At 40.3% G+C, this 144,179-nt stretch overlaps 1 long non-coding RNA gene across 1 annotated transcript; it reads left to right on the forward strand.

The window, feature by feature from the left end:
* Positions 1-6,716: 6,716 nt before the first annotated feature.
* On the forward strand, positions 6,717-68,087 carry LOC140464222 (uncharacterized). Its single transcript, XR_011954884.1, has 3 exons — positions 6,717-6,762; positions 66,427-66,651; positions 67,272-68,087. It is a non-coding gene; the product is annotated as an uncharacterized lncRNA (long non-coding RNA).
* The last annotated feature ends 76,092 nt before the right edge of the window (positions 68,088-144,179 follow it).

Below are 144,179 nucleotides of genomic sequence, written 5' to 3' on the forward strand. Positions count from 1 at the left end.
CTTTCTTTTCAAGTGTATTGGTTGAGGCATTAAGACCATAAAATCAATCTAATCACTTTTTAAAAGATTTGGGTTGTCTTTCTTTCCAAAATTACAACAAACATTTATTAACCGGCACCTATGGGGCCAGGAGTATGCCAGTTAACCAAGTATTGTGGTTGATCAAGAGGTCCAAATAATTGAAAGTAAACACATACACTAAATAATAGAACCATAATGCTGGGGGTATACATATCACTGTTACACTTTAGTTACAGCATAAGTCACTTAAATAACAATGTAATTTGGCCCTGAGTAAAACTTACCAGCAGAAAGTCTTCTCACTCACACCCTTAACTGATAGTTGGAGATTGCGATAATACAATAAATTTCTGATTTTTTGGATACTTTTTTTGTCGGTTTATTAAGAGTGCCAGTTCATAAGGTGCCAGTTAAAACAGTATCTGCCTTTCCAGTAGCCAGCAAATAACCCACAGTTCTCTTTGATTCGTTTTCCAAGGAATCACATCATAAATCCCTCTTCAACTCATAATGTCCAAACAATTCTGTTTTCCAATTTCCATAATTCATAAGTCTAGTGTTTTGAACAAGGTTTTATAAATTGTGAAATACACAATTTGTTTTCCTCTTGTCTGATTATCTCATTAGAGAGAGATTTAGCTCTACTGGATCTATGCACCCTAGATCTATGCATGGTGTTCCCTTAGTACACAGGTGATTGAACTATAGCAGTCTGTGTGGTGATCCACAAAACAGAAAGCATAATTGCAATCCATTTATCCAGCTTATACTTAGTCTTTTCTTCTATGTGAATGCTATACTTCCTGGGAGGGTCGATTGGCAGAACTGCATCTTGAATGAAGTGTAAAAGATCAAAACATGCAGTGGTACCAATCAATGAGATCACGGCTGATCTAATAACACTCAACTCCATTTTCTTGCCTTTTCCCCATAACCCTTGATTCCCTTCCTGATTATAAATCTGACTATCTCAGGCATGAATATATTTAACAACCCAGCCTCTAAAGCCCTCTGCAATAAAGAATAGCACAGATTTACTACCTTCTGAGAAAATAACTTCTTCCTCAACTCCATCATAAATGATGGCCCCTTACTCTCAAATCATGTTCTCTGGTCCAAGACTCTCCCACAAGGTGAAACAAGCTTTCTGTATCAACCTTGTCAAGCCCCCTAAGAATCCTATCTACTTCAAATAATCTCCTTTCATTCTTCTAAACTCCATAGAGTGCAAGCACAAACGACTCAACCAAGACTTTTTTTGGACTCCAGTCTCTTTAAAATAAAGTTCAACATTCTATTTGCCTTTACTTAACCTGCTGAATTTTGATGCTAGATTTTTGTGATAAATGCGTGAGGATACCCAAATCTCCATGTACTGCAACATTCTGCAGTCATTCTCCATTTAACTAAATATTCCGGTTCCCTACTCTTCTTGCCAAATAATAACCTTACAATTTCCCACATTATATTCTACCTGCCAAATTTTTGCCCACTCATTTAATCTGTGGTGTCATCCTCACTACTTAGCATCTGATTTATTTTTGAGTCATCTATAAACTGGGGATGATACTTTCACTTCTGTCATCTGAGTCATGAATATATATTGTAAATAACTGTGGCCCCAGCACTGGTCCCTATGGTATTCCATTAGTTACAGGTTGCCATCCTGAAAGTTTTCCCCTCATCCCAATTCTTTGTCTATGAGTTAGCCATTTTCTCTTCCCTTTAATCTGACTAGTGTGTTACTTCCTGAAAGAATTTCAATAAATTTGTCAGTTTTAATTTCCTTATCATGCAGCCATAGTGACTCTGCTTGATTACAAAATGATTTTGTAAATTCTCTGTTATTAAATCCTTTATAATGAACTGTAATATTTTTCCAATTACAAATGTTAACCTAACTGGCATAATAACCTAACCTGCTATTTGTTGTCCTCCTTTTTGAATAAGGTTGGTACACTGGAACTTCTCCAGAATCTAAGGATTCTTAGAAGATGACTACTATTGCATCCATCATCTCCATAGCTAACTCCTCTAATGTCTGAGGATGCAGCCCATCAGTTCCAGGAGACTTAACAGTCTTAGTCCCATTAGTCTCCCTAGTAATTTTGCTCTAGTGATAGTTATTGAGTTTTTTTTCCCTAATTCCTTTTTGCCTCTTGACAATTTTATGTTTTTGCGATGTTGTTATGAAGTGACTCAATGGTTAGCACTGCTGTCTCACAGCACCAGAGTCCCAGGTTCGATTCCAGCCTCGAGTGACTGACTGTGTGGAGTTTGCACATTCTCCCCGCGTCTGCGTGGGTTTCCTCCAGATGCTCCAGTTTCCTCCCACAGTCCAAAGATGTGTAGGTCAGGTGAATTGGCCATGCTAAATTGCCCATAGTGTTAGGTGCATTAGTCAGAGGGAAATGGGTCTGGGTGGGTTACTTTCGGGGGCTCGGTGTGGACAGGTTGGGCTGATAAGCCTGTTTCCACACTGTAGGGAATCTAAAAAAAAAAGACTGATGCAAAGCATTGCTTAATTCCTTTGCCATTTCCTCATTCCCCATTATTAATTCACTAGCCTCATTCTCTAAGAAGCCTATGTTCACTTTGGCTTCTCTCTTCCTCTTTATATATTTGAAGAAGGACTTTCTACCTATTTTATAATATTTGCTACTTTCCATTTAGAGTTTAATTTGTGTTGCAGACGTTTCATCCCCTGTCTAGGTGACATCCTCAGTGCTTGGGAGCTTCCTGTGAAGCGCTTCTGTGATGTTTCCTCCGGCATTTATAGTGATTTGTATCTGCCGCTTCCAGTTGTCAGTTCCAGCTGTCCGCTGCAGTGGCCGGTATATTGGGTCCAGGTCGATGTGTTTGTTGATAGAATCTGTGGATGAGTGCCATGACTCTAGGAATTCCCTGGCTGTTCTCTGTTTGGCTTGTCCTATAATAGTAGTGTTGTCCCAGTCGAACTCATATTGCATGTCATCTGTGTGTGTGGCTACTAAGGATAGCTGGTCGCGTCGTTTCGTGGCTAGTTGGTATTCATGGATACGGATTGTTAGCTGTCTTCCTGTTTGTCCTATGTAGTGTTTTGTGCAGTCCTTGCATGGGATTTTGTACACTACGTTGGTTTTGCTCATGCTGGATATCGGGTCCTTTGTCCTGGTGAGTTATTGTCTGAGAGTGGCTGTTGGTTTGTGTGCTGTTATGAGTCCTAGTGGTTGTAGTAGTCTGGCTGTCAGTTCAGAAATGTTCTTGATGCCAGAGGAAATAACACAGAAGTGCTTCACAGGAGGCTTCTAAGCACTGAGGATGTCACCTAGACAGGGGACGAAACGTCTGCAACACAAATTTCCAGCTCGGCGAACAGAACCACAACAACAAGCACCCAAGCTATAAATCTTCTCACAAGCTTTGAATTTAGAGTTTAACTTAACTCTTGTTTTTTGTTATCTTTTGCTGGTTATTAAAACTTTCCTAACCCTCTGTCCTGCTACTAATCTTTCTTCATTGTATATTTTTGTTTCAATTTGATATTATTGTTAAATTCTTTGGTTAAGCATGATTTGTTGATCCCTTTCCTGGAATCCTCCTTCCTCATTGGGATATATCTCTGCTCTGAGCCATGAACTATCTTCTTAAACATCTGACATTGTTTTTCTGCTAAATTCCTTTCCTAGGCCACTCTAGCTCTTATTCCTTTGTAACTATCCTTATTTAAGTTTAACATTATTTCATGTTTCTCGCTCTCAAACGAAAAGTTAACTTCTGTCAAGTATAGTCACTGTTTCCTCAAGGAACTTTGTAATGTGAAATCATCTGATAAACCAGACATAAAATAGCCTGATCTCTGGTTGGATTCAATATTTTATTCTAGGAAACTGTCCTGAAAACACTCTATGAATTCTTCCTCATAGCTTTCTCGGCCAATTTGATTTTCCCAATCACAGTGAAGATTAAGGTCATCCATGCTTTATGTACATGCAATGTGGCATCGCCTTTGAAACTATCTATTGTGTTGAACCAGTTCAGGTACAATTGTTGCATATCTTAGATGGACTCAATATGAGTATTCTTGATCTCTTCTGCCATCACGTGTACCTTGTTGATCTCATAAATAGTCAAATTGTTAAGAACCATAATCCAATGTGTTCTCTAATTAGCTTTGTTGCTGTGTGGATCTCTGAGGTCCAAGTGCTTCCGAATCTAGAAGACAATTCTGGGAATGGAATCGGTGACCATACGTCTTAGAGGGAGCACTGCTGTAGTCCTTTGATAGTTTGCTGCTGCTAGTCTGCTTTTGTTTACCAGGAAAGATATTTATGGTTCCATGTTCAACTGTCCTGTCTGCATTATGTTGTTCATGTACTTAAGCAAGAGATTGGCCATCCATTATGTGCTATTAATTTATATGTTATTCATTTTACCATTGAAATCCAAAGATCCTGGTACATGACCTTCAGAATTCAGATTGGTAGATCATTAATAATAGCTCCCATGTCTTTCTTGGTTTGGATGGTGCACTTGTCAGATTTTTGTTAGGTCGATTGTGGCAAAAGCTTCTTTGTCCACACAACTTGTTAAATTCCCCATGTGGAAAGCATATTTGTCCCCTGTTTGAAAATTGTTCCACTCTGGCTCTTGACACATATGTCTTGCAGCAATCTTCATGTACTATTTTATGTGAGTCTCTGGCATATTCTTTGCTGTTGTTGCCATTCTGCTGAGCATATCTTCTGTTGGTCATTTCCTCTTGTAATCTTTGGCTGTATCTTTGGAACCAGATTTCTTGCATAGTGGGTCCAATGTCCTTTTTTGCTGTATGCCTTGCACAGGTCTCAGAATGAAGGACGGGTTCACCATCGGTGTGATAGATTGTATTTGCTGCGTAGCTTGCTTGTCAGTGCCACTTGTTGTACTAGTGCTTGCAGGTATTGTGCCTGACTACAATGGTTTCCTATTTTCTGCCATCTGCTTGCAGTGAATCAATGCTCTGACCTTTCTTTTTTCCAAGACATGTTTTTGTTAGATATTGAGGCAATGCCTAACGCCATTATCTGCTGGTATAGCTGAGCCTCTGAATAGTCACATTTTCTGCTCTTGTTATGGCATTTACTGACTAATTGATCTTTTGATTCCTGTGGTTTTTGCCTATCGGATGTTAATGCTAAACATTAAATTTTAAAGTTGACTCTCACATACAGCTGATCTTCCAGCACTTTTGCTCCTATTCAATTAAACCTGTATAAACATTCTTAACTTACTGCTATTATTCTTTTCATAGTTTGCTTAACTGCGTCCACAATAGTTTGCTTAATCTTTTTTTAAAAAAAATGTTTGAACTGAACCGAAAAGTTAATTTTCCTTTTCTACTTATTGGCCAGAAAATTGATCTATGGATTGATCTGTTGACTCTGCACTGTTTCTAAATGCAACTGCTTCTTTTATCCTCAATGTTTGACTTTCAGCATGCTTCCATTTAGTTTATTGTAGAGCTGATTCTCAGTGGCTATTCAAATTTGAAATAGACTTTTGATTAGGAAGACTCCCAATTTGAATCAAGGAACTGCCAATATGAACCTTTATTTATACCAGACTCAAAATGTTAACTCTGCTTCTGTCTCTCTACAGGTGCTGCCGGACCTGCTGAGTTTCTCCAGCATTGTCTGTGTTTGTTTCAGATTTCCAGCATTTGCAGTATTTTGCTTTGGAGTAATTGTTAACGATGGACATTTGGTTCACTGGTGATCACTCAGATCATTGACCAATTGAGTTGTTCACTAAAATAACATCTATTCTACTTTCACTCATTAACTTATATATTTCAGCAAACATCTTAATAAACTAGATGCAATGAAAAGGCCAATGTGCTTTTGTGGAATGCATGCTTGTGTAAATGTCTGCGTAGTTGACCTTCCATTACTTAGGTCTCATCTGACCATTGTTTTTTTCTGGGCTACCCACAGCTATCATTACTAAAGAACAATCACTCTACTAGCTTTGCTATTCCTGAAAAAAAACTCCAAATAGTTTTCAATAAAACAAAATGTGTGGCACAAATGTATTCCTTTACTTACTTTAAATAAATGTTAATAATAGGGCATTTTGAATTTCTAACACTGGCACCTTCTTTTTAATCTATTGTAAATCTCCTTGAGCTATGTGGAAATAATAATATTAGCACTAAATGAATGATAAATTTTGTAGCTATATGCTGTAAATGTTTTAATGTCAATGCCAAAATACTAAAGCAGTATAGATATGCAGTGCAGATAGAGTCAGAAAGCAAACATAGTTTGCTTGGTTTTACAAGGCTTGGAAATTTGTACAGATTAAAATATCTAGTAATGGAATATAGTGAATTACTTGAAATTCATGATAAAGTAGATTGCTTGAGGTTGAGTGGTTTAATTTGAATTGATTCAGACTAATTCAATGGTGGTTTCTAGGCATTGGTCACAACCCAACTGTTTCCCAAAGTGGTGAAACCTTCTTTTACTGGCTCTATTTTTGATTACATTTCGGAGCCAGTAAAATCCTCTACATTTTTAAAAGTTACTTGTTACTTGTATTGCTTGTGAATGCATCCTGAAGGTACCAATGCATAGATGGGAATCAATGGACATATTTGCTTTCATATTTGTTTCTACTAAATTAACAAGATAACTTGCAAAAACAATCATTGTTTCTTTCTGGTTATAGATGCTGGCCACTTGGCAACTCTCTGTAAAAGAAATTAATTTGCTGAAGAAGGTAATATGAATTAATTCAACTGTTCAACCACCCACAGGTATCGTGCTATTTTTAATTTTCTTTCACAGTGGGATGTGGATATTACCTATCCCTACTTACCCTTGAATGGTGACAGTAAGCTGCTTTCTTGAACTGGATTGATTCCACTCATAGTGCAGTTCAGAAGTGTGTTCCAGGATTTTGAACCAGCAACAGTGAAGGAACAGAGATATATTTCCAAGTCAGGATGATATGTTGTTTGGAGGGGACCTTGCAGATGGTAATGTTTCCATGCATTTTGCTACCATTGCCCTTCTAGTGGTAGATGTGACGGGTTTGGAAGGTGTTGTAGAAGGAGCTTTGATGAGTTACTGCAGTGCACTGATGAGAGGCACACTATAGCTGTCACTTTGTGTAGTCCAGATGCAGGGGATATACTATTTCAGAAAGATGATCATAACAGTTTTGAGATCTGTAAAATGATGTATTAAATTGAGGCCTCATTGTCCTTCTCAGGTGATGTAAATAATCCCATGTCACTATTTGAAGAGCAGGAAATTTCTCACCACCTTACTGGCTGATACTTAACCTTCAATAAATATCCCATAAACACAGATCATCAGTGTTATTTAACACGTTACTGTGTTATGTGTTCTCTTTTCTTTCTTTGTGACAATAGTGACTTGACTACCATTGTTGTTCTTGGCCTGTATTGTGCAATGGTACAAAATGTGGTCACGAAAGCTATAATGCAAAAGTAATTTTTTTTTGGATTTTGTTTTGGTGTATTTATGATCTGTCTAACTATCTGTTCAATTCTTGTAAGTCTCATTTATCATTTATCTTCACATTTATGAAAGTGTAAAAGCACTATGTTTAAAGCAGCACAAGCATAGATAACATTACTGGAAATACAAACATATCAGTCCTGAATTTTGTTGAGTTTTTTTTCACTTAAGAAAACATAGCCTGTACAGTCAAATAATTGTGGCATGACATCAGTCCATTAAAAGCATGAGCCTTTCTTTTTTTTACAGTTTTCAGGTGGGCATTTGATTTACTGGCATTATTGTCAAACCCCCCTGCTATTTCCTGAAGTAGGTGACAAGTTGAGCTGTAATTGAACCAATGGAAATGTACCAGACTTCAGCATTTGGGTCCATGTCAGAGTGTATTCATGGGACAGGCAGAAATCCTTCCCCATCCTGAATCAACTTCAAAGGGTGACTCTCTCTCTCTTTCTCTCTCTCTCTCTCTGGTGTACCTGTCCTCCTGAGGTTTGTTGTGCTACAGAACTATTAATCAGTGTGGGCAGAGAAATTGCATTGATGCTAAACTCCCTTGGGCATTCAAACTGAATGACAAACACATATAATTTTTATAGTTGTTTGATAATTCAGAACATGTTGATGCCTGAATTTAATTTTTCCTTAATGTGTTTTGGACAATGTATGTTGCAGTCTCGTGTGTTGTCCCACTTGTAAATTAAGTCATGTGGGCTCTTTCTACAAGTATTGTTATCTTGCCTTTTGGGAAACAGCAGGATTTACTTTATGTTCTCTAGAACAAATGCTTACTCACTGTTGACATTGCACACAATTCTTTATATATTCTATCCCTTAATGACAAATGTTTAAATCTTAATGTAGGTGGTTTAATGTAGTTTGTTTTAATTTAGAAAGTCAATGTATATAACAAATACTACCAAGGTTTTAAAAATAATTTTGGATTCATCGTCTTTAAAATCAACAATTACATGGTATAATAGCATGATATATAATTATGATATAATATCGGAACTTCAGTGCTCGTGTGGTAATTTGGTGAAGTTAGTTGCCCAGACATGAAAACATCCTTCTGATTTTCATTCGACTGAGATCCCTGTCAGATTTGGAGCAATTTGCTGTATGCCCTTCAAGGACCAATAATTGAATCGTTTATTGACAAGTACCAATGGGCAAAGCCTCATTGCTCTCTACAGTTCTACAGTGCTTCAGAATCACATCAAGATCCTACTGATGTTGCATACTCAGATTTACATGCACTGCTGGGGCTCCTTCTTATTGCCAGTCAGCATTTGGACTGTGGATTTCAAGGCTCCAACAAAATTTCCACTGAGTTTTACAAAGATAGGAATATTTAGAAACTACTTCACTGCTATTTAACCTCTATTACCCATCCCCTTTCTAACCAGTGAAGACGTATGTGATGCCTCCATTATTAAAACATGGAACATTGGAAGGAACTTGAGATGTTTGACAGTGGAAACTACTTAAATCTGAATTGAATTGTCTATTTGTGCCATGCATTTGATGTAATAAGAAGGAATAACTGACATTTTGATGCTTTTATGGTGCTGTTCTTATCTTAATGCTTAAAATAACTGCTTTATGCATTTGAAATTGTCGTTGGTTGCTGCCAAATTTTATCAGTACAACAAATGTCAGCAACTCTTATCAAAACATCTGGCAAACTGTCCACTTCAGTTAGGTGATGTTGTAAAGAACAGGCACTCAGTGAACAATGTGCCTCATAATGTTACCAACATACCTGATAAACTCAAAAGCTGAGTTACATTAATATATTTTGGTTGGCAAATAGAGGTGATCACAGAAAATTATTCCATCTTAACTGTACATTTTTTTTACATTGTGTTTTGAGATGTGTTAGTCCTGGGTTGCACAGGTGGACCCATCTCTGATGAAGAGTTAGTGGACGCTGAAGGTTAATCTTGGGGTTTTCTCCCCACAGATGCTGCCAGACCTGCTGAGTTTCACCAACAGTTGCTGTTTTATTACAGGTCTCCCACATTTGCAGTTCCTTGATTTATTTAATCCATCTCCAGTTTGAATAATGTTTTATCATATTCTCTTTTGACATTTTAGCATCTACAACATAGAAGCAATGTCAGAGGTTGAATAAAGCATCAAAATAACAGTGATAATATCATTAAACACATCAGTCAGAGAGTGCTGTGGGAAGCCAGGGATTTGATCGAGACCAGTACACTGAAAAAATGTTTTTCAGTTGAAATGTGTTCCCCTTATTTTTCCTGAAATCAGTGTTCTGGAGAATTGTTCAAGTAGGGCTGTGGATTTGACCATAAACTAAAATCATCAAGGGAGATTTAGAAATCTCTTAGGATTGCATTAGAAATCAATAGCTTTTAAAAGATATTTAACCCTCCAACTATGAGCTGAAGGAATGTTATAGCAAGTTTTCATGTTTTAAAAGTTTTACTGGAATAAGTGACTCAAAGTTCTAACAACTAAACATTATTTTCTTCTCTATTCAAGCAACTTTACACTTTCAACTTCAGAGAGGGACATTTTGCTTTTGCACTTACCACATATTACAGTTTAGTAATTTGCTCCACTCCCTTGTAGGGAGATGTGTTAGTATTATTTAATTATAATTTAAAATACACATAATACAAGTTTGAAATGGTCAGTAGTGGATTATTCTTATTGTATTTCAATAAGCCCTGGAGAAATTTGCAATTGTAATGTCAAAAATGGTTTTCACTGCTAAAATGAGTAGGTTTTTAAAAGAATGCATGGTTGGGATGCAGTTGTGGTTCAGTGTTGAGATCAATAATGCATTCAATCTCTTTGGCTAAAGTGAGGTGCATGGTTGTGAAGACATTAGGTGTCTCAAGGCAGATGTTCAATAAGTGAGTAAGTAATGTAGATACCATCAGAGGTTGCTTCTAATTTAAGGTAGTAATTCTGAGTGCTATTGTCTTAAGCCAAGAATGGACACAAGTACTTGAGGTAGGGTCAAGGATTAAACAAGATGGCAGATAAATGTCAGTCAGTCTGCAATAAGTGGGAGTTCCCTTCCTATGTCAATTGGCTGGAAGGTTAAACTCAGCATCAGTCGTCCCTCTCTTTCTAAAGATAAAGTGGGACTATGGTGACTTTATCTTTACCTCTGATTACTCTCATTGCTTCCTAGATTCTGCACTACTACACGGCAACTTTAACTTATTTTGCTCAGCAAAATGTGGTACTAGAAGTTAAAAGGATCTTCACCACAGAAAGTGGCCATTTCGATGATTGTACTTGTGCTTGCTTCTTTAAAGAAATATTCCATTTAGTTTCACATCTCAACATTTTACTCAAATCCAAGTACAATATTCTTTGTATCAGGTTTCACTACTATATCAAGTAAGGTGCTCAAGATGATAACCTGCTGTATGAAAAGAAACCTTAATAGTTTCCCATGACAACCTTCCAATAGTGGTTTACTCAGAATTATACATAGCACTCCATCTGAGACCAAGTTAGAGATTTATGATTGTCTAGCATGACATATTCAATTCTTCTATTTACAAAACCAAGTTTCCCTCACTCTTTCTTTATCAACATCTTCCCACATTCCAGGACCTTTGAATATGCAGTCTTGGTCCCTCTACTTGCACACTTCTCAGGATAGAAACATTTGGATTATAATGACTTAACACATATCCCCAATAAATTTCCTCTGCCATGTGTTGAAACTTGTCACAGTCTATGTGTTTTGAAGTCTGCTACTATCTGGTTTGCTATTTACTATATTACCAAATGTATTGTAAATTAGAAAATCTCATCCAGCACTCTCATGGCCAGCCAGAGGTTTGATGAGATGAAGAATGTTACAACAAGTAAAACATCAAGGACACAGCAGAATATGATAGGTTTGTACAGGGTCATACTATCAAGTACCAAAATACGTTTGCCCTAATTGGCATGTTTTATTTTACATTGCATGGCTCTAATTGAAGAGTCAGTGTCTAGCGTTTTGCATAATGTGTTTGCATAATGACAGTGTAAGATAGTCTGGAAGCTCCTATTGATGCCACTTTTAAAATAAGAGAATTGTGCTTTATAACAATTGTATGCAAGCATTTCCATTGTTTGTAATGTTGCTGGCTGGAATACAGTTTTAAGGTTTATTTCCATTAATGTTTTGTAATTGAACATCTGTAAGGTCATGGAAATAATCCACATACCTCAAAAATAAACTTTTTTTTATTTTAGAGATGTAATTTTAACTTGTTGACGAACTGGGAGACATTTTATAAGGAGTATTTAGAAATGTTTACGGAGCCATTCATTGAACACTCTTATTAAGCTGTCTCTTTTAGTTATGGTCAACTTTCTCCAGGTGGTCCAAATTATTTGCAATACTTGATTTCTGAGATACTTTGTAGCTAATATAGCCAAGTGCACAAATCATATTTTTGTTTAACTTTATAAGGTCTTTCTCTATTGTAATGTTTATTTTGGGAGATGAAAGAAATGTCAGAAATTGGTCACAATTAGTCAACATTGACAGAGGTGAAGGGATGGATTAAATCAGAGAACATTTCTCAAGTTCTCAATCAAATTAAAATGTGCTGCTGCAACTCATAAAAGGATAAGACATTATACACTCGATAAAAAATCTGAAACAATATTTGAAAAACAAAAGCATTTGGCACGTTGGTAAGACAAACCAGTTTAGTATTGACACATGTCAATGGTAGGGCCCTAGGGAGTGTTGTGGAACAGAGAGACATAGAAGTTCAGGTAAGTGGAGTCACAGGTAGACAAGGTGGTGAAGAAGGCATTTGGCATGCTTTCCTTCATTGCTCAGAGCACTGAGTGTTGGAGTTTGGATGTCATGTTGTGGCTGTACAGGACATTGGTGAGGCATCTCTTGGAGTACTCCATACTGTTCTGGTTGCCCTGTTCTAGGAAGGATGTCATTAAATTGGAAAGGATGCAGAAAAGGTTTGCAAGGATGTTACCAGGACTGGAGATTTGAGGTGTAAGGAGAGACTGGATAGGCTGGGACATTTTTCCCTGGAGTGTAGGAGGTTGAGGGGTGATATTGTAGAGGTTTATGAAATCATGAGGGGCATAGATAAGGTGAATAGCTAAGGTCTTTTGCCTAGGTGATGGAGTTCAAAAGTAGAAGATGTAGGCTTAAGCTAAGATGGAAAAGATTTAAAAGGGACCTGAGGGGTGGCTTTTTCACACAGAGGGTGGTACGTATGTGGAATGAATTTCAGAGGAAGCAGTCGATGCAGGTACAGTTTCAACATTGAAAAGACATTTGGATAGGTTCATGAATAGGAAAGGTTTAGAGGAATATGGTCCAAACACAGACAAACGGGACTAGTTTAGTTTGGCAAACCTATTTGGCATGGACGAGTTGGTCCAAGGGGTCTGCTTCCATTCTGTATATCAGGTAATAACGTTTTGATCAAACAATCTCTGGAAGTTTCAATAATACATTTTCTCCTGCTTAAACGTGAACTTATTTGCAGGAGTAGTAAACTGGAGGTGTAATTTGCTACAGTATTCTATATTCCTCCATTACACTGCAAATGTAACATTTTGCTTCTTAAAGCTTCGATTATGCTCAGTAAAGCTTGATAATCTAGTTTTTCTTCCCATCCTTTTTGCTTGCAGTTTCCCAAAGCAGATGTAATCCCTTATGAATTGAACCTGCAGCCCTTTTCTGTGAACCATTTATGGTCTCAAGCTTATTTTTCATGTCTGCCAAGTTCTCCCACCATCTCCAAGACTAAAAATAAGCTACCAGAACAATGTGTACAAACTACACTTCTTGTTCAGATTTACTGAAAGATAAATTAATGTACTGTAGCAGTAAAACAGCAAGATATCAAACAAGTGAAATTGAGTCAGTCTATATAGGGATTGATTAGTTATTGTTCTGGAAGAAGTCACCTTGATCAATGCGTCTTTTGATTGAAAGTTTCAGCTTTCTTTTCTATTTCTATGAAAATACCATGTATATAGGTTGTAAAACACTTTTTTGAACTTCTTGGATATTAACCATACACAGGAATGCAACATGAGAAGATATAGTTCCTTTACTCTCCTGCTGTAACATCATCAGATGATTCCATCATTGTGTCATCTGTGTCCTTCACCAGCTACACAATCTACTAGGAAAGTTCAATAATAGAAACCAGAACTAAAAAGGCTTCTTTCATAGAATCCTGACAGTGTGTAAGCAGGCCATTTGGCCCATTGAGTCCACACTGACCCTCCAAAGAGCATCCCATCCAGATCCACCCCCTACCCTATCTGTGTAACCCTGCATTTTCCTTAGCTAACCCATCTAGCCTGCGCATCCCTGGATACTATGACACCCTGGAAACTCATGCAGACATGGAGAATGTGGAAGGTCCACACAGATAGTCGCCTGAGGCTGGAATTGAATCAGGGTCCCTAGCGCTGTGAGGCAGCAGTGCTACTCACTGAGCCAAATCCATTAATTTTGGAGTAAGTATACAAAGAGCTTTGATTTCTCAGTACAGAGTAAGTAATGGAATTAAATTGCTTCTTCCATTGCATGCTGCATCACGATTAGAATTGACAACTCTTCTTGGTCAAACTATACATTTAAGCATTTTCAAATGAACCATTCCACCGTTCCAAAAATTTTAATATTAATTGTATTTCCAGAATGTAAGGCAGTATCAAAATGTTGACTGTGTCCACTCTTTCATTATGAAATTCAGCAAAGAAAGTATAGTTTCAGTTCTGATCTTAGTTTTACTGGGTCTGAGTTTGCTGAAGCCAACTCGTTAATTCCATCTGCTAATAGTTTGACTTCAAACCTGCACCATTTATCTTAATAACATTTTGCCTACAGAGCTGCTGTAAGTACAAATTGATAACAAAACAGTGAACTGAACAGGACATTTAACAGTTTGTCTACTTTACTAATCAATCCTTCTTAACCAAGATGTGGGATTGGGAAACAAAGATAAGAAAGACTGAGAAGAATCTAAATTATTGAAAGGGGAGTTTTATTTAATTCATTTTTAATTCCACTTTTAGAAGAGAGAGAAGATCAAAGATTGAATTCAGAGAGAGACAAAGAGAAATGCATTGGAAGTAAGGAAAAAATGGTGCTGATAAAATATCCCTGAAAAATGATTAGAGATAGCAGGCTCTGCTGGCAGCAATTAATTGTTAGCTTGTAGTTAAAATAATTCTTATACTGTAATTTTTTTTGGCGAGCTTAATAAACAATTGATAGTACAGTAATTTCCTGAAAACAAGGGGAAGCTAAAGAGAAGGTGCTACTGTTGTGGCTGGCCAAACCTGCACAGTCCCTTTTAGATATTTATATTTACCTATTTACATTAATGAAGATAGATGGACCAAGGACATTATTTCAGAGAACTTCTACATTAAGGTACTTTGGCTGAGATGATTGACTAACAATGACCAAAACCATCTTCAATTGTGCTGGTTACGACTCTAACCAACAGAGAGTTTCACCCATGATTTCCTTTGGACCCAGGTTTTTACTAGGGCTCCTCGATGCCATGTTTGATCAAATGCTGCCTTCATGACATGGACAATCCCTCTCACTTCACTTCTGGGATTTAGCACTTTTCATAGAATTCCTCCAGTGTGGAAGCAGGCCATTCAGACCAACAAGTCCACACCAACTGTCTGAAGAGAATTGCACCCAGACTCACTGCCCTACCCTATCCCTGTATTTCTCATGGCTAATTCAGCTCACCTGCACATCCTTGGACACTATGGGCAATTCAGCATGGCCAATCCACTTAACCTGCACATCTTTGGACTGTGGGGGGAAGCTGGAGAATCCAGAGGTAACCCATGAAGAACCAGGGAGAATGTGCAAACTCCACAGAGACAGTCACCCAAGGTTGGAGTTGGTGCCGAGACGCAGCTGTGCTAACCACCGCGCTACAGAGCTGCCCCTGTTTTTGGACTAAGATTGCAAATAGGTCAGGAGCTGAATGCCATATGACAGAAACAGAATCCATATTTGATAATTTAAATTGTACTGTCATAAAATTTCCTTGAAGCCTGATAAAGGTTCCTGCAAAACAGCAAAGTTAAACTCAGGACTTATCCACATCACTAGTTCAAGCATATGATGATACTACTATTTTCTTTCTAATTCAATCTCTTTCCTGACTAGAAAGATTCATTGTATGGAGCTGCTTCAAAGCATATCTTCAAATCTCTTTCCCCAAATGGTACTTATAAATGCTACTGTAAGTTTTCCATGAATAGAATCAACACTAGATACTATCCAGTTTATTTCTAATTCACTTTCCATATATGTGGCATTTGTCAGTCAGTAAAAAATATTAACCAATAGTTTGGGTGAGATGTTATAAAATTGTTACTAATATGATCAAAATGTACCATCTGGAAAAAATTAAACTCAAGACTATTTCGCCTCTAGAGAACTAATGAAATAGAACAACTGATTTCTATTAGATTGCTTTATGTGGTATTCGTCTGTTCATTTAATTCCCAAACCTACTGTTGTGCCTCATCTGATTCCTGTATTATAATTTTATTTTCTCAACTTCCTATCTTTTCACTCTGTTCAATTAATTGCTGAATTATTGGTTCCAACTCCGTATCCCATAAACAAAGGTCAAGCACATCTTGGTAATAAATGATGCAGTAATCACAGCACTTCAGTACAACATGTCTTATTCCACTGATTTGGAGATGCTGGTGTTGGACTGAGGTGTACAAAGTTAAAAATCACACAACACCAGGTTATTAGATTACTTACAGTGTGGAAACAGGCCCTTTGGCCCAACAAGTCCACACCGACCCTCCGATGAGCAATCCATTCCCCTACATTTACCCCTTCACCTAACACTAAAGTTGGAGATGCCAATTTATTTACAATCACATGCATAATACAATGGTGTGTAAAGACTGCTTATTAGAGTCATAGAGTCATAGAGATGTACAGCATGGAAACAGACCCTTCTGTCCAACCGTCCATGCCGACCAGATATCCCAACCCAATCTAGTCCCACTTGCTAGCACTGGGTCCATATTCCTCCAACCCCTTCCTATTCATATACCCATCCAAATGCCTCTTAAATGCTGCAATTGTACCAGCCTCCACCACTTCCTCTGGCAGCTCATTCCATACTCACACCATGCTTTGTGTGAAAAAGCTGCCCCTTAGGTGTCTTTTATATCATTCCCCTCTCACCCTAAACCGATTTCCTCTACTTCTGGACTCCTCCACCCCAGGGAAGAGACTTTGTCTATTTATCCTATCCATGCCCCTCATAATTTTATAAACCTCTATCAGGTCACCCCTCAGCCTCTGATGCTCCAGGGAAAACAGCCCCAGCCTGTTCAGCCTCTCCCTATAGCTCAGATCCTCCAACCCTGGCAACATCCTTGTAAATCTTTTCTGAACCCTTTCAAGTTTCACAACATCTTTCTGATAGGAAGGAGACCAGAATTGCATGCAGCATTCCAACAGTGGCCTAACCAATGTCCTGTACAGCTGCAACATGATCTCCCAACTCTTGTACTCAATACTCTGACCAATAAAGGAAAGCATACTATCCTATCTACCTGACTTCTTATTTAATGGCAATCTTTTACAAAGTATATTTTGGTTGCCTTTTTACTGAAAATCCATCCTATGCAGAGTGTAACTTAATCTTGTTTCATTTTCACATTTTGTTATCTGCTGGTTCATGTGATCTAGACGGTTGAGCATTTAAGAATAGGCTAATTTGCAACAAAATTAAAATATTGTGAGAAGGAATTTGACTTTGGGAAATTAAAATATCTATATGAATAGATAAACTTTGATTTGGTCTTGGTTAAGTCATTTGTTATAGAGATATTCAACTTGAACCATAATATAAAGTGTGCAACTGCTACAGCTGTGGAAGCTCCATTGTTCTGGTTAATGTGGAGGTGAAACAACTATAAGGCTCATTGAAATATTGAGGATTATTTGAAGCAAAAGTACAGGATAAACAAGAAGAACGGATAAATTCTCAATAAGTTTACTACTGAAAGTTTGAGATGACTTCTGAATTGATGGACTTTAAACAGATATAATCGACATTACATTAATGCTGTATAAGTTATCACTGCTGTTACATGAGTCAATGAACATTAGTTACTCCTTGAGGATGTATATTGTTATCAAGGATCTTGATCACATTTTTAATATAGAACTACTAATATAGATTGTTAAAGTTGAAGATTCTGCAATTTAGTTGAACTGTGTTTTTTCTCAGTTATGTCTACATATAAAAAAAGAGGGCTTTATATTTTTGGGCATTTACATTTAGATCATGTGCATGGAATACAGAAATGCGAAAGAAATCCAAGATTCACAATGTTCTGAGTTATGTTTGTCAAAATGATAAGTAAAATAAACATTAGTACTGACCCTATGCAGCACTGGGGCACAGATTCTATTGGATCGTGAGATGGTATGTAACATCCCCTCCAAAAATAAGAATGGTACTGCCAAATCTAGACCCCGCCATGGTTTCTAGAAAAATACAGGGGAAAAGTAAACAGAAAAAAAAGCTTAACCCTGCAGATAAAACTCAACACTGCAGATAGCCTAGAGGAATAAAGAAATTACAGGGATCAAGTGAGGAAAGTAATAAAATCAAAGCGAGGGCATAAAAAAGTCAGCAAGCAAGATAAAGGAAAACCCAAAGATGTTTTACCAGGATACAAACAGCAAAATGATAGTCAAGAAAGATGTGGGACCTATCAGAAGAAGGCAACTTTGTGAAGGTGCAGAGGATAGGTAAAGAATTTTAAATGGATTTTTAGTCACTGTTTTCACAAAGGAAAGGGATGATGTGGATATAGTAATCCAAAAGAAGCAGTGTGAAATAGTGGACAAAACCGTCATAATGAGGAATTGGAATCCTTGAATGAGGTTTAATTACCAGGGCCAGATGAATTGTTCCCTAGGATGTTGAAGGAGGTCAGGGAAGAAATAGCAGATGTTCTAAGGATTATTTTTCAGTCTTCACTAGACACAGGTGAGGTGTCAAGGGGCTGGAGAAATGTAAATATGGTTCTGTTGTTTAAAAATGTGTACAAAGGAAATACCAAGTAATTATACTCGAGTTAATCTTACTTCAGTGGTGGGCAAATTGCTAGAATTAATCCAAAGAGATTGCATAACCTGAGACTTAAAAAAGGCATGGATTAATCGAGATAGTCATTATGCCTATGTTAAGAGAAAGTCATATCTTGCTAATTTGGAATTTTTGAGTTAAGTGGCAAGGAGGATCAATGAGCGTAGTCTCACATGACAGGCTAGTCAAAAAAGTGAAAGCCCTTAGGATACAGAGTAATGTGTTGAACTGGCTTAGTAACTGGAAACAAAAGGTCATAGTCAATGGTTGCCCTTACAAATGGAAAGCTGGTGGTGTTCCACATGGCTCTGTCGTGGGACTGTTTTATACCTTAACAATTTGGACTTGAACGTAAAGAGTGCACAATTGAGAAATTTGCAGATGACACAAAAATTGGCTGTGTAGTGGATAGTGTAGAGGATACTATAAGCTCCGAACTGATATAGATGGTGGGTAGACTGGGCAAGCAAGTGGCAGATAGAGTTTAACTCTGATAAATGTGAGATAATGCATTTCGGGAGATAAAATAGTAAATGTGTAGCAGTACAGCTCAATAAGGTTGTAATGAAGCCATTTGGAATACTGTCCTTCTTTGGCAGAAGTATAGAATACAGAAGTATGGATATAATGATTAAACGATAAAAGACATAGTGAGGCAACAACTGGAGTATTGTGTGCAGTTTGTTCATCATATTACAAGAAGGATGTAATTGCCTTGGACAGAGTGCAGAGAAGATTCACTACAATGTTGCCAGGACTGGAGAATTGTAGCTTCGAGGAGAGATTGGAGAGGTTGGGGTTGTTTTCCTTGGAACAGAGAAGGCTGAGGGGTGACATGATTGAGATGAGCAAAATAATAAAGGGAAGAGGTAGACAGGAGGAAACCTGATACCCTTGGCACTGAGTTAAAAAAAAAAGGAGTCATGGATTAGAGGGGACATGAGGAAAAACTGTTTTTTGCAGAGGGTGGTCTGAAATTCACTACCCAAGTTGGTGGTGGAGGCAGAGACTCTGAACTCTTCTAAAATGTACCTGAATCTGAACCTTAAATGCTGTAAGCTGCAGAGCTATGGGTTATGTGCAGGAAGATGGGATTACAAAGGCACCTAGGTGACCTTGTGTCGGCATGGACAAGGTGGGCCAAATTGCCCCCCTTCTGTGCTCTGCAGTTGTTTCAATTGATGAAGATATCATTGATGCTCAGCTAAGATAGCACCATAAATGCATAACGCAAAATTCAACAGTCTTCCCATGTACAAGTAAACAACAGTCAGGGAGTCTGAAAGTGTGTTTATAAAAAGAACTGTCCAATCCTTCCCAATGTATATCCTGCTGCACATGTGTGTTACTTTTGTGCTGAATACTTTCTCCAGTTACTGAATCATTTGGTAAGTGAGTTGAATATAATTACTCCTCTGGAATGGATAATTGGACAGGGAATAAGATGGATAGAATAAGTGGATAATTGAATCCATAACCATATAAAACACATTTTTAAGCACTGACAAATCTCTCTAATTAAATTGTTCATTCACCATGTTTTTTTTTCACTTAGCTGCTCAGAAGAACAATTCTTTGTCCCAGTCAGAGAGAAAAAAAGATCATTTTGAAATGTTAAGTTTACAAGCAGGACATGAAGGCCCTAACCTTTGATTATTGTGGCTGGAAGTCACTATCTGATATTAAAATGCCAGCTTATGGCAATACTGAAGAAATTAGATAGATCTTAAGTTTTATTTTTACTGTTCAATTATGGTGTTAGTCAGATATTGAATGTATTCATGTAGGGTTGCCTATCATAACAATATAAAACATACATGACAGAGTAGAATGATCTTACATAAATAACAAGTAAAAAGATTCAAAACTTTTCTTAGCAACATGATTTTCAGATGATCAATCGTCTTGTCTCCAAGTCTCCAAATTCTTACTGAATTGACTCTTCCCAGTCCTTCTCCTCAGCCCTGCTGAAGCAGCTCAAGACTCCCTTGCAGGTCTACTGCCTGAGGACCTCTTTTCATGTCTGATGAACTGGATATTGCTTTCCAATTCAGATAACCTGTACAATCCTACCACCTTTCACAGCTGGACATTGCTAAAGATAAATTCGCAGTGTTTGGAGACTTCTACTGCCCTTTTGCAAGAGTAACGTCCTTACTTATGAACTCAATCCACCAGAGGTTCCTGAACATCTGGTTCTGTGCCATAAAATGCAGCTCTGTAAATATTCAGCAATTAACTCACCTGGCACCTTAATGCATCATTTAACTTAAAATCCATTCATGCCACTATATCACAGAATTTGCCATTTTGTCCTCGACATGGGAATATCCAAGATAGCCTTTATTTCTGATTTTTCAGCTACTACTTGACCATGTCAGATAGTGTGGCCTAAAGAAATGGAAAAGCTGTCATTTAGTTCACTGCTGAAAATGACTTTCTGGCCTTTGTTAAAATGAAACAATCACCTCTTTAAAAGAAAAAAAATGAAAAATTGTTTTTCCTCCTCTTTTCAATCCAAGTTCCCAAATAAGAACAGTATGCTACAAATCGACATCACAATTCAGCTCCACCAAAAAAAAATCAAGGTAACTAAGAGGCATGTTTAGTTTCTTTCAAAATGCATGCTGATCACTAATTGCATTTTAATTTAACTATTATAATATAATGACATTAAACACACTGATTTTGATGGTAATCATATTCAACATTAGTTCATTTTGATGATAGTGTTCATCTTTGTTTGCTCTTTGCAAAGTTTCTTTTGAAATATGATATTTTCCTATAACATGAATATTTCTTAGATTTTATGCTTGTAGCATTATACTCCAATGAAACATGTTGAGATTCATGTAATAGGTTCTCTGCAAATAGTAACTCCCAGGCTTTGTGATCCATAGAATGAATGGCCTTTTCAGAGTTAATGGATATGTAGATTTCAAAACTTTGTCTCTTTCTTCCTAAAGTATTTCTGTTGCAATACATTTATTATCTTGGAAAGACAATTGACCAATTATTCAAACCCCATCTCATTTTACCATAATGGTACTGCACCAACATTAACAATTCTGGTATCCATAGCCAGTTTAAATGACTTCTCAAAATTATGAGTGCCTAACACCAGTGACATAGTTAGTACAGAATGTAGGTGTGCTTGCTGAGCTGGAAGGTTCATTTTCAGATATTTCATCACCAGACTATGTAACATCTTCAGTGAACCTTATTCTTGCTTTCTATTTATATGTTTGGGTTTCTTTGGGACCCAATAAAACCCAAACATATAAATAGAAAGCAGGAATAATCAGCAGTGCTTCATCTAGAGGTTCACTGAAGATGTTACATAGTATGGTGATGAAATCTCTGAAAATGAACCTTCCAGCTCAACAAGCAAACCTACATCCAGGACCTCAAAACTCACTAATAATCAGTACAGTTTTTATGTTGTCAAAGTTACTAAGACTTATTTTATCCATCCCCTGAGCTGGTGTATACCATTACTTTGAACAGTTGTGACAATGTCTTAGCCACAATGAAATGCTCATTTAATGTATGGCTCGTATAGAATAAAATATCTCTCAGTAATTCATCTCTTCAGCCAACACAAAATATAAACTATATGAAAGAGTTTGCGTGTCCATCATCCTTCATGTTCCTTTGCTTCTTGATGGTCATTCTGGGATTGTTACCCAGACATACTGGAGAAGAAGCTTTTAGAGATTGCAGAACAATCCTTAATGCCAGGGTTTCTTTTATAAGTTTATCCAATTTTCATCTGGTGTTAAAAAATAGTTCCTCAGTTCGATGACCCAAAACAAATTCTTCTCTGGATTTGCAACATCAGTACATGTTTTCTTATGTTGATTTAAAACAAAAAGACTGCTTTCATGTATTCCTTTGTCAATTTGCATAACAGTAGAGTTTCAGTGATTCATGTAAGGGCTGAAATACTGCAGAGATTTTTGTTAAGCCTTTCATGTGTAATGTAGAAAGGTTATCATTTCACAATATTGTGAAAAGCAAGAGTGCAGATATGGATAGATTATTTGATGTTTATCCACTGTAATAAATCTGTGAACAGCTGTATTGAACTCAATCATATGAAAGATGCATTCATCCAAAGCTTTCATACACCCATTTTTTTTTAAAAAAAGAATCCCTACAGGACCTTTGATCAAACAAGTCCACACCGACCTTCCAAACAGTAACCCACACAGAACTATCCACTGATCGTATTACTCTACATTTACTCCTGACTAACGCACTAACCCACATTGTGGACAATTTACCCAACCTGCACATCTTTGGACTGTGGGAGGAAACCAGAGCACCCATACAAAACCCACACAGACACAGAGAGAAGGTACAAACTCCACATAGACAGCTACTTGAGGCTGGAATCAAACCCAGGTCCCTGACATTGTGAGGCAGCAGTGCTAACCACTGAGCCACCATGCCACTCTTTGTTTGGAGATGCTGAAGTAGTATCATTTAATCAGAACTGCTTCTGCTTTTAAGCTACAAAATGCTTCTGATTATTGTTTGAAGATGGATTGTAATTTCAATGGATTTTGTAGGAATTAAAAAGAAAAATGATATTATGGAACAACAAGGAGATTAGTAAATGTAAAAGACACGTGACACCAATAAAAATAAATAACATTTATATAGTTGGAGTTTTATTGCCTATGAAATAAAGGGTCTCAATATGAGGGGAAGGGATGCACCTTCACACTTTTGTGTATTTAATAACCTGCTTGAAAACACATGGACATTAAGATTTTCTACTTCATATGCTTGGTATGTAACAAAGTGTGAAATGAGAAAAAGCCACTTTCCCCACAAAACCAGTTGCTTACAAAGATGTCTTTGCTGGCATTACCTCCTGGTATACTGAAGACTCAAGGAAAATAATACTGTAAAGGCAGTCCTAGTTTAATGTTCTCTAATTTAATGTTATTTCACTTGAAAATTGTTTTCTTTCAAGGCCTGTTTCATCAAGTTATGTTATTATTTCTGATTTTATATGATGTGCAATGCACATAGCAGTATCATCCCATGTCATAGGTATTTGACTTTCGGATCCCATCTGTAATTCTTGCTTTTAATTTACTGGGGATGGACCACATGCAGGTCAGGAGTACCTTGCCCAAATTGGTGGCTGTAGAGCCATGCCTGCTGCTTTTAGGTAGGAAGCAGCTCAGATGAATTCAATTGAGAATTGGGAGTTAAAACAGCCCAGTTGTCACACAAAGAGAATCCATGGGGATATTCCACCAGCCTCTTGGCACATACCCATCAGCTTTCCACAGCACACTATTAATTAAACAAGCAATTCTAGGGCAAAGGAGAACAAGCAGGGAATGTCATGCAAATCATTATGGACAGGAAATTAATTTGCATTATTTAATGATTGAATAACATTGATTCACGGCTGCACCCTTGGTAACAAATTGACTGCTATTATCTATTCAAACTGTAGATACATTTTTCAAATAAATTTGAATTTAAATTATATTTCTGCTATATTCAATGATATATTTTGTTTTGCATGTTACTTAAACTAAGAGTGCACAGTGTTGCATTTGAACAGCACAGTGATTATTGTCATAGAATCCCTACAGTGTGGAAACAAGCCATTTGGCCCAACAAGTCCACACTGGCCCTCCAAAGAGTAATCCAGCAGACCCATTCCTCTACATTTATCCCGGACTAATGCACCTAACCTACACATCCATGAACACGGTGGGCAATTTAATATGGTCAATTCAAATAACTTGCACACCTTTGGAGTATGGGAAGAAACCGGAGCACACCCACACAGACTCAGGGAGAGTGTGCAAACTCCATAAAGATAGTTACCCGAGGCTGGAATCAAATCCGGGTTCCCAGCACTGTGAAACGGCAATGCTAACCACTGAGCCACCGTGCCACCCCAGGCAAGAAAATCTCCAAAAGAAGCTAATTTCAGCTTTAAGAATAATTTCTATAGGAACTCATGATTGACTTGAAGTCATTTCACGTAATGTTGTATTGTCAAGAATTGAACCACAGTTAAATGAAGACTAGTGTTATATTGAATAGACTAGTTATGTAAGGCATAAGAGCATATGGAAAAGTAATCAACTTTGATTCATATGAAATAAAGGAATTTAAAGTTATTGGCGCAGTCAACCTCACATTTCGAGTTTCTGCAGATAAATAAAACATTTGAAATGACAGCTGATGACATGAACTATTCAGAATATAAAAGCTACAGTTACTTGAGACTGCCACCACAATGTTAATAATTACTCCAGTGAAAAGAAGGAGAATGAACTAAGACTGTTTGATTCCACTCATAGTCCAAAGAGGCAAATAAAAATGCATCAAAAAGAATATATGGACATGCTCATTTGGCATAAATGCTTTACTGAGGCAAAGACATACAAACAGATGGTTCTGGTTACATTACCGCAAGTGAGTCAGGAAGAAGATATTTTTTAAAATCTTTAAGGGAGACACTACTATTGCCAAAGGCAACCAGGCAGCTGAGCGACAAATGTCAAAAAATAAAGGGTTAGAAAGAAGGAACAATTTTCTCAGAATTGCCGAGTAAAATTTCAGACACCAGTACATCAAGGAACAGCACGACTATCACTGAGCTGTATAAAATGACTCAACATGGTGATCCAAAATTGAAACACTTGAAAATGAGGTTAACCTCATTATCCATAATGAAACCGTGTTCATGCTGAGAGGACAAATGACCCTGACAGCTCAATCCAGACACTAGAACAACATAAATAGCAAGCAAATGTTCAGTTAACTCAGCAGGAGCAAGTCTAAGTGTTGGACGAGTAACACCCAATGTGCCAGAAGAGATTTCCAAGTTGTCTGAGCCATACTAAACCATTGAACATGGGCATCCTAAAAGAATACAGCAATGTGCTTACAGGATTAGGATATTTTCCGAGAGAATATTTTCTCAAAGTAGTTCAGAGACTAAAATTAATTCAACATCTAGAATGTAAAGTTCTAGTTGTCCTTTAGGCCATCCCAAATTACAAAATAGAAGAGATACAAGATAAGTGAGTTACTGAGAATATGACAACTCCTTCAAGATGGATTGGCATTATGATAGCAGTGAAGCAACCTGAAAAACTGAAATTATGCATTAGCTTAAAGGAGCTAATTAAAAGTCCAAAGAGGTTTCATTTCTTCAACCATTGCAGAAATTTTGTCTCAACTTGCAAAGGTGAAAGTTTTCAGATGCAAAGGGTGGCTACTGGCACTGAAGCTGAATGAACAGCTATCTAATGAGACTCCCAAGTAGTTTCTTAGGTTCAAACTTCAGCTGCTTCATGAATGACTTCCCATCCATTGTAAAGTCAGATTGGGAATATTTGCTGATTTTTGCATGATGTTCAGTGCCATTCATGTCTCCTCAGATACTGAAGCATTTACATGTTCAAATGCCACAAGATCCAGATAATATCCAAGTTGGTGCCACAGGTAATAATTAATATTTGTGATACACAGGTGCTAGGGAATCACTGTCTCCAATGAGAGAGAGTCTAACCATTACCCCTTGACATTCAATTGCATTACCATCACTGATTTCTCCTTTATTAACCAGAAACTGAACCAGACTAGCTGTGACTACAAGAGAAGGCCAAAGTCTAGGAGCCCTACAAAGACCAGTCCCCCCCCCCCCCCCTCCCCCAATTCCCCAAAGACTGTCTGCTATCTACAAGGTTAGGGGTGTGATGGAACAGGGACAATTGGCTGGATGAGTATGGCTCCAACAACATTCAACATTCAAGCTTGTTGGGACAAAGCGCTTAATTGACTCCACATCCATGAACATTTAGTCTTTCCATCACTGACACTCAGTAGCAGCAGTATGTACCATATACAAGCTGCAGAATATTTACTAAGGCTTCCTATACAACACCTTCCAAACCCAGCGCCACTACCATTTAGAAGGACAAGGGTGGCAGATACACAGGAACACCATTATCTGTGAGTTCCCCTCCAAGCTGCATACCAGCATGACTTGGAAACTTATTGCCCTTCCTTAATTCCTGCTGGGTCTACATCATGGAACTTCCTTCCCAGTGGTATTGTAGATCTACCTGTGCCGACTGAACTTCAGCAGTACAAAAGGCTTCTCAAAGTCAATTAGCAATGTGCAATAAATGCCCAGCCAGCACTGCTTGCATCTCATGAACTAATAAGAGAAAATCTGGATGCTTTTTAGGCAATACAACTGTCTGTTCATGCTGTTTGACTTTTTCACTCTAAATGAGTTATCAACACAGCGATGATGTGATCTCCCTGCAACGGAAGCTGTAGTGGATAATCTGCTAATCCATGGATACAGAGACCCAGTCTAGAAAGCCCTTGCTGACAGCAACTTCAAAATCCATTGTGACAGCTAGTCAGAGTTTGCCAAATGACTGTGAAGCTGAGCATAAATGTATAATTTAAGGATTCCTGAAATCAAGGACATAGGTAACATACTGACAGCAAAATATCTTTACCTGGATCCCTGAAAAGGTGAGAGCTGTAGCAGTAAAAATATGTAAAAGTAATGGAGCAATTTGTTGACTTTGTCAACTATTTAGCAAATTTTTCCCCAAATTGTCATTGGACTGTGAACAAGCATACCAGTTCTCAGCCAAGGAAAAGCAGTGGCATTTGTGCACAGAAGATGCAGCAGCTTTCATTAAAGTCAAGCAACTAAATGACTGCTGAAATACAATGGAAAAACATTTAATTTTGGCTGTGAGATCAAACCTGATGAAGTTGATCATATTTGGCTGGGTGATTCGGATTTGCTAGCTGCCACAGCGTCCTGAGGAAGAGTCATATCAGATTTGAAATGTTCACTCTGTTTCTCCAATCCTGCTGAGTTTCTCCTGTAATTTTTAGTTAATTTCAGACTTTCAGCATCAGTAGCTTTTTGGTTTTTTGCTGACTTCCACATTTGACTCTATTTGTCAGGCTGCCCACATGCAGTCGCTTTCAGAGAAGTCATTTGTTGATTTGCATATGCTAATCTCTCAAAAGAAGTGATACTGAGCTCAAACAGCATATTTCATCTGGCAGTACTGAAACAAATGGGAGCTGTTGACCTTTTAGACTCAGCCCTTGCCCCCCATTTTCTTTGGTTTCCATCCTTAAACACCTTCAGATTGCATATTGATGTGGTATATGTTAGACCATGTAACATACTCCACAGAAAGCCAGCTTCATATTGCGTCAGATATCTAGAAGTTTATTAACAATGAATTACATACTCCATTATTACATCTCAGACTTGCACGTGCTCTCTGAGCAACATGCTTACTTCAATTACTATTGTTCACTTTGTTGACTGGCTGACTAACTATTTGACAGACTGGCTGTACTTATAGGTACAGAGAGTAAGATGGAGACCTTTCATACTAAAGCATCGAATTGTAACATCATTTAGCTTTCTTAAAGGCATCATGCCTTTCTGAGATCTGTGCAAAACTACAACAAATGTCTCCTTAAGTTTTGGGATTGTTATTGTTTTGTGAGGTACATATCACATTCATTGCCATATTACATTAGAAACCTGGATGTAAGAATATAATGATTTGCTTGAAATTTAAAAAAAACAACAAAACCACAGACAGATGTCCACTTAATTCTGGATTTCTGGAAACCCTTCTTTTAGTATGGAGTGGAATTAAAATTGGGGTCATTGTTTCCATAGGTAAGTACAAAATTTGTCTCCCTTCAAGTCTTGAGCAATGCCTTTGATTGTCCTATCCTGGACAAGCTGATCAGAGAATCCAGTTCTTTCTGTTGTATAATGTTGTGAGGTTCTGAAAGGATTAATGCTGAGGAGCACTTTAAGTACTGCCCAATGTGGTGATGTCATATGGGCTTGGTAAGAGAACATCTAAGGCTCTCAAAGGAGAAATATCTACTTTCTACACCTTCTTCTTAGGCTCAGTAATAATGTCTGTCACATGAGTATAACTTGTACTTTGTTGCAATTGTGCAAGAAGCTATATCTTGTATAAGGCAAATAGTTTCTTGTTAGACTACCAAGTGGCTTTCCTCTACCACATTAGACCACTAAGTCACGTAGGTCACTTTTATGAAACAGGATCAACATTATAGTGAAGAGTAGAAAAGAGAGCTCAGGAACAACAGTCTGGAATGCTCATCCAGTACTTTCCTATTGGTATGCCTGATATTCTGCTATTTGGAATAACAGAGAACTGAACCTGCTGTTTTATCAACAACACACATTGTCTTGTTCTTCAATGGTATTTGGCAGATTGTCCATCTAATCCATGATAGAATGCCAAAGCTGTTCATGTGAAAACTGTTTATTGGACATTAGCCTTTCTCTTTGTGAAATCAGGTTTGTTTTCTTCAGCCATATTGGTTGGGCCCATTTATTCCAACAGAATATCTGCATATAAAAGAAGTGCAATGATTGAAAAGCCTAGTTCCAGCTATGTTTAAAGCAAATCAACCAACTTGTGTTATTGTACCTGCCTCGGTCACAATTTGTGAAAAGTCTTCAATGTGTGGTTGATAATCAGAGGCAGATGAGCTTTACTTACCAAAACTGTATTTCCATTGTAAAATTGTTCCTTTTGAAGCAAGGTTATTGTAAGGCAATATTTCATGAGTCACGTACTGTCTAGACAGTAACACATGCTTAAAACGTAACAGCAGAAAAACGACAAAGTCAGAACTCTTTGTTTTCACTTTCAACAATTTTGTTTCCTTTGTTGTAAAATCTGGGACATTTTCTTTCTCCGTTGTGACATTTCATTGGAGAATATAATTTAATACCTAGTTTTAATGGAAAAAACGTATATTTAAAACAGAAAATTCTGATAAACAAAGATTAATAAGAATTGAAGTAATGGTTTTTTTAATAACAATAACAAAGACACTGGAGGTGATTTTTATTAATCAACAGCAGCCAATACCTGCAAACAACCTAGAAATAGAGAGCATCACTTGACTGGGCACAATACTCCTTCATTCCTGATGAAGGGCTCTTGCCCGAAATGTCGATTTCGTTGCTCGTTGGATGCTGCCTGAACTGCTGTGCTCTTCCAGCACCACTAATCCAGAATTTGGTTTCCAGCATCTGCAGTTATTGTTTTTACCACAATACACCTGATGTGGAGGGAGTGCCCAACTTTCTTTACTGACACTGCAAGAGGTCGCTTGCACACGTACACTCTTTTTAGGAGCCTTAGCAACTTCCAGGTGCCAATGAGTGAACAGGACATAATCTATCCATTTGTAAAATCAGTGAATGGATAAATCAGGGTCTTTGAAGTTGCCTCAAAAATGAGCCAGACCATTATTTAGGGAGAGATTTCTTTCATCAAACTAGGTTTAATGAAGGCTAGGTCATGGCAACTAGGTAAGCAGCACATTTCCTTTCTCTTCACGTCAACTTCCAACTTGGCTCGCATTCACAGCGGAGATATTTATCTGGTCCTGGTTTGGCAGGCTGCTGATGGAACCTCATTGAGCTTTGACTGCTTGCCAATTTTATTACAGTTATAGGCATACCCCAAAAATGGTGCAGACTTCTTATGAAAGGTCTTGCATGGGAATGGGGAAAATATCAAATTGAAGTCACACCCTAATAAATATTGCTTTTAAAAGATATTTCAATATGTTCTAAAATGGACATTGTATGTTTGGAATATGATGCCAGAATGGAACACACTGGAATCTTTTCGTCTAAGTAAACTCTAGGAGTTAAATCTAAGATTGTAAATTCCATTTTGTTCCATGTGGCTTGAATAAGGCTCTTATTAAGGCTCTATAAAGGACAATCAATGAAAACAATTGCAAAGCATCTGAGATTAACTTATGGTAAGATAAGTATTGCTGTGATTTCCCCTCTAGGCAGAAGCAAGTTGGCTGCTGGTCTTTGAGCAGAAAAAGCCCATGAACTGAGTGCAGAATTTTCCTTTGTGGTATCAAGAGGAAATGGGCCCTATAACAAAAACAGCAAACACCCAAGTCTTGGCTTGCTCCTCCTCCTGAAACCCCTTCTCCATCGCTTACCGCGATGTTGTCACTTTCCATGAACTGACTGATCCTCATCTGTTGCTGGCTGTTCTGTGCTGTCTGCAGGATTTGTGCTGGACAAGAGGCAATCTGGCAGCATTGAGATGAAGTTCAGCAATTAAAATTGGAGTTGTCTCCAGCTGCCTTTTCCTGGAGTGAAATCAATGGACCTACTCTGACTGCCAGCAATCAGCTCCGAGAATGAATAGTTCTTGCTTTCTTTATGGAGTAGTTATTAGGTATGTAAAATTAAAAAGGGGTTACTAGAATAATAATGAAATCAGAATAAAAATCACACTCATCATTAAATACTTGAGAATATTGAAAGGCTCCAGGAAATGTCTTAAACCTATATTATAGTGTGGCACCAAAGTCAAAACAATTTCATCATGTATCAATGACCTTATTTAGGAAACATATGGTAACGATGTTAGCTTTCTGACATTCTACATTACTAAGGGCTTTTTCTTTAAGCACATAGGTTAATTTACCGCCAAAACAAAATACATCTGAAATCTTTTATTTGTCAATGACTAATCACAGATAATGAAAAGTTCTGCTCTCCTCAGAGTGTCCAATTTCCAGCAGTTTGCATTCTACCATTTACAGATGCTTCTCATAGAGTCATTATGCCACAGCCATTTGGCCATTCCAACCGATCTATTCTGGCTCTCTATATAACAATCCAATTCGTCATATTCCCCACCCTACCCCTTTAACCCTGTAAGTTTCTTTTTCTTAAGTGTTGATCCAATTGCCTTTTGAAGTCATTAATCGTCTCCATTTCTCCTATAATCATAAGCAGCATATGACTTGTCATTATCACTTGCTGAGTTTAGCCCCAGAGCCCCCCCTCCACCCCCCTGCTTTTCTTGTGCATTACTTTGAATATGTGCCTTAGTCCTTCCACCTTCAACTAATAGGAATAGTTTTTCTTTATATACCTTCTAAGGGAAATCAAAGATTAAAGGAAGGCTGGCATCACCAAAAATGAGTATGTTAACAATGATGAACAGGGAGCTGTTTTGCCTTTGATGTGCTTATCGATACTGAATCCCAATAGTTCAACTCATTCAATGTTAGTGAAAAACAGATAGCAACAATTGTGCAAGAAAAGTAAATCTACAGCGAACGATTTTCATATAGTGCTTTTATTAGAAAACATTGCCTTTGAATTTGCTTTCCAAATTTTAATCTCTCAATGCTTGCCAACTTTCTATCAACTGGTAATATTCAGCTAGTTGTTCTTTGAGTAAACAAGTTGGGTGACATGTTAACCTGTTGTTTTCAATTATTAACAAAGTTAGAATGTCTGAATGTAATATGAATAGAATATTCTTACAACACGACCTCTGAAGATTATTTTTGCTATGATCAGAAGTGGCTTTGTTTCTTCATGTGTCGATTGAATTCAATCTTGTTTTAAAATTCTTGTTGGTACTGATGTTAATTCTTCGCTCCTCTGGACACTAATCTTCCCAAAGATTTGCACAGTTGGCTGATTACAATCAAAGTTGAATTCTATTATCCTTTCGATGCAGTCAAGATTTCAAGCAAGTCCATAGGAAATAATATGTTTTGTACATCTGTCCAAAATATTAACTTGCATTAAATAAAGCATCCCAATTGAATATTTTTTTAAAAATGAATTTTACAGTTGAAATGATTTTAAATCCTGAGGTATGTAAGCAAAACATACAAATATTTGTAAGAGTCTTCATTGCAAAAATGTCTAAACTAATATTCAATCAGTACTTTATAAATAACAGAAACCCCATTTCATGCCACAGTTTAGCTTTTCATGTGCCATAGTGTCTATTTATAGACAATAACAAAGTCATAAAAAAATCCTGTGATGTACCTTGGAGATCTCAAGCTTCGCCTTATTGTGACTGACAGTTTAAAGCAAACAGATGAGAATCTAAAGTAATTCTATTGCTGTTTGAGACCCTTGAAGGCCACTTCCATATGAGGAAAATCAAAATGCAAGACTGAAATATCGCTTTACATTTTCTTCACAATAACTACTGATAGACCTAACATAGTATGTTTACTTTTAAATTCAATTTTCTTTTGTAGCTTCAAAGTTCTTCCATAATTGGAATTGACAATTGAGGTCAAAGATGTCACAGAGTGGTGACGGCACATTCTTCAGGGGAGGGTGAACAGTCGGATGTTGTGGTCCAGCTTGGCCAATGGTACAGTAGGAAGACAGATGAGGTCTTGATATTGGAATTTTGAGCTGGTAGAAAATTAGCGAGCAGGATCTCAAATGTAGTAATCTCCAGTTTACTCCCACTCCATGCCAGTGAGTACAGAAATAGGAGGATAAGGCAGATGAATGCATGGCTGAAAAAATGGTGCAGGAGATTCATAGAGTCACAGAAATCCACTGCACAGTCAAAGGTATTTTGGCTCATTATATCCACATTGGTGAAAAACAATGACCCAACTATTCTCATCCCATCGTCCAGCACTTGGCCCATAGCCTTATGTGTCTTGGTATCCCAAGTGGACATTCAAGTACACCTTTCATGTTATGAGGGTTTCTGCCTCTACCACTCCGACAGGCAGTGAGTTCCAGATTCCCACCACCCTCTCAATGCAAAAGGTTTTTCTCACATCTCCCCTAAACATTCTGACCCGATCCTTAAAATTGTGCCCTCAAATTGAGCCTTCTATCAAATTGAAAGGTTTCTTCCTGACTGTTCTAGCCATTCCCCTCACAATTTTATACATCTCAGTCATGTCCCCTCTTAATCATGCCTCCTCTCAATCATGCCTCCTCTCAATCATATCCCCTCTCAATCATGTCTCCTCTCAATCATGTCCCCTCTCAATCATGTCCCCTCTCAATCATATCCCCTCTCAATCATGTCTCCTCTCAATCATGTCCCCTCTCAATCATGTCCCCTCTCAATCATATCCCCTCTCAATCATGTCCCCTCTCAATCATGCCTCCTCTCAATCATGTCCCCTCTCAATCATGTCCCCTCTCAATCATATCCCCTCTCAATCATGCCTCCTCTCAATCATGTCCCCTCTCAATCATGTCCCCTCTCAATCATGTCTCCTCAATCATGCCTCCTCTCAATCATGTCTCCTGCCAGTCATATCCCCTCTCAATCATATCTCCTCTCAATCATGTCCCCTCTCAATCATATCCCCTCTCAATCATGTCTCCTCAATCATATCTCCTCTCAATCATGTCCCCTCTCAATCATATCCCCTCTCAATCATGTCTCCTCAATCATGTCCCCTCTCAATCATGTCCCCTCTCAATCATGTCTCCTCTCAATCATGTCCCCTCTCAATCATGTCTCCTCTCAATCATGTCTCCTCTCAATCATGTCCCCTCTCAATCATGTCCCCTCTCAGTCATGTCTCCTCTCAATCATGTGCCCTCTCAATCATGTCCCCTCTCAATCATGTCTCCTCTCAATCATGTCCCCTCTCAATCATGTCTCCTCTCAATCATGTCCCCTCTCAATCATGTCTCCTCAATCATGTCCCCTCTCAATCATGTCTCCTCTCAATCATGTCCCCTCTCAATCATGTCCCCTCTCAATCATGTCTCCTCTCAATCATGTCCCCTCTCAATCATGTCTCCTCTCAATCATGTCCCCTCTCAATCATGTCTCCTCAATCATGTCCCCTCTCAATCATGTCTCCTCTCAATCATGTCCCCTCTCAATCATGTCTCCTCAATCATGTCCCCTCTCAATCATGTCCCCTCTCAATCATGTCTCCTCAATCATGTCCCCTCTCAATCATGATTCCTCAATCATGTCTCCTCTCAATCATGTCCCCTCTCAATCATGTCTACTCTCAATCATGTCCCCTCTCAATCATGTCCCCTCTCAATCATGTCCCCTCTCAATCATGTCCCCTCTCAATCATGTCTCCTCAATCATGTCCCCTCTCAATCATGTCCCCTCTCAATCATGTCTCCTCAATCATGTCCCCTCTCAATCATGTCCCCTCTCAATCATGTCCCCTCTCAATCATGTCCCCTCTCAATCATGTCTCCTCTCAATCATGTCCCCTCTCAATCATGTCTCCTCTCAATCATGTCCCCTCTCAATCATGTCCCCTCTCAATCATATCCCCTCTCAATCATGTCCCCTCTCAATCATGTCTCCTCTCAATCATGTCCCCTCTTAATCATGCCTCCTCTCAATCATGCCTCCTCTCAATCATATCCCCTCTCAATCATGTCTCCTCTCAATCATGTCCCCTCTCAATCATGTCCCCTCTCAATCATATCCCCTCTCAATCATGCCTCCTCTCAATCATATCCCCTCTCAATCATGTCTCCTCTCAATCATGTCCCCTCTCAATCATGTCCCCTCTCAATCATATCCCCTCTCAATCATGCCTCCTCTCAATCATGTCCCCTCTCAATCATGTCCCCTCTCAATCATGTCTCCTCAATCATGCCTCCTCTCAATCATGTCCCCTCTCAATCATATCCCCTCTCAATCATGTCTCCTCAATCATATCTCCTCTCAATCATGTCCCCTCTCAATCATATCCCCTCTCAATCATGTCTCCTCAATCATGTCCCCTCTCAATCATGTCCCCTCTCAATCATGTCTCCTCTCAATCATGTCCCCTCTCAATCATGTCTCCTCTCAATCATGTCTCCTCTCAATCATGTCCCCTCTCAATCATGTCCCCTCTCAGTCATGTCTCCTCTCAATCATGTCCCCTCTCAATCATGTCCCCTCTCAATCATGTCTCCTCTCAATCATGTCCCCTCTCAATCATGTCTCCTCTCAATCATGTCCCCTCTCAATCATGTCCCCTCTCAATCATGTCCCCTCTCAATCATGTCTCCTCAATCATGTCCCCTCTCAATCATGATTCCTCAATCATGTCCCCTCTCAATCATGTCTCCTCTCAATCATGTCCCCTCTCAATCATGTCTACTCTCAATCATGTCCCCTCTCAATCATGTCCCCTCTCAATCATGTCCCCTCTCAATCATGTCTCCTCTCAATCATGTCCCCTCTCAATCATGTCCCCTCTCAATCATGTCTCCTCAATCATGTCCCCTCTCAATCATGTCCCCTCTCAATCATGTCCCCTCTCAATCATGTCTCCTCAATCATGTCCCCTCTCAATCATGTCCCCTCTCAATCATGTCTCCTCAATCATGTCCCCTCTCAATCATGTCCCCTCTCAATCATGTCCCCTCTCAATCATGTCCCCTCTCAATCATATCCCCTCTCAATCATGTCCCCTCTCAATCATGTCCACTCTCAATCATGTCCCCTCTCAATCATGTCTCCTCTCAATCATGCCCCTCTCAATCATGTCCCCTCTCAATCATGTCCCCTCTCAATCATATCCCCTCTCAATCATGTCCCCTCTCAATCATGTCTCCTCTCAATCATGTCCCCTCTCAATCATGTCCCCTCTCAATCATGTCTCCTCTCAATCATGTCTCCTCTCAATCATGTCTCCTCAATCATGTCCCCTCTCAATCATGTCCCCTCTCAATCATGTTCCCTCTCAATCATGTCCCCTCTCAATCATATCTCCTCAATCATGCCTCCTCTCAATCATGTCTCCTGTCAGTCATATCCCCTCTCAATCATATCTCCTCTCAATCATGTCCCCTCTCAATCATATCCCCTCTCAATCATGTCTCCTCTCAATCATGTCTCCTCAATCATGTCCCCTCTCAATCATATCCCCTCTCAATCATGTCTCCTCTCAATCATGTCTCCTCAATCATGTCTCCTCTCAATCATGTCCCCTCTCAATCATGTCTCCTCTCAATCATGTCCCCTCTCAATCATATCTCCTCTCAATCATATCCCCTCTCAATCATGTCTCCTCAATCATGTCTCCTCTCAATCATGTCCCCTCTCAATCATGTCCCCTCTCAATCATGTCCCCTCTCAATCATGTCCCCTCTCAATCATATCCCCACTCAATCATGTCCCCTCTCAATCATGTCTCCTCTCAATCATGTCCCCTCTCAATCATGTCTCCTCAATCATGTCTCCTCTCAATCATGTCTCCTCTCAATCATGTCCACTCTCAATCATGTCTCCTCTCAATCATGTCCCCTCTCAATCATGTCCCCTCTCAATCATGCCTCCTCTCAATCATGTCTCCTCAATCATGTCCCCTCTCAATCATGTCTCCTCTCAATCATGTCTCCTCTCAATCATGTCACCTCTCAATCATGTCTCCTCTCAATCATGTCCCCTCTCAATCATGTCTCCTCTCAATCATGTCTCCTCTCAATCATGTCTCCTCTCAATCATGTCCCCTCTCAATCATGTCTCCTCTCAATCATGTGCCCTCTCAATCATGTCTCCTCTCAATCATGTCCCCTCTCAATCATGTCCCCTCTCAATCATGTCCCCTCTCAATCATGTCTCCTCTCAATCATGTCCCCTCTCAATCATGTCCCCTCTCAATAATGTCTCCTCTCAATCATGTCCCCTCTCAATCATGTCTCCTCAATCATGTCCCCTCTCAATCATGTCCCCTCTCAATCATGTCCCCTCTCAATCATGTCTCCTCTCAATCATGTCCCCTCTCAATCATGTCTCCTCTCAATCATGTCCCCTCTCAATCATGTCTCCTCAATCATGCCTCCTCTCAATCATATCCCCTCTCAATCATATCCCCTCTCAATCATGTCCCCTCTCAATCATGTCTCCTCTCAATCATGTCTCCTCAATCATGTCCCCTCTCAATCATGTCCCCTCTCAATCATGTCTCCTCTCAATCATGTCCCCTCTCAATCATGTCCCCTCTCAATAATGTCTCCTCTCAATCATGTCCCCTCTCAATCATGTCTCCTCTCAATCATGTCTCCTCTCAATCATGTCCCCTCTCAATCATGTCTCCTCTCAATCATGTCCCCTCTCAATCATGTCTCCTCTCAATCATGTCCCCTCTCAATCATGTCTCCTCAATCATGCCTCCTCTCAATCATATCCCCTCTCAATCATATCCCCTCTCAATCATGTCCCCTCTCAATCATGTCCCCTCTCAATCATGTCCCCTCTCAATCATGTCTCCTCAATCATGTCCCCTCTCAATCATGTCCCCTCTCAATAATGTCTCCTCTCAATCATGTCCCCTCTCAATCATGTCTCCTCAATCATGTCCCCTCTCAATCATGTCCCCTCTCAATAATGTCTCCTCTCAATCATGTCCCCTCTCAATCATGTCTCCTCAATCATGTCCCCTCTCAATCATGTCCCCTCTCAATCATGTCCCCTCTCAATCATGTCTCCTCAATCATGTCTCCTCAATCATGTCTCCTCTCAATCATGTCCCCTCTCAATCATGTCTCCTCAATCATGTCCCCTCTCAATCATGTCTCCTATCAATCATGTCTCCTCAATCATGTCTCCTCAATCATGTCCCCTCTCAATCATGTCTCCTCTCAATCATGTTTCCTCTCAATCATGTCCCCTCTCAATCATGTCTCCTCAATCATGTCCTCTCTCAATCATGTCTCCTCAATCATGTCTCCTCAATCATGTCTCCTCTCAATCATGTCTCCTTAATCATGTCCCCTCTCAATCATGTCCTCTCTCAATCATGTCTCCTCAATCATGTCTCCTCTCAATCATGTCTCCTCTCAATCATGTCCCCTCTCAATCATGTCTCCTCTCAATCATGTCCCCTCTCAATCATGTCCCCTCTCAATCATGCCTCCTCTCAATCATGTCCCCTCTCAATCATGTCACCTCAATCATGTCTCCTCTCAATCATGTCTCCTCAATCATGTCCCCTCTCAATCATGCCTCCTCTCAATCATGTCTCCTCTCAATCATGTCTCCTCAATCATGTCTCCTCAATCATGCCTCCTCTCAATCATGTCCCCTCTCAATCATGTCTCCTTCAATCATGTCTCCTCTCAATCATGTCCCCTCTCAATCATGTCCCCTCTCAATCATGCCTCCTCTCAATCATGTCCCCTCTCAATCATGTCCCCTCTCAATCATGTCTCCTCTCAATCATGTCTCCTCAATCATGTCTCCTCAATCATGCCTCCTCTCAATCATGTCCCCTCTCAATCAGGTCTCCTTCAATCATGTCTCCTCTCAATCATGTCCCCTCTCAATCATGTCCCCTCTCAATCATGCCTCCTCTCAATCATGTCCCCTCTCAATCATGTCTCCTTCAATCATGTCTCCTCTCAATCATGTCCCCTCTCAATCATGTCCCCTCTCAATCATGCCTCCTCTCAATCATGTCCCCTCTCAATCATGTCTCCTCAATCATGTCTCCTCAATCATGTCCCCTCTCAATCATGTCTCCTCTCAATCATGTCTCCTCTCAATCATGTCTCCTCTCAATCATGTCCCCTCTCACTCATGTCCCCTCTCAATCATGTCCCCTCTCAATCATGTCTCCTCTCAATCATGTCTCCTCTCAATCATGCCTCCTCAATCATGTCCCCTCTCAATCATGTCTCCTCTCAATCATGCCTCCTCTCAATCATGTCTCCTCTCAATCATGCCTCCTCTCAATCATGTCTCCTCTCAATCATGTCTCCTCTCAATCATGTCCCCTCTCAATCATATCCCCTCGCAATCATATCCCGTCTCAATCATGTCCCCTCTCAATCATGTCCCCTCTCAACATGTCTCCTCTCAATCATGTCCCCTCTCAATCATGTCTCCTCAATCATGTCCCCTCTCAATCATGTCTCCTCAATCATGTCTCCTCTCAATCATGTCCCCTCTCAATCATGTCTCCTCTCAATCATGTCCCCTCTCAATCATGTCCCCTCTCAATCATGTCTCCTCAATCATGTCTCCTCTCAATCATGTCTCCTCAATCATGTCCCCTCTCAATCATGTCCCCTCTCAATCATGTCCCCTCTCAATCAGGTCCCCTCTCAATCATGCCTCCTCTCAATCATGTCTCCTCTCAATCATGTCCCCTCTCAATCATGTCCCCTCTCAATCATGTCTCCTCAATCATGTCTCCTCTCAATCATGTCTCCTCAATCATGTCCCCTCTCAATCATGTCCCCTCTCAATCATGTCCCCTCTCAATCATGTCCCCTCTCAATCATGTCTCCTCTCAATCATGTCTCCTCTCAATCATGTCCCCTCTCACTCATGTCCCCTCTCAATCATGTCCCCTCTCAATCATGTCTCCTCTCAATCATGTCTCCTCTCAATCATGCCTCCTCAATCATGTCCCCTCTCAATCATGTCTCCTCTCAATCATGCCTCCTCTCAATCATGCCTCCTCTCAATCATGTCCCCTCTCAATCATGTCTCCTCTCAATCATGCCTCCTCTCAATCATGTCTCCTCTCAATCATGTCTCCTCTCAATCATGTCCCCTCTCAATCATGTCTCCTCTCAATCATGCCTCCTCTCAATCATGTCTCCTCTCAATCATGCCTCCTCTCAATCATGTCTCCTCTCAATCATGTCTCCTCAATCATGTCCCCTCTCAATCATGTCCCCTCTCAATCATGTCTCCTCTCAATCATGTCTCCTCTCAATCATGTCTCCTCTCAATCATGTCCCCTCTCAATCATATCCCCTCGCAATCATATCCCCTCTCAATCATGTCCCCTCTCAATCATGTCCCCTCTCAACATGTCTCCTCTCAATCATGTCCCCTCTCAATCATGTCTCCTCAATCATGTCCCCTCTCAATCATGTCTCCTCAATCATGTCTCCTCTCAATCATGTCCCCTCTCAATCATGTCTCCTCTCAATCATGTCCCCTCTCAATCATGTCCCCTCTCAATCATGTCTCCTCAATCATGTCTCCTCTCAATCATGTCTCCTCAATCATGTCCCCTCTCAATCATGTCCCCTCTCAATCATGTCCCCTCTCAATCAGGTCCCCTCTCAATCATGCCTCCTCTCAATCATGTCTCCTCTCAATCATGTCTCCTCTCAATCATGTCCCCTCTCAATCATGCCTCCTCTCAATCATGTCTCCTCTCAATCATGTCCCCTCTCAATCATGTCTCCTCAATCATGTCCCCTCTCAATCATGTCCCCTCTCAATCATGTCCCCTCTCAATCATGTCCCCTCTCAATCATGCCTCCTCTCAATCATGTCTCCTCTCAATCATGTCCCATCTCAATCATGTCTCCTCAATCATGTCCCCTCTCAATCATGTCTCCTCAATCATGTCCCCTCTCAATCATGCCTCCTCTCAATCATGTCCCCTCTCAATCATGCCTCCTCTCAATCATGTCTCCTCTCAATCATGTCTCCTCTCAATCATGTCCCCTCTCAATCATGTCTCCTCTCAATCATGCCTCCTCTCAATCATGTCTCCTCTCAATCATGTCCCCTCTCAATCATATCCCCTCTCAATCATGTCCCCTCTCAATCATGTCCCCTCTCAATCATGTCCCCTCTCAATCATGTCTCCTCAATCATGTCTCCTCAATCATGTCCCCTCTCAATCATGTCTCCTCTCAATCATGTCTCCTCTCAATCATGTCCCCTCTCAAACATGCCTCCTCTCAATCATGTCCCCTCTCAATCATGCCTCCTCTCAATCATGTCTCCTCTCAATCATGTCCCCTCTCAATCATGTCCCCTCTCAAACATGTCCCCTCTCAATCATGTCCCCTCTCAATCATGTCTCCTCTCAATCATGTCCCCTCTCAATCATGTCCCCTCTCAATCATGTCCCCTCTCAATCATGCCTCCTCTCAATCATGTCTCCTCTCAATCATGTCTCCTCTCAATCATGTCCCCTCTCAATCATGTCTCCTCTCAATCATGTCCCCTCTCAATCATGTCCCCTCTCAATCATGTCCCCTCTCAATCATGCCTCCTCTCAATCATGTCTCCTCTCAATCATGTCTCCTCTCAATCATGTCCCCTCTCACTAATGTCCCCTCTCAATCATGTCCCCTCTCAATCATGTCTCCTCAATCATGTCCCCTCTCAATCATGTCCCCTCTCAATCATGTCTCCTCTCAATCATGTCCCCTCTCAATCATGTCTCCTCTCAATCATGTCTCCTCTCAATCATGTCCCCTCTCAATCATGTCCCCTCTCAATCATGTCTCCTCTCAATCATGTCTCCTCAATCATGTCCCCTCTCAATCATGTCCCCTCTCAATCATGTCTCCTCTCAATCATGTCTCCTCAATCATGTCCCCTCTCAATCATGTCTCCTCTCAATCATGTCTCCTCAATCATGTCCCCTCTCAATCATGTCTCCTCTCAATCATGTCTCCTCAATCATGTCCCCTCTCAATCATGTCCCCTCTCAATCATGTCCCCTCTCAATCATGTCCCCTCTCAATCATGTCTCCTTCAATCATGTCTCCTCTCAATCATGTCCCCTCTCAATCATGTCCCCTCTCAATCATGCCTCCTCTCAATCATGTCCCCTCTCAATCATGTCTCCTCAATCATGTCTCCTCAATCATGTCCCCTCTCAATCATGTCCCCTCTCAATCATGTCTCCTCTCAATCATGTCTCCTCAATCATGTCCCCTCTCAATCATGTCCCCTCTCAATCATGTCCCCTCTCAATCATGTCTCCTCTCAATCATGTCTCCTCTCAATCATGTCCCCTCTCACTCATGTCCCCTCTCAATCATGTCCCCTCTCAATCATGTCTCCTCTCAATCATGTCTCCTCTCATTCATGCCTCCTCAATAATGTCCCCTCTCAATCATGTCTCCTCTCAATCATGCCTCCTCTCAATCATGTCTCCTCTCAATCATGCCTCCTCTCAATCATGTCTCCTCTCAATCATGTCCCCTCTCAATCATGTCTCCTCTCAATCATGTCTCCTCAATCATGTCCCCTCTCAATCATGTCCCCTCTCAATCATGTCTCCTCTCAATCATGTCTCCTCTCAATCATGTCTCCTCTCAATCATGTCCCCTCTCAATCATATCCCCTCGCAATCATATCCCCTCTCAATCATGTCCCCTCTCAATCATGTCCCCTCTCAACATGTCTCCTCTCAATCATGTCCCCTCTCAATCATGTCTCCTCAATCATGTCCCCTCTCAATCATGTCTCCTCAATCATGTCTCCTCTCAATCATGTCCCCTCTCAATCATGTCTCCTCTCAATCATGTCGCCTCTCAATCATGTCCCCTCTCAATCATGTCTCCTCAATCATGTCTCCTCTCAATCATGTCTCCTCAATCATGTCCCCTCTCAATCATGTCCCCTCTCAATCATGTCCCCTCTCAATCAGGTCCCCTCTCAATCATGCCTCCTCTCAATCATGTCTCCTCTCAATCATGTCCCCTCTCACTCATGTCCCCTCTCACTCATGTCCCCTCTCAATCATGTCCCCTCTCAATCATGTCCCCTCTCAATCATGTCTCCTCAATCATGTCTCCTCTCAATCATGTCTCCTCAATCATGTCCCCTCTCAATCATGTCCCCTCTCAATCATGTCCCCTCTCAATCATGTCCCCTCTCAATCATGTCTCCTCTCAATCATGTCTCCTCTCAATCATGTCCCCTCTCACTCATGTCCCCTCTCAATCATGTCCCCTCTCAATCATGTCCCCTCTCAATCATGTCTCCTCTCAATCATGTCTCCTCTCAATCATGTCCCCTCTCACTCATGTCCCCTCTCAATCATGTCCCCTCTCAATCATGTCCCCTCTCAATCATGTCTCCTCTCAATCATGCCTCCTCAATCATGTCCCCTCTCAATCATGTCTCCTCTCAATCATGTCTCCTCTCAATCATGCCTCCTCTCAATCATGTCTCCTCTCAATCATGTCTCCTCTCAATCATGTCCCCTCTCAATCATGTCTCCTCTCAATCATGTCTCCTCAATCATGTCCCCTCTCAATCATGTCCCCTCTCAATCATGTCTCCTCTCAATCATGTCCCCTCTCAATCATATCCCCTCGCAATCATATCCCCTCTCAATCATGTCCCCTCTCAATCATGTCCCCTCTCAACATGTCTCCTCTCAATCATGTCCCCTCTCAATCATGTCTCCTCAATCATGTCTCCTCTCAATCATGTCTCCTCAATCATGTCCCCTCTCAATCATGTCCCCTCTCAATCATGTCCCCTCTCAATCAGGTCCCCTCTCAATCATGCCTCCTCTCAATCATGTCTCCTCTCAATCATGTCCCCTCTCAATCATGTCCCCTCTCAATCATGTCCCCTCTCAATCATGTCTCCTCAATCATGTCTCCTCTCAATCATGTCTCCTCAATCATGTCCCCTCTCAATCATGTCCCCTCTCAATCATGTCCCCTCTCAATCATGTCCCCTCTCAATCATGTCCCCTCTCAATCATGCCTCCTCTCAATCATGTCTCCTCTCAATCATGTCTCCTCTCAATCATGTCCCCTCTCAATCATGCCTCCTCTCAATCATGTCTCCTCTCAATCATGTCCCCTCTCAATCATGTCTCCTCAATCATGTCCCCTCTCAATCATGTCCCCTCTCAATCATGTCCCCTCTCAATCATGTCCCCTCTCAATCATGCCTCCTCTCAATCATGTCTCTCTCAATCATGTCTCCTCTCAATCATGTCCCATCTCAATCATGTCTCCTCAATCATGTCCCCTCTCAATCATGCCTCCTCTCAATCATGTCCCCTCTCAATCATGCCTCCTCTCAATCATGTCCCCTCTCAATCATGCCTCCTCTCAATCATGTCTCCTCTCAATCATGTCCCCTCTCAATCATGTCTCCTCAATCATGTCCCCTCTCAATCATGCCTCCTCTCAATCATGTCCCCTCTCAAACATGCCTCCTCTCAATCATGTCTCCTCTCAATCATGTCCCCTCTCAATCATGTCCCCTCTCAAACATGTCCCCTCTCAATCATGTCCCCTCTCAATCATGTCTCCTCTCAATCATGTCTCCTCTCAATCATGTCCCCTCTCAATCATGTCCCCTCTCAATCATGTCCCCTCTCAATCATGTCCCCTCTCAATCATGCCTCCTCTCAATCATGTCTCCTCTCAATCATGTCTCCTCTCAATCATGTCCCCTCTCAATCATGTCCCCTCTCACTAATGTCCCCTCTCAATCATGTCCCCTCTCAATCAAGTCCCCTCTCAATCATGTCTCCTCTCAATCATGTCTCCTCTCAATCATGTCTCCTCTCAATCATGTCCCCTCTCAATCATGTCCCCTCTCAATCATGTCTCCTCTCAATCATGTCCCCTCTCAATCATGTCTCCTCAATCATGTCCCCTCTCAATCATGTCTCCTTTCAATCATGTCCCCTCTCAATCATGTCCCCTCTCAATCATGTCTCCTCTCAATCATGTCTCCTCAATCATGTCCCCTCTCAATCATGTCTCCTCTCAATCATGTCCCCTCTCAATCATGTCTCCTCTCAATCATGTCTCCTCAATCATGTCCCCTCTCAATCATGTCTCCTCTCAATCATGTCTCCTCAATCATGTCCCCTCTCAATCATGTCTCCTCTCAATCATGTCCCCTCTCAATCATGTCTCCTCTCAATCATGTCTCCTCAATCATGTCCCCTCTCAATCATGTCTCCTCTCAATCATGTCCCCTCTCAATCATGTCCCCTCTCAATCATGTCTCCTCTCAATCATGTCTCCTCAATCATGTCCCCTCTCAATCATGTCTCCTCTCAATCATGTCTCCTCTCAATCATGTCCCCTCTCAATCATGTCCCCTCTCAATCATGTCTCCTCTCAATCATTTCCCCTCTCAATCATGTCTCCTCAATCATGTCCCCTCTCAATCATGTCTCCTTTCAATCATGTCCCCTCTCAATCATGTCCCCTCTCAATCATGTCCCCTCTCAATCATGTCTCCTCTCAATCATGTCTCCTCAATCATGTCCCCTCTCAATCATGTCTCCCCTCAATCATATCCCCTCTCAATCATGTCTCCTCTCAATCATATCCCCTCTCAATCATGTCTCCTCTCAATCATGTCCCCTCTCAATCATGTCCCCTCTCAATCATGTCTCCTCTCAATCATGTCCCCTCTCAATCATGTCCCCTCTCAATCATGTCTCCTCAATCATGTCCCCTCTCAATCATGTCTCCTCTCAATCATGTCTCCTCAATCATGTCTCCTCTCAATCATGTCCCCTCTCAATCATGTCCCCTCTCAATCATGTCCCCTCTCAATCATGCCTCCTCTCAATCATATCTCCTCTCAATCATGTCCCCTCTCAATCATGTCCCCTCTCAATCCTGTCTCCTCAATCATGGCTCCTCAATCATGTCTCCTCTCAATCATGTCCCCTCTCAATCATGTCTCCTCAATCATGTCCTCTCTCAATCATGTCTCCTCAATCATGTCTCCTCAATCATGTCTCCTCTCAATCATTTCTCCTCAATCATGTCCCCTCTCAATCATGTCTCCTCTCAATCATGCCTCCTCTCAATCATGTCTCCTCAATCATGTCTCCTCAATCATGTCCCCTCTCAATCATGTCTCCTCAATCATGTCCCCTCTCAATCATGTCCCCTCTCAATCATGTCCCCTCTCAATCATGTCTCCTCAATCATGTCCCCTCTCAATCATGTCCCCTCTCAATCATGTCTCCTCAATCATGTCTCCTCTCAATCATGTCTCCTCTCAATCATGTCTCCTCAATCATGTCTCCTCTCAATCATGTCTCCTCTCAATCATGTCTCCTCAATCATGTCCCCTCTCAATCATGCCTCCTCTCAATCATGTCTCCTCAATCATGTCCCCTCTCAATCATGCCTCCTCTCAATCATGTCTCCTCTCAATCATGTCTCCTCAATCATGTCCCCTCTCAATCATGTCTCCTCTCAATCATGTCTCCTCAATCATGTCTCCTCTCAATCATGTCTCCTCTCAATCATGTCTCCTCAATCATGTCTCCTCTCAATCATGTCTCCTCTCAATCATGTCTCCTCAATCATGTCCCCTCTCAATCATGCCTCCTCTCAATCATGTCTCCTTAATCATGTCCCCTCTCAATCATGCCTCCTCTCAATCATGTCTCCTCAATCATGTCCCCTCTCAATCATGCCTCCTCTCAATCATGTCTCCTCTCAATCATGTCTCCTCAATCATGTCTCCTCAATCATGTCCCCTCTCAATCATGTCTCCTCTCAATCATGTCCGCTCTCAATCATGTCTCCTCAATCATGTCCCCTCTCAATCATGTCCCCTCTCAATCATGTCCCCTCTCAATCATGACTCCTCTCAATCATGTCCCCTCTCAATCATGTCCCCTCTCAATCATGTCTCCTCTCAATCATGTCCCCTCTCAATCATGTCTCCTCAATCATGTCCCCTCTCAATCATGTCTCCTCTCAATCATGTCTCCTCTCAATCATGTCTCCTCAATCATGTCTCCTCTCAATCATGTCTCCTCTCAATCATGTCTCCTCAATCATGTCTCCTCAATCATGTCTCCTCTCAATCATGTCTCCTCAATCATGTCCCCTCTCAATCATGCCTCCTCTCAATCATGTCTCCTCTCAATCATGTCTCCTCTCAATCATGTCTCCTCTCAATCATGTCTCCTCAATCATGTCTCCTCAATCATGTCTCCTCAATCATGTCTCCTCAATCATGTCCCCTCTCAATCATGTCCCCTCTCAATCATGTCTCCTCAATCATGTCTCCTCTCAGTCATGTCTCCTCTCAATCATGCCTCCTCTCAATCATGTCCCCTCTCAATCATGTCCCCTCTCAATCATGTCTCCTCAATCATGTCTCCTCTCAGTCATGTCTCCTCAATCATGTCTCCTCTCAATCATGTCTCCTCAATCATGTCTCCTCTCAGTCATGTCTCCTCTCAATCATGTCCCCTCTCAATCATGTCCCCTCTCAATCATGTCCCCTCTCAATCATGTCTCCTCAATCATGTCTCCACTCAGTCATGTCTCCTCTCAATCATGCCTCCTCTCAATCATGTCCCCTCTCAATCATGTCTCCTCAATCATGTCTCCTCTCAGTCATGTCTCCTCTCAGTCATGTCTCCTCTCAATCATGTCCCCTCTCAATCATGTCTCCTCAATCATGTCTCCTCTCAGTCATGTCTCCTCAATCATGTCTCCTCTCAATCATGTCTCCTCAATCATGTCTCCTCTCAGTCATGTCTCCTCAATCATGTCTCCTCTCAATCATGTCTCCTCAATCATGTCTCCTCAATCATGTCCCCTCTCAATCATGTCTCCTCTCAATCATGCCTCCTCAATCTTGTCTCCTCAATCATGTCCCCTCTCAATCATGTCTCCTGTCAGTCATATCCCCTCTCAATCATGTCTCCTCTCAATCATGTCTCCTCAATCTTGTCTCCTCAATCATGTCCCCTCTCAATCATGTCTCCTCTCAATCATGTCCCCTCTCAATCATGTCTCCTCTCAGTCATATCCCCTCTCAATCATGTCTCCTCTCAATCATATCCCCTCTCAATCATGTCTCCTCTCAATCATGTCTCCTCTCAATAATGTCTTCTCTCAATCATGTCTCCTCTCAATAATGTCTCCTCTCAATCATGTCCCCTCTCAATAATGTCTCATCTCAATCATGTCCTCTCTCAATCATGTCTCCTCTCAGTCATGTTTCCTCTCAATCATTTCCCCTCTCAATCATGTCCCCTCTCAACCTGCTCTGCTGTAAGGAAAACAACCAATCTCTCTTCATAACTGAAACTCTCCTTCCTGGGCAATATCCTGGTAAATCTCCTCTGCACAGTCTCTCCTATTAATACATCCTTTTTTTCTGGAATACTAGGATTAGATGAGGAGATGATGTTACCTGTACAAATCTGACATTGCACCTGAACAGAGGTGGGATTGAATTCTTTGTGGGGCATTTTGCTGATGCCGTTGGAAGGGCTTCAAACCAACTTGGCAAGGTTGTGGGAACCAAGAGAGAATATCAGAAAAGAATACCAGGTTTCACGAAGTACTTAGGAATACAGCTGATACTAGCGTAGAGAATAATAAATTAATCAGTGAAGACAGATTGAGGGAAAAAGACATGAAGTCCAAAATAGTTGATGTACAAGTGTGTAAACACACAGAATAAAGTAAATAATTTTGGAAAGCTACAGACACAGATTGCCATATAGAAATATGACATTTTGGTGATAACAGAAACATGGTTAAGGAAGGGAAAGACTGAGTGTTAAACATTTCTGTGTATAAGTTGTTCAGAAAAGACAGAAATGGAAGGAAAGGTAGAGGGACACCACTATTTGTTAGGGAGGCCATTGCAGTGGTGGAGAAAAAGGGTGTCTCAAAGGGTTCAAGCACAGAATCAATTAATAGAGCCAAGGAGCAAAGAGTTATAATTACATTGCTGGGTCTAGTCTATAGACCATGAACTAGTGGAAAGGATGTAGTGAAAAAAATCTGCAGAGAAAATGCAGAGAAATGCCAAGATTATGGATTAGTTATAATGGGGCACTTCAATTATCCAAATATAGGGCCAGAATTGGAGTTATGGCTATAGTTATAGTCTGGGATATTGGTAATGTTAGGAGCAGTGACGAGCAAGTGTTCCTAGATTGTGTTCAGGAAAGTTTCCTACAGCAGTTTGCGTTCAGTCCTAGAAGAAAGAATGCAATTTTGGAGTTGGTCCTATGGAAATCAGGTGGGTCAAGTGTCAGTGGTGGAATATTTAGGAGACAGAGATCATTACATCATAGGTTTTAGGATGGTGGTGGAGAATGACATTCAACCAGCCAGAGTAAGAGAAGTCAGCTGGCAGAGGGATGACTGAATGGAGCAAGAATGGACCTGGGCAACATTGACTGCAACAAGAGATTGGCAGAAAAGCAAAAACTGAACAATGGGTTATCTTCAAAGAGCTGATAGTTCAGATACAGGCAGGATGTATTCCCGCTCATAGGAATTCCCTAATTGACAAAGAAGGTAGGAATTAACATTACAAAAAAAAGGATGCTTACTACTGGTGTTTGCAGAAAATAAAATTCGGAAGAGGAAAGGTGAAACAGCAACTAAGGGAAGCAAATGATGAGAAAAGACTCACAGCTAACATAACTAGGAATTCTAAAGTCTTCTATCATGTATAAACAGTAAAAGAATGGCTGAAGGTGGAGCAGGACTAACCAGAGAATAAAAGAAGGGTATGTATGTATACATGGAGGCAGGGTCATGACTGAATTGTTAAATTAATACCTTGTATCTGTCCTTACAAAAGAGGAGGTTGCTGTCCAGGCCATGCTGACAGAGGAGAACTCTGTCACGAGAAGGGGGAATTAACAAGGAAGGACTGTTGAATAGACTGTTGGTGCTTAAAGTTAATATAGCATCAGGACCAGATGAGATGCTTCAAGGAGTTTTCAGGAAGTGAGGACAGAAATTGTGGGGGCACTGGCCATAACCTTTCTGTCTTTCCCGCACTCAGGCAAAGTGCCAAAAGACTGGAGGACTGCAAACGTTACAGCTTTGTTCAAGAAAGGTTGCAAGAATAATCCCGGCAATGATAAACCTGTCAGTTTAACTTGGGTGGTGGGGAAGCTTTTCGAAACATTATTTAGCAATGAATTAGTATTCACATGAAAAAAGGTGCATTGATTAGGAAGAGTCAGCAGGATTTCGAAAGGGGACATCAGATTTAACCAATTAGCTGGAGTTTTTGCAAATGCAACAGGAAGGCTTGATAAGAGTAACTTGTTGATGTGGTATACATGGATTTCTAGAAGGCATTTGATATAATGTTCACACCACAGACTTATCATGGTATAAAAGGTACAGTAGCAATGTGGTTGCTAAATTGGCTGAATGATAGGAAACCAAGAGTAAAAGTCAAAGGATACTTTTCTCTCTAGATTAAAGATTGTAGTGGAGTTTCCCAGGGTTGGTATTGGGATCTTTGTTTTTCCTGTTATATATTAATGATCTGGAGCATGGTGTGTGGCAGACAATCTCAAAGTTTGCTGATGATATGAAACTTAGAGAATTGTAAATTGTGAAGAGGATAATGTGAAGCTATAACAGCACGTTGACAAGTTGGTGGAGTGGGCAGATAGGTGGCTGATGAGTTTCAAAGCAAAGAAGTGTGAGGTGTTGCACCTTGCTCAGAATAACATAGAAAGACAATTTAAGTAGTCAGTACAATTCTAAAGGAAGTGCAGGAGCAGAGGGTAATTACAGAGGAACCTTGATTATCCGAAGAACATGGGTGGGGTGTATTTCTTTTTTTTAGATTACTTACAGTGTGGAAACAGGCCCTTCGGCCCAACAAGTCCACACTGACCCTCCAAAGAGCTACGCACCCAGACCCATTCCCCTACATTTACCCCTGCACCTTACACTATGGGCACTTTAGCACGGCCAATTCATCTAACCTGCACATTTTTGGACTGTGGGAGAAAACCGGAGCACCCAGGGAAAACCCACGCAGACACAGGGAGAATGCGCAAACTCTGCACAGACAGTTGCCTGATGCAGGAATTGAACCCGGGTCTCTGGCGCTGTTAGGCTGCAGTGCAAACCACTGTGCCACCAGGTAGCATTATTAGCCACGCAATTTGGATACAGAACTGGCTCAAAGGTAGAAGACAGAGAGTGGTGGTGGAGGGTTGTTTTTCAGACTGGAGGCCTGTGACCAGTGAAGTGCCACAAGGATCGGTGCTGGGCCCTCTACTTTTTGTCATTTACATAAATGATTTGGATGCAAGCATAAGAGGTACAGTTAGTAAGTTTGCAGATGACACCAAAATTGGAGGTGTAGTGGACAGCGAAGAGGGTTACCTCAGATTACAACAGGATCTGGACCAGATGGGCCAATGGGCTGAGAAGTGGCAGATGGAGTTTAATTCAGACAATTGTGAGGTGCTGCATTTTGGGAAAGCAAATCTTAGCAGGACTTATACACTTAGTGGTAAGGTCCTAGGAAGTGTTGTTGAACAAAGAGACCTTGGACTGCTACTCCACTAATCTTCGTGCCATCTGCAAACTTACTGATCATACCAACAGTGCCCTCTTCCAGATCATTTATGTATATTACAAACAACAGTGGTCCCAACACTGACCCCTGTGGAACACTACTGGTCACCTTTCTCCATTTTGAGAAACTACCTTCAATTACTACTCTCTGTCTCCTATTGCTCAACCAGTTCTTTATCTGCCTAGTTAGAACACCCTGCACTCCATGTGCCTTCACTTTCTCCATTAGTCTACCATGGGGAACCTTATCAAATGCGTTACTAAAGTCCATGTATATGACATCAATAGCCCTTCCTTCGGATATCAACTTGGTCACTTCCTCGAAGAACTCTATTAAGTTGGTAAGGCACGATCTCCCCGACACAAATCCATGTTGCCTATTACTGATAAGCCCATTCTTTTCTAAATATAAATAGATCCTATCCCTCAATACCCTCTCAAGCAACTTCACCACCACCGATGTCAGGCTCACTGGTCTGTAGTTACCCAGAATATCCCTACTACCCTTCTTGCACATGGGGAAACATGAGCAACCTTCCAGTCCTCCAGCATCTCACCTGTATTTAAGGATGCCACAAAGATATCTGTCAGGGCCCCAGCTATTTCCTCTCCTGCCTCTTCAGCAACCTGGGATAGATCCCATCCGGTCCTGGGGATTTGTCCACCTTAATAACCTCTAGCCTACCCAACACATCTTCCCTACTTATGCCAACGTGATCCAGATTAATCAAACTTCTATCTCTAATCTCAACATTCATCATGTTCCTCTCCTCAGTGAACACTGATGCAAAGTAATCATTCAGAATCTCACCCATTCTCTCAGGTTCGACACACAGCCTTCCATCACTATCCTTTAGTGGACCAATCCTTTCTCTAGTTACCTACTTGCTTCTAATATAAGAATAAAATGCTTTGTGATTTTCCTTAATTCTGCTAGCTAAAGCTATTTCATGACCCCTTTTAGCCCACTTGATTCCTTGTTTAAGACTTGTCCTACTCTTCCAATATTCTTCCAGGGCCCCTTCTGTCCTCAGCTGCCTAGACCTTATGTATGCTTCCCTTTTCCTCTTGGCTAGTTGTACAATTTCTCCTGTCATCCACGGTTCAGGAATCTTGCCCTTCCTATCCTTTGCCTTCAACGGGACATGCCTATCCTGCACTACCGTTAACCTATCTTTGAAAGCCTCCCACATCTCAAATGTGGACTTCCCTTCAAATAGCTGTGTCCAATCCACATTTCCCAGCTCCTGCCTAATTTTGATATAATTGGCCTTGGCCCAGTTTAGCACTCTTCCCTTAGGACCACTCTCTTCTTTATCTACGAGTATTGTAAAACTTACAGAATTGTGGTCACTGTTCCCAAAGAAATCCCCCACCGCAACTTCTATCACCTGTCCTGGCTCGTTCCCCAGTACCAGGTCCAATATGGCACCTTCCCTCATCGGACTATTGACATACTGCTCTAGAAAACTCTGCAGGACACTTCTTGCAAAGTGGGCCAAATAAACTTGAAAGTGAACAAGATTGAGAAAGCATAGACTTAAAGTGATGTAAAAAGAAGCAAGGATGGTGAGAAAAAACTTTTCCACATACCACATTGTTAGGATATGGAATGCATTGCCTTGACCTGTGAGTGAGGCAGGTTCAATCGAAGCATTCAAGAGGGCATTGGATGAACGTTAGGATAAAGATAACGTGCAAGGATCTGAGGAATAAGCAGGAGACACAGTGGGCTGAATGGCTTTCTGCTACACCATAACTAGCTTGAAATTCTGTGATAATACTCTTTTAAAAATTCTGTCCCTCTGTGCATGCCTTGTATCTTTTGTGGCCAGCATACATATCTCTGACGCCTCTGATGTCTGGCAGCATCAAGAATAGAGCACAAAAGCACCTTAGTATTGAGACCCTACATGATATCCAGAGAATCACTGAAGCAGCTACTAAAAGTAGTGACAGATCAAATACTGCAATGAATTGAAACCCTTGCGTTGAACCGGAAGCATCTTCTTGACATTAAGTAATCTAATAACCTACAAATATTATTAAAGTGCTGCTTTTTATTTGTCAGGACAATAGAATTGTAACACACATATTCCAACAAGAAAACATTAGAGAAAGTTGGTTTGGCATTTCAGTAAAATCAGAGGTTTAAATTCCTGTCATGCCAGGTCATTGGAGGGTTGCTTAGCCTGTACCAATTTAGGAAAAAGGTTACATTTAATTTTGTCAAGGTGTTCAAGCAGATTGGAATTCTGCAAGTCTATTCTTGTTATAGAAGTAACGAGAGAAGAAATTCAGTTAGATGTTTAACAAGCAGGCTTTCCCATGACCATTTAATTCATGTCCCATTCAAGTTGATTTTAAATACCCTCTCCCGTGAATATTATTTCCACCCAATTGTTTTTCTAAGCCGCAGCAGGTGAACGTGGTTACAACACATTTTTTGTTATTTCCTTTCTGAGGGGCCTCTTATGAGACAGTGGTATTGTACCTATCCCTGGACTGGGAGGCCCAGGTTCAAGTCCCAGCTCCTCCAGAGATGTGTAATAACATTTCTAAACATTTTTATTAGAAAACAAAATGTTATTTCCTTTCTCTGTATGTCAGGGCAGGATTCAGTAACAGAGATGAGATCTGTAAAACAAACAACTGGGATTAAGTCCAGAGAAGTGAAGTATATTTTGTAAACAGCCTTGTCATTCAGTGGCTCCTATGGCGATTTCTAATCTGTGTCCTCGGTGGAGGCTTGACTTCATCACACTCCTATTTACCTTCCCCATCCATCTCATGAATAGGTTGGTCAGAACATATCTACAATACTCAGTTGGATACTGCTGAGTGGTATTGGTGGCCATTCAATATTTGCAATTTAACTTATAACTTACCTGTATTATTGCAGCTTTCAGGAGTGAACAACTATTATGTAGAGATTTGTCGAATAAGACCCATCTGGTCATTGCTGAAGCACTTATATCTTTTAAAGGGAACTGAACCTATAACCTTTATGCAAGTGTGTGCATGCACGGTTTTTTTATGCTGTAAATGATGGAGCACTGCACCAAAACTGAAAAGATTGAAAGGAAATGTTGGATAACTCTGAAAACATTGGTGCTTGAAATTTAAAAGGCTCAGAATTGTTGGAGAGGAAAGCATTGGAGGGAATTAATTTCACTTTTCTTAATTGTTGTGAAGCAGCAATTGAGTGGAAGTTGTACATCAAGTGTCAGTTACAACACAATAGAATATTACAGAGGAGGAGGAGGAATGTGTAGAATATAATACCTGAAACTGAAAACAATAAGGGTGAAGTTCAGTGAAGCACTGACCAGTTATTTCAGTAGAATAGAGGCAATACAACTGTAAAGAGTGAGCTGTAAAAATTCCACTGGTGATCTGAACAGGCGATGAGGGTGAAGGATAAAGCTACAGTGAATGATTCAACTATTGCATCAAGAGATTACTATAAATAAAGTTGATGTACATTGGCATCATTAGTAAGGGCTAGTATTTAGCTTGTAGGCTAAACAATGAATAGATTGGAGGATGAAATAAGAGCCCAGAGAATTCCAGCTTAATGACAATTGATTTAAATGCAATAATGAAGACAAACTTTTTTTTATTTGGAGCGTTACAATCGCAGTTTCTGTTATCCAGGACATAGAATCAAAGACCTTCATGTGTTTGATATCGGGATGACAATCTGTGCAGTTTAGTGCTGGACTGTGATATTGGTATGTTTTCTTCCTATTATGCACCTGAAAGACAATGTGTGTCAGTTTCAATGTTAATTGAAGGCCATGTTTTTGTGACAGATAGAGACAAAACCTGAATTTTCAGTCATAGCAGGCACTTCATAGATGTTTTCCCTTTGATGGAAAATTTCTTTAGCATGTAGGCAATGACTGCTTTGTTTTATCAACTTGTACATTCAGTTTCAAGTGTGATGCTTGAAGAATGAAGCAACTCTTGATTCTCTATTATTAACTACTTTCTGTTCTGTATAGATGAATGAGTGAATGATTCAATCACTGGCGACTGACTTTTTTCAAAAAATGGACTGTAATTGCAGTTTGTTTGAGTTTCAGTCCAAATGCAGTTTAGATCCAAGTGCAAAACATTTTGGCAAATTATTTATGTATTTTTCCGATTTCAGCTGCGTTAACATAATCCCATCACTGCTAGGCTGTTCTTTGGTAATTGCTGCATGTCATGCTTTTTCTATAACCCATTTGTACTTGTGATATGGCAAGAATAATTTTGTCTTGGCAGGCTGGTGTGCATTTTTGATTTGAAAGTTATTTGTTCAGTCGCTGATTGTAGTTGTTAGATTAACTCCCATCTACCAATTGAGCATTGAATCATTTGGATCCTTGTTTAAAGGGGAAATCAATAACAATTACAACATATTGCTCACAAAAAAAACTAATCTATGTCCTGGAATGTTATATTTTGAAGTCATGAACAGTATGTGACTCAATGATTTGCTGTATTTGACATTTTCTGTTTTTTCCAGGTTGTTCTATAGCTACAAATTAGTGACAATTAATTCATTGTAATGATATGACTGTCAAAAGCATTCCAAAATACACTAAAGCTAGAGTCAAGATTAAGAATAATTTGAATAATACCATTCAGATTCCAGACAGAGAAGACAACCACCAGAATATAGGGGATAAAGACACTTCGCAATGCTTAGTGGTATTTAATATTTGGAAGAACAATATCATTGCTATCAATGAAACATCATTTCTGGCCAGGGAATGATAGCTCAACATTTTTGGTAACAAGATTTTCAAGCAGGAAAGAGAACAGGATAAAAATTGAGATGGATTGAAATATCAGTTACAGAAACAATTACACTTGTATGAGATAGAAAGATATGCTAGAAAGAGCATCAAGTGAGGCTATATGTGTAAACTGAAGAACAAAAAACGTGGGGCAATTACATTGTCAGTATTTTATGAAGGACTTCCAATTAGTCAGTGGAGACAGAGGAGCAAATTTCTGGGAAGTTCAAAAAATATTGGGTGGTAATGAAAAGGGATTTCAAATTGCCTCATATCAGCTCGAAGAGAATCTCTGTAGGAGCTGGGGAGGATAGCTGATTCTTAAAAAGTATTCAGGATAACTTTGTCTATCAGTACTTAGCAAACCAAACCTGAGTGAGGACAGATCTGGAATTAGTTTTAATAGATGAAGCTGGATGATGAGAAAGCATTTTAGGGACAGTGATCATAATTCTATTAGGGTTAGTGTGGTTATGGAAAAGGATAAAAGTAGACTAAAAGAAACAATGCTGTTTTGGGGAAAAGCCTATTTTTGCTAATGTGAGATGATGTTTGACAAAATGGATTAGGAAACAGTCACATTCAAGGAAGAGCTTGTGAACTTTCAGAACAAAATTTATTTTGCTGCAAAGAGAAAAGTGTGACTCCAAAATCTGAGGACACAGATTGAGGATGATCAGCCAATATCATAATGAATGGTGGTGCTGGCTCAAAGAGCAGAATGGCCTACTCCTGCACTTATTGTCTATTGTCTATTGGTGTGCCAGTGATGTGAAGGAGGATACAGCATGGCACATGCAAACAAGAAGCTTGTGTCAGGTAATTAGAAATTAAACAGGAAGATGGGAAAGTAAATTAAGGGCATAAAAGATATTGACAAATAAAAGCAAGAAAAATTTGAACGATACTTTATGATAAATGTTGCAGTACCAACCACTGGTGGTTTGGGGTTAGAATAGAGTACTGCTGCCAATCCACATTTCTAAACTGTGTCTAAAGGTCACAGTCTAATTGGCAATAGTAAGAGATAAACCATTATTGGTCTTAATGAGAAGAGCCAGAACAAGGTGCAGTTCAATACATGATAGCAAAAGGTACAAGTTAAATTGACTAGCCAGACATAATTATGAAGATGACCAGATGATTCTTCTGTTTCCAAGGGGTAACCTAACTAGACTGCTGCTACTTCTCCATCCCACGACAGCATCAGTTTGGGTAGAGCAGATTAAAGCAGCTTCAAGTTTAACATTTTCACAACCATTACCTTGTACAAATTTTATAAATATGTAAGAATGAAAAGGAAAATTAAGGATTATCAGAGAACAGAGAAAACAAAAACTTCATGCAGAAGAGGAAGATGAGGGTATAGTTTTAATGAATTCTTTGTGTCAGTTTTAATAGAAGAGTGACAATGGAAATGTTTTCATTCAGGATGAGGAATGTGAAGTGCTCCCAGAAATAAATATAGTGAGAAAGGAATTATTCAAGGGTTTCATGTCTTTTAAAGTTGATAAATGATTAGTTCTGGATGAAATGTACCCTAGCCTCCTAAGATCAGTAAAGGAGGAAATAGCTGAGTCTCTGTTCATTATTTTCAACTTTTTCTGGCCACAGTTGTCATGCTGCAGGACTGCTAATATTGTAGAATCAATTAAACATGGAAAAAAGGTACAGACAAAATAGGTTCATTTATTTTAAAATCAACTTATGATATATCAAGCATTGACTTAAGGTAAATTCTACAACCAGCCATTCTAATTTAAATATATAGTATTATAAAAGGTAGAAAGAATAGAGTGGAATACAGACACAGAAGCATGTTTATAAAATGTCTGCAATTCAAAGCCAGATGACAAATTGGATCCAGATGTAGCAAAGTGGCAGGAAGCAAAGGATAATGGCAATGGTGATGGATCTTTTTTGACTGGAAGATATTTTTCACAACTCTTAGAAATGGGTGCATTCTTTATTTTGCGGCGCAAAAATTATTTTGACTTACTTTGGATCTTGGTCCCTAAAAGGATTCTAAAGGGGAAACCTTCATATAATTAAAAAACCTGTAGATATTACAAGAACTGATTGTCTGGTTCTTCGTGAGGCATAACATAGTAAACTGTAAGGACTGGTCAAGTGGGCAGACAAGAGACAAAACAAATTCAATTCTGGGATGTTTGAGGGAATGCAAGTAAATAAATAATAAATGATCAGAAACTGAGAAATGTGCAGGAACAGAAAGGCCTTGAGTGCATAGACCTGTCAAGGCAAAGTTGCGTGGGTTAAGAATGTTGAAAATACACGTGGAATAATTTCTATTATCAGCTGAGGCATTGAACATAACTGCAGAGAAACAGATGCATAATAGTAATGGCCTAGTATTCCAGAGGTCCAAGCTAATGTTTTGAGGATATGCATTCAAATCCCACTGTGGCAGTTGGTGGAATTCCAATTCAATTGATTAATAAATCTGGACTTGGTTTCTATAGAGTTGACTATAAATGTACAGGATGATCTATCCTTTTTTTTGGAAAATCTTCATATTCCTATTTCATGTGTTATATTTCTAGGATTGCACCAGTAATTTTGCAGTTAACCTTTGAAGATCACTCTTGTAAACAAATTCTTAATCTCAATAATCCCAGCGTGCCTTTGGACAGCAACAACTTGCATTTGCAGTAGTCCCTTTGATGAAGTTAAAATCTACCAAGGAATATCCAAAAGCTCTTCACAGGAGTTTTAGCAAACACAATTTGACATTGAACCACATAATGTTATATTAGAAACAAAAATAGAAATCACCGAAATGCCTCTCCCACACCATACCGCCAAGACTAACTGCCTACTGTTCCCTCATGTGACCTGAGACCATGTTGACAGGGACACCTCAACTGTCCAATATTCAACCTGGTGAGGCCAAAATAATTTCACTGGTATAAATCTTCTCTGACCTGGTTTCTTCTGTGCACAGAACATAAAATATAGAACAGTAGAGCATTGGAAAAGGCCCTTTGGCTCATGGTATCTGTGGCAACCATGATACCATTTTACACCCTGGAGATATTTGACCATATAAATCTCCAGATGTGTCTACAACTTGACCATGTGTATATATTTGGTTTTACTTCCATAAATTTATCAACCTCAGAGTTGGATTTGTAAGCATATGTAGGTTTTGCTTATTTGAAGATCTGTTATAGAAATTCAGCAACTATTTTGTTGCAGGAAACAAAGATACACTCCTTCCTTCTACATCCAGCAATTAAAACTAACAATGGCCACTGGTCATATATTCTACATCCTGGTGACTAGCTCATTAACAAATTCTGTCTTAAAATTATATCGCATGGTGTGAGGTCTGGCTGTTTCCTGATCCATACTTGGGAAAATTGGGAATGAAGGTTTTGGAGGATGGGCTTGCAATTTTGGGTATTTTCATTGGGATGGAGAGCCTCTGTATTGTGATGAAAATCTGGGCCATCGGTAATCTCTTACGAGTATATTTGAAATTCAAATCTAAAACCAGCAGCTGCAGCTTTGGTTCCAACCAGACAATTTCTAATTTAGATAGCATGACTTCTATACTGTTCAGAAGAGAAATTTTAACGCCTGTAAGGTGTCTAATATTTATGTAAATTAAGGTAATTAGATGTGAAATCTAAGACATCCTGAGCATCTTGCTGATCTGCTTTGACAGGAAAAAGGGATGTAAATTCCACGTGCTATCAAATTTAAGCCATGCTAATCTCCTATTCTCATTTGTGCCATACATTGGTGATTTGATATATTCTGAGTACATTTTCTGGTATGCTGATAGCAAACCATCTTGTGATTTATGGGACAGATCTCACATTCATATTCTGAGAGTGGAAACCTCAGCCCAGTAATTGCATATGATGCTGCAGATCATTTGTTAGAGAAAAGGACATTTGCTTAAAGAAAGTAGACATCTTAGTTTTAAGATCAGCTGCCCTTCAAGAATAGAGGTGAAGATTACTTATTGTAATATGACTAGACTAGATTCCCTACAGTGTGGAAACATGTCCCTCAGCCCAACAAGTCCACACCGACCCTCCAAAGAGCAACCCACCCAGACCCATTTCCCTCTGACTAATGCACCTAACACTATGGGCAATTTATCATGGCCCATTCACCTAAACTGCACATCTTTGGATTGTGGGAGAAAATTGGACCAAACCCACACAGACACAGGGAGAATGTGCAAATTCCACACGGACAGTCACCCAAGGCTGGAATCAAACCTGGAACCCTGGTGCTGTGAGGCAACAGTGCTTATCGCTGAGCCACCATGCCACCTGTTGAACTACTTGACTGTTGCTATGAAATACTCGTTATCCAGTTGTCAGAGTTGCAAGTTGAACTATATTGTTTAATTCACTGGACCCATGTGATTGTAAATGATAAGCAAACTATTTACTTTCTAATGTGTCTGAGTTTTCTCTATGCACTTTACACTGTCATTTCTCCTGGTGTATTGCAACATGGGTGATGTTTGCAGGCCGTTTCTCAGCTTTCATTTAAGCTTGAGACAAGGAACCATTTATTTAGGAAACACAGCTGAATATTTTGCTGCCATATTCTACATTGTCAGTTCTCAGTATAGTTTACCACTCTGTAGGTCAATTATTTTCACTATTGGCTACATTTTAAAATGCAGCTTTTATTTTTTTGTTGTTGTCAATCTTCCTGTACTTGTTGTAACAGTGTTTGTTCAGTTTTGGATGGCTAATGCTGATGTTTTCTGTAGGTGGACAATTGCCTGTACAGTAAAACCTTACCATTCCTGTATTTTTGATTCAAAATTGGCTTATTCATGCAAAGCATTCTCTGCACCATTTCTTCCATTGCAGGTCCAAGGTTTGCTTAAAGATTGTTTTCCGATAAAAAAGAAGAAAACTTGCAGAAAATGTCAAAACATGCAGAAGTGTGAAATGAAATTTTTTTTCAATGATGAAAATGTTACTTTCAGTGTCCATATGTGCTGCACTGTGTTTCCTGGACCAGAAATTCCTGCACTGCACATGTATCATCTGTTATGTTGTTTACTCGTGGTGCTCAGTGTTGGTACCATCATTACATTCTACTGAGGAGCCTGATAATAAATCTAACCAATTTTATGTATTTATTTCATGTACAGATTTGCAAGAGTGCATCTTTATATGAATAAAATATTATCCTTTTTCTTCCATTGTATATGAAACTGATCAAATATTTGGATGGTTGGAATCTATCCAAATGACTCTCATTATAAAATATATTTACCATTTGTGAATTTCTCATTTTTGATGTCTTTTAAAAAAGTAACACCCATAAACAGCTGGACTTTATTTGAAAATGAAAATAAAACACTGCTAAAGCTGAAGATGGGACATAAAAACTGAAATTCAGCAAGTCTGGTATCACGTGTAGAGAGGAAAACAGAGTTAATGTTTTGACTCTGATATGATTTTTCTTTACTTTCAATGAGCTGTTCACCTGCTTTTCATAATTGTTTAAGAGATATTTGACATTTCATTGCACAACTCCACCCCCTCAATGTTTAGATCCCATTGTGTGGAATAATTCCCTTCCCAAAGTCTCTGTACGGCTCAATGATGTTTCTGGCACCTTGATTACTGAAGTGTACTTTGTTTTGGTCATTCTTCTTAATTTCATTTTCTCTTGTTCACAGCAATGTGCATTTATATATCATCACTAATTTAATGGAATGTCTGCAGGGAGTATTTAACAGGAGCATTGTTAGAAAAGGAATTGACAGTGATCAGAGAGAGAGGTATTCAGATAGGTGACCATAAATGACACATTTATCTTTTTATAATGATGCCTCAGCCAAGTGCCTGGGTTATTCATTTTATTAATCTAAGTTGTTTTTGTTGCTCTCCATCCAGTCAATTTGCTTCCATCTTCCAATTTAATTGCGAAGATTGGTAACAGACAGAACTCTGGAAGGGGAAAAAAATCTAAGTCAAGGGCTGCCAAGAGATGTTCTTTTGAAATTAAATTTGTCCTCCACTTTGCATCATACTCATCCCAAAGCATGTATTTCTGGATTAGTACAGCTGTAGCATTCAAGTGTTTTCTGCTGGAATAACAAGTCAAGAACAGAACCACTTTAAAAATTGTAAGAGAGCTCATTAGGTGTGCATTCCAACTGACATGCTCTATTTAAGAAATGGCTCCAAGAGGGTTTTTTTTATGGAAACAGGATATATTTGAACCAAGTCTCCTGATAAAGGATTCTCGTTCATCGATTGCTGAATACTAATAGCCTGGTTCATGAAGACTCTGTTTTGCTGTTACTAAACTAACAAACAGCAATGTCAAAGGTCACCAATGTTTTTAGTTAACTATTGCATTTTGTCGTGTTCTTGAGAAATAATTTGTTGATGCAGATTTTATCCCCTCTTCTGACAATGTTGACCCATGATTGAGTAAAAAGTCTTTTCTCCTGCAACTTCAGAGAAAAAGAGTTACATTTTCCCACAGAACATCATATCAGGTCAGGCACTTGTTGGCACCAGGATGGACTTTAGTGATTTTAAGGCAGGAAGCCCTCTGATTAGTGCTCAGCTGCTTCATCAATGACCTTCTCTCCATCATACAGTCAGAAGTGGGGATGTTTGCCAATAATTACACTATGCTCAGCTTCATTCTCCACTCCTCAGATACTGAAGCAGTCTATATTCAAATGTAACATGACCTAAACAATATCCAGGCTTGGGCATGCCACATAAATACCACACAATGACCATCACCAATGGGAGACAATCTAATCACTGCCCTTTGACAGTCAGTAGTGTTACCTTCATTTAATGCCCCATTATGAACATCCTAGAATTTACCATTGACCAGAAACTCATACAGTCTGGCCATATAAATGTAGTGGCTACAAGAGCAAGGAATACTGTGGTAAGTAATTAATTTCCTGAATCCCCAGAGTCTGTCCATCATCTACACAGTACGTGAGGAGTGTGATGGAATGCTCCACACTTGCCTGGATGGGTGAAGCTCCAATAGCACTCATGAAGTTTGATACCATCTAGGGCAAAGCAGCCCACCTAATTCGTACCGCAAGTACAAACACCCGCTCCCTCTGCCACTGATGCTCAGTAGGAGCTGTGTGTACTATCTGCCAGATCCACTGCAGAAATTCACCAAAGATCCTTAGATGTCCTAAATTCATGACTATTTCCAACTTAAAGGACTAAGGCAGCAGATACATAGGAACACCATCTCCAGCAAGTTCCCCTCCAAGCCACTCATCAACCTGATTTGGAAATACATCATTGTTCCTTCACTGTGGCTGGATCAAAATCCTGGAATTCCTTCCCTAATGGTATTGTGGGTCTACGGCAGCATTTCAATCATTTCACCATCACCTTTTTATGGACAACCAGGGAGGGCAATAAAGGCTGGCCAGGCAGTGAAGCCCATATCACACAAATGAATGTTTATAAAATCTCTGTGGTGTCAGGTGACACTGGTTGGTTTTCTGGCCTCTATAAGGGAAACCTGGATTCTGTTGCTCAGCCTCAAGACCCTTGTAACATTCTCTGGACCTGGTTTGCTGCCCCCACTTTTCTATTAGTGTCAGCCAACGCTAAATAAAGCTGGTATTTCTAAAATTTAATTAGCACATTTGATCAAGAGTAATTAAATAAAAAGCTGCCAATATTACTTTTATCTGGAGGGAAAATGGACCAAATCTTTGTCCTCTTCAGACCTTTAAAAATGGTAGACAAGATTAAGAACTAGATGTTATTCTATTACCTCCAACCAATCCTATCTTTACCAGAAGGGAAAGAGGGAAACTCAAACTTAGTAGGACCATTTGAAATTTGACTGAAAATTCAAACAAATGGCACTGACTTCACAATGTGGGAGTCACAAATGCAGGAGAAGTAAATGCTTTTGAAGGGCAGTTAAAGTATTCAGAGAACCTAGCTGTTGCTATTTAACTCCCCAGCCCTTTAAAACTAAAATGATAGCCTGCCAGTGTTAGTGATCAGTTAAAAAAAACTTAAGCTCCAAAGTTATTTAAATTTGCAGCCCTTTTAACATTTGAATAAACAACATGCCTCTGTCAGTGCAAGTTGAAAATATTTGTATTAGCAATTACAATAGTTGTTTTGTTAAGGTTAAACAAGTCTATTGTTACATCATTATTAATAGTCAACTGTATTCCACAATCTATTATCACTGTAGACAGTTGTAAAATCAATTTTGTTGACAGCATAATGAGGTTCTTGAAGAGCTAGATCTCCTTGTTGTGATGTTATGAATACAAGTCTGTTTGTTTTGATGCAGATTGATATATTTGAGGGATTTTAAAAGTTTTTTGAAGGAACTTTCAGAAATTGAAGTATTTGTTTGTTATAGTGGAGGCAGTAATAAATGCTTAGATCTCTTATTTTATCTCAAAATGTCTCCTGGAGTGTGCCCATTATGGAAACTGATAAGGAGGATAGAATGGCAAAAGGCAGTGAGTGACGAGTTGGTATAGATGGAACATGGAAAGTAGGTAGGAGGATTGCTGAGATTTGAAGGGTAAGGGCCACAGGATCTGGGATTTAACAAAACAATGTGAACAAGCTCCTACAGCAGTGCAGCAGGTATTTAACCAGCCAACTTGACATTCACTAGCTCCTGTGTCTGCTTCAAATCTAGGAATTATAGACCCACTTCTCTCTCACACCTACATGCAGTATGAAAATTGCATAATTCAGAACACTTTCTCTTGATTTCCTGACTCCAAGAATCCAACTCAGGAACACAAATATAGTCCAATATCTTTATCTGTACCTTTATTTAATTTGATTAGATTCAGTCATATCTTAAATGTTAATCTGGAGCTTTGTTATTATTTGCTGCAGATTCTTTTGAATGAGTTGCCTGAGTTCTGTTGTTTAACTGGTGGAAGTGACCCATCTGTTTTTGAGGCATGTTCTAGATTATGTTTCCATTTAACAAGGATTGAAGATAATGCCAAAATGTTGGAAAATTTTGTGGCTAGCTTTTCCCTTTAAAAGATGGAGAATTATTGCTGACAGACATAGTTGGAATTGTAGAGTCTAGTAAATAATATTCAGAGCACAGGCTCTGCAAAGGTAATTGCCATTTGATGTATATCGATCCAAAGACTGTCTGTCAGTTCAGTCCCTTAGCATCTGGTATGAAGAAGTCTTTCTGATCTTGACAAACCAAAGCAGATGTATAAGGCAGAAAGAAATAGCTGCCAAAAGGCAAACTGTTTAGGGATCCAACTCACTGATGAACTCACAGCAGTTTTGAAACTTGTAAACATGATCGCTTTATGTACTTGATCAATACACTCAAATTATTCCATATTATTTCCTGCCTCTATATCTATTGAGGTAAAACTGCAGATTTTTGTGATGTATAATCTGACAGTATCATGTCCTGAATATTCTGGTCAGTGGTGAATAAATGGCACTGGTTGTCCATTGCAATCCATTTGTCTGCAGATTGCCTGTGATTTTTGCAGAATCTTATGGAAGCATCAGGTGGAGAAGTGGAGGGAGTCCACTTTGTCTCTGTTTTCGCAAGCCTGTCACATTTTGTGCCACTCAGGCATTGAAAGACCAGTGGAAGCCATTTCCTGGGGATCAAGAATCCTGCTGGTGGATCCCCCACTCACTGAAGGCTGCTGGCCAATCAGAGGCTGGAAGATCTTGCACACTCATCAGCGCCACTGGGAAGATGGTGGATATAGCCAGTACTAAAGCCCTGGCTCAAGGAAGGATTTCCAGTAAAGTGATCTTGGAAAGGGAGTCAAGGGGTAGAGGGTGTAGGCAAGTTGCAGAAAAGACAGAGAAGTTTGGAAGGAAAGCCGGGTCACTTGTAGTTCTCCTCCCATCTTGGTACTGGATTACTGGGTCCCTTTACCCTTATAGAGCTTATTTGAATTATGGCCAGAATCCATTGATCCCTCCACCCACCCTCGAGAGCCCTTAAGTAAACATATCAGAATTTATTTGTTGTCATCTTCGCAGGACAAACTGTGATTGCTACTCGATTAAAACCAGCAGTGAGGGGGTATGGCGGTGAGGTTCTTTGAATGGCATTAATGAAGATGGAAGCAGGAAGATGGTGCGGTCCCATGCAGAACTCACTAGCTTAAGTGCCCCCAAAAAGCATCATACTGAAGTGAACAAGGAATAACTCAGATTTGCCATAACAAATTACTTTGGCAGAGGATTGGAGACTTCTGTGGATGGGTAAGTAACTGTGTATCTCTTTAACCAATCAGATTGAACAACTAATATTGAGCTACACGAAGTCCAAGGCAGAAAATGCGAAATAGAATTATTAATTCAATGTTAAATGACATACAGAAAACAAAATAAAGAGATAATAGGAAGGAACAAATTAAATAAGACAGAAATAGTTAAAGGAACAAAATCCCATTAATATTTACAGTCTGAAAGAATGAAACACCATGTTTACAAAGTTCCTTTTCAATTCCAGGAAGTTGTTTGTAAACAACTGTAAATTTATGGATACAGGACTTTGTTGCAAAATCTGAGCCAAATTTTGTTTCAATGGGTAATATGGAAATAGGTGTGTTGTTGGTGTTAATGCATTGGAAAATCAACCTTACATGCCTTGGATTGGTAGATTAATTACAAGATTCACTTGCAAATCACTTATTTCATTACTTCATAAGATTATCGTGTGCTTGTGATTGACGATCACTTTTGAGTCAATAGTGTTTTATGAGTAAATAAATGAATTTCTATGAATGGTTAGTGGTTGCATGCTATTTGGATGTGATAAATCATATTTCTGATATTGTGTATATTCATATGTTTTACTTTTATAGTTTTTTTTTTATTAGATTAGATTACTTACAGTGTGGAAACAGGCCCTTCGGCCCAACAAATCTACACCGCCCCGCCGAAGCGCAACCCACCCATACCCCTAACCTAACACTACGGGCAATTTAGCATGGCCAATTCACCTGACCTGCACATCTTTGGACTGTGAGAGGAAACCGGAGCACCCGGAGGAAACCCACGCAGACACGGGGAGAACGTGCAAACTCCACACAGTCAGTCGCCTGAGGCAGGAATTGAACCCGGGTCTCTGGCGCTGTGAGGCAGCAGTGCTAACCACTATGCCACCATGCCGTGTTTTGGTATCAGAGTTTGCATTAACTATGTTAATACATATAGACAGTTATACTGTTGTGCAACTGTAATTATTGAACTAATTTTAGCATTTAGCTGTGATCTTTATCACAGGGTTTGTTTTGTTGATGTATCCATGTTTACTGTTGGACAAAATTGATGCATCTTCTGTACCCAGCTTAGCATGACTTTGCCCATCTGAGACTTTAAGCTCCCAATCATTGTCACTTCCATTCCCCCTCCCCTCAACCAAGAAAGATTTCTAACCTAATGTTCCCTTCCCAGTCACAGTGCTTTCTCACTTAGGATCATTGCGCTCAATCCTGTTTATCTGGTGAAGAGCTTCCTGACACTCTTTGAAGTTCATTGACTCAATGGAAGTAAGCCCCAAGGGCCAACATTATGTACCACAGGCCCCAACATGTAGTGCCAGTTATAGTCCCCTGCTGTGTATGTGCTTTCCTCCTGTTGGAATCCCAAACATGTGTGAACTTGAATTTTTAGTCTCTTATCTCTCTTCCTAATTTGCTAACTTGACTTTTTTGATTTTATTATCAACTCTCTCTGCTTTTTTCTAATTAATTTCTAGCTTGATTTTATGATTTTTATTTGTTAGATATTGCTAGAATTTCAGATTGAAAATGGGTAATGCTTAAATCCATTAATGACAGGAACAGTATGTTATTTCTTCTGAATAAAAATGTGTGATTACTGGCTTGTCAGTCCTCAAGAGAGAGGGAGAAGGCAAGTTAACAAATGAATTGAAAAACTAACATCACAAGTCATTCAAATAATTAGCGTGCATAAGATTTTTTAGATAATTTATTAAAGGGGATTCTTGTTTCCAAATCAACAAAACAGCTATGTTTATTTATTTTGTTCTTAAGCTAAACTGAATAATATTAAAATACTGGAACGTGAGCTTTAAAGAAACAGTGAAACCAAATCCATTGCTACCTTAGATTTCAGCAAGCTATTAAAGTGTCCTCATTAAATGTTTTGATCAGAATTTTGTTAAACACAGGAAGGAACCCAACTGATTGCCTCTTTGCTTCCTTTTAGCTCTGACCGTGGGGAGATTATTGATGCAAGAGCATCTGCTGGTTATGTTATTTTTTGATCATTTGTAGATTAGGCCACTTGTTTAAATAAACATGGATAAAATTGTAGCAACATCTGGACAGCTACATAAAAGAGGACTAAAAGGAAAGTTGACTGGTGTAAATATTTTTTCTAAAAGCAAATTCTCCATAAAGAAAGCTAAAAACATTGCTTTCAACATTTACTGACCTTCTTAGCAAACTTAATACATTTTCAGTTACCTTGTTTATTGCATCTCTGTAACATAATCTCTTTCTAACTCTGCCTTTTGTTTCCATTTTGCTGAAATACTCATACTGGAAACTGTTATCTCTGAATGTGACCATCCCAGTGCACTCTGGGTCACAACCTTCCACCTTTTACCCTCTGCAAACTCTTAAACATATCTACAACTCTGCTACCTGTATCCTAACTCACACAACATTCACTTCATTCATCATCTCTGTACTTGTGATATATTGGTATCTGTTTAAGCAATGATTTGATTTTAAAATTCCCAACTTCCTTTCCAATTCACCAACCACCCATCCCAATGCTGCACCCCAGATTCTTGCCATTCCTTTCTAAACTCTTCCAGTCCCCACTTTCATTCCTTTGAGATCACTGCATTCCTCCAACTCTGGCTAGTTGAATATGCGGATGGAGTTCAGGAAATTTGAGATAATCCATATTATATCCAAGCATGCCAAATTGGATAACCTTCCCAATGGGAGAGAGGAGAATCTCTGAAAGAATAAAGGGCTTTAATTATCCCTATACAGAGACAATTAAAAGCTACTGCATAAGTAACAAAGCTGTCAAAAGACAAATGCAATGTTGAAACATTGGAAGAGAAACATGAAGAAATGATATTTGTGTGGAGGCATTCATAACAGACACTTGAACAGCTATTTACTATTCTCTTTGGCGACGTCATTTCAGGATCTAAATATTGGCCTTTTCAAGGGTGTAGCAGAATCAATTCCAGACTGTACAGTGTTAAATTATGATGACATGTTGCATTAACTCATTTTATTTTCCCTTGAATTCAGAAAGTTTTAATGTAATCTAATTGAGTTTATCAAGTTTACAGTTGAGGAATTTGACTCCAGGAAACAATTTCCCTTTGGAGAGTTCAAAACAAAAGGCAACATTTGAAATTACAACTTGGAAACACTTTTCATACAATAGATAAGAGATATCTGGAACTGTCTCCATCAAAAGGTAATGGATGGTGAATCAATTCAAACTTCTCAAGGCTGACAATGGGAAATTTTTATAAGCTAAGGGTATGAAGGGATATTGTGATTTTGTGAGATTTATATATATTTTAACATCATTTAATTTGAACTACAAACATCTGGGTTTTCTGTATGCAGAAAGGAGTTTAATGATTCATTTGTAAGTATTTCTGTAGCTTTTTGCTTAAAATTCACACTATTAGAGAGGTATTTCCTGGAAAGTATTAGAATTTTGTTTGGATTGGGAAAGTTTCTGAGCAAAGTATACAATATAGTGCATTCTATCTTACAGGTAGAGGTGTTTGCAAATAATTTTCTGGACTTAGCGGTAACACTCCTGGCTTTGGTTTCAGTTGCTAAAGGCTTAATTGAAGCTGGATGTGTAAAGCAGTTTCTCCTGAAGCAGTTTAGGACTTTATGAAAGAGACTACCTGAATATAAGGAACTTAGCTTTAAAGTTCCAAGCCAAATATATTAGGTTAAAACCCTGAAGGGGTTATTTGAAGAAGGGAAAATTGAAGCTCGGTTGTATGAAGGCTTGAAGAAGTTATCAGATTCTTAAAATTGGAAATTGAAGCTGCAGCTATTTAAGCCATGTAGATATGAAAAAGATAGAAATTCTCTCTGGTATGAGTTCTGTAAAGGAGTGTTGTAGGATTTAATGAGATTTTTACTGTGTCGTTTTAAATCTTTACATTTATGTTTTATCTAAATAGTTTGGCTTAATCTATTTTATCTTTGTTTCTTTTGCATAGGTAATTTCAGTTTCATTGTTATAGCCAAATTTCAACATTTTATGCTTGTGTTTCTGTGAAGGATCTTTGCTAACAATACAAAATATGACCCACCTAGCCAGATTTCAGTCTGGGGTCTGACTTTTGCTGTAATAATATCAGCTGGTATCATACCAATATGGAGTGCAAAAAGGCACACTAGATTAAGGTGCAGTTTGCCAATGATCCAATTGAATGACAAAAATGTTTGAGAGGCTAACTGCTCTCCCCAAGTTATTTTTTTGTTTCTTTATTTCTTTCAATAATGAGGAAGTCCATGGAAGAAGAAATGTAAGTGGACTTTAGACTGAGCAGGCCAAATGGCTTTTTGTTTCCTAACATGTTTTTTTAAAACTCAAAACCAACCATTTTATGTAAAATTATGATTTTTCCTAATGTGATTTTGAGGCCTTCTGATCAAGTTGTTGAATATAGGCAGTCAACAATTTTGTAAGCAAGTTTATGATCATTGATTGAGTTTGTTTAGAAGCAGAAATTTAGATATCACAAGAAAGTTGATTAGTAAAAGAGAAGTATATAGCTGTGACAAATGGGAATGGTTCACTGACACCAGAGGACAAAAAGGCTGCTGAGTATGGAATGTTTTGGTCTTGGAGAAAGTGAGGACTGCAGATGCTGGAGATCGGAGCTGAAAAATGTGTTGCTGGAGAAGCGCAGCAGGTCAGGCAGCATCCAAGGAACAGGAGAATCGACGTTTCAGGCATGAAGAAGGGCTTATGTCATGTTTTGGTCCTGTCAATGTTGTGAGCAGCACCTTGCTTTGTGGCTGAGGTGTTAGGGACCTCTTCCCTGCATCTTCCTCCTCTTCTTCTGGTCCATCATTTCCTGGACAAAGCAGCGCTCTGAGGACCAGCCGGTGAGGACCACCCGCTACCTGATGAGGATTTATTGGGATTTTCTTTGGTGAAAAACAACAGATGTACAAATCTTTATTCAATTTCCGCCACAGGAAGAAAGGAAACACCCGCGTGGCCAGTGACAAGCAGTGCCCTTCTCAGAGGGGGATTTATCGCGATATCCAATAACTAAGGGCAGGTAATTTACACTGTGCCAATCAATTGTCTAAATCCTGTTGACAAATAACCATGGGACAGCTACCCATAATGTCAGATGACCACTGCTCAGTGATCAGCACTGCTGCCTCACAGTGCCAGGGACTCCAGTTCGATTCAACCCTCTGGGGACTGTCTGTGTGGAGTTTGCAAATTCTCCCTGTGTCTGCATGGTTTCCTCTGGGAGCTCTGTTTTCCTCCCACAGCCCAAAGACATGCAGGTCACGTGGATTGGCCATGCTAAATTGCCCATAGTATCCAGGGATGTGTAGGTTAGGTGGATTAGCCATGGGAAATGCAGGATTACAGCGAGAAGATTACAGGGGTGTGTCTGGGTGGGATGCTCTGTGGAGGGTCGATGTGGACTCGATGGGCCAAATGGCCTGCTTCCATACTGTAGGGATTCTATGATTCCATGAATTCCTCTTGCCCATCTTCATTTGAAGTTTAGTTTTCATTCCATTTAAGATCAAAAACCTTCTTATTTCTGAAAACACTGTTCTCATCATAGGTATGGCACCTGGTGAATCTTTTGTTTATAAACAATAGACAATAGACAATAGATGCAGGAGTAGGCCATTCAGCCCTTCGAGCCTGCACCTCCATTCAATATGATCATGGCTGATCATTCCTAATCAGTATCCTGTTCCTGCTTTATCTCCATAACCCTTGATTCCACTATCTTTGAGAGCTCTATCCAACTCTTTCTTAAATGAATCCAGAGACTGGGCCTCCACTGCCCCCTGGGGCAGAGCATTCCACACAGCCACCACTCTCTGGGTGAAGAAGTTTCTCCTCATCTCTGTCCTAAATGGTCTACCCCGTATTTTTAAGCTGTGTCCTCTGGTTCGGCACTCACCCATCAGCGGAAACATGTTTCCTGCTGCCAGAGTGTCCAATCCTTTCATAATCGTATATGTCTCAATCAGATCCCCTCTCAGTCTTCTAAACTCAAGGGTATACAAGCCTTGTTGCTCCAGTCTTTCAGTGTAAGGTAATCCCGCCATTCCAGGAATTGACCTCGTGAACCTACGCTGCACTCCCTCAATAGCCAGAATATCTTTCCTCAAATTTGGAGACCAGAACTGCACACAGTACTCCAGGTGTGGTCTCAGTAACAAATTAAAAATACTATACATGAATGCACGAAGCATTAGACATAAGATGGGTGAGCTTGAGGCTCTTTTGGAAATTGGCAGATACGATATTATGGGGATAACTGAAACGTGGCTTCAAGTGGACAGGGCCTGGGAATTGAATATTCAAGGCTACACATGCTATCGTAAGGACAGACTGACGGGCAGAGGGGGTGGGGTGGCCATGTTGGTAAGGGAGGATATTCAGTACCTTGTGCGGGGGGGACCTAGAATCAGGGGATGTAGAGTCAGTGTGGATAGAGCTGAGAAATACTAAGGGTAAAAAGACCCTCTTGGGAGTCATTTACAGGCCCCAAAACAGTAGTCTGGATGTCGAATGTAAGTTGAATCAGGAGCTGAAATTGGCCTGTCGCAAAGATGTTACTACAGTTGTTATGGGGGATTTTAACATGCAGGTAGACTGGGAGAATCAGGATGGTATTGGACCTCAAGAAAGAGACTTGTGGAGTGCCTCAGAGATGGATTCTTAGAGCAGCTGGTGCTGGAGCCGACCAGGGAGAAGGCAATTCTGGATCTGGTATTGTATAACGAACCAGAATTGGTCAGAGACCTCGAAGTGAAGGAGCCATTGGGAAGTAGTGACCATAATACATTAAGCTTCAATCTGCAATTTGAGAGGGAGAGGGTACAGTCGGAAGTGACAGTACTTCTGTTGAATAAAGGGAACTATGGAGCTATGAGGGAGGAGCTGGCCAAAGTTCAATGGTGCAATACCTTAGCAGGGATGGCCGTGGAGGAACAATGGCGGATATTTCTGTGTATAATGCAGAAGTTGCAGGATCTGTTCATTCCTAAAAGGAAGAAAGATCCCAGGAGGAGGCATGGATGGCCATGGCTGACGAGGGAAGTTAAGAAACATATAAAGTTAAAAGAGAAAAAGTAAAACATAGCAAAGATAAGTGGGAAAACTGAGGACTGGGAAGCTTTTAAAGAGCAACAGAGGATTACTAAGAAGGAAATAGGCAGAGGAAAAATGAGGTACGAAAGTAAACTGGCCAATAATATAAAGGAGGATAGTAAAAGCTTTTTTAAGTATGTGCAAGGCAAAAAAATGGTTAGGACTAAAATTGGGCGCTTGAAGACAGAAACGGGAATATATTACGGGGAACAAAGAAATGGCAGAAGAATTAAATGGGTACTTCAGATCTGTGTTCACTGGGGAAGACACAAGCAATCTCCCTGAGGTAACAGTGGCTGAACTTAAGGGAATCTATATTTGCCAGGATTTGGTGTTGGAGAGACTGTTAAGTCTGAAGGTTGATAAGTCTCCCGGGCCTGATGGTGTACATCCCAGGGTGCTGAAGGAGGTGGCTCGGGAAATCGTGGATGCGTTGGTGATTATTTTCCAGAGTTCAATAGATTCGGGGTCGGTTCCTGAGGATTGGAGGGTGGCTAATGTTAAACCACTTTTTAAGAAAGGTGGGAGAGAGAAAGCAGGAAATTATAGACCAGTTAGTCTGACCTCAGTGGTGGGAAAGTTGCTGGAGTCTATTATAAAGGATGAAATTACGGCACATCTGGATAGTAGTAACAGGATAGGTCAGAGTCAATATGGATTTATGAAGAGGCAATCATGCTTGACTAATCTTCTTGAATTTTTTGAGGATGTAACTCTGAAGATGGACGAGGGAGATCCAGTAGATGTAGTGTACCTGACTTTCAGAAAGCTTTTGATAAAGTCCCACACAGGAGGTTAGTGAGCAAAATTAGGGCGTATGGTATTGGGGGCAAAGTACTAGATTGGATTGAAAATTGGTTGGCTGATAGGAAACAAAGGGTAGTGATAAACGGCTCCATTTCGGATTGGCAGACAATGACCAGTGGGGTACCGCAGGGATCCGTGCTGGGACCACAGCTTTTTACAATATATGTTAATGATATAGAAGATGGTATCAGCAATAACATTAGCAAATTTGCTGATGATACAAAGCTGGGTGGCAGGGTGAAATGTGATGAGGATGTTAGGAGATTACAGGGTGACCTGGACAAATTAGGTGAGTGGGCAGATGCATGGCAGATGCAGTTTGATGTGGATAAATGTCTGGTTATCCACTTTGGTGGCAAGAACAGGAAGGCAGATTACTACCTCAATGGAATCAATTTAGGTAAAGTGGCAGTACAGAGAGATCTGGGTGTTCTTGTAAACCAGTCAATGAAGGCAAGCATGCAGGTACAGCAGGTAGTGAAGAAGGCTAATAGCATGCTGGCCTTCATAACAAGAGGAATTGAGTATAGAAGAAAAGAGGTGCTTCTGCAGCTGTACAGGGTCCTATTTCACTCAACCTTACAGCATGATCCCTTTCCGAGTTTTCTGCCTCATTGATACAGTTGTCTTTCTTGACTTCTCTTGTTCTAACTTTCTCTTCAATTTCCTTCTTAAACATCCAGTTTGTCCCCTCCCCCCTGCTACTTAGTTTAAATGTAGTGGTGTTGCAATAGAAAACCTGGCTGCCAGAATGCTTGTCCCTAACCTATTAAGGTGCAAACCGTCTCTCTTGTAGAATTTATGCTTACCACAAAATATACCCCAGTGATCCAAGAACTTAAATCCTTACTTCCTGCACCAGTTCCCCAACTACACGTTCAAGTCCATTATCTCCCTGTTTCTGGCCACACCAGCCCGAGGAACTGGAAGCAAACCAGGGATAACCACCTTGGACGTCCTGCTTTTCAGCCTTCTTCCTAGTTCTCTGAAGTCCCACTGTAGTATGTTCCTCCTCTTCTTCCTGACATCATTTTTGCCGACATGTACCACCACCTCTGGCTCCTCACCCTCGTCCTTGAGGATTTCCTGCACTCTGTCCGCGATGTCTTTCACCCTGGTACCAGGAAGACAACACACCATCCTTAAATCCCGTCTGCTGCCACAAAAACCCCAGTCAGTTCCTCTCATGATGGAGTCCCCTATTACCACGGCTCTGTGCGATGTCCGACTCTTTCACTCTGCCTCTGCGCCAACATTTGATTGACAGACCTGGCCGCCTTGCGAACTGGCAGTATCATCAGTCTCTACTGTTTCCAAAAGCTTCAACTTGTTCCTGACAGGTACTTCTCCCGGGGTCTCTTGCACCTGTCTCCTCTCTGCCTTCCTCATCGTCTGCTCTCTTCTGCTCTCTTCTGGCATGATTGGTGTAATAACCTCGCTGAAGGTCTTGTCCAGAAAGATCTCGTTCTCTTGGATGAGCCTAAGGTCCTCGAGTTCTTTCATCAGCGCTGCAATATGCTCGGTCAATAGCTGAATGTGCACACACTTTCTACACATATACGAGCCAGACACATCAGAGTCATTGACCTTCCACATCAAGCACGTAGCACACTGAACCAGCTGGGCAGTCATGTCTTCACCCTCTTCAACTGTGGCGTAATCACTTCACTCAACCTCCTTGTCAAAGACTCTTGAGCTGAAGCCTCACTCTTCGATCCAAACTTCCTTAGACCCTCTTTTTGTGGCAAGTCTGTGGACTCTTAAGTTAGGTTAGAGGAGGAGAGAGGGAGGGAGAACCTACCTTGTAGGACCTGGGGTTTAGAACACACCCACTTACCTTCCCGAACGGCTTTGCGCTCCGCCTGAACTTCCGCCCAGCTCCCGCTGCTCTCTGCTGGGAAAAGACCGTTGGCGTCGAGGTAAGTTCTTTATATAGCAATCACTTACCTTCCCGACCGGCTTTACGCTGGTAGAAGGCTGGTTACTATGGTAACATAGTTAGATGAGGTCTCACACTGCACTGGAAATCTCAAGTATGGGAACCTAAAAGCACACAGTTCCACATTTCTAACACTATTGGCTGAGTTTCTTAGCATTTTGTAGCTTACTAATTTATCATAATTGGAAAACAAAAGTCCATTAACATCACACGTGCTTAAGGCACGACAGATAAGGATAAGCAAATGGGAAGAGAAAATGTTACTGTTGATAGTTGACCTAGAGATGCTGGTTATCACTGGTCCAGATTGCTTATCAAAGGGCTGATCAAATTCATTATCAAAGAAAATGCATTAAATTGTCATATTTTCCTGACACAGCATTGGTTCCTCTATCTGAGGTTACCCTAATTATGGAAATGATTGTGAACTTCAAGTGGATCCACAAAATGAACAAAATGAATTTGCTCTGAAGTTGTGGAACAGAACTATTTCATTGGCATAGGTCAAATTAACAGAAAACATCCCTGCAGCAACATTTTAGATTTGTCATTCTTCCCAAGTACTGAATCCGCCTTTATCTTTCCCAATTGTGCTTTCTGATTTTACTTTAACCTACCTTGTATAACAATCCAGGAGAATTTGAAAATACCTTTGACTTGTCCTTGCAAATTAAAAAAATATAGAATGTGTTAGCTCGTTATATTTTACATGCTTTGACGTCTCTCTGAATTTTTTAATATTTAGGAAGAACCACTTGATCTGTCGCAATTTATGAAAGCACCATCAAATATTAATTACTTGGAATACAAAAGACATTATTGAGCAGTGGGAAATCATGACCACAATTTAAATCAGTTTGCAGGGTCACAATATGTTGTGTGACAGGTTTATATTTATTTACTGCATTGGTGTTGTAATTGGACAAACTAACTAACTTTAAATACTTTTTCTGTATTCTGACTTCCAAACTTGAAGGTTAATGTGCCTTATGTTTCTGACTTCTCCAAACTGCAATAAGTATAGTCAAAGAAATATTCAACTTTGAAAGGACACCGATTCTCTAACTTTCTATAAGATCAAAAGGCCATAATAGAAGCAGGGGTAGGCCATTCAGCCCTTCAAGCCTGCTCTTTCATTCAATGGGATTATGGCTGATCCAACATTCTTTACGTCTGAGTTTTGAGAAGATTTGTAGCTCAGGTTGTGATTCTGGATGTAAGTTTGTTCACTGAGCTGGAAGGTTCATTTTCAGATGTTTTGTCACCATACTAAGTAATACCATCACTGAGCCTCTGGTGAAGCGCTGATGTTATGTCGCTCTTCCTATTTTTCTAAATTTCCTTGCATTGATGATATCATTTCCTGTGTTGATGATATTTCCTGCATTGGTGAAGTCACAAACACAGGAAATGATATCATCGACCCAAGGAAACCTAAACACATAAATAGAAAGCGGGACATAACACCAGCGCTTCACCGGAGGCTCACTGATGATGTTACCGAGTACGGTGACGAAACATCCGAAAACAAACCTTCCAGCTCAGTGAGCAAACTTACATCCATTCTTTACATCCATTTTCCTGCCTTTTCCCTGTAACCCTTGATTTATTACTGATCAAGAATCTATCTTAGCCTTAAATATAGACAAGGCCTCTGCCCACACAGCTCTCTGTGGTAAGGAGCTCCAAAGACACACAACCCACTGAGAGAATAATTTCCTCCTCATCTCAGCCTAAATGGTGTCCCTTTATTTTGAGACTTTGCCCTCTGGTGCTAGACTCTCTCTCTATGATTTATCCTATGAAACCCCTTAAGAATCTTATATTTTCCCTGTAGCTCTTGATTCCTCTATTGATCAAGAATCTGTCTGACCTTGTCCAGATTAAAAATCATCCACTTACCTTCAGTCATTTTATATGCTGGGGGTTTCTGGACAGAGGCCTCTTGCTAAAGACCTGTAAAGGAAGCCAAGAATTCTGCAATGGAGAAAATATTTTGGAAACCACACACCCTCCTTTTTAAGCAGCCAGTGTGCTGTGCTGTGTGTTGGAGCATAACCAAAATGCTGTTAGCTCTTATGAAAGGGTACTAATGTAAGGTCAGTGTAGGGTTAGGCTGGCATATGGATGACAGGTCAAAATGCCAGATGGGTAGTGTATCAGGTGGATAAAGTTACTGCATGAGTGCAGAGTGGAACATTTGTGTCAAGTCGGGCAAGGATAGGGGTGAGGTCAGTCTGGAAGTGAACCGGGCGTGTGGAGGGGTGACTGGTTTGGCAAGCTGGGGAGCTGGTGATGCATCAAGTGTCGTCTGTTCGGGGTGGGCGTCAGAAAATCTGCCAACAACTTCTGTCACCTGTGCAAGTTTTGAAGTTGCCCTCAGAGATAACGTATGAACTGTTGTAATGCAAGACAAACTCCTCAGCACTGATCTGAATGCAATGGAGTGAACTGTCCCACTTAGTTCTGCAGTAAAACTGAAAGAAATAGTTAGAACTGGTGCATTCAGAAGTTTCTTCCTTTTTTTTGTCCAATGTGAGCATCATTGGCAAGGCCATTTGGTCTTTTCTTTAAACCACAACCAGAAATCTGGTGTAGGAAATATTCATTTTAAGTATGTATGTTAGCTTGCTGAACTGGAAGATTTGTTTTCAGGCATTTTGTCACCACATTAGGTAACATCATCAGGGAGAGTCTCCAGTGAAGCGCTGGTAGTATGTCCTGCCTCTCTATTTATAGGTCTTGGCTTCTTAAGGTGGGTGATGTCATTTCCAGATCCTTTTTTCATGGGAAGGTGGATGGGATCTAAATCAATGTGTTTGTTGCTGGAGTTCTGGTTAGAATGCTATGCCTCTAAGAATTCTCTTGTGTGTCTTTGTTTCGCCTGTCCAAGGGTTTGTGTGCTGTCCTAGTCAAAGTGGTGTCATTTTTTGCCTGTATGTATGGAATCTGATGAGAGTGGGTCATGTCTTTTGATGGCTAGTTGGTATTCATGTCCTGGTGGCAAGTTTTCTGCTTGTTTGTCCAATGTAGTGTTCTTGCATTGTATCCTGTAAATGACATTAGTTAACGCATACAAGAATTCTTAGAGGCATGTAATTCTAACCAGAAGTCCATCAATAAACACATCAACTTAGATCCCATCTACCTTCCCAGAAGAAAAAACAAACCGGAAATGACTTCAGCCACCTTAAGAAACTAAGACCTATAAATAGAGAGGCAGGTCATACCATGAGCCCTTCACTGGAGACTCTCACTGATAATGTTACTGAATCATGGTGATGAAATGATTGAAAACAAACCTTCCAGCTCAGCAAACTAACTCACATACTTACCATCAATCTGAGCTACAAATCTTCTCAAAAGTTGCTAATATTAATTTTAGTTAGGAAGGAACTTACAGGATTTTACCTTAGGACAGTAATGTACTTTGGGAATCTCATAGGTGCCTGAACAAAATGGACTAAAGTGAGAAGTCTGTGAGAATTGCCTGAGAAATCCAGTCAAGGCCTTTCTTGATGTCAGGAGAAACAGATTGAACTTTCCAACAGTGTTCCAGATGAGGTTCTCGCTAGGCAGCAGTGAGATACCTATTGCAGGGGATTGTTCCTTGTTGTTAGCCTCATTACCTGCACATTTCACCTCATTAATATGCAGCCTCGCATCCTACCACCTTCCATGCAGAAACTAAATGCTGAGAGTTCTTGACATGGAAGTTTGAGTGGGTACTTGGCAATGCCAGCTCGTCACTTGCTCCTCTGGGCTGCCATTTTGCACACTAATGTTTCAGGGATTACTCCAGGGCAGCATTCATAAGCACTTCATGTCCACAGATATTCGCACCCAACATGTGCCAGCCTCTCCACATTATCATAACATATGTTGCACTTTGGAATGCACTAGTGACTAGCATTGAAATGATGCTATAAGGACACTATGTGCGCCGGGACAGGCATCCAACTCATGGAGTGGACCAGGTAACATCTCAGGGCTGCTCGCTTACTTTCTCCACTTGCTGCATCCCTTCCCTCCCTTGCCTTTTTTCTGTTTTTCCCCATTAGCCAGTTAGAAGCCTATAATATTGATGCAGTGCCTTGTTGTTTAATACTGACACAATGCCAGGTTGTTTGTCATGGTTGTGAAGAGTCAGCAGTCAAAGGAGATAGCTATTTGCAGTATGACATATTGTAATGTCAATCTCACACCTGTACCTGTCAACTGTATACTTGGCAAACATATTGCATGTGTTTCAAACAAATGGATCTCTCAAAGGGAATGTCCTCACTGTTATTAAAGGAGATAACTGTCAGTCAGGGGTTCCTATCATTGTGATAAACTGGGATAAACCTGTGCTGTCAATGAAATAAATGATGAGTCCTGTTTCTTCAGTGCTCCCTTCAATTTTAATTACTTTCTCTTTCCTCCCTGTAAACATGGCACTGTAGACACGGACCATGTTATGTCTGTGCTTTCTGAATGTTCTGGCATATTGCTTTATTAAGTTACTGAAACAAAGATGGCATTGTGGCAGGCATACCTGCCAGGGGCAGATGGGGCACATAGCAAAGGAAGAATCAATCACTGTTGCAGTACCTCTTCCCGCTGGCAGAATATATCAGGAAGCGATTTATAATCAACCCTGAGAAATGATCCATTGATATCAGCTGCTAAGGTCAATACATTTCCAATTTGTTTGAGTCTGTGAAATATTTACTGACATGCTTCGATAGTTCCATGTTGCAGTGTGGAATAAAAATGATTCTCCAATGGGTCTTTAGACTGATATTTGGTGAGTCAGTTGGGATATTAACTTCATCCTTTTCAAGAGTCTAAGTCTTGATGGAAAGTCACAGCAACTAGAGATAGCATGAAACTTAGGTAGCTGTGAAACATTCAGTATTAATTAGTGGAACAAAATTACCTTTTTCCCACAGTAATGTGAACAAAGATTGCAATATAGGAATGGAGCAGTTTTGTCCAATGATCCATGAAATTTAGAACTGATTGCTTCCAGCAAACACTTTTACACCTCGAGACCTGATCCAGAGATTTGAGTCAGAACTTGTGAATATAGAGGGTGAATGTGTGCAGTGGTAGAACTCATGAACTGATTGAGAACATTGCCCTAAGGCATCTACTCTTCTTGGCTCCACAAAACTATTAACCCTTACCCCGTCCAAGATGTCTTAGGTTCTATTGTTAGTGGACACATGCTGAAACCAGCTTACCGCAAAATGACAATCTGGATATATCATAACAATGTGATATTAATATTTTCTGAGTGGTTGATTCAGAGATGTTATTTCAGTTGGGACTTGAACCTGGGTCTCCTGGCTGAGGGAGGGTCATTACCACTGTACCACGAGAGCTCCGCAACCCAAATTTTGATTGTACCAATTAAGATACATTATAGTAAGTTAAAACTAATTGCACTGATCACAATGTGATAATACTGTCATGTCTGTCAGCTTAACAACATCGACTAAGTACAGCCCAAACACCTAAATGCCAGATAAAGGACCAGTATTAAGTGTGACCTACTGATTGTGCATACTCAGGTACCCAGTATGTTGTTGCTCATGCTGGCAATTTCTCTCCTGATAGTGAGTTTAAAGATAATATTATTGCAAATTGCATTTTAATTTGCTATAACTTATTTGGAAGTTGAAGGGTGTTAAGAGTGAATGAAAGATATTATCTTAAACCAATTAGAAATTTGCAAATCACTTGCATTCTCTGAAAGCAGGGAGTTGGAAATTTCACTCTTTCCATATGACATTGGGTCATAAACATGCTAAAGAAAGTTAATATAATAACTAAATAAATTATAGGAAGTTTATGCTTCAGAAAGTGTCTCATAGGAAGCTTGTTTGCGTTATGGAGCTTACTCTTACTCTTTAGAGAACGTGAACATTACTTATTTTTGAGGTGGTAGAGGGGATCCGTAAACTCTTTTTATCTGAAGGAGTCACTCAGTATTAATTGTGCACTGAGTGTGTAACATAGTAAACTCCTGTTTCAGTTCTACCACTAATTCATGAAATTTGTCTCTGTACCATAATCCTGAACAGTAATTAGATTTCTCTCGCCGTTGCTAGATATTGCTAAACAGAGCAACTAGATACAAAATTGATCTGAACAGAAAGCAGCTGTTCACCACAATTCATTGAAAACTTATGGAAAGGCACAGATCTACAGAAATAAATTCTCCAAATCTAGCCCTTGGAATGATTTGTTCAAATCCAGACCTCCAATAACATTTGATATTTTCCACACATAAAGAACGATTTCTGGCTGGGGCCCCAAGGTAGAGTTATTATTTTTAGTGGAAAAAGTTAGCATGTGGCCAAAAAATTGAATCAGGCTAGTCTCACATTTTAGTAAACAGGAAAGGAGAAAAATAACCAACTCAAGTTATCTTACCCTTTGGTTATTGGCGGATTCCATAGGACGGTCTGAATGAGGCATGCAAATAAATGAGTTAGATAATTGTGTAGTGATAATATCACAGGACTAGTAATCCTGCAACCCCAGGACTGGGAACACTTGTTTGAATCTCACCAGGACAGGTAGCAAAATGTAAATTCAATAATTATCTGAAATAAAATGCTAAGCTTATTATAACCATGGTGTAAAAGTTCACTTGATTTACTAAGGTCCATTAGGGAAAGATATCGCCGTCCTTACGTGGTCTGCTATAATGCTCCAGACCCATGAAAGGTAGTTGATTCTTAACTGCAGAATTGACAATAAATGTCTGTCCAGCCACTTACACACACAGCCCAAGAACAAATTAAAAAAAGAGACCAAAAGGGAACATTTCTATGATTAACTAAACAACACATGAAAGGTTGATTAATGAATACCTACAATGTTCACTACAAATAGTTAAATCTGGATAAAGATTTTTCCACTTGAACGTAATACACTTTACAATGGATACTAATGCTGCCATTCGTGAGAATTCCAAATCTTTCTGAGTTAAATATCTCCCTAGGAGCTTACAGAAATATTAAATTCTGCTCCTGCTCTCCTTTGCACAAAAAATGAATATTAAAAAATGTTCTCCATCGTAGAGCTTTTTTCTATAGGGAATATTGATAACTTCTGATACACAATTTTAATTTACCCAAGGCTTTGGATGTTTGTTAATGCAAAGTGGTGGATATTTCCTTCTGACCTCCTTGTGACTATGTTTGTCTTTTTCCAGGGATCTTGCTCCCTCTGCTAAATTTTGGCAAAAATGATTTTGCAGGGAAATAATGGTGCAATGTGAGCAAGAAATGTGCATGTGAAAGTCACTGTAGGATCTGAGGATTAGAGAGGAAGAAAAAAAGACATCTGTTGGTGGGTTTAACCTAAGGGTCACCAAGTCTCATTTAGAGTCATAGAGTCATGGAGATATACAGCATGGAAATGGACCCTATGGTCCAACTCGTCCATGCTGACCAGATCTCCCAATTTAATCTAGTCCCATTTACCAGCACTTGGCCATATCCCTCTAAACCCTTCCTATTCATATATCTATGTAGAAGCCTTTTAAATGTTGTAATTATACCAGCCTCTACCACTTCCTCTGGCAGCACGACCCTCCCTGTGAAAAAGTTGCCCCTTAGTTCACTTGGTTGGATGGTTGGTTGGGGATGCAGAGTAGCGCTAATAGAGTATGTTCAATTCCTGTAGCAGCAGAGGGTGAGTATTAAAAAAGCCCTGACATCTCAACCTTTTAAGAGGATTTGAGCTCTAAGGAGAGGCTGAATAGGCTATGGCTGTTTTCCCAGGAGTGTTGGAGGCTGAGGGGTGACCTTTTATATATTTCCCCTAAACCTGTGCCCTCTAGTTCTGGACTCCCCCACCCCAGGGATAAAACCTTGCTCCTTATCCTATCCATGCCCCTCAGGATTTTATAAACCTCTACAAGGTCACCCCTCAGCCTCCAACACTCCTGGGAAAACAGCCATAGCCTATTCAGCCTCTCCTTAGAGCTCAAATCCTCTTAAAAGGTTGAGATGTCAGGGCTTTTTTAATACTCACCCTCTGCTGCTACAGGAATTGAACATACTCTATTAGCGCTACTCTGCATCCCCAACCAACCATCCAACCAAGTGAACTAACTCCCCCTTCCCCAAGTAGGAAATTATAAGTTGGTTCGACATGTGTCATGATGGTATAGTGAGGCTGTTGCTTTGCTGATGCTGACTTCTGAGAATGGCAGAAAGAAGCAGTTGATGCTGAAGGAATATTCCATGAGATTTTGGGAAACTGCTCTCTTAGGTGGATATAAAAGATCGCATTGCACTACTTCAGAGCATGGGGGTTCTACTTAATGCCCTAGCTGTTACTTACTCCTCAATCAACATAGTTAAAAAATGATTGTCTGGTCATTATCACATTGCTGGCCAACATGGAGGCCTGGAGAAAACACTGGCGAGCAGTAGCTGACCAGTAACCACTCTAACTTCCATATTAGGAATTAGTGCTGTCCAGTTTTTTGCCAGTTCCTCGGAGAAGGGAAATGAAATGAGATGATCAAATAATAAAAAGCAAATGGTTGGAAATCGGGTCCTTCTGCTTCCTTGTGAGATTCTCATCCAAGTGTTGAAACTTTAAGGGGAAAATCAGACTTTGTTCTTAACATCAAGAATGTTACTTTTTCATTCTCACTCAATTCTTCCAACTTTCTTGCCATTATTCATATCATTTAGACACTGGAATATTCCATCTGTTGAGATTTTTTTCATTGGAGAAGAAAAGGTCAGGGAGAGTTTGATGGAAGTATTCAAAATTCTAAGGGATTTGGATGGAGAGGATAGAAAAAGATCTTCCTATTTGTGGAATGATTGAGAACAGGGTCCAATGGAGGCAGGTTCGATGAGGTGTCCAAGAGAGCATTGACTTACCACACGAAAAGGAAGAATGTGAAGGGTTACAGAGGAAGAAGGCAGAAGATTGGCACCAGGTAAAATGCTCCTGCAGAGAGTTGGCACTGAAACAACTGCCTGTTCTGTTCTGCGACAATTTGATGGCTCTGTGAAGGATGACAATAGAAAATTGAAAATTCTGACAAAATATTTTCAGGGAAAGTGTATTGAAGATGTGATCATTGACTATTAGGTTAGACTGGACTATGATCTACTGCTGATTACAAATTGTTACTGTATTCTATCCTATCAGTGTGTATTTTTGTAAACCTTCAGTATCAAATGTAATATAAAAACTCCTCGTTTTGAATAGCTGAGTATTGCTGGAGAAACTGCTCTTTCAGACTGAAATTTGATACGCTATTTATTGACTATTGTATGTTGAGTTTTATTGCCATTTGTTGTGACTTATGTTTCAAAAGCGAAGTGTTAGCTGTGGTGCGGTTTATTGTTCCATCACCTGACTGAGAAGAGTTGTGGGTGAAGTGCTGCACCAGAACTTGAGCTCAAAAGTCAAGACTGACAGCCTGATCCCGTATGAAGAAAGGGATGAACTGTTTGGAGGTGTTTTTACTTGAGACATTAGCTCCTTCTGCGCTCTCAGAGTGGATATAAAAGATCGCATTGCACTACTTCAGAGCACGGGGGTTCTACCTAATGCCCTACCTGTTACTTACTCCTCAATCAATATCATGAAAACCAATTGTCTGGTCATTATCACATCGTTATTTGTCAGAGCTTGCTGTATGCAAATTTCCTGCTTACTTTTGATATGACATGAGGAACTAAATTTCTCAAGATCTTCATTAGTTGCAAAGTGCTTTTGGACATCTTCTTTAATTCATTCATGGGGTGTAGGCATTGCTGGCTAGACCAGCATTGATAGCCTACTTCTAATTGTACTTCAGAAAGTGGTGGTGAGCTGCCTTCTTGAACCACTGCAGTCCATTTGGTGCAGTTAGCGAGGGAGTTACCTGGATTTTTACTCAGCGACATTATAGGAACTGCAATGTATTTCCAAATCAGAATGTTGTACAGCTTGGAGACAAGCTTGTAGTTGGTGGTGTTCCAGGTATCTATTGATCTTGTCCCCCAAGATGGTAGTTATCAAGGTCTTTGGTGGGTGCTGTCTAAGAAACCTTGGTGAACCTCTGCATTGCATCTTGTAGAAAGTACACACTGATGCTATTATGCATTGCTGACAAAGTGAGTGAATATTTATGGTTGTGGAGCCAATCAAGTGGATTGCTTTGTACTAGATGGTGTCAAACTTCTGGAGTGTTATTGGAGCTCCACTCATCAGGCAAGTGTAGAGTATTCTATCACATTCCTGACTTGTGACTTGTAGATAGTGGACTTGCTTTGCGGAATCAGGAGGTGAGTTACTCATTGTTGGATTCCTAGCCTCTGACCTGCTTTTGTAGCCATAGTGTTTATGTGGCTAGTCCAGTCCAGAGACCATGAATGCACTATATAAATGCAAGTATATTTTAGGTATGATCTAGGCTTGATTGACAACTACCTTATTATTAACTATTTATAACACACCATTCCTGTGTATGTATTTGTGCTGGCGAGCACTGGTGGTCATTAGGGTGAGGAGGATGACGCTGCTAGTGACAGTGAGTGGTTTTTAAAAAATTTAGTGCAAGCCATTTTAACTATTTAGGAGATGATATTTTATTTACAGCCTTATATGGCCTTGGGCATCTATTGTTTGCACTTGGACTGCACCAGTTCAAGAAGGCAGCTCACCACGACCTTCTGAAGGGAAAGTAGGAACAAGCAATAAACGCTGGTCCAGCCAGTAATGCCCTTGTCTCATGAGAGAATAGGTTGAAGAACATTATTCATGTATTTATAGAACTGTCTTGATTTGTTGTATTGATGAATGACTTGTATGCAGCAGTGTATGGGAAGGATAATTATGTGTTATTAATTTTGCAATTTAATTTTATTTCTGCAGTAATAAATAAAGACATACTGAAGCTGGAATGCATTCTAAGATTTTCATTTCATTTTGTGTATAATGAGAGAACTGTTTGCATTGATTATATTGATTGAAAAATACAAAAATGTTAATTAAGTCTACTACTTTCTCATTTTCAGTCATGATACTGTCATGGGCGGCACGGTGGCACAGTGGTTAGCACTGCTGCCTCACAGCGCCAGAGACCCGGGTTCGATTCCCGCCTCAGGCGACTGACTGTGTGGAGTTTGCATGTTCTCCCTGTGTCTGTGTGAGCACCCTCCGGGTGCTCCGGTTTCCTCCCACAGTCCAAAGATGTGCAGGTCAGGTGAATTGGCCATGCTAAATTGCCCATAGTGTTAGGTAAGGGGTAGATGTAGATGTAGGGGTATGGGTGGGTTACGCTTCGGCGGGGCGGTGTGGACTTGTTGGGCCGAAGGGCCTGTTTCCACACTGTAAGTAATCTAATCTAATCTAATCTACTCTCTGTGGCAGGAGCCACAGAGCCATATGAAGGAGATCTGGCCTGTTTTCCTTCAAATTATTTCACCTGTGAAAATAAAATCTGACCCTAGATGGTTAAGTTATATACACTATGTTCTTTGTCAGGCAGTGAAAATTCAAGATTCAACAATGAAGTCATTAATTATGAAGGTAGTTTGTATTATAATTGAAAACTCCAGGGAATATATCTATACCTGACACTGCATTTGCGATACTGTAGCTGAATACTAAGCAGACATCCCATAACCTTATCCTAATATGTTTGGCCAGTCTCCCAACTGACTTTTCCTGCTATAATTCTCATTGAAATTGAACATATTTTCTGATTCAAAGAAGTATTTTTGGATTTATATTGGGCTGAGCAGAACTTGGAACATTCACCAACATAGACTCTCCACTGCTGATCTTTTGAGTCTGCTCACTTAGGATATGCGAGTCTCCAAATTAGAACCAACTTACTTTTCTTGCTGGTCCCCAAAAAAATGTAAATGGAAGACAGTGTTTGATCCTGTGATGCTGCACTCTGAGTGAGTCATATCTTTTGTTGAGTCATCACACTTGTTTGAGATACTTGACTATTCTATAGGCATGAATTAGAAAGACATGCATTGGATACAGAGCTAACAGTACTGGAACCATTCAGCTTACTTGTGGTCATATTTCAGTCCTCACTGAGATCAGATCAACATGGTTGAGTGTTGTGTGCCGTGTGTCTGACATTTAAACCTATCTCCAGATGAGTCGACTCTACCTCAGGCAGTGAAACCCCCAGATGTGAAGGTCTCATCCTCTGTAGATGTGATTTTCAAAATAAGTGGAGTCTCAGCTGTGGTTCTGTGCTCCCCTCTCTCACTTTTTGCACTCACTTCTGTAGGGAGAGTAAGGTGAGAGGTATGAGTGCAAATAATATTGTGTGTTGAATAGGTAGTTTGAAAGCATTGTTGAAAGTGACAGTGAAGCAGCAGTGTGACTGCACAATGATGGAGGTGAGTTTCTCAGTGGCAGATCAGGATATGATGAAATGCATGCAGAGACAGAGAGGCTTACATCTGCATGGTTATTGGCGTGATGAGCAATATGCTGGAGTTGGCTTGTGAAGAAACAGTAATAGGGTTGGCACTATACAAATAGTGGTCAGGTGATTGAATGTGCCACTGTAGTCCCCTTTCCTGCTTTCAGGAATGAATGTGCTCATGTGACACCACACTCCTATTGCACATCTCCTTAACAATCAAACCTGCTTTGTTTCTCTAACAGTGAAGAGCTGTAACTACTGATGGGCTACTATAAACTGCATCAATACATCCATGGAGCTATCAATAAAGGAAAAGGCAATCTTGGAGCTGTGCCCTCCCTATGTCCATTTATTTTGTTTGACTCCCAAGGTCAGAATTCATTACATTTCATATTTTGGCGTGGCATTTTGAAATAGGAACTCATGTTAGCATCATTGTGACAGCTCAAGTTCATTGTTAGAAAAACGTCAAATTTCAATAATAAAGTGACTGATTTTAAAAGTTAATAAGAAATGGAAGGACATTACTGACACTCCCCCCAAGCTCATTCTTATCTAATCCTGGCACATTGGGAACTTAAATGTAGTCCATAGATATGACATACAAAAACAAAATATTGCTGATGCTGAAAATCTGAAGTAAGAACAAAAAGAAATGTTGGAAATACCCTATGGGGTATGAGTATTTATGGACAGAGAAAGGGAGTTAATGTTTTATCACAACAGTTCATCAGAACTAATCAAATCATGTTTCCTGTGTTAAGTCTTTTCATCTTGGTGAATTAGGTTTAAAAGTGTTGGTGTAGTCTTACTGGGTGTTAGATGGATTGACAAGATGACCCACTGGTCCATGTTGTTATCATGTTGGAAAGGAGATGTAGTTTTTCTGGCTCTTCTTATACCCAGCCCCAAAGGGCTTGTCAAAAACATTTGTGTTGAAATCACGCTATGTACCATTGAAAATATTAATGTGCTATTTGAAATATTTTCAATTGTAATTTAAACAGCAGTTATTTCAATAATGGAGAATTGGCCACCTTCATTAGTCAATTTGCACAGTGTAGGGTTTCAGCATATTTAAGTACAGAAAGTTCCTTTCAGTACTGTGGGGCAACTTGATAAATAGAGAAAACAACTTATCTTGAAACAACTGAAAACTTGACACGGTCAAATACTGTTTGAAAATTGGCGAATCCAATTGTGCTGCAATTCCATTTTCTTCGTGGCTTATCTTGAAAAAACTGAAAACTTGACATGGTCAAATACTGTTTGAAAACAAATGAATCCAACTGTGCTGCAATTTCATTTTCTTCATGGCATGCTGCTGAATGCGAATTAACTAAATATTGGGGAAAATACTTTAGGAGTCATAAATAGCTTTTCACTGTTTATGGGAGTCACAGTGGTGTAGAGGCAGGCTGAGCAGAAACATAGACTTGGTTCTCTAGCATTTTGTGGTAGCTTATGGTCTATGAAAGAAAGAGTAGCCCCCGATACAGATCAAACTAACCAATGACTTAACGTTGATGCCTTTTTGTAGCCCTATGTCTCTGCATTCCTCCCTCCATGGTATTTCCTCCTCACTAGAGTATGCCTTGCTTCTGTCCCCATGGCCTTTTATTGCCAACTCAGTGGAGCACGTGCCAACCTATCTCCTCCATCTACCACCTTGTGAATTGATATCCAATACCCATCATGGGCAGACCTCAGGACTAAGGCTGAGATGAAATAAAATTATGAATTAAATTCACTATTTGAATAAAAACTCCCACCGATAAAAGCTATAGTTAACATTTAATCCCTCATAAATCAGGTTATTTGTGTCCCTAGCCCCAACTCGAAGATATCATAAGTAATTGGAGGTGTTATTTAGAACAGTTGTTATAATGTAAGATGGAGGATTACACTGATTCCATTTTAGTTCCATTTCTTCACTAATCATAACAAATTTTAAATTTAACATGAGTGGTGATGTAGCCAATTAAAATAGATTTTAGTTGGTGTCTTATTTTGTATTGGAAACAAGTCAGCTAGATTTCTATGGTCAATAAAGAATTACTAGTTTTGTACAACTAAACATTATTCAAACAATCATGCAAAGATTATTGACAATAAAATACGTTCAGACAGAAAATGCAGTTGAGAAGATTCCATGGATTTTCAACCCTACCGCTCGGACCAGAGACATTTATGATATTGGGGGGGGGGATGTGGGGGGGCGAACCAAATTGTATTAAACTTCGCAAGGGATTCCAATTGTTCACTTTTGATGACATGGCCTTGAAACTCGCTCAAAACCTGCTCCGTTATGGCCTCTATAACTATTCGTTACTGGGACTATGCTCCCCCAGGACCTGCAAGCTGAACTCCACCACTTACCCACTAGCATAACTCCAGCATTTCAGAAAGGAGGGTGTTTTCTTATGAGGAAAGATTGGATAAGCTGGTCTTGTTTCTATGAGAGTTTAGAAGAGTGAAGGACAACTTCATTAACTTTGCAACACCCCGAATGGTCTTGACAAGACAGACATGGAAAGGATAAAAAATAAATAAAGAACCTTGAAAGTTGGAAATCTGAAACAAAAATTGAAATTGCTCAAAAAATGCAGCGGGTCTGGCAATATCTGTGGAGAGAAAGCAGAATTAATGTTTTGGGTCCAGTGATTTTTTTTTTCAGAACAGACGTGGAAAGGATGTTTCCTTTTGTGAGTGAATCCAAACTAGGCACATTGTTTTACAAGTTAGAGGTCACTTCGTGGTGCATCTGCAATCCACTTACGGGGTGCCTCTGCATTGCAATGCTGACACCTCAAGCTGTACTATCATTGCAATGCGGCAGCAAGCATACTGAGTACTGAGAACATGTGCCCAAATCATGGACTATACCAGGCTACATCTCTGGGCTCTTCACTTGCTATCAAAACACTCATTTACCAGGTACCTACCTGGATGCTCATAGCATCCATGTCTTGCATTGCCACTTTTCACCTCTGTTAGAGATAAGAGGCTCATCCACTTCTGTCTTGCCTTTCCATGTAGCATAGACACTGAGCCAGATAGCTTGTCATGGTTGGCAGAAGCTCTCAGTCATCAAGGGGAAAAGCCTTCACTCAGGGAATCCTGGCACAGTAAGTCAAAGGTAGCGTCTGTATCACTCCAAGGGCTTGGACACAGTCAGTGAGCCATTTGGGGCAGTTAGAGTCAGAATGCTGTGCACCTAATGTGACAGAAGCTGATTATTAGACATCCCACTGCTCATCTTGATTCCTTCTGTCCTATCAGGGCAGTTTTTCTCCTAGAATGAGAGACAGGCAGGTGTTAGGAGAAATGAAAGTGGGTGGGTGGGTGGCATAACTGTTACTGATCCACGTCCATCAAAAATATCCTCAGCAAATCAGTAGGTGCTAAGGGGCTGCAGGTGTTGGGATTGGTAACAGTGATTTATTTACTTATTTGATAATTCATGGGAGGTGGGTATGGTTTGCCAGGCCAGCATTTATTGCACATACATAATTGCCCAGAGCACAGTTGAAAGTCTGGAGTCACATGTAGACTAGACCAGGTCAGGTCAGGATGCTGCCTGACCTGCTGTGCTTTTCCAGCACCACACTTTCGACTCTAATCTCCAGCATCTGTAGTCCTCATTTTCACCAAGGTAAGGATGGCAGCTTACTTTATTGAAAGACATTAGTCAGGCAGATGGGTTTTATCTGACAATCAACAACTGGAACAGGGTGGCACAGTGGCTCAATGGTTTGCACTGCTGTCTCACAGTGCTAGGGACCTGGGTTCGATTCCAGCCTGGCTGGGTGATTGGCTGTGTGGAATTTGCACATTCTCCCCATGGTCTCCTCCCATGGTCCAAAGATGTGCAAATTAGGTGAGTTGGCCATGCTAAATTGCCCATAGTGTTCAGGAATGTGTAAGTTAGGTGTGTCATTTAGAGAATGGGTCTGGGTGTGTTACTGTTTGGATGGTTGGTGTGCACTTGTTGAGCCAATGGTCTGTTTCCATACTGTAGGGATTCTATGAATTGTGATCATTATTAGACTCTTAATTCAAGATTTTTATTGATTTCAAATTCCATCATCTGCCATGGTGAGATGTGAACCCAAGTTCCCGGAACTTCAGCTGAGTTTCTGGATTAATAGTCCAGCAACAATACCACTAGGTCATCACCTCCCTGAACGAGGGAAGATGTTGCAGGTAATAGTGAGAGTGATGGAGGATGACTCTTAATAAGAGGCAAGTCCAGGAACAGAGATAGCATGTGTGTGAGGTATCAGAGAGAAGATGGTGGCATCTGCTGAAGTAGAGAAAGTAATTGACCAACTTCATACAATGCTGGACATGCCTACAGATGACCAAGACTGCTTTAACCAGTCTGGCACGGTTTGGTGTTGTGACTTCCACTGCTGATCTTGGGAGAAGAGGAAGATTCACTTCTCCATCATTCCATCCAGCAGATACCTGCCTGAAAAGCTGGGTGCGGATTTACTCCTGTCTGCCATGAGTCTTTAGATTAGATTACTTACAGTGTGGAAACAGGCCCTTCGGCCCTACAAGTCCACGCCGCCCCGCCGAAGCGCAACCCACCCATACCCCTACATCTACCCCTTTACCGAACACTACGGGCAATTTAGCATGGCCAATTCACCTGACCTGCACATCTTTGGACTGTGGGAGGAAACTGGAGCACCCGGAGGAAACCCACGCAGACACGGGGAGAACGTGCAAACTCCACACAGTCAGTCGCCTGAGGCGGGAATTGAACCCGGGTCTCTGGCGCTGTGAGGCAGCAGTGCTAACCACTGTGCCACCGTGCCCCCATCTCTGGGCCAAATATCAGAAACTGTGTAGAGCTGCTCCAGAGCTTGTCCAAGTGCACCATGGGCTTTTAAAGATGGTGCAGGTCTAAGAGATGCTCTTGAATTCCAGGATATTCACTGAGTGATAATGTTTTCTGGAAACAGCGCCTGAAAGGATAAGATCGGAATTGGATGTGAGAAATACCAAAGGTAATTAATAGTAACATAGGGTGAGAGAACCTGCTAGGCCTTCTGGTGAAAACCTCTTCAGAAACTCTTGATGTTACTGGACTAGGCCAAGAAACATAAGATTTGGATTATTTCACTGAATACTCACCTTTTTAATTCAAAGTCCAGTCAATTCCTTCCACCATCTCAGGGCTCGAAGGTGAGTGTTAACCTGGCAATTCAACACCATGCAATTTTATAATGTCAGCTGGAGCTTAGGTGACAACTCTCTTGAGTCAGAATTAGTTTGTGGTTCCAGGTGCTACTTGACAGACTTGGCCACAAGCTCTCGCCTGGAATGCCAATATTGTACTGAGTAAGTTGCCATTTCTCAGATAACATCAAGAATTAGTGGGAAATCAGAGGATTGGGAAGGCTACAAAAACAAACAGAGGATAACAAAGAGAGTAATAAGAAAGGAGAGGATCAAATATGAAGGTAGGCTAGCCAGTAATATTAGAAATGATAGTAAAAGTTTCTTTCAATACATAAGAAACAAACGACAGGCAAAAGTAGACATTGGGCCACTTCAAACTGATGCTGGAAGCCTAGTGATGGGAGATAAGGAAATAGCAGGAGCACTTTACAAGTACTTTGCGTCAGTTTTCACAGTGGAAGACATGAGTGACATCCCAACAATTAAAGGGAGTCAGGGGACTGAGTTAAGTATGGTTGCCATTACAAAAGAGAAAGTGCTAGAAAAGCTAAAAAGTCTTAAAATTGATAAATCTCCTGGCCCCGATGGGATACATCCTAGAGTTCTGAGAGAGGTGGCTGAGGAAATAGCGGAGGCGTTGGTTGAGATCTTTCAAGAGTCACTGGAGTCAGGGAAAGTCCAGGATGATTGGAAGATCACTGTTGTAACCCCATTGTTCAAGAAAGGATCAAGACAAAAGATGGAAAATTATAGGCCAATTAGCCCAACCTCGGTTGTTGGTAAAATTCTAGAATCCATCATTAAGGCTGAGGTTTCTAAATTCTTGGAAGAGCAGGGTCGGATTAGAACAAGTCAACATGGATTTAGTAAGGGGAGGTCATGCCTGACAAACCTGCTGGTATTCTTTGAAGAGGTGACAAGTAGGTTAGACCAGGGAAACCCAGTGGATGTGGTCTATCTAGACTTCCAAAAGGCCTTTGATAAGGTGCCACACGGGAGGCTGCTGAGCAAGGTGAGGGCCCATGGTGTTCGAGGTGAGCTACTGGGATGGATTGAGGATTGGCTGTCTGACAGAGGCAGAGAGTTGGGATAAAAGGTTCTTTTTCAGAATGGCAGCCGGTGATGAGCGATGTCCCGCAGGGTTCAGTTTTGAGGCCACAGCTGTTCGCATTATATATTAATGATTTGGATGAGGGAACCGGGGGCATTCTAGCAAAGTTTGCAGATGATACGAAGTTAGGTGGACAGGCAGGTAGTACTGAGGAAGTGGGGAGGCTGCAGAAGGATCTAGACAGTTTGGGAGAGTGGTCCAGGAAATGGCTGATGGAATTCAACATGAACAAATGCGAGGTCTTGCACTTTGGCAAAAAGAATAAAAGCACAGACTACTTTCTAAACGGTGAGAAAGTTCATAAAGCCAAAGTACAGAGGGATCTGGGTGTGCTAGTCGAGGATTCTCTAAAGGTCAACATGCAGGTTGAATCTGTGATTAAGAAAGCGAATGCAATGTTGTCACTTATCTCAAGAGGGTTGGAATATAAAAGCAGTGATGTCCTGCTGAGACTTTATAAAGTTCTGGTTAGGCCCCATTTGGAGTACTGTGTCCAGTTTTGGTCCCCACACCTCAGGAAGGACATACTGGCACTGGAACGTGTCCAGCGGAGATTCACATGGATGATCCCTGGAATGGTAGGTCTAACATATGAGGAACGGCTGAGGATCCTGGGATTGTATTCATTGGAGTTTAGAAGATTAAGGGGAGACTTAATAGAGGCGTACAAGATAATACATGGCTTGGAAAGGGTGGACGCTAGGAAATTGTTTCCGTTAGGTGAGGAGACTAGGACCCGTGGACACAGCCTTAGAATTAGAGGGGGTCATTTCAGAACAGAAATGCGGAGACATTTCTTCAGCCAGAGAGTGGTGGGCCTGTGGAATTCATTGCCGCAGAGTGCAGTGGAGGCTGGGATGCTAAATGTCTTCAAGGCAGAGATTGATAGATTCTTGTTGTCTCGAGGAATTAAGGGCTATGGGGAGAATGCGGGTAAGTGGAGTTGAAATGCCCAGCAGCCATGATTGAATGGTGGAGTGGACTCGATGGGCCGAATGGCCTTACTTCCACTCCTATGTCTTATGGTCTTATGGTCTTATTAAAACCCTATCTGCCCTCCCAGGTGGACAGAAAAGGACCCATGTCACTATTTCTGGGAAGAAAAATAGTTTCCCTGGTATCCTGGAAAATATCAAACTCTCATCCCGCATCATCAAGCAGATGATCTGCATATTAACTGTTTGTTATTTATGGGGCCTAGTTATGAATAAAAATGCAATCGTGCCTACACTTCATCTGTGCTTCATGAGCTCTTTTGCAATTTGGGACTTTGTGAAGTAAGTGTAAGATTTCTTTTTCATTCACTTAATTCTCCTTAGAATTCACTCACCACCCATCATATCAAAAAGCCTTAGATCCACAGGCTATATGTCAAATTTTTCAATTCAACTGTAGTCTTGTAGTCTTTTATCCAAATAAATTTGTGTAGCATAGCAGATCAAAGCACATCTTATGTTCTGCAAATTCCTGAATTTAGCAGACTCATTTTTGCCTTTTTTAGAAATTCTGCACAAAACAAAGTTGCTCATTTCTCACACCAGAAATAAATCATCCAAATTCTGAAGAGGATGCTGATTGTCATTAACTTATACTTGCTCAATTGTGCTGGACTAGAGTGGGGGCATTTTTAGAGCCATATTATTATAACAAAATAGAAACAGACCCTTTTGTCCAACTCGTCCACGCTGACCAGATATCCGAAATAGGTCTTGTGCCATTTGTCAGCATTTGGCCCATATTCCTCTCAACCCTTCCTATTCATATACGCGTCCAGATGCTTTTTACTTTTTGCAATTGCACCCGCCTCCATTACTTCCCCTGGCAGTTTGTTTCATACGTGCACCACCCTCTGGATGAAAACATTGCCCCTTGAGTCCCTTTTCAATTTTTCCCCCTTCACCTTAAACTTATGCCCTCTAGTTTTGGACTCTCCCACCCTGGGAAAAAGTCTTAGGCTATTCACCCTACCCATGCCCCTTATGATTTTACAAGAAGGTCACCCCTCAGCCTTTGACGCTCCAGGGGAAAAGAAAGCCTCAGACTGTTCAGCCTCTCCATTTAACTCAAACCCTCATAGCCTGGTAACATCCTTGTAAATCTTTTCTGAACACTTTCAAGTTTAACAACAGCTTTCCTATAGCAGGGAAACCATTGTTCGTGAAGTTCAGTATAATTAATACACTTGAAATATAGGTTTTTCCTGTGTTAAGTATTGATGGATTTTCATTTCAGATTTAAGCTAATTCTATAGATAGACTACAATTTGTCCTTTTCTGGGTTCTACCCACCAGTGAATACGTGTGGACACTCATATATATAACCTCTGAGGAAATTACTGTGTTATTGTGCTGATGGCTTAGTTTTTTATTGTCTTCAATTTAAATTTTAAACTAATTGATACTAAACACCTTCCTTGATGAGTTAATAAATTGAAATTCAATCTCCGAACCATTTTAAATTCTTTCTGGTGGGTTTCTGGTTCAAGACATTCATATTTTAATTTTTTTCAAGTAGTTGAACAGGCAGAAAGGAGGGAAGCAGTTTTCCAAAGGTTAGGGCAAACTTATAGTTGAAGAAGATACACTCATGTCATTGAAGAAATGTTTAGATATTTTAAAAGTTTTGTGATGCCAAGGCATACAAAGCTATGGGCCAAGTGCTGGAAAATGGGATTAGAATAGTTAGATGGTTGTTTGTGACTAGTGCAAACTTAATGGGCTAAAGGGCCTTTTTCTGTGCTTTGGACCTCTGACTCTAAGATGGAAATGAGGGATAACAGTTACAACCATCTAGTACATATGATATTGTATTTGGTGATTTCACCATAAATAATGATAAATAACCAAATAGCTATTTAACCAGAGACAAAAACAGAAGTTGCTGGGAAAGGTCAGCAGATCTATCAGCATCTGTGGAAAGAAATCAGAGTTCACATTTTGGGAGGAATAACACTGGCTCAGAACTTGACCCAAAATGTTAACTCTAATTTCTCTCCACAGACCTGCTGAGGTTTTTCTTTCAGTTTTTCTTTCTGATTTTGTTTCAGTTTCTATTTAGCTATGTAATAAAACAGCTTCAAGGAAAGTAAATCCAGTCTACCCAACCTCTCTTCATAACAAAAACATGCCAGCTTGGGCAATATTCTAGTAAATCTCTATAGCTTTACTGTTGTATGATATTTTTGCCCTAACCTTTGGAAACCTTCTTCTCTTCGTTCTACCTGTTTAACTAATTGAAAAAAAATCAATTGAGTCTACTATTAAAACAGGAATGGGTTGCATCATTTCATCTGAACCCCACCAGAAAGAATCAAAAAATGTTTTTAGACTGTATTTCAAGCATATTTGGGAAGTCATGTTGCAGCTGTACAGGACATTGATTCAGCCACTTTTGAAATGTGTACAATTCTGGTCTCCAGCATATTGGAAGGATGTTGTGAAACTTGAAAGGGTTCAGAAAGGATGTTGCCAGGTTTGGAGGATTTGAGCTATAGGGAGAATCTGAAAAGGCTGGGGCTGTTTTCCTTGAAGCATTGAAGGCTGAGGGGTGACTTTATAGAGGTTTATAAAATCATAAAGGGCATGGATAGGATAAATAGACAAAGTATTTTCCCTGGGGTGGGGGAGTCCAGAACTAGAGGGCATAGGTTTAGAGTGAGAGGAGAAAGATATAAAAGAGACCTAAGGGACAACTTCTTCATGCAGAGGGTGATGCGTGTATGGAATGAGCTGCCAGAGGAAGTGGTGGAAACATTTGAATTTGAGTTCTGTGCTGGACTCATGATATGTTGAATTGTTGGCTACGCTATGACTTTTAATTTAATTAAGTTACCTATTCTAACTTTACATGGTTGAAGTAACATTGTACAAAAGGTTAAAAAAAAACATAATTTAAGTGCACAATGCAAAGTAATAGTAACACATATGAAATTATCATGGATTATTTCTTTACCAGAGCTGTATATGGTCCTCCCATTTACTTCAATTTACATTTGATATTCCTTAAGCTAATCTAAAGATAACTGAAGTATTAATGGTTTGCTCACCAAACTGGTGATTTGTTTTCAGATGTTTTGTCACCATGCTAGGTAACATCATCAGTGAGCCTCTAGTGAAGCGTTGGTGTCCTGTCCTTCTTGTTATTTATGTGTTTTGGTTTGTTGTGATGGGTGGTATTATTTCCAGTTCTGTTTCTGAGAGTCTCAAAAGTGATATCACCCACCACACCAAACCAAGTCGCTTAAATAGCAAGCGGGACAGGACACCAATGCTTCACTAGAGGCTCACTGATGATGTTACGTAGCATGGTGACAAAACATCTGAAAACAAACCCACCAGCACAGTGAGCAAACCAACAATCTGATCTACAACCTGAGCTACAAATCTTCTCAAGATCTGAAGTATTTATGGTTATTTTTTCATTTAACTGAAGATAGTCATTTTATTTTAAAGCAACTAACAGATCACCTGTGGATTCTTTGTGGCCTCTAGAGTGATTTTGTTGTTGAATTGCTTAAATTAGAGCTGTGTGCAACCTCATCTGCCTCAGTAAGGCTTGGAAGTTTTCTCAAGGGTCAAATAAAGTAGACTGAGCTTTATTCAGTGCTTCAGGTATGCTATAAATTTAATGCTCTTCATTCAATGCAATTAACTAAAATTGTGCTGACATTTTAAAATAGGATTTGGCTTCAACTTTATTCTGAAAACATAGTTGGTGATTGCAGAAGTCAATCCATTGACATGAAGGCAGCAACCAAATAGTTCATGCTGCTAAATAAATGGGATAAAGCATGTGCAGAAACAATACTGTTATTGCCGAGGCTGCCTGCAAGTTCAGCAGAGCAGTTCCCATGATTAATATTATGAATCTGTGTAGAATAAAGAGCTAACTCTTGAACACGTGCATAAAAGGTAACATCAATGATGATCAAATAGATCACATGTAGTTGGAGAGACTCTGAAGAGAGAAGTGACAGTGCCGTCCTCATGATTGGCTAGAACGTACATATTGAATATGCTGCAAATAGAGTTACTTTGAAAAGTCCTCAGGCTCTACTAACGTATCTTTTAAAGTTGTATACTTCACATCCTCAAAGAATCACAACAGAACAACAGATGGTAGCATCAGTTAGGAGACCAAGCAGCAAGTTGGTGCAGCAGGAGAAACTTGCAGAAATTTTTCATGTTTTACAACAAAAACCCATGTAGATCACATCAGTACCTTGCTACAATCAATATGCAGCATTGTGGATGATATTCTGGTCATACAAGGGTGTGAATGAAGAGACAGCTATATTCAAAAATGTTATTAGACTTGTACATTCATACTTTAGTGCTCACTTGATATCATTATTGAGCAAATAAAATGTAATAAAAGTAAACAATATCCAGGAGGTCATTGATTCATTTACTTATGATATTTAACATTTAACAGATAAATATGAACACAGAACATTAAAAATTGTCTTGTTCAGATGTAGGATCATAGTTAATGATTTAGAGGGACCTTTCAGATTTCTTACAAACCACAAAGCAACTAATTTGACAAAGGTGGTGCAACTGAAGCAAGGAATCAAAAAAGAGGAGATGTAGATGGAGAGGTCCTGAGGAAAAAGATGCAGTACAAAATGTTGGACAAAACTTAACTTTGATGCAGAATCCAGGAAAGCATCAATGACGAGCCGCAGATGTAATTTGTAAAAGGAAGAAGGTAAACAGGAACAAGGAGTGTCCTGCCAGAAATACACAATACCATTCCTTGGAAAATGTCATCCTAAAAAGAAATCCATCAGAACGAATGGCATTCAAGAAACTGAAGAGTCAGACAGCAGCAAAGACACCTTCCTTGGGGAAGTCAGTGAACTAAAAGAAAGAAAGGATTGCTAAGTTTGAGGTAAATAGTGTTGTACTTGCCACACAGTGTGTCTTGACCCTTGTCTTCAGCAAAGAACTGCAAGTTGACTCTTAACAGTAATAAGAAATTATCTTTATCGATTTCAACACGATTAATGTTATAATAACAAATACATTACAAACTAACAATTAAGGCTATAACTAGGAGTGGCACAGTGTCTCAAGAGGTGGGACAGTTGCTCAGTGGTCAGTACTGCTGTCTCACAGCAGCAGGGACCAGGGTTTGATTCCAACCTCAGGCGACTGTCTGTGTGTAGTTCGCACATTCTCCTCGCGTCTGCTTGGGTTTTTTCGGGTGCTCCAGTTTCCTCCCACAGTCCAAAGATGTACAGTTAGGTAGATTGGCTGCACTAAATTCTCCATAATGCTCAGGGATGTGTAGGTTAGGTGGATTAGCCACGGGAAATACAGGATTAAAGGGATATGGTAGTGGGGTGAGTCTGGGTGGGATGGCCTTTGGAGGGTCGGTGTGGACTTGAAGGGCCAAACAGCCTGCTTCCACACTCTAGGATTTCTATGATTCTGTTCTATGATCTTATACTTCAACTTAACTTTGAATGATCAAATACCACCACACTAGATCTTGATCCACATGGCAATGAACGTCTTGTCTTCTTCTTCCATTGGTTCTTGTGTTACCTTCTCTTGTTAGTTTTGAGTTACTGCTCTCGAGGGTGGTATTATGATGATTCTTATATCTGGAAACCTTTGTGTCTCTTTGGGAGGCTCTTCAATTTCTACCAATGAATCGTTCAGGGCTTTATCATCTTGATCAATCAGGCCCAATCAGGCGTTGCTGTGTTGATGGTGGGGTGGTTGTTGGCCCTCCATTCCCGAAAGTGTTAGGGGCATGTAGGTCAGGTAGCCTTTCCAAAATAAGGGTGTGAGGCACCCCTTTGTTCTGGAAAACAGCTCCATGTTTCGTATTGTCCTGGGAATGGACTGGGTCAATTGTACATTGTGCTGTCTGCAGCTGCAGCCTGTCTGGGTCTGTAGCTTGTTTACTTCAGTGTTTTTAGCACAGATATATTTTGGCTAATGCTTGGCTTGATTTCCCAGCATGCTTTAACTATTATCTTTTGTTTGTAAGTCCACCATTTTCAGTGGACTGCCAGGCCACAATAGAAATCCAACTAAATTTAAACTTGATACTGGAGCAGGTGCCTCAGCACTTTCTGATGTGGTTAAGTGGCTGGTTTCAGAAACCATGCAATCATCAACAATTCAACTCCAGGAATCATGAGGAATCAAATTAAGAGTAAAAGGGCAGCTGACTACAATACAAAAGTGGAGAAATATTTGAAACTTTATACATCGTAGAGAACCAAGAATGTTTGTTACTCAGAAGAAAAACATGCACAGATCTGAAACTTGTTTTTAAAATTGGTGAAGTTGACAGGAAACAAAGGGATGGATTCAGAACTGGATTCCCAAGGTTATCCACAGGCTTGGGAAAGCTGAATCCAGCATACCACATAACAGTGACAGCAAAAATCAAGTCAGTGGTATATGAAACTGGTCTATGCAAACCCAGAACAAAACCTTGACAAAAAGCAAATTTTTTAAAGTTTAGTGAAGTTGAAGGAAACATTTAAATGTGATTGTAGTGGTTTTAATGCAATGTTTTCCACTGCTACCAAAACTGGAGAGTGTTCATATTCCAACCTGTAAAAAAGGCAGGGAAAACTAGCCATTTGGATACAGAACTAACTCGAAGATAAAAGACAGATGGTGGTGGTGGATGGTTGTTTTTCAGACTGGAGGTCTGTGATCAGTGGAGTGCCGCAAGGATCGGTACTGGGCCCTCTACGTTTTGTCACTTATATAAATGATTTGGATGTGAGCATAAGAGGTACAGTTAGTAAGTTTGCAGATGACACCAAAATTGGAGGTGTAGTGGACAGCGAAGAGGGTTACCTCAGAGTACAATGGGATCTGGACCAGGTGGGCCAATGGGCTGAGGAGTGGCAGATGGAGTTTAATTTAGACAAATGCGAGTTGCTGCATTTTGGGAAAGCAAATCTTAGCAGGACTTATACACTTAATGGTAAGGTCCTAGGGAGTGTTGCTGAATAAAGAGACCTTGGAGTGCAGGTTCATAGCTCCTTGAAGGTGGAGTCACAGATGGATAGGATAGTGAAGAAGGTGTTTGGTATGCTTTTCTTTATTGGTCAGAGTATTGAGTACAGGAGTTGGGAGGTCATGTTGCAGCTGTACAGGACATTGGTTAGGCCACTTTTGGAATATTGTGTGCAATTCTGGTCTCCTTCCTATCGGAAGGATTTTATGAAACTTGAAAGGGTTCAGAAAAGATTTCCAAGGATGTTGCCAGGGTTGGAGAATTTGAGCTATGGGGAGAGATTAAATGGGCTGGGGCTGTTTTCCCTGGAGTGTTAGAGGCTGAGGGGTGGCCTTATAGAGATTTATAAAATCATGACGGGCATAGATAGGATAAATAGACAAAGTCTTTTCTCTGGAGTAGGGGAGTCCAGAACTAGAGGGCATAGATTTAGGGTGAGAGAGAAAGATATAAAAGAGACCTAAGGGGCATCGTTTTCACACAGAGGGTGGTATGTGTATGGAATGAGCTGCCAGAGGAAGTGGTGGAGGCTGGTACAATTGCAATATTTAAAAGGCATTGGATGGGTATATGAATAGGAAGGGTTTGGAGAGATATGGGGCGGGTACTGGCAAGTGGGACTAGATAGGGTTGGGATATTTGGTCGGCATGGACGAGTTGGACCGAAGCGTCTGTTTCCATGCTGTACATCTCCACCACTCTATAACTCTAAATGCAAGCAAAGAGACCATTCTACGTCACTTGAGAAAGTATATAATGGCTCACTGAGAATGGGAGCATCTTCAAGTAAATTTGGCATAATTGATGCATTATCCAGATGTCCAAAGCAGATCTAACTTTCAGTGAGGGTGGAAGCAATGACACTCATAGTAAAGGTGTGCACCTGGAGAGAGGGAATGTTGTATGATGTTTGGCGATGAAACCACCATAATAGTTTTCCAAGGAAAATGGAGACTTGGCATAGCGGTAGTTAGGAGGATGTGCATATATTGTATTGAGACAATTACTGTGTTGGGTTGGGGTGTGACAGATGGGAAGAGGACTGTGGATGGGGAGGGGTAGGTGAAAATTAAAATGTTAACTTTTCAGCATGTGCGTAGGAAACCATCAATGAAGAGTTTCTGAAAAGAGGAGGAACAGTTCAGAAAGTGGGTTCAGCTAGAATGAACATAGTTATATACAGAGTTTGTTTGAAAAGTCATCAGACACAAAGACCAAATCTTTCATTGAGTAGTGCATGTTATACATCGCTAAGCCTCCACATGACAACAATTGAATATTCTGTATATTGCATAACTGACACACCATGAGGGGACTGCCCTTGCTACCAGCTGAGCAGTAGGGTACGAGAGAAGATAAGGCGAAGTAGACAATGAAGTATGGCTTCAGAGGATACATCAAGGCTGGTGGGAGGCTGCTGACTTTCAGAGAAAAAAACACTGTAAGTGACCTGATAGGATGATGTAAGCAGCTTTGGGCCTCGTTTTCATTTTGGAATATACAATTTTAATATGGCAACAACAATCTCGACTGGCTGTTTGATAGGCACCAGCAAGAGCACTATTGGAGGACAAATGCTGTCAACCTGCAAAGGCCATTGGATTCATCCTCCATGACCCGATTGCCAGTATTCCAGGGAGGTATCTCAGCAACCTTAGGAATCTTTTGGAGGACACATTGCGGGACTGTTGTGACACCCTGCAAACTTGTTTCTATGACATTAATAAGCTGTGATTGCATGACAGGGGTCTCAGTTTCCACTGCAGCAGCCAGACATTTAGTGACTTCTGGTAATATTGTAAAAGATGTTTAGAACAATTTAGACTACTTTATGGTTAGGTCCACATGTGGGCTAACAGTGCTTTTATCTTTGCCTTACTGGAAACTGTTGGCTCCAGGATCTTAACCAACCTCTGTGCAGAATAGGTACTGAAATCTTCAATACATCTTGGCATTGACTGTGAACTCAGTGTCCAGGCATGCCAAGGCTTCAGACACTTAACTGCTGAAATCCAGCAATGCCTTCTGTAGCCTGTCTCATCAAAGTGTTCATCTGAGTCTTCTTTAGCTTTGTGTGCACCCTCCACCTCCTGGAGATTTGTAGCTGCTGTTCGGTCCACACTTGGTCTTTCTTCACATTAACTGTGCCTGCTATCACATCACATGTAGGATCTATCTCTAAGCGATCCCAAAATTACATAAAGTGTCATTAAATGAGCTGGGCTGTGATTTTAGCATCAAATGTTTAAGATATCTGGTCAGCATGGACGAGTTAGACAGAAGGGTCTGTTTCCGTGCTGTACATCTCTATGATTCTATGACTCTAAGTGATATTACTTCTTTGCCATTGATACCTTCCTTATTTTCTGCTTCTTTCTTGAGAACCACATTCTAGTGAGGTTGAAGTTCTTGGGTATCTGAAAGGGAAAGGCAAAAACAGAAAGGGTTTTGGTGAGATTGAAACTAAGAGATACATGTTTATATCATTTACAGTTTGTAAATCAGAAGGGATTGCAAGGTGATATGGAGCTACTCGTGAGAATAATGAAACAGCTCAGCATGAAAAAGGAATGAGAGAAAAATAAATTTCAAAAATTCATGCAGGTACTGAAACTCATGAAGGAGAGAGAAAAATTCTGCAGTTGGAGAATTACAAAAATGTCTTAAAATAATTCCACGCTTGGCTGAAATAGCTTCTATGCTCGATGTACTTTAAATGGGAAATTTCTTAGTCAACTCCTATGGTCATAGCCATTGGTCACTGCTATTTGTCTGATGTCATTGGTGATAAGAATGGATTGTATAAATGATGCAGACTGTATGAGATGCAAAAGGAAACAAAATGTAATTTTAAATGTGATACCTTAAATTGTATGACAATGCTTACATGAAGATGTCATGAACCTATTTATCCCTTAGTGCTGTGACACACACTTTGAAGCTTCAATGAGTGTTGTAACCTGTATTGAACATAATGCAAAATAAAGTGACAATAAGAAGATTTGAAGAAGGGTCATAGAACCCTTTGATAACGGACAGCATAAAGTCATAATGTAAGCTAAACAAATCTACTGTTTACAGTTTGAAAAAACAATGGGCAGAATAGATATGGAGAAGTTCCTTATGAAACCTTTGACAATGTGAACAATTCATCTGTTAGGATATAACAATGTACGAGGAAACCTCTTCCACATCTGTTACTTTTTAACTTTATTTCCCAAACTCTGGTAAACATGCATTGGCTTTCATTCCACCAATCAGATAATGGGTTAATAGGAACGATAGTTGGCAAAATAATGAGTATTAAATCCATCCTTACTCAACATTGGCAATGATCTCTAGCCAAACTTGAAGCTAACTTAAAAAAAATCTGTGGTATTATGAGCTTATAAGGTAGCTTATTATTATAAAAGCAGCCTGAAATAATCAAGACAAAAGCTAAATACTGCAGATGCTAACAATCTGAAATGCAAACAGAAAATGCAAACAGAGCCTTTATAAGGCTCTGGTCAGACCACATTTAGAGTATTGTGAACAATTTTGGGTCCCATACCTCAGGAAGGATGTATTGTCCCTGGAGTGAGGCCAGAGGAGGTTCATGAGAATGACTCCAGGAATGAAAGATTTAACATATGAGGAACGTTTGAGGACTCTGGGACTATACTCGATGGAGTTTAGAAGGGTGAGGGGATATCTGATTGAAACTTACAGAATACCAAATGGCCTGGACAGAGTGGATGTTGGGAAGATATTTCCATTGGCAGGAGTGATGAGGATCCGAGGGCATACCCTTGTGTAATGGGAGGACCTTTTAGACAAGGAGAAAATTCTTTAGCCAGAGAATGGCGAATCTATGGAATTCATTGCTACAGAAGGCTGTGGAGGTCAGGTCATTGCGTATATTTAAAACTGAGATAGATAGGTTCTTGATTGCCAAGTGGATCAAAGGTTACGGGGAGAAAGTGGGAAAATGGGGTTGAAAAACCTATCAGCTATGATCCAATGATGGAGCAGTTCTTGGTGGGCTGAATGGCCTAATTTCTGCTTCTGTGGTCTTATGGTCTTATGGTTTAAAATACTGGAAAAGAGTGAAAATTTGTGGACCATCTGTTTGAATGAAGAGCCACAGGCATGAAATGTGAACTAAACTTTTCAGTCCAGTGATGCTGCCAGACCTGGTGTGTATTTCTAGAAGTCTCTGTCTGAAATAACCCAGGCTTGTTTCAATGCCAACGCTGGGCAAAATCTTTGCAACCCTTGAACAACATGAACAATGGCATTGGAAAATATGATTCTCGGTATTACAAAAGAAAATGTCTAATTTCGCTACCAAGTTCGGAAAGGTGAGATGAGAATAATGCTAATGAGTGGCAAGATGTCTATCCATCAATTTGCATGCATGAGCAGAACAATAGTGCCTAATCTCACCTCTTTGATATGCTATTTTCTATCTTCCCACTATCAGGTAGAAACTAGATGACAATATTTCTCAATGTGAAAGTCAGAGCAGGTACCTGGTGGGCTCATGTTGCTCGTCTTGGCCTCCATCTTGGACAGCTGCCTCCAACATCATGGCAGTCTATGGACAATAACCACTCACAAACCCCTTTCTACAGAGTTTAGCATCAGATACTTACCAATCTCTCCACACCTTGATGGCATTCCCTGAGCCACTTGCAAGTTGGCTGTACACTTCACTCTACACTAGGACCTTTAATTTAACCCTGCTGTCAGGACCCTTTGCACACAGGAACAGACACCCAGCCAATGAATTCAACTAGGATGCTCCTCAGGCACTGTAACTTAATCTCTTAGCGCTGACACATTTTGCAATTACTTGGATACTCACATATTCTCTGCCTTGCCTTTCTTTGTACTTTGCCCCCTCAGGCACAGCTTAAATACTCAAAGCACTTCTGTCTTGACATGCCTTTTAATAGAGACACAAAACCAGGCAGCTTTCCTAACAGCAGTCATCAGTCATGGGTACGGACATGCTGCTGTACAGCGCCATGTTCCATCGAAGGTACACCCGCATGGTGTGCCAGTGTGTCCATGGCACATACACCAAATGGCTATGTCTTACAATCCGAGAGGAGTAGTTCTAGGTCAAGTCAAAGGAAGCAGCCTTTAGTCAGGGTGGGTCCCAGTACAGTAAATCAAGTACTTTGTTCAGTATCAATCCAGGGTTTTGCACATGGTCAGGCTCAGCCGGTCCATATCACTAGAGTCCGAGAGTGGGCCACAATCAATCAGTCTACAGATTGGCAGAACCTTGGCCTGGGAACTGCACAGAGCTCAGGAGGGGTCTGGTCATTCATCAGTTGGGACAGTCTGCCCAAATCAGTCAGTGGCTGGACCATGGTCTGTTCTGCAAAGTGCAAAATGAAAGTTAGTCAGATTACTTTACAGTGTGGAAACAGGCCCTTTGGCCCAACAAGTCCACACCAACCAGCCGAAGCGCAGCCCACCCATAACCCTACATTTACCCCTTACCTAACACTATGGACAATTTAACATGGCCAATTCACCTGGCCTGCGGGAGGAAACCGGAGCACCCGGAGAAAATCCACGCAGACACGGGGAGAATGTTGAAACTCCACATAGTCAGTTGCCTGAGGCGGGAATTGAACCCGGGTCTCTGGCACTGTGAGGCAGCAATGCTAACCACTGTGCCACCGTGCCGCCCACTGCATCACTGCTGTGGTGGGGAAGTTGGGAAAGTCAATTCTTGGACTGAAAATGGAAATTGCAGTATTTGTAGGGAGAAAGCAGGGTTAACATTTTGAGTGGCTCTTCATTCGAACTGAAAGGTGGAATTTATGCTGAAGATAAGGTTGGGGAATGGGGGAGAGGTGAGTGAAAAGGGGGAGATGAAGCCCAGACAGAGAGAGGGAGAGATATGGAAGTGGTGGCCAGATGAGAGCATGATTAATAGTAGGCCAGGACAGAAGAGAAACTGAATAAGTGATAATGAGGGCTAAGAGTAGGGGTGAATTGGCTCTGCTGTAAGCAACTCATATCATGACAGGACGGGTGTTGGGGTCAGTAAAAAAACAGAAAAGAATGGAATCAGTCTCCAAAGTTATTGAAATTGATGTTGAATCCTAGAGACTGCACAGTCCCCAAATGGAAAATGAGATCCTGTTCTTTGAGCTTGTGCTGAGGCTTTTTGGAACATTCTACTAGGCCTCTGACAGATATGTTGGCATGGGAACATGATGGTGTGCTGATGTGTCTGGCAACTAGAAGCTCAGAGTCATTTTAATTGACAAAACACAAGTGTTCTACACAGCAATCACCCAGTCACCCATGTATAGGAGAGCACACTGTGAACAGTCAATACAGTAGATTAGATTCACCAAAGTGCAGGTCAATCTTTGCTTCACCTGGAAAGTGTGTCTGGGGCCTTGGTTAGTGAGGATGGAGGAAGTAAACAAGTAGGTGTTACACCTTCTGTGATTGCAGGGAAGGTGCGGTGAGGGTGTAAGGAGATGTTGAGAATGGAGGAGGAGTGGACAAAGGCATTTCAGAGGGAATGGTCCCTGACAAGGGAGGGAAGGGGAACAGGTGTCTGGTGGTGGCATCCCACTGGAGGTGACAGAAATGGTGGCTTATGATCCTTTGGGCGTGGAGGCTGGTTGTGTTTTTCCAAGAAGAAATAGAGAACCCTAAGGGCATTCTGATGGGTGATGGTCATGTAAAATGATTATACATCCATGGTAAGGAAGAGGTTCCAAACTGGAAACTCCGAAGCTGATGTAAAGCATCAGAAGAACTGCACAGGCTAGACTAGGTGAGAAAAAATGTCGAGTCGAGATAGGAAGAAATACATTCCATGGAGCAAGAATAGGTAGAAACAATAGGTCTGTCATGTTTGTGGATTATGGGGGGAAGGTAGAAGCAGGCTGCACAGGGTTGGGGGGGTCTATGAGTTGGGAGGCTGTCACAGGGAGACCCCCAGATGAGATGAGGTTGGTAACAATGGTCTGATACTTGATGGAGGGGCCATGGTCCAGGGAACAGATGAGGAAGTGTCTGAGAGCTGGCACTCAGACTCTGCAATGTAGCGGTCAGTCTGTCAGTGAAGAAGTGCACCATCCTTATAAACAGGTTCAATGGAATACTGTTCGAAGAGTCAGTGCAGACTTAATGGACCAAATGGTCTCCACCTGCACTGATGGGATTCTATGATTCTGTGAACCCACAAAGAAATAAATGATCTCATTGGCCACATTAGGAAATAAAGCTGATTTCCTCTTGCCATAGACAGAAAGTATATGCCGACATGCTCATCTATGCAAAGCTGCCTTTCTTGGATATTGTAGGAGGTCGGGTGGGTGGGGGTGTGGTGGTGGGAACAAGATATCGTTGATTATTCAACTCTTGCCTACTGTAGAAGCATGCTATGGCTTTTGCTACACTCATCAGATTTTACTACATGGGGTTAAACCCCTCTCCCGCTAATTTAAACCTGCAACACAGAAATGATTAAACCTGTGCTGTAATCTGTTAAAATTCAAAAGGCAAAGAACTATCCCAAAAGTCACTATTTAATGTAAAAGTCAACAACTTTAATTTTTAAAAGTCTAACAGAGAATAATTAACTAACAACTATTTACAACTCATTTATTTAAGCATATCTTCTACTTTTCCTTCCACAATAGTGGTCCGATAAAACCCCTAATTAAGATTTATAGAAAAATTCAAATTTCACGGTCAGCCAGCTATCAAATCTTCTCTTGGTATCTTCATCTGTAGATTTGCTCTCCAGGTCAGTGTTGATCTTTTTTCCCTGTGAAAACTCTTACTCTAGACGCGTACATCTCAGAGAGTTCTTACTAGTAGCCTACATCTATTGGTCTTTTGGCAGTTCTCCTCCAACTGTTCAATTTTTCCCGGTCTTATACGCCAAAGGATCAGATCATTTCATTGGTTTTAATATTGTCAAAGTACAAATTCAAACTTGATTGGAGTTTAGTATCTTGGGACATAATTTAAACTGATTGGGTGACTTTAATTTGTTTTTTTGTCCCATAGCAACCCAGGTACTGCTGGTTGCTAGACCAAATGTTACTTGTAAATTTTCCAGTACTCTGTGTTCTTCTCTAAGTCCTTCAACTCTCTTAAAGGCACAGTGCTCCTTACCTCCATAACAAACCCCTTTGTCAAAGGTCCATGTAGAGATGTCCCCTGGCCCTCTTTCTTAAAGTCCTCCATGTCCTACTGTATGGAGGGTATGCTAAACCATCATTTGTGAGTCACGTGAATGATGGTTGTTCACATGATTAAGGTCGAGGTATGTTTCTTCTATTCTTCAAACAGGTTCAACTTAAATGTGATTGATAGATCGAACCAGGGTAGGGGTATTGTCACTGTGGCTGTGATGCTATAAAGATGGAGAGAAATAAATGTGAAGCAGATACATTAACAAGCTGAGGAGCCATCTCCAGCAGATGCCTAACAGCCTCCAATGAAACAGCTAAAGACCACTTCAGAAAGTGAAGGAGCTACAGGAGGCCGAGTCCCGTTGTCCTCAATGTTATTTTCTTCAGATGAGTGAGGCACTGTGTTGCCATAACCTGAGGATGTTCAAAAGAATCTTGTGAGGTATCTCACAACCTTTGACCCCTGAATATATCAAGGCTGTTAGCAACAGCACTTCATCTTGTTTCCCCATGACAAAAGCAGACCTGCAGCCTGGGCAATAGCCTTTGTAACTATAGCTGGTTTCCCTCAAGTATATGGTGCTATAGACTGTACACATATTGTGTTGAGAGCTCCATACCATAACATAGCACAACTCTTTAACAGGAAATGATTCCATTCCATCAATATACAAGACATATGCCATCATCATTACCATACCTTAGAAGTCTGTGCCAGGTACCCTGAAAGTTGCCACGATACCTGTATCCAAGAGAATACTCATTTTCTTGATTAGTTTTAAAGGCAGGATGATTTATAGGACGGCTACTGGGAGACAGCTACTCTCTATGCCATGGTTGGTAACTTGGTTATGCAACCTTCTAACTGACACCGGGCATTGATACAGTGCTGCCCATTCTTCCTCCAGGGCTGTGTGGAGCAGATGCAAGATCTGCTGAGGACACAGTTCCAATGTTTTGATCAGTTTGGGCGAGCTTTGCAGTATATTCCAGACAGATTATGCCACGTAATCCTAGCATCCTGTGCTTTACATGATTGGAACAGGCAACAAAGGATTCTGAAGAGCTGACAGGAGATCAACAGTCTTCCAAGGAGGAAGATAAAGTTGTTGAGCAGTAAGAATATCCCGTTCTTTATGATAGCACATCAGACACAACAAGCCAGACAAGATTTAATCCTGGTGCCAATCGATGTAACCTGGGTGGAGCGATCACCCATTGATTGGAAATTTGTTGGTGGTCAAAAGGCAAGTAGTCTGTGTTTGCTCCCAGAGGCTTACACAGCTTTGCTTTGTTTATTTATTCTTTGCTTTTGCTGTAGCTGAACAAAAGTAAATGTTTTCAACTATTTTAAAGCTATCCAGTATGTGATGCTCCCCGTTGAACAATGGGAAGCTGTTTGGATACACTGGGTATGAGGGAAAGAGTAACCTGTCAACGGTGTTCTAAGATGAGGTGATTCTAATGACCTGCATAACTTGGTTCTTGAATAGTAATGTATTTACAAAAGTGCACTTGCAATGTGTATCAACTGTACTATCAAAGTGGCCTCAGAGGCATTTGTGCTTCGTTCCCTTCCCACTATGTGCGTTGTGAGGGGTAGCTCCAGACTGACAACTGGTGTAGTACTGTCATGTATAAATGACACTAATAATGACAATTCCAAAAGACCAAGCAGTGGGCAGTACTTCATCCTTTGTTGAGAGACGATTAGGGGTGTGTCGCACCATAAAGGCTTAATCCCTAATTAATGAGATGAGCTGTAGAGAACATCTTGACAAAACTCAACAGGCCTCAGAGAAAACTCTCCATGAAACTCACCAAATTGGCACTTAGCCAATTACTGGTAAAATTAAACCCTTTATGTTTGCACTGTTGTAAGGTGAACTTTACCATTCCTGGCTCATCTTTTTCCCCTCTGTAAACTGTAGCTCATCTAAAATTCTGCTGCCTATATCCTACCTTGTATAATTAGTCGTGTTCATCCATCATTTTGTGTTTGCTCTCCTACATCAGCTCCAGATCCACAACTTGCTCCATTGCCTTGCCTCCTCCTGCCCCTTCTATCTGTGTGATCTCTGGCAACTCAACAACCCTCCGAGACCCTTGCACTCCTCAATCTCTGCCTCTTGAATACATTTAATTATAATCACTCCTTCATTGGTGATCATGCCTTTATTTGCTGAGGCATCAATCTTTGGAATTTCTTTCTCACCTCTGCCTCTCTACCTCTGTTTCCTCCCCTAAAGTCAATCCTCAAAACCTAGCTCTCTGTCAACGTTTCTCACCATCAGATCTAATATCACTTTCTGTGGCTTTGTGTTAATTTGTTTTTGCTTCTCTGAAGCGCTGTGGAATGTTTTCTGATGTTGAAGGTGCTATAAGAATACAGTTGTCATTCTGATTAGGCAGTAACATTCATGTTAGAAAGTTGGGACTAGGTCATTCAACACTTTAAGGCTTTTCTGTCAACCAGTTATTTTATGCCTGATTGGTATCATAAACCGCTAGCTGCTCAGATTTTGTAACCCTTAAAACCCTTCATTAACAGAAATCTAGCAATCTCAGTTTTGAAATGCTGAAATGATTTGGTCTTAACAGCTCTTTAGGGGAGAGAGAGTTCAAGACTTCCAACACCTTTGTCTTAATAAATGTTTCAGGCATAAGCTGTTTAAGGCGAAAGTGAGTACTGCATATGCGAGAGATTAGAGTCAAGAGTGTGGTGCTGGAAAGGCACAGCAGGCCGGGCAGCATTCGAGGAGCAGAAGAATTGACATTTTGCTGCATATACTGGATTAGTGGTGCTGGAAGAGCACAGCAGTTCAGGCAGCATCCAACGAGCAGCGAAATCGACATTTTGGGCAAAAGCCCTTCATCAGGAATAAAGGCAGTGAGCCTGAAGCGTGGAGAGATAAGCTAGAGGAGGGTGGGGGTGGGGAGAGAGTAGCATAGAGTACAATGGGTGAGGGGGGGAGGAGATGAAGGTGATAGGTCAAGGAGGAGAGGGTGGAGTGGATAGGTGGAAAAGGAGATAGGCAGGTTCGACAAGTCCGGACAAGTCAAGGAGACAGTGCTGAGCTGGAAGTTTGAAACTAGGGTGAGGTGGGGGAAGGGGAAATGAGGAAGCTGTTGAAGTCCACATTGATGCCCTGGGGTTGAAGTGTTCCGAGGCGGAAGATGAGGCGTTCTTCCTCTAGGCATCTGGTGGTGAGGGAGCGGCGGTGAAGGAGGCCCAGGACCTCCATGTCCTCGGCAGAGTGGGAGGGGGAGTTGAAATGTTGGGCCACGGGGCGGTTTGGTTGATTGGTGCGGGTGTCTCGGAGATGTTCCCTAAAGCGCTCTGCTAGGAGGCGCCCAGTCTCCCCAATGTAGAGGAGACCACATCGGGAGCAACGGATACAATAAATGATAGTAGTGGATGTGCAGCTAAAACGTTGATGGATGTGGAAGGCTCCTTTAGGGCCTTGGATGGAGGTGAGGGAGGAGGTGTGAGCGCAGGTTTAACAGTTCCTTTTTTACCTCCTATTTTGCTGCATAGCCTGTTTGAGGCCTAGCTCCAATTTTAATGCTTATCTCATTGTTTGGGACCAGCCTACTGGAGATACTTTTTTCTCTCTATCTAATGTTCCAAATCCGTTGAACATTTTTAAGAACGTAAATTAGATTATGCCTCATTCTTTTGTATTCAAGAGAAAATAAACTCAAACTATGCCCATACATTAACCCTTTAAGTCCCTGTATCAGTCTGGTGAATCTGCACTGCAATATCTCCTTTTTGAGGTGTAGATTCAGGGTAAATGCAGTCCTTTGGATTGAGATCTAATTTGCTGAGGGGTGACCTTATAGAAGTTTACAAAATTATGAGGGGCATGGATAGGATAAATAGGCAAAGTCTTTTCTCTGGGGTCGGGGAGTCCAGAACTAGAGGGCATAGGTTTAGGGTGAGAGGGGAAAGATATAAAAGAGTCCTAAAGGGCATTTTTTTCACGCAGAGGGTGGTACGTGTATGGAATGAGCTGCCAGAGGATGTGGAGGAGGCTGGTAAGAGGCATTTGGATGGGTATATGAATAGGAAGGGTTTGGAGGGATATGGGCCGAGTGCTGGCAGGTGGGACTAGATTGGGTTGGGATATCTGGTCGGCATGGATGGGTTGGACCAAAGGGTCTGTTTTCATGTTGTACATCTCTATGACTCTATGACTGTATGACATCTGCAGATAACTTGCATCCCTTTGCACTCAGTTCTGTTGTTAAATTCTGACATTCATTTAAACCTTTAAACTATTTTTGTATGTATCAACTGAATATTATGATTGCTGTACTCAAGTCCTAAATTGTTTTTCTCATCTATATATTTTAGTTTTTTGACTTTTATAACATAATTTAATCTATTTTCCTTTTGTCCAAAGTTACGCTTTCCCATTTTGAACTCCATCAGCTGGACATTTACTTAAACCATCATTGTCCCATTGCAACTTTCTGCTCCCATCTGCAGTCTTTCAGTGCTCTGTAACCTAATGTCAGCAAACACAGATGCACAGTTTTCTTACAGTTTTCTTTCTTCCACAAGTAATTTCTAAATATAATGTATTTAGACTGAGACTAATGTACAGGTCCTTGGGAGGAAGTCAGGGGAGGGGTGTGTGATTAGGGTTCCAATATTAATCATATCCTCTCATTAGCCCGACAGGTAATTCTCCTGTAACATTTATTTCATTAATGTGAATTCACTATAACGAGATTGATGAACTGGGGATACTGTTTCTAAAGCACAGACTTTTAAAGCATATATTGGTTATAACACAATTCTGGCCCCATTAGTTTAAATGGTGCTGCTATTAGGAGATTTTCTTATAGTTTAGGATTGCATGAGAATAGAACTACAGCATGATAGTGAAACTGACTGTACCTTCTGGCTCTCGGTTCCTAATCAATTTCTATACAAACTGATTGGTTTCCTTCAATTCTTTCTGCTCCCCTGTTTGATAGCTGCCTCTTGTTAGAAATCTTGTTACGATGCAGCATTTATGAATCCATGCTGGATCTAAGATCATTTCACATTTGTCCAAACCTCATTGAGTTTTTCCCTCATAATAGGTTCCAGTAATTTGTCATAATAGGAGTGAGACTAATCGACTTATTTCTGAAAAGAGACACATCTTGTCAAAGCTTTTCATCTTGCACCATCAGGGGCACGGCTCTGCCACTTACTAATCATTAAGCAGTCTCTTCTCATATAGCATAAAATATTGCTTTACCCCCTTACAGGTATTCTTGTGAATTGTCCTGATGAGTGCAAGATGAAAAGCTTCAACAATGTGTCATTTTTCTTCAACAGTACGCAAGTTCTGTGCAATGATACAATTATTTGTGGCCTCATTCTTCATTACCAAATTAACTGGTGAAGGTGGAGATTTTGGACATTTGTCACAATAGCATCGAAAGGCTTGAAGGGCCAAATAGGAGCATTGGAATTAAGAGCAGGAGTAGGCAATTCAGCCCTTTAAGCCCATACTGCCATTTAACATAATCGTGCCTGATATTATCCTGGTCTCAACTCCACTTTCCTGTCTGCTTCCTATAGACTTATATCATACTTTTCATTAGAAACATATCTTTTTTTTGTGGAATCTGTTGATTGATTCTGCCTGCACTGCCCTCTGGGACAGTGAGTCCCACAGATTCACAACCCCCTGAGGGAAATAGTTCCTCCTCATCTCAGTTTTGAACCAACCTCCTCTCACTCTATATGACCTACTTCTGTTTTTTATTTCTCATATTATGTTTTATAGAATAGCATGTTGCAGTTAACATATAATTTGTGAAATCTATGATCGAGGAATGTCAATTATGCCTATTTTACAACCAGATGGGAATGGAAAAAAAAACAAATGTTAAATTTCAGCTTGCTATTAAACATGAATTTCAAAGTTAAAAAATATACAAAATAAAGTCAGGTCAAATATTGAAGAAAATAAAAAGGATGGAAAAGGTAATCCAAGAAAGGGCTTGATGACAGAGAACATGATGATATAAAGGGAAATTGTACATTATTTTATGAAGGAAAGAAGTGAAGCATCAATTATAAAATGAGAAGAAATAATTAGTGATTAAGAAGTATACCAGAGAGTCATATAGCACAGAAACAGACCTTCGGTCCAACCAGTCTATACTGAACACAATCCCAAACTAAACTAGTCCCACCTGCCTGCTCCTGGCCAATATTCCTCCAAACCTTTCCTATTCATGTACTTATCCAAATATCTTTTAAACTTGTATTTGTACTGATATCCACAACTTCCTCAAAAAGTTCATGCCACACAAAAACCACCCTCTGTGTAAATAAAAATTGCTCCATGTCTTTTTAAAATTTCCTCTCATCATAAAAATGTGCCACCCATCCTAGGGAAACAACAACTACCATTAATCATTTTGAAATCCCTCCTGATTTTAGAAGTTTCTATAAGGTCTTTTGGACAATGAAAAGTTGGTGGAGATACTAAAATATACTTTGTTTTGGTTTTTACAGAAAATGATATTGGGAATCAATATGCCCTCTAAACTGGGTCACTGCGCAGTAATGTAATAATCTCCTGCAGGCCACAAACAAGTTGGCCCACTTAAGCCGCTGCAGGCAAAATAAAAACTAAAGGACCCATGCATTTAAGCAAATTGCCTGTGTATTGCGATAAAAGAGAAAAAGTGGAGCATACAGAACAAGAAGGTGAAGCAATTAGATAGCAAATCTGTGCAAAGATTACAACAGGATCTTGATCAGATGGGCCAATGAACTGAGAAGTGACAGATGGAGTTTAATTCAGATAAATGCGAGGTTCTGTGTTTTGGGAAAGCAAATCTTAGCAGGACGTATACACTTAATGGTAAGGTCCTAGGGAGTGTTGCTGAACAAAGAGACCTTGGAGTGCAGGTTCATAGCTCCTTGAAAGTGGAATCAGAGGTAGATAGGATAGTGAAGAAGGCTTTCCTTTATTGGTCAGAGTATTGAGTACAGACTTTGGGAGGATATGTTACGGCTGTACAGGACATTGATTAGGCCACTTTTGGAATATTGCATGCAATTCTGGTCTCCTTTCTATCAGAAAAATGTGAAACTTGAAAGGGTTCAGAAATGATTTCGAAGGATGATGCCAGGGTTGGAAGACTTGAGCTATAGGGAGAGGCTTTATGAAGGAAAGAAGTGAAGCATCAATTATAAAATGAGAAGAAATAATTAGTGATTAAGAAGTATACCCTGGAACGTCAGAGGCTGAGGGGTGACCTTATAGAGATTTACAAAATCATGAGGGGCATGGATAGGTTCAATAGACAAAGTCTTTTACCTGGGGTGGGGGAGTCCAGAACTAGAGTGCATAGGTTTAGGGTGAGAGGCGAAAGATATAAAAAGGACCTAAGGAGCAACTTTTTCACGCAGAGGGTGGTACATGTATGGAATGAGCTGCCAGAGGATGTGGTGGAGGCTGGTACAATTGCAACATTTAAGAGGTATTTGGATGGGTATATGAATAGGAAGGGTTTGGAGGAATATGGGCCGGGTGTTGGCAGGTGGGACTAGATTGGGTTGGGATATCTGGTCAGCATGGACGGGTTGGGCCAAAGGGTCTGTTTCCATGCTGTACATCTCTATGACTCTATGACTCTAAAGGACAGCAGTATATTTGTAAAATACTTCTCTGTCTAATGATGCTTTCTCCATTTGAAAATATACACATTTGGTCAATGTAAATATCTTTAAAGTCAGATTCTTATGATGAATGATCGTGTTGGAAACACACTTTCTTTACAATGCAGTACCTAACAGTGACATTTGAAGATGTGAAATAATTTATACCTTAAATGTTCAGATGGTCTGACTCTTCCATTTTCTTCAGAAGCTGTCTAACCTGGTGTACTTTTCTAAGAGGCTTGTAAAACCCATGGAACTGCGGAGCATAAATTGGGAGCAGATATTCTCAGGGAAATGCATGACAGAAATTTGTATTGGTTTGTCCCACTGAAGCAAAGAAGGAATGGTAGGGTGAAGGAACCTTGGATAACAAGAGATATGGAACCTCTAGTCATGAGGAAGAAGGAAGCTTATTTAAGGTTGAGGAAGCTTGGATCAGACAGGGCTCTAGAGGTTTATAAGGTTGCCAGGAAGGAACTGAATAATAGGTTTAGAAGAGCTAGAAGTGGGCATGAAAAAGCCTTGATGGATAAGATTAAGAAAAACACTGGGCCTTCCACCTTTATGTGAGGAACAAGAGGATGGCCAGAGTGAGGGTAGAACCGATCAGGAATACTGGAGGGAATTTGTGCTTGGAGTCAGAGGAAGTAGGGGAGGTCCTTAATGAATATTTTGTTTCAATATTCACTACTGAGAGGGACCTTGACATTTGTGAGGACAGCGTGAAACAGGCTGATATGGGAGAACAGGTTAACGCTAGGAAGGAGGATGTGCTGGAAATTTGGAAAAGCATGAGGATAGATAAGTCCCCTGGACCAGACAGGATATACCCAAGGTTACTACAGTAACAAAGGAAGAGGTTGCTGCCCCTTTGGTGATGATTGTTGTGTCTTCACTGTCCACTGGATTACTACCAGATGATTGGAGGGTGGCAAATATTCAAGGAAGCGAATAAGGATAACCCTGGGAATTATAGACAAATCAGCCTTTTGTCAGTGATAGGCAAATTATTAGAGAGGACTCTGAGAGACAGGATTTATGATTATTTGGAAAAGCATAGTTTAATTAGAGATAGTCAGCATGGCTTTGTGAGGAGCAGGTCATGCCTCACAAGCTTTATTGAATTCTTTGTGGATGTGACAAAACACTTTGATGAAAACAGAGCAGTGGATGTTGTGCACATTGATTTTAACAAGGCATTTGGTTAGGTTCCCTCTGATAGGCTCATTCAGAAAGTAAGGAGGCATGGGATACAGGGAAAATTGGCTGTCTGGATACAGAATTGGCTGGCCTGTAGAAGATAGAGGATGGTAGTAGATGGAAAGTATTCAGCCTGGAACTTCACGACCAGTAGGGTTCCATGGGAATCTGTTCTGGGATCTCTGCTCTTTCTGATTTTTATAAATGACTTGGATGTGGAAGGGTGAGTTAGTAAGCTTGCCGATGGCATGATGGTTGGTGGAGTTGTGGATAGTGTGGAGGGCTGTTGTAGCTTGCAACAGGACTTTGACAGGATGCAGGGCTGGGCTGATAAGTGGCAGATGGAACTCAACCTGGAAAAGTGTGAAGTGTTTCATTTTGGAAGGTCGAACTTGAATGCAGAATACAGAGTAAAAGGCAGGATTCTTGGCAGTGTGAAGGAACAGAGGGATCTTGGGGTCCATGTCCATATATGCCTCAAAGTTGCCACCCAAGTTGATAGGGTTGTTAAGAAGGTGTACGGTGTGTTGGCTTTCATTAGCAGGGGAGTTGAGTTTAAGAGCAGCGAGGTTATGCTGCAGCTCTGTAGAACCCTGGTTAGGCCACACTTGGAATATTGTGTTCAGTTCTAGTTGCCTCATTTTTGGAATAATGTGGAAGCTTTAGAGAGGGTGCAGAGGAGATTATCAGGATGTTGTCTGGACGGAGGGCATGTCTTATGAAGAAAGGTTGAGGGACATAGGGCTTTTATCATCAGAACAAAGAAGGATGAGAGGAGACTTGATGGAGGTGTTCAAGATGATGAGAGACATAGATAGAGTGGATAGCCAGAGAATTTTTCCCATGGCGGAAATGGCTATCACAAGGGGCATAATTTTAAGGTGATTGGTGGAAGGTTAAAGAGAGGTGTCAGAGGTAGGTTCTTTACTCAGAGAGTGGTGGGTACTTGGAATGCACTGCTGGCAGTAGAATCAGATACATTAGGGACATTTAAGCAGCTTTTGGATAGGCACATGGATGATAGTAAAATTTAGGGTATATAGCTTAGTTTGATCTTAGAGTAGGATAAAAGGTCAGCACAATATCAAGGGCCGAAGGGTCTGTACTGTACTGTACTGTTCTGTGTTCTTTGTTCTTAAAACTCGTAGTACTAGTTGAAAATGGTGTCGGAAAGATATTCTGATTTTGACCCCTTTTAAAATGGACAATTTGATCTCAACCTGTGTGTTTTGCACATTAGAGATTCTGGACCCATAAACAGACGAGTGGTAAACATTGTAATTTGGGAATGCTGATGAAAAATGTTCTTTCTCCAGGGGTAAAAAAGAACTAAGGGCTGAATTTTACATAAATTGTGCCAATTTCGGTGAATTTCATGGAAGCTTTTTCTCCTTGAGCCCTAGCTCATTTTCTCACGCAAGCTCCCTGACTACACCTCATAATGTGCATATCATGCCACATTGAGTTCCACTCATTGTATTCTCACAGTCTCCAAGGGTCAAATACTGGTTACTGCTGGGATCTCCCAGGATTCCATCCTTAAAGCCAAGCTGTGCACTCGGTCAAGCATAGTGGCCCTCAGCTGCCCTGCACATTTCTTGTCAATTGCCCCAAACATATCAGAAAGAAATCAGGACCTTGCCTTTCTGATGTGGGCCTGGAGCTCCTGGGAGGGGGGAGGGGGTTTGGATTTAATTGTGTGGTGCCCATAGAGTGTAGCTGGGATGCCCAGAGGAGCAAAAAGTAAGTGGAGGTCTCCAGGTTAGCATTCTGAACATTATGCCATGGATCATCATTGTCTAGTTTATATCTGGCGGGCATAAGAATCGGAAACTGTATCTCAAAGAAGTGAAATGATGTCGTTGTGAGACATTAATGTGTGTTAATGCTTGCAAATAGGCCCATCTCCAGTGAGCATCATTCCTTAGTGTTCAACACTTGATTGAAAAATACAATTTGCTACAGCTGATGTTGGGAATCTCTTTACTGTTGATCTCACTCGAATCTCCCAACATTCTCACTAATACCCACAATATTCAGTGGCTATGAAAATTCACCACTAAGTGTTGTCATTCACAAACTGAAATGCATCTCTGAACTTCGAGGCCTTTATATCTCATGCAAGTCCACATTGTGGCATGATCATTCATAATGACCTGTCTACAGAGATATAAGAAATGTTATATCAAGTTCAAATGTAACCCAATAATCCAACTGTTTTTGTTCTTAATAAGCAGCTTATAAATTTAGCAAAGGCTTTTTTTGTAAAACAAGGGATTCAATATCTCTAGCCTAGCAAATTCCTTAAGACATATGGTGTGATAAACCTTTTCCAGAACGTAGGCAGATGTACTGCAATTCTGTCAAATTTACTTTAAGATAACTGACTGACAAGGAACTTTTGTAGTTTGAAATATTCATGTTTTGCAATAAATAGTTATAACAATTCTTTCTGTCCTTCAGGAGTAACTGAAAGATTCTATTAAATGGTAGATTCAGAAAAGACTATACCAATATTTACATTATAAATCTGATGCTGCATAAAGCCTTACCTGTAGTATTTGTGATCTTATTTCAGAATCTGTTATCAATATTAAGTCCTGTTGCAGAGATATTAACAAAAAAAAAACACAAGTTTACTCATGTTTCTGTTTTGAATCTTTTTTGTTTGGCCTTCCTACAAAATAAGTCTTCAACAGATCAGTAGTAAAATTGAAAAGTTTCTGCCTGATGGCAAAAAGACTTTGGATTTATATCATGGATTTACATAACGTAGCATGTCAAAAGAACATAACTGCGGCTGATACAGATCAACAAATCTATTTATTTACCTGGCATGGGTAAGGAAAATGTTCTTTTTACAGTCTAAAGCACTTCATTGTTCAGACAAAATGTGTTACAAAATCCTTTCCAAGTATTTTTTTCATGCAAAGCAAAAGCCTTTCCCTTGAAATAATATAACCTCTGCCCCAGTGAATGACAAGCAACAAATCAAATAGTATTTTAACTTGGGTTTTAAGGTTTAGATACTCATTGCAAAGTTAACCATTTGTATTGGAGTTAATCTATTTCTTGAGTAAATCTGTTCAGAAGCTGCTTCTCAATTTGTTTGAATTTTGAAATATTGTGTTGATATTCTTTCCAAATTTGAGATTGTGTTTATTTAATGTTTGTAAAATTTCTGAGCCTAGACAAAACAAGTGAACAAGATATTCTATATTGGCAGATTATTTTGACACATGCGTAAGTTCACTGAATATAATTCATTTTTCCAATCACTTTGACTTTTTAAATTTATCTCTCATTTTGAAGTACCTCATTAACGGCACTTTGGGTGTGACCAAATACCTCAATCTTTCTTTGCCAAAGGCAAGGTAATGTTGTCTAAATAATTTCAGCTATCAAATCCATCAAAAGAATTGCAATAGCAGCTGCTTTTTCTTGGCATTCTTCTACATTGCCTGCCTTAGAATTCTCTGCCCACAGCTTTTTAATTTATGCTATCCTTGAGGTGTCCTTTCATGAAGCCAAGCCTGTCAAAGCTTTCCTCATCCAATTAAACTGATGAAAGAATTCATGTCTTTTCAGAAACATATTTGACCATTTTCTGTTAGTAGATGTTTGGTTCCTTTTCACACCTCAGTTATTACTCTGTGAGCCAGATTCTTCATTATCTTATAAAAATGTAACATTTTTACCTCATTATAAAATGAAATTAATATGCTGTATATGTTTGAAATGGATCCTAAACTCCAAAAGTATCTTTCTTGATGCATTTAAAATATTATTGAGAATTTAGGTTCAAATGCTAGCCTTTCTATTATAACAAATTCAATTTTTAAAAGTACGTTTATGTCCTTGGTGGCATATGATGGTTCAGACAAATCCAATGAATATGTGTTCCTGAGGAAAATGTATTGGTTCTTAGGCATGTTCTGTAGCATCATACTTTTTTTGTTCCATGGTAGTGCAGACAATTGATACTGACTTGATAATAAAACATGGCAAAACAAAAAGGGTCTTTAGCAGGGTACCATATGGTGCCGTCCACCATATCAGTGATGCTGATCATGAAAACTAGCTGAGGAAGTCAGGCCTGAGAGATCAAGAACTGCAACCTGGTGTCTTTGGGATTCACTATTTACTCTCCATTCCCATTAGCAAAATTCAATCTCATTGAAGGTCTCACTGCAGAAAATGTACTGAGATGATAATTTGATCATCTACTTTGATCCCAAAGAACTGACAAATAAAAGGCTGACCCATTTGGATATACTTTTGAAATGGCTGCTGGTATAATAGACAGTCGATTTGTTAACTGCATGTAACATCCTCTTTCTGGTGTTAGAACAAATTACTGTTGCTTTCTTCAGTTATGTCCTACGTTAGATTCAAACATAACAACAAAAGGGAAGCTCATGTCCTGATTATTGGTAAACTGGCCTAGAGGAAGAAAGAAGCTCTATTCAAGTTGTGTCTATTGATTGCATTGTGAAGCTCTGACTATTATATATTAAAAAAGCTTCTTTAATGGGAAGTAAATGATTTAGGATGAATGCAGATACAGATCAGCTCTGCTCTGCTGTAATGCAATAGTTTGGTTCTTGTGCAATCTTGTGTCATAAGAAAATCACCTAATAGCTTGAGTAAATTATTTAAACTCATTTAAACTAATGGGGCCAGAAGTGCATTATAACCAATACACGCTTTAAAACATTGCACCTTTAGATACAGTGTCTCCAATTCATTAATCGTGTTATAGTGAATTCATATTAGTGAAACGTGTTATAGGAGAACAACCTTTAATTATAAGGCTCTTCAGTCATCAGTCCACATCGACAGGACTGTTGCAACATCATCCTATTGTTAAGCTTAATTAATGCTATGAGAAAACCAAAGCTCTAAGTCATGTTACCTAACAATTTTAAATGTAGCATCCACTGAAGTAGAATTCCACATGAAGGTGGAAGTGTGCTTATACTGAACTGTGAGTTAGCAGGCAGAATGCAATTTGCATTCTGCAATATGACTTGAGTTTAGGCAGTTGTGTTTTGCAATTTGCAGCTGTCAAACTCAAATAAACCACTTTTGGAATACTGCATTCAATTCTGGTCTCCCTGGTATAGGAAGGATGTTGTGATACTTGAAAGAGTTCAAAAGAGAATTACAAGAATGTTGCCAAGGGTGGAGAGTTTGAGCTACAGGGAGAGTCTGAATAGGCTGGGGCTGTTTTCCCTGGAGTGTCAGATGTTGTGGGGTGACTTTTAGGAATTTATACAATTGTGAGGGGTATGGGTAAGGTGAATAGCCAAGATTTTTTCTCCAGGGTAGCAGAGTCCAAAACTAGAGGGCATGGATTTAGCATGAGAGGGAAAAGATTTACAAGGGATCTAAAGGGCAACTTTTTCATGCAGAGGGTAATGCATGTATGGGATGATCTGCCAGAGAAAGTGGTGGAGGCTGGTACAATTAAAAGGCATCTGGATCTGTATATGAATAAGAAGGGTTTAGAGGGATATGGACCAAATGCTGGCAAATTGGACCAGATTTATCTAGGATATCTGGTTGTATGGACGAGTTGGACTGAAGGGTCTGTTTTCATATTGTACAGCTCTATGACTCTATGTTATACAATAATGTGATGCAGGTCTGGAAAAGGTTGAAATGAAGAAAATAAGAAATTGTGTACTAAGTACAAAGCAATTGTTTGGGAAGGACAAAAAAAGTCTAAACCGATGAAGGATAGTCATTACTAAAAAGCATTTTTGTTAAAATGTAGAAAAAATTTAAATGAGTCTATTGATGTAATTTGGTAATCTTGTATTTCACTTTTGTTCAAGCCAGTCATATTCAAAAAGCAAATGCAGATGAATTTTTAATGCTGTATTTTATCTGATTTTAATGCATTGCTTTGAAATTTAGCATTCACTGTCACAGTTGAAACCTTTGTGCATTACATTAATTAATGTGTGCAATACCTAAATTCCACTAGTGAACAAAATAGAATCAGTTTGCAATTTTCTGAATGTTAAAATTATGTTTCTTTCTCACTTGCATATGCATCTGATCTGCAAAGCATCTTTTCCAGTGCTCCACTTTTAAGAACCATGTCTTTTTATTTTTGTGGCTTTGAAATCTATGTACTGCAAGGAGAAAGAACTGGTTTTAAACACCAGGATTTACCAGGATGGCGTCATAATTTCACAGCAAGGAGTTCAATTCCTATTGAGAACTCTGCTTTTGTGCTCAGGTTTCCTGCAATGTGCAGTTACTTACAAGTGACGCGGATTGGTTCTCAGCTAATAGAGCAGCTTAGAACTGAAAACAAGTTACAGAAATACAGATAGACACCAAAGAGTGTTCTCCCCTGCAGAAACTGCCTGTTCTCTCCTCCTCCTGCAGCAATTGTGAACTTTGATTTTTGAATTGAAAACCAGAGATATTTTCTAAGACAATCAGTAAATGTGAACTTTTTACAAACCAGTAGAAGTTTCCAGAGAAAGACAAGTGAACTCCAAGCACCAGGCTGACCAAAGTAGGATCATCCCAACATTCAAATTGGAAAGCAAAGACCACTGAACTGATTTTCCGGCTTTTTCTATCTCTGCAATTAATGTTTCCTCTATTTGTTTGTCTGTATATACGTGTAAGGGTGAGATAATAAGAGAATTAAAGTTTTTGTAGTCTTATATGAAAGTGTTTTATATCTGTTATTTGTAACTATAGTCTAATCACTAATAGTAAATAATAATTCTTGGTTACTATTAAAACCTGGTCCAAGCTTTCTAACAACCTTGTTGAAAAGTTGGGATACTGTGAATCTGTTATAAAAATCCTTTAACATTTGGTATGATTCTGGAATTGTGTGGCTTAATTTATAACATGCTTCCACAATGGGTCATAGCAGACTTGTATAAAAATCTCATTTGTTTTGGTTTAATAGCTCCAGGAGAAAGTTATCTTCTGTAGATTGAAAGAATAATGGGTTTGTAAAATTAAAGCGTTTTGAGATGTTTGAATAAATCTTTCAAATACAGTTTTATGGAGACTTTAAAAATACCAAAGCATTCCAGTGAAAACAAACCAGTCTATCCAAACTTTCTTCATAACTGAAATTCTCCATACTGGGCAACATCCAGGTAAACCTTTCTGTATCCTCTCCAAAGCAACCACATCCTTCTGGTAGTGTGGTGCCCAGAACTGTACATAGTATTTCAAGTGTGGTCTAACTAAAGTTCTATGAAGCTGCAGTATGTAAGTCTATTGTTATGCTCAATGCCCCTTCGAATGAAGGTATGTATGCCATAGGCCTTTTTTAACTACCTTATATATCTGTGCTGCCACCTTCAGTGATCTGTGGACCTGCACACCCAGATCTCTCTGCATATCAATACTCCTAAGGGTTCTACCATTCACTGGATAATTTCCACCTGTACTTGACCTTCCAAAATGCATCACCTTTTGTCCAGATTAAACTCCACCTACCATTTTTCTGCCCATGCCCCCAACTGGTCTATATCCTGCTGTAACCTCTGACAACCCTCCTCACTATCCCCAACTCCACCAATCTTTGTATTGTCGGCAAAATTAGAAATTAGACTAGCTACGTTTTCCTCCAAATCATTTATATAGACCATGAACAGCAGCAATCCCAACACTGATCCCTGTGGAACACCACAAATCTCAAGCAAATTAGTTAGGTATGACCTCCCCCACACAAAACCATGTTGTCTATCACTATTAAGCCCATTTGCTTCTAAATGTGTATTGATCTTGTCCCTGAGAATCTTTTCCAGTAATTTTCCTTTCACCGATGTGAGGCTTATAGGCCTTAATTTCCAGGATTATCCCTGTTACCTTTCTTAAACAATGGGATAATATTGGCCAATCTCCAGTTCTCTGGGACCTTACCTGTGGCCAAAGCAGATACAAATATGTCCATCAATGTTCCAGCAATTTGTTCTCTTGCCTCTCTCAACATTCTGGCATAGATCCCATCAGGACACGGGGATTTATCAACATTAGCACTCTCCACAATCTCCCAACAAATCTTTAAGCTCCTGATGGTCTCTACTGCAGTTAGTTGGCAGTTCCGATGGTTAGAGTATGCGTGAATGGGTTTTGAGTGAATATGAATGTCCAAACTCTCAGTAAATGGATTTCAGTTGAGGTTGAAAGTCCAGTATCGCTGTAGGCCCCAGACTGCTTGAGGTGTAAAAGCTCTCTCGGGTTGGAGTCCGTTAGTTTCGGTTGATTGTTCTGTTAGAAATAAGGTGTAAATCGGAATTCCAGATTAACCAATGGTTCCAGACAGCTGTCTCCGTTCTGTAAGTTGAGTTTGTGTATCCTCTACAGAACTCAGCCCAGCTGCCACTACTCCTTTTTAAAACTTTTGAGAAGTCCAGGGTTTTGTCCAGTATTTTAGAGATTGGAGAAGTCCAGTGTTGTAAATATTGGGGAGTTTTGCTCAATCCTATGAGAGCTGCTGGCCATCAGATTGGTTGGCAGCTCTCTCAGGCAGGACATCTCCCCCAGATGGAGGTTGAAGTCTTGGAGTTAGCCAATTAGCGTCTCTCTGAGTGTTAAATGGTTGTGGAGCAGTCAGTATTAATGTTCAGAATGTTGCAGCAGGATGCTCGGACATCTGAAAACTTCCTCTCGGTGTTTCTGATCTCTATTATACTGTGCAGCTTTGCACACATGCTGATGTTGAAGGAGACTAAGGGCTGGATTTTGTCAGCATGTGGGTAGTCTCGCCATCTGGCTGAACGTGGAACCTGACCCTGTCTGGTTGGGCAATGAAGTCTCAGGTAGCATTCCAATAAAGAATGAAGGCTCATCTCACTGAGCTACCATCACAGTCAAACTGTTAGATGTGGCCACAGCAAAGGCTGCAGGAGGAAGAAGGTATCTCAATGGCAGCCCATGGAGGACAGGATTTGTTTCTCTTATCTGCGTTGGGGCCAAATATGTAAAAACTTGTGATTGTGATGGCTCACTTTCGGGTGGCTGCCCTGTAGCTGTGGGCAGGTGGTCATTGTCACCAGCAGATCCCAGTGTGGCCATAAATAAGAGCGGCCCACCACAAGGTCCTACTGGGATACTGCCTGGATTTATTTGGCAGTATCCCTATGTGGTAAAATCGCTTATGGGCAGTTACGGGGGAGTAGGAGGGAAGACATGAGGTGGCCTTTAAGTAGAAACTAATTGGTATAACTGGCTCCCAAGTGGCTGACCCCATCACTGAGTTTCTCATGAGGAGTAACAATGGCAGTGGAAAGGTGTCAGACTCCTCTCACAAGTCCTTCCATGTCATGTTAGGCATCTACTCAAAACCCAGCCCCCCCCCCCCTCCAGAGTGGTAAAATCCATCCCTCAGTGTTTCACATGACATAAGGCCTATGAAGTGATTGAGATCCAGCGTGTAGAAAGTGGCCCTTTACGCCATCATATCTGTGCTGGTTAAAAACAACCACCTAACCATTCCAAATCCACATCGAAATACTTAAATGCTATGGTGTTTTCTGCTGCTACCACCCCAACAGGAGATGAGTTCCAGATTCCCACCATGCTCTGGGTGAAAGAAGCTTTTCCTTATGTCTCCTCAAACCCTCCTTCCCTTAAGTCTATGTCCCCCCTACCAAGGATAAAAGTTCCTTCCTGTCTACCCTGCCTATGCCCCTTAGAATTTTATACATCTCAGTCATGCCCTCCTTCAGTGTCCGCTGCTCCAAAGGAAACAACCCTAGTCTGTGCAGTTTGTTTTCACAACTGAAACTCTCCAGTCTAGGCAACATCTGGTAAATCTCCTCTGCATCCTCTCTTATGCCTATGTTGGTCATTAAGAATTAATTCAGTAATATTTTATGTAAAAACCTAAAGCAAAGCTTTTGGACTTAGGATAGTACAGAATAAAGATATAAAACACTTGCACAGTTCACAAATTTCCAATAATATTTTTTACTGGAGAATATTAAGTTTAATTACATTGAAAATGAAGTTATCTTAAGAGGTGCCAACAGTTCTAAAGTTTTCAGTGAAGAGTTTCAACACACAGGAGAAGCTAACTGTCCACAGCAGGTTTATAATAAACCTGGGTAAGTATCATAATAAGAAATTATTAAATTTTTTACATAGATTATAAGCAAGTGTTGTCATTAATATTAAACAATCTTGTATGCCCTCTCAAAATGCTCTCACTACCTTGCTTCCAAATTTGTGCAAATGTTTTTTGGAGCCAGAACATTGTATTGCATATTCAAGGTACTAACAGTATAAGTGTTTTGTGAGCAATTTAAAAATTAACTTCAATCCACCCAGGGAAGATTGCAGCTTTTGTATATATGTGACTGAGCTTATGAATTTAATGATTCTGGGAACTGCATTCCTTTTCTAGCTTCACGCTGCTGCTCCCTTCAACAATCCAGGACTATAATCAATAAGTGATAAGTTTTCTTTTATTTAGGTTCATTTATGAATGAATTGTGCAAGGCCTTTTGGCTTTTGTGGGGGGTTAGAGGGGTGTAATATTTCTGATTACCAACGTAACATTTCGGTTCTTCCAGACTCATGCGAATAGATCTTTAGGAAATGATATGAAAGAATGCCTTAGTTTAATATTGGATCCTTAAGATAACATTTCCAACTTTACCAGATACTTTCAAACTGCACTGTTGTATCTTAGACTTGAACAAAAATCTAGAAGAAGTTGAGGACTGCAGATCAGAGTCAAGAGTGTGGTAGTGGAAAAGCACAGCAGGTCAGGCAGCATCCGAGGAGCAGGAGAATCAACATTTTGGGCATAAACCCTTCATCAGTAACAAAAATCTTCCAGTTGAAGACTAATATTTGATTGAAGAGCATTGGCACCAGCAATTTGTACTCATGACAGGTAGAAAAGTAATCCCACTAACTCATTCATCAATGGCAAAGACAAACGCAATTTTCAATTCAAATATTTGGAAAAGCTTTCTTCCACAGACATAACAAAACTGAACTGTTTAAAGGAAATGGAATAGTGTTTTAGATGTTCAGGGGAGAAGGTTCAATGCTTAGATTTGTAAGCAAGGGAACAAATCTGACTTTTGAAAAACACAGTTCTATCATCCTCAGTGTCAAAGGGCAGCTGTACAGAACTTGCTTCCAGCTGGTTTTGATTTTAATTTATTATGCGAGTACACATTCAAGAGATTATTTTCCAATACTTGATACTTTAAATACAAAATAAGCAAAGATTGAAAGAATATCAGGGCAAATCTTTCAAAAATCTTTTGACTACTGGCAATGCCTCAAACACTGTACCAGAAACATTAATGGATGGAAAGTCATGAGCAATAGGCTGACAATTTGGCATTAAGCTTCCGCGACAGTGGCACAATGTTTTGGAAAGTTCCAACTGCATCATTTTAAACTTGACCAAACAACACATTCTAATCTCAAGAATGTTCTTTTTTCTTCTTAGACAAGTCAATAATGTGATCAAATATTAGAACAACTTACTTTAGCTGATGCTTTCAGAAAATGTCTTTAGGTCAAGTTATATTAATTTTTAGGTAAAAACAATATATTAATTTTTGTGTTATCATATTGTTTTGTGAATTGGTATCTTAGCAGTCTAAATTATATATTTTACTGAATGGGGTTTACTCTGTTTTTTTTGCCCTGGGTATTGAAGGGGTGCCAGAGGAACATATGAAATTTGATGTGAAATTTCAGTGAACAACTGTTTCAACTTATTTAAATTAGGCAAAATGCAAGTATCATTGAATCCAATCTGGAAAACATTGAGTGCATAGATGTAATTCATTGAAGTTGCATTGTGGATTTTTTTTTGTCCCCATCAGTTCTAAGCATTCAAAAATGAGGAGCAGTATTTCATGTGTGCAGCAGTTTACTGGTCTGCCAGAAAGGAAAATGCTGGGAAAACCATCCCTGCTTCAGAAGCATCAAGTAGTTCAGGGCAGTATTTCTGCCTGCATCTGCAGACATCAGTGTAAAATATGAGGCTGAGGCATGAGCATCCATTTTCAAACAGAAGTGTTGAGTGGACGATCAATCTTACTTATTCCTGATGTCCAAAGCATGAGGGATGCCAAGTCTTCAGTCATCTCTATTCACTCCCCATGTTGTCAAGGAATTGGCTGATGGGTATTGGATCCTGCAAAGACTATGGACCCTGACACCAATCTAACAACTGTATTGAAGAATTGTGATCCAGATTTAGATGTTGCTCTAGTCATGCTGTTCTAATATAGCTACAACATCGGCATCTATCAGACAATGTGGAAAATTTCTTAGCCCCTATCAGGCTACTCTCGATCTTCAGGAAAATGATGGAAGGGGTCATTGATAGTGCAATCAAGTAATACTTACCTGCTCATTGTTGCTCAGTTTGGGTTCTGCCAAGGCCACTCATCCCCTGACCTCATTGCAAATTAGTCCAAACACAGACAAAAGAGCTGAATTCCAGGGGGGTGGTTGTAGGTTTGCTCGCTGAGCTGGTAAGTTTGTTTGCAGATGTTTCATCAGCTTGCTAGGTAACATCATTAGTGAGGTAAAAACAATAACTGCAGATGCTGAAAACCAAATACTGGATTAGTGGTGCTGGAAGAGCACAGCAGTTCAAGCAGCATCCAAGGAGCAGCAAAATCGACGTTTCGGGCAAAAGCCCTTCATCAGGAATAAAGGCAGTGAGCCTGAAGTGTGGAGAGATAAGCTAGAGGAGGGTGGGGGTGGGGAGAGAGTAGCATAGAGTACAATGAGTGAGTGGGGGAGGAGATGAAGGTGATAGGTCAAGGAGGAGAGGGTGGAGTGGATAGGTCAAAAAGGAGATAGGCAGCTCGGACAAGTCCAGACAAGTCAAGGAGACAGTGCTGAGCTGGAAGTTTGAAACTAGGATGAGGTGGGGGAAGGGGAAATGAGGAAGCTGTTGAAGTCCACATTGATGCCCTGGGGTTGAAGTATTCCGAGGCGGAAGATGAGGCGTTCTTCCTCTAAGCATCTGGTGGTGAGGGAGTGGCGGTGAAGGAGACCCAGGACCTCCATGTCCTCGGCAGAGTGGGAGGGGGAGTTGAAATGTTGGGCCACGGGGCGGTTTGGGTAATTGGTGCGGGTGTCTCGGAGATGTTCCCTAAAGCGCTCTGCTAGGAGGCGCCCAGTCTCCCCAATGTAGAGGAGGCCACATCGGGAGCAACGGATACAATAAATGATATTAGTGGATGTGCAGGTAAAACTTTGATGGATGTGGAAGGCTCCTTTAGGGCCTTGGATAGAGGTGAGAAGGAGGTGTGGGCACAGGTTTTACAGTTCCTGCGGTGGCAGGGGAAAGTGCCAGGATGGGAGGGTGGGTCGTAGGGGGGTGTGGACCTGACCAGGTAGTCACGGAGGGAACTGTCTTTGCGGAAGGCGGAAAGGGGTGGGGAGGGAAATATATCCCTGGTGGTGGGGTCTTTTTGGAGGTGGCAGAAATGTCGGCGGATGATTTGGTTTATGCGAAGGTTTGTAGGGAGGAAGGTGAGCACCAGGGGCGTTCTGTCCTTGTTACGGTTGGAGGGGTTGGGTCTGAGGGCGGAGGTGCGGGATGTGGACGAGATGCGTTGGAGGGCATCTTTAACCACGTGGGAAGGGAAATTGCGGTCTCTAAAGAAGGAGGCCATCTGGTGTGTTCTATGGTGGAACTGGTCCTCCTGGGAGCAGATACGGCGGAGGCGGAGAAATTGGGAATACGGGATGGCATTTTTGCAAGAGATAGGGTGGGAAGAGGTGTTATCCAGGTAGCTGTGGGAGTCGGTGGGTTTGTAAAAAATGTCAGTGTCAAGTCGGTCATCACTAATGGAGATGGAGAGGTCCAGGAAGGGGAGAGAGGTGTCAGAGATGGTCCAGGTAAATTTAAGGTCAGGGTGGAATGTGTTGGTGAAGTTGATGAATTGCTCAACCTCCTCGCGGGAGCACGAGGTGGCGCCAATGCAGTCATCAATGTAGCGGAGGAAGAGGTGGGGAGTGGTGCTGGTGTAATTACGGAAGATCAACTGTTCTACATAGCCAACAAAGAGACAGGCATAGCTGGGGCCCATATGTGTGCCCATGGCTACGCCTTTGGTCTGGAGGAAGTGGGAGAATTCAAAGGAGAAATTGTTAAGGGCGAGGACCAGTTCGGCCAAACGAATGAGTCTTTTTCATTATCCAACATCATTAGTGAGCCTCTTTTGAAGCACTGGTATTCTGTCCTGCTTTTTATGTGTCTTGGTCTGTTAAGGTAAGTGATATCTTTTGCAATTCCTTTTCTTAGAGATAGGTAAGTGGGGTCTAAATCAATGTATTTATTGGTGAGGTTACTGTGACTGCCTTTGACATCAAAACAGTGTTTGACCAATTATGGTATAAAGGATCCCTTGCAGAACTGGAGTCATTAGGAATAAGGGGGAAAACTCTTCACTGTTTTGGACCATGCTTAACAAAATGGAAGATGGTTGATGGTTGGAGGTCTAACATCACAGTGCTAAGGCATTACTGCAGTAGTTCCTCATGTTACTGTTCTAGACCCAACAAAGTTCAGTTGCTCCATCAATAATCTGCCCTCCATGAGGAGGTCAGAATTTGAGATTTTACCAGATGATTGCACAATGTACAGCATCATTTGCGAGTCCTCAGATACTGAAGTAGTCCATGACCAAATGCGGCAACACCTGGCCAATATCAATGGCTGGGCTAAAAAGTAGCAGGTAATATTCAAACCACAGAAGTTCAGGCAATTACCATCTCAAACGAGAAAGAATGCCACTCGATGTTCAATGGCATTACTATCACTGAACCCTCACTATCAACATCCAGTAATTACCATTGACTAGAAACTGAGCTGGACTAGTTACATAAATATTATGGCTAAAAAGCAGAACACCGGCTGGGAATTCTGCCCTACGAAATTCAGTTCCTGTCTCCTCAATGGCTGTCCACTATCTACAAAGCACAAGTCAGGAGTGTAATGGAATATTCTCTTTTGATTTGATGAGTGCCTCTCCAACAACATTCAAGAAGCTTGATAGTATCCAGGACAAAGCAACGTAATTAATTGGCACAGGAACTGCCACATTAATCACTGACTCACAGTGTCATCATTGTGTACCAGCCACAAGATGCAGTGTGATAACTCACCAAGCTTCCTTCAACAGCACTTCCTGCATCATGACATCTGACATCCAGAAGGACAAGGGCTGCAGATGCTAGGGAACAGTGCCATCTGCAAGTTCCCCTCCAAGCTCATCACCACCTTCTCCAGGATAATTAGGAATGGGAAAAAATTTTCCTTCGGCAATGATGCTGACATACCATGAATTAATAATAAACATTTGGATCAAAAAAGTGACTAGTTACCTCCCTTGTTTTTCTGCAGTCACACTTTGAGGTCTTGCTGCTACGCTGTGTCTCCATTGCTGCACCTGTCTCAGACTCAACGCCATGCAAAGGAGGCAAAGCCATGTCCCTTATGATGCCTGACCACATGATAGCACCTCTTAAGGGCTGCAGCAAACAATATAGATATTCACGCAGGAAGGTGAGTGGAATGAAACTTCTCCAGATATTACCTATCTTTTTTTTCTGTTCTTTTATAAACATTTAATTTTATCAATTAATTATAAGTGTAATGATTTTCAAAAATTCTTTTAAAGATTTTGTATAATTATTATTTAATAATTCAGTAGGTAATTCATTTTTCTTATTTCTTTTAGCATTCAGTGTTGTTTAGTAATTTATAAGGAACGAGTGTTGATGACTAAGGTACGTAGTTATGGAGTATGGTAGCAGGAGAGTAAGGTAGAGATCGATTAACCCAAGCTGAGAGGCGGCAAGGTGGGGTTGGGGAATGACAGGTTAGGTCAGAGTGAGTTAAGTTTGTTTTGTGGGGTATGTATTGGGTGTCTGTGGGGTCAAGGGGAGTAATGGGTTGGGGACATCAGTGGTGAGTAGGTGGGTCCGTTTAATAGCTATCCAAGAAGTACGATAGTTATTTTTATTGGTCTAAATATTCCTGTGTATTTATTGAGCCATACCAGTTGGAACCATCCAATGCTTCTGACTCTAACTCAGAATTAGATACTTTTCCAAACGATTTCAGAGACTGGATAATTATCAGAAATTTCAGTGTATGTTCTGGGCGATCCCATAGAACTAAGTGGGTCAGGACTTTTGCATAGTCCTGACATACAACTCATAGCTACATTGCAGCAATAATAATCTTCCTTTTGGAGGATCTGGGTCATAATGTCAAACAACTTTTATTTTTTGATTTATTCTTGCTGCTGAGGTAAACTCCTGTTAGTGAATGTATGCAGTAGATTGTTATCTTTCACTGGTTTAACGGATCACATTCGGGGGGATGATTTCCTGTGTATAGTACAAGGGCAAGAGAAACTATTGCTCAACATCTAACATGACTATCTCTTACTTTGCAGACAACTTTGAGTTTTGATTCAGAGGAAGTATATCCTCATTTGAAAATTAACCTTTTCATTAAGCAAGAGTAAAAAGTTATTTGGAAGAAAGACAAATTTATACAAACACTCTAGGAAAATGATATGTATGTCCTGTGGAACTTAAATGTCACTTTTGAGGTAACATTAAACCAGCTAACCTTGTACCAGGCGTCTTTAATACATCCCAGAGTGAAAATATAATCTGAAAATGTTTTTCTCTTACTTTTCATATTATGTGGGATAAAGTTCAAGGTATGTTTAAAAGTTTGAAACCAAGATATTGTTCGCAATCCCTCCCAGTAATATCAAAAATTGCCATTGCATCAAGTGAATAATTAAAAGGTGCACATTGATTGATCTACAAGTATGGTGGCAAAGAACACAACAGCTTTTCTTTTATAAATTATTCAACACTAATTACCATTACAATAGAAATACTATCTGCTACATCAAAGAACAATTTAATGTGATTCAGTATCACTCTTGAAACTGAATCTATTGATTAATTTGGCAGTAAACATAATGGGATCACATAGAAGCTTCATATATAGAATAAAATTATTGTACAACTTCGGCCAAATCTCATCTATTGTATCAAGACTGGAATGGTTCCCAGCATTTGTTTTTGTAGGTGAATACTGGATATTTTATCAGCTGTGTCTTAGTTTTGTTTAGAAGTACGCATTTTCTTTCGGCCCTTTGAAAAGCCCTTTGTTATACAAAAGATGTACACAATCCTTTGTTACAAGCAATTTCATGTTTCCGTTTTTTGAAAGAGTATATACTAACAGCCATTATAGACAAGTTATCCCATTGATTAAATCATTGCTCTTTATTATTATTATTATCCTGGATTTCAATTTTGAATGATTTCGTTCAATGAGCCAAATCCAGCAAAGTTACACTTTTGAATACATTGATGCGTTCTTTTCATCATGTTTTGCTCCACTATACAAGGTGAAAACTGTATTCTTACAGACACATTTAAGCATATTGCTGCAGTGATTTATTGCATTCATGACATACAAATAATTTAAGTTATAAACAATTTTTTTCCTAAACTATATGAAGTTGATAGATATTCTACTGTTTTGCAAAAAATCCTTTTATCCCCCCATTAAATCCAAATTAGTATCATAAGAGGCAGATCAGAGTCAACAGTGAGCACTGCCGAAGTTTTAATATTGCATTGAGTTGATTCAGATATGTGCAGGATTCTAAAGGCCTAAATGCTGTCAAAACAAAAGTACTAGACAGATAACAAATTTTCTTTTTTTGTAGCAGCAATATCACAGCTAGTCTAATTCTAAAGCAAATGCTCAGTGATAAAGAAATTCAGTATTTTAAGAAACTTAAGAAAAGTTAAGAAAAGGTAAGAAACTTAATAAAAGTAATAGTTGTGAACTGCTGTTTTAATATTTAAACCTGCAATGGGTAGGAAGGAAAAATATTTTTCCTAAAATTTCCAGTGCAATACTATCTTTCGATTTTGCAATTGATTAATGTTCAAAAACAAAAATAGATTGAAGATGTTATTTAAATCTTGTTCTCTAGTAAATAATTTACAAATTCCAAATGAAAGGACATTATAAATGTATTATACATTTGTAAACTATGAATGTTAGGCAACCGTGGAATTGATTACATGATTTATTCATTAGGGATAAAAAGACAGCATTTAAATATTTACTGTAAGGGAGGGAAACAGTTATTCTAATTTCTTGTGTCATGATTGATGATAGAATATCATTGAAATTCAGTGATCTTTCTAAGTGTAGAAACATTGTCCACACATTTACTGCACACATCTTGATCACAATAGAACCAAATTATTTTGCCTATAAAAATAGCACTACAAACAGATCATAAATCTTACTTGATTTAGAAGCTTTAATGTGCTTTAGTGCACCACTAATGAAAGCATCTTTGACTTAAATAAATTGCTTGACACGAAATAATAAAATGTTAACTCTTTCAAGTAGAAGCAGCTGGTGAGACAATCCAGTCAGTTCTGCTGGTAAAGTTAGTGTATATATGTAAATACTCATTTATTTTTATGTACTATATCGATTATCGTCCAAATTTATAGGCAATATCCATCATGGATGGATATAAAGACAAATATTGGAGTGGATTTTATACTTCACCCCCACCATTGCTGTTATGTGTCTGAAAGTGGAAGGCTTTGTGAATGGCACTAATTGATGGTGACTTAATGCCTCAATCTGTCCCTTTTGCGATTGTGCTGGAATCAGCACAACTGGTGGTACTTTTTTAAGGCATCAGAGACACCCCCATCACCTCTCCACCACCAGGGCTTATATTCCTCCTCAATTTAACCATTTTCCAGAGTCACTCTAACTGGGCCTCCACACTCCTCCACCACCCCGCTCCCCACCCCCCACCCCCCTCACCATCACTGACCCATTGAGACTTGCCGGAAAAGCTGCTCTGATCCCTGGATTTTCCTTCAGTCTGGCCTCCATAACTTAGATTTTTTGAGGGCTGCCTGAAGTCGCAGCATTTGTCACTGATCAAACATAGTGTTGCTGGGATTACAGAGCTACTGGCCAGTTCAATTCATTGGCAGCCCGGGCACTGCTGAAAGATGTGGACACCTTGCCCTTAAACAATTAATACCCTACTGAGCATAAAATGGCTACAGGGAAGCAGACATTTTGATAAATGGGCTCCTGATCGAATTTCCTGTTTGGTTGTGGGAATGGGCAGAGAACAAGCTGCCCCATAAAATTTAACTCATTGTTTTCTTATGTAAATGGTAATCAGAAGCTAGTGTATCTCATAATAGAATTTTAAAAATGGATTTGGAGAAGGCTGTAGGATAAAAATAGATCACGCATCCACCAGACGTCAATCTGTCATTAAGTTATTTCTTGACTGGGCAGTATCTTTACATCCTCTTTCTGTTTTGATCAAGGGGAGACAAGAACCTAATGGTATTATCACTGCACTGTTCATCCAGAGACCCAGGTAATGTGCTGGGCACCAGGGTTTGAATCCCACCAAGGTAGATAGTGGAATTTAAATTCAACAAAAATCTGGAATTAAGAAACTGATATGACTGTAAATCTATTGTTGATTGTTGGGAAAGCCCATCTGGTTCTCTAATATCCTTCAGGGAATGCAACTGCTATCTTTTCCTGATCTGGACTATGTGACTCCAGACCCACAGCAATGTGGTTGACTCTCAACTGCCCTCTGAATAATTAGGAATAGGAAATCAATGCCCACATTCCATGAATGACTAACCTTTTAAAAAAAAACTTGTTTTGTAGATTTAATGAAAAAAACCACTCACTTTGATATTTCAGATTGACTAACCTCAACTGTTTTTGGAGAGAAAGAGATTTTCACTATCCTTTGTTCAAAGAAGTGGTTTGTGACATCATTTCTGAACAACTACCTTTACTTTTTAATCTATGCGCCTTTGTCCTGAATCCCCACCTGTTTGTATCAATTTTACGAGGGGTTTGTTCCCCTAATTTATTAGTTTTCACAAACCTCACTTTGATATTCAGAAATCATGAGTTTCTATGAATTTGGAGTTTAACTAAAGCAGTTTTGCCTGTACAGTGTCTCAGAAAAATCATAGAATCTCTACAGTATGGAAACAGGCCCTTTGGTCCAACAAGTCCACACCAACCCTCCGATGAGTAACCCACCCAGACCCATTTCCCTATATTTAACCCTGACTAATGTACATAGCCTACACATCCCTGAACACTATGGGCAATGTAGAAAGACCAATTCACTTAACCTGCACATCTTTGGATTGTGGGAGGAAACTCACACAAACGCTGGGAGTACATGCAAACTCCATACTGACAGTTGGCCAAGGCTGGAATTGAACCTGGGTGCCGGATGCTGTGAGGCAACAGTGCTAACCACTGAGTTGCCATACCACCCCTGCAGTTGTGGATATGTCTATATGTTGCCAGTATCATTAAAGTCCAATACAACTGTTAAACTGTTATTTTTATGGCAATAGAAAGCTGTTTTTGCTTTACGTTGATGAAGAAGTGCCTACATTCTTGTAATTAGCTCTTGATTTGGCAGTAGAATGAATTTAAAGATAAGCAATGCGTGATTCCTTTTAGGAACCCGAATCACACTGTTGAGGCTTGGATGCCATCTGCAGTATAGTGTGCTGTGAAATCAGATCGAAAAATGGCTTTGTTGATCGATTAGAACTTATGGATTTTTATAAGCACCATTTAACATTTTGATAAAGCAGATGCTTCCACATATTCTCTGTTGATGGTAAAAAGAAATAGCAGCTGGATGAGAGAGACTCTAATCTTGTATTATAATTCAATGACATAGAGCTATTTCCTTGAGGAGAGAAAGCTATTCCCTGCCAGCTGCTGGCTATACTTTATAATCCATATCTACTGGTCCCAAATCAATTGTGAAATGTGGAGTGCAAGATCAAAGAGATTATGTTGAATTTGTATGGGACACTAATTTAGCATCGACTGGAAATTGCGTCCAGTTCTGAGGACGGCACTTAAGGTTAGAGGAATACAGAAAAGATTCATGAGGTTTCAGGAGTGATGAGCTTCTGCTTTGAAGATTGGTTGAAGAAGTTGGGCTTGTTTTCCTTGGAGAAAGGTAAGTGTGAGAAGATTTGACAGGTATTCAAGATGAGGGAAGGTCTGAACAGCCTTGAAAGGGAGAAACTATCCTTGTGGAGTTGGAGATGGCTCTGTAAATATAGGATAGAGTCAGAACAAGCAATCTTGGATGCAGATCAGTGGCAGCCAAAGGAACTGCTGAGTTATAATGTAGATCAGTTAAAAGCCACAACAAATTTTTACTGTTCCCAGTTGTTTTGTTGAATATTATGACTCATATCATGCAACTCCTTCACCATCCCCACCTGCTCTGATGTCCATAAAGGGTGACGCATGCCAATCCCAATTTTACCCAAGCCCTTTGAACCTTTACACCAAATTTAGTGGCAAATCCATGACTATCAAACACTGAAGGGCCCTGGTAGCTCCACTACCAACATGTGCAAATTCCTGCCCCATTGAGTTTGTGGCCCTATATGATGCCTATTTCAAATGACTAACATGGTGATACATGTCCCACCATTTGACCTCATAATGTCCCTGCATTATACCCAATATACAACAGGATCAGACCTCAGGAGCTATGCTGAAATGTAATAAAATTGTTCTAAACATTTATTACACTGTTAACTATAGCCAAAAAAAGTTTATTCATGAAACCCTGTTCAATATATTTAAATCCTCTCAAGTACTTAATACTTTATAAAAAATAATGTTTGTATTTGTAACATAAAGCCAGCTGGTTATTAATCACTTATGCCCTCTTGGACATGTCAAACAGATTTTGAACTTATAACTACCCGTCCCTGACAGTGATTTTGATAGTTTATAGGAGCAGTCAAAGAGTTGCATTGCAATTTTAATACCTTTTATGAATATTTACTTCTTCTCTAAACAAAACATTTACACACTACAGGATAAGTCCTTGGTGCGGTAAAAATGAAACTTACCAACGGAGGAGTTAAGAGTAGGAGTTTTCTGTGACCCTTCAAGCCAGAACAAACATTCAGTAAGGCAATGCTTGATTTCCTTGTCAAACAAAAATGTATCTAACACAGCCGGGTATAAATTTAAGAGGCTAAGTTTCCACTATCTTCTGGGGAAAGTGAATCGTAATAAACCTCTATGTGAAAAAAAATTTTTCTTTACCTTAAAAATCTTTATCCTGAAAGGAAGACCTCATATTCTGAAACTATTTCCCTTAGTTTTAATCTTTCTCAAAAGAGGAACCATTCTCCGGCTATCTATCCTAAACAGCCTCTGAAGATCTTGGGTGTTTCATTAGGATTACTTCTGAATTGCAGAATCTGTGTGAAATAGGGGTGGGAATTCTGGACCTGTGTTCTCAGAAGTCCTGGGAGTGCCTGGAATCTGAATGGTTGTAAAGATATTAGCTTATGAATCCTGTGACTGGTGAAAGTCTTTGTTGTAAAAAACCTGCTATTGAGTTGCAGTATGCCTTGTCAAAGATTAAAAATTACACAACACCAGGTTATAATCCAACACATGTATTTGGAATCACTATTTGTTGGACTATAACCTGGTGTTGTGTGAATTTTAATTTAATACACCCCAGTCCAACACTGGCGCCTCCAAATCTTGCCAGAGATTAACTGCCTTCTGGTGCCAGTGATAAATAATGTCTGGATAGAAAGCTCTTTAAATCTCAGTCACCTCCGTGCTAATACTGGACTGACCATCATAAATATGTTTGGATTGTACTCTGAGGCTGACAGCAATGTCATTCCCCACTCTGTAACAGATTTGTCAATCTCTCTGAATCTCTTTGATTCTGCATTAAAGAGACTCTGCCTGTCCTTATATGATGCCAAGCAAAAACCATGTAATGCATCAATCCACACCTGGTCAACCAGATATCCCATACCTATGGAAGTGCAGACTTTGGAATATATCAAGATTCTCCCTTAACTCAGTCACCACCTGTTTCAAAAGGCCATAATTGATGAGGAGATCCAAAATCAGATCTCAGTGCAGCCTCTGTAATACAAATTCGCACACGCAAATATACAATCCTGGAGTCTGAGCAGACCAGTCACCCCTCAAGCCTGTTCTGCTGTTCCAAGTTAATCTGAAACAATATTTCTGAGAGTTTATCACTTGTCAATCAAGTTTAGTTCCATAACGATATAGCATAAATTAACTACTAGCCACCTGCCAGCTATATACGGAAAACTAATGGAACAATGAGCTTTACCCATTTACTTTCATACACCTGGATATTCCTGTCAGCCATGAAGGAATCATCCTTGTCATTGGATCTGCTGACCTCTGTCATTGACTCTATCAATGGCTAAATCAGACAGCCGTTTTACTTAGAATTGTACAGATCAACAAGGGAGTCAAGAGTTATTGGGGCAAGGATGGGAATGCAGGCAGGAAAGTGGAGCTAAGGCCGCAATCAGATCAATCATGATTTTATTGAATTGCGGAGCAGGCTTGAGGGCTGAATGGCTTGATCCAGCTCTTATTTCTTCTGACCCTGTTTTCATATTCAGCCGATTAATAAGAACTATTAGTTAGAGCATAGCATTTCTGCCAGCAAGTTCTGAATTTTCTTGCTTGAACAGATGAAGTTACTATCAGTGTGATGAAATTCTCTCGATACATCCATTTCGTTTGTTCTGAACAAGCCAGCATTCTTTACGAAATGTAACATTCAAAGTAAACTCAATTCCAAAAGTTGTTTGGTGCAACTTTCAGTTCTGCTTAGGCATGAGGGAGGGGCCTATTCCAAGGTTTAATAGGACAGTTTTGGCGTCACGAAATAGGAATTTAAAGGAGACAGACCAGGATGAACGGTCATTAA

This window comes from Chiloscyllium punctatum, chromosome 39, assembly GCF_047496795.1.
Source record: "Chiloscyllium punctatum isolate Juve2018m chromosome 39, sChiPun1.3, whole genome shotgun sequence".
NCBI classification, from domain to species: Eukaryota; Metazoa; Chordata; class Chondrichthyes; order Orectolobiformes; family Hemiscylliidae; genus Chiloscyllium; species Chiloscyllium punctatum.